The 144179-nt window shown below is 37.6% G+C and overlaps 1 protein-coding gene across 1 annotated transcript; it reads left to right on the top strand.

Moving 5' to 3' along the window:
* Positions 1–22765: 22765 nt before the first annotated feature.
* Positions 22766–143456, top strand: ZDHHC15 (zinc finger DHHC-type palmitoyltransferase 15). Its single transcript, XM_063083977.1, has 11 exons — positions 22766–22959; positions 51798–51824; positions 79995–80089; positions 98795–98915; positions 109215–109284; positions 110768–110800; positions 111555–111675; positions 116078–116210; positions 117832–117958; positions 120225–120328; positions 143381–143456. The coding sequence occupies exons 1-11, from the start codon at positions 22824–22826 to the stop codon at positions 143425–143427; spliced, it is 1014 nt and encodes a 337-aa protein (XP_062940047.1). The 5' UTR covers positions 22766–22823; the 3' UTR covers positions 143428–143456.
* The last annotated feature ends 723 nt before the right edge of the window (positions 143457–144179 follow it).

Raw genomic sequence — 144179 nt, 5'->3', positions numbered from 1 at the left:
GGGGGGACGATCAGCTTTGTATCTCATGAATATTCATAATAAAGAAAGAAAGAAAGAAAATTGGTTTTGTATGACTGGCTCCCCTTCCCCCAACCCCAGCTTAATTAAGGTATAATTATAATTGACAAAAATTGTGTATTACAGTGTAAAATGTGAAAAAATAAATAAATAAAAATAAAAAAGAAATAAATATAAAGACATGACTCCTGGTCTAGAAGGAGCCTTTCGCAACTCCTTCTCTAGATTTCTTTCTAGTCTACATGCTGGATCTAGATTACACCAATGAATACAACATTGTACCAATAGCCAACAATATTGTATTGTATACTTAAAAATTTGTTAACAGGGTAGATCCTACATTAAGGGTTCTTGCCACAATAAAATAAAAATCAATAAAGTAAAAAAAGAAAGATTACATCACCAGTGATGGTGTTACCACGTAAAGAGGACTCAAGTTCAGAAAAGAGGGAGAAAAGAGAAGGAAATAGTGAGAACAGAAAAATGTAAGCGAGGAGGGCAATCCCACTTGCTACTCACCTGTGTTCTAGAATTGTGATCTTTAGGAAACTTTCAGACAGAGACAGAACCCAGCAGCTTTTTGGGTAACAAGGCCATAAAATCTATGCATAAGCATATTCAGTTGGTAAGAAACATAATGACACTATTACAACTAGTCATTATTTACTATGATTGTTTCATGAGAAAATAAATGGAGAGTGAGGGCAAAACAAAGGTCACAGTAGATCTGTCCCATTATACTCTTTTCATTTGCACTTTCACTTTGGTCCCCATGTTGTATAGCTGATTGCTCTCTGCAGTTACTAGCTCCTTGAGGCCAGTGGCAGAAGGTAGTCCAGCCTCCCCTGAAAGGTGTAATGGGTGCACTGAATCGACACATTCAGTGTGTGCTCACAGTTGGGAATAAAACCTTGTGGTGGAGAATCATGGCCATCCTCTGGAGAAGGAAGGGCAGTCCTGAGAACTAAGACATTCGGCCTTTTATATGATAGGGCTGGTGCTTTGCATAACTAGGACTAGATTCTGACTTAGCATCTTTTTCTGCTTTCACATCCTTATAGGCCTTCAATAGGACAGCAGCAACACTGGCCTGGAAGACGGCAAAAATGGCAGATCACGAATTCAGTTGTTCCTGCCCTAGACCACCCGTAACAAGTGACCCTTGAAACTCAATAAGGTGCTATTTCTAGTACATGGCCTAATCTATATGGCAGAGCTGGAGGCAGTTTCTTAAGAAAGGATAATACTATTTTTTATACTTCAGAATTACATGAATTATTCTCACAAGGAATAAAAAGCACCAGGTCCCTTCTTCACAGTCTCTCTCATCAAGGAGTCTTCACCAATTTATTCCTAGTGAGAGTACATCTGGTCATCTATATCAATTTTGACAACGAAGAAAAAACTCTCTGAGCAATGTGATCTTTGCAATTGGTCTATACCATTTTCAGCTCTGGTCATAATCTTCCCAAGTCTGTCATAGAGTGTGATGCTGCCATGTAGACAATACGGGCAGTGTTCCCTAACAAATACAGGCCTTGGAAGACCTGCCCTAAGGAAAAATTCTGGAACTCTTCTGAAGTAACTTAGTGATCATTTAAAACGGAAATCTGAAAACAGGGCTGGCAGGTTATCTCAGGTGGTTAGAGAATGTTGCTGACAAATCAAGATCCAGGGTTCAATCCCTGTACTGGACAGCCACCAAAAAATAACAAAATAAAACACGTAGAGACATTTTAAAAACAAGGATGTTTTTTTTTTTAATTTAATTTTATTTTGTCAATGTACAATGTGGTTGATTATTGTGGCCCATTACCAAAACCTCCCTCCCTCCTCCCTCTCCCCCCTCCCTCCCAACAACCTCCTTTCTGTTCACTTGTCATATCAACTTCAAGGAATTGTAATTGTTATATCTTCTTCCCTCCCCACTCCCCTCCCCCTGTTGTTTGTGTATTGATTTATTTTTAGCTCCCACAAATAAGTGAGAAAATGTGATATTTCTCTTTCTGTGCCTGACTTGTTTCACTTAATATAATTCTCTCTAAGTCCATCTATGTTGTTGCAAATGGCAGTATTTCATTCTTTTTTATAGCAGAGTAGTATTCCATTGTGTAGATATACCACATTTTCCATATCCACTCATCTGATGATGGAAATTTGGGCTGGTTCCAACTCTTAGCTATTGTAAAGAGTGCTGCAATGAATATTGGAGAACAAGTATACCTTCGACTTGATGATTTCCATTCCTCTGGGTATATTCCCAACAGTGGGATAGCTGGGTCATATGGTAGATCTATCTGCAATTGTTTGAGGAACCTCCATACCATTTTCCATAGAGGCTGCACCATTTTGCAGTCCCACCAACAATGTATGAGAGTTCCTTTTTCTCCGCAACCTCACCAGCATTTATCATTCACAGTCTTTTAGATATTAGCCATCCTAACTGGGGTGAGAAGGTATCTATCTCAGTGTGGTTTTGATTTGCATTTCCCAAATTCTGAGTGATGCTTAGCATTTTTTCATATGTCTGTTGGCCATTCATATATCTTCCTTTGAGAAATGCCTGTTTAGCTCTTTTGCCCATTTTTTAATTGGGTTACTTGTTTTTTTCTTGTAAAGTTGTTTGAGTTCCTTGTATATTCTGGATATTAATCCTTTGTCAGATGTATATCTTGCAAATATTTTCTCCCACTATGTTGGTTGTCTTTTAACTCTGTTAATTGTTTCTTTTGCTGTGCAGAAGCTTTTTAGTTTGATATAATCCCATTTGTTTACTTTTCCTTTGGTTGCCTGTGCTTTTGGAGTTGTATTCATGAAGTATGTGCCCAATCCTACTTTATGAAGTGTTTCTCCTATGTTTTCTTTAAGAAGTTTTATTGTTTCAGGGTGTATATTTAATTCTTTAATCCATTTTGAGTGGACTTTAGTATATGGTGAAAGGTATGGGTCTAGTTTCATTCTCCTGCATATTGATATCCAGTTACCCCAGCAACATTCACTGAAGAGGCAGTCTCCTCCCCAGTGTATAGGCTTGGTGCCTTTGTCAAAGATCAGATGGCTGTAGGTGTGTGGGTTGATTTCTGGATTCTCTATTCTATTCCACTGATCAATGTGTCTGTTTTTATGCCAGTACCATGCTGTTTTGGTTATTATAACTTTGTAGTATAGTTTAAAGTCAGGTAGTGTTATGCCTCCAGCTTTATTTTTTTTGCTCAGAATTGCTTTGGCTATGTGTGGTCTTTTGTTATTCCACATAAATGTCTGGATAGTTTTTTCCATTTCTGAGAAAAATGTCATTGGAATTTTGATGGGGATTCCATTGAATTTGTAGATCACTTTGGGTAGTATGGACATTTTCACTATGTTGATTCTTCTAATCTAAGAGCATGGGATATCTTTCCATCTTCTTGTATCCTCTATAATTTCTCTCAGCAGTGGTTTGTAGTTCTCATTATAGAGATTTTTCACATCCTTAAAACAAGGATGTAATTTTTCCCTGTACATTTTTTGTACTATATTCCTCTCTCTCTCCTCTAATTTACTCAGAATAGAGACCTTCCCTCCCCAACACACATATGTATACACACACACACACACACACACACACACACACACACACACACACACACACACACACTTCAGCCAAATCCTGAAGAACCTATCTCTACTAGCATCTCTAAAAGCTGATCCCTTCTGCTTATTTGCACTAAACCCTCCCTAGTTCATTTCTACCTTGTTCTGATAACTTCTTCTCTGGCCTCTGCATCTAGATTATTCCTCTCAATGCTTCTAAGTGTCTCTATCTAAAACACAGATTTAATCTGTTAGCATTTCTCTGTACAGAAACTGCCAATCATGCAGGGTGCTCCATCTCATACAATAAGGGTTGGCAAAAAGTTTTCTGTAGAGAGCCAAATAACAGATATTTTAGACTTTGTGGGCCAACTACTCAACTCTGCTCTCATAGCACAAAAACAGCCATGGACAATACATAAATGAATGGGCATGGCCAAGTTCCAATAAAGTTTTGCTTACAAAAACTGGTAATGAGAGCAAGGATTATGGGAAGATGGTGGACTAGAAAAACCTAGGACATGTTTCTGCCACAGAAGAAGAACAGAACAGGCCCTTCACTACCAGCACTGTACTTGCCAGTGACATCGTCAGGAATTGGAAACATCACCTGCCTTCCCACTGTGAATTTTGCCCCATCCAATGCTGCTGTTGCCTACAAGGTGGCTCCAGCCACTGCTGTTGTCTGCAGCATGGCTGCAGCTGCTGCTGTTGCCAGAAACCATCTAAACCAGCACTACAGCTCTGACCAGGCCAGACGCGATCAAGATCCCTGCCCACACTGCTTCACCAGTCAGCCCAACCGTGTGCAGGTCCCCTACTGCAGCTAACTGCAGTACAGCAGACTTTACTAGTGGCTGTCTACACCCCTGCACCAGCCAAACCAACCACACATGGGACCCCCGCCCAAGCAGCCTCAACAGCCAGCTCAGCCTCTTGCGGGTCCCCTCCTGTAGTTGCATGCAGTGCGGCTGCTACTGCCATAGCCATCACACCAGTAGGACCGGCTGGGTCTGAGGGAGTGAGCAAGAAAGTGGCAGACCCCAGTATTGCTGATTCTACTGTGAATTAACCCTGCAGCTGCAAAGCCTGAGAGGGAGGGAGCAAGGCAGTTGCAATCTCAAGAAGCACTGCTTCTGCAGCAAATTAACCCTGCAGCTGCCAGGGCCACTGAGGAAGTGAGTGAGAAAGTGGCAGACCCCAGAACTGTTGCCCCTGCAGCGAATTGGCCCTGTAGCCACCAGAGCCACTTTAGACAAAAGTGGAGCAGTTGCAGCCATTGGTGCTGCTGTTTTCACCATGAGGTAACTCAGTTGCCACCTAGCACAGCACCAAGGACACCACAGATGAGAACGAGGCAGTTCCAACCATTCCAACCACCAGCAATGCTGCTGCCCCCTGAGGTAATCCCTCTACTGCTGCAGACACCATAGATAAAAGTACCACTGCCAGCCCACAAGGTAACCCCACCTCCACTGCGGACATGGCAAATGGGAGGGAGGCAGGTGCAGCCTCTAGCACCACTGCTGCCCCCATGTCATAACCCCATGGTCACTGCAGACACAGCAAACTCAAGGGAGGCAGGTGCAGCTGCCAGTGCACTGCCATCCTCACAAGGTAACCCCTCTACCAACATGGACACTGTAGATGCAAGGGAAGCAATTACAGCCACTGGTGCAGTTGCGACCTCTGTGAGTTATTTCAGCTGTTGCTGCAGTCACAATAGCTGCCTGGGCAGCTGTGGAGGTCACTACAGCCAAACAGACGGCTAATACTACCATCACTGCTGCAGTCACTGCCACCACCAGCACTGCCAGATAGCCACAATCATTGTGCAAGCAGCCGGACACCACTGGAGCCCCTTCTGCCATGCAGGCAACCTGCCAAAGCTACCACCACAACCACCGCCACCACTAGGGTGACCTGCAACCACAGCAGTAGCCATAGAAGCCACTGCAGCTGTGCAGGCAGATTGCTAACCACATATCTGAATCAACACAAAGAGGGCCACGAGCAGAGGCCAAGGAAAGAGAGTAATAAGAGGAACAACTCTTCCAGATGACTAAACTTCAACATAAAGATACTAAAAATAAGAAAAAACAAGACAATATGAGTCCACCAAAGGAATATCATGACCCTCAAGAGGCAGACCCCATAGAATAGGAAACACTTGAAATGACTGAGAAGGAATTCTGTCTAAAAATCTTTAGGAAACTTAATGGGATACAAGAAGACCCAGTTAGATTACACAATGAACTGAGCAAAACTATTCAAGATATGAAGGAGGAAATCTACAAAAAGATTAATATTTTACTAACATTTGAAACAACATGGATGGACTTAGAGAAAATTATATTAAGTGAAACAGGTCAGGCACAGAAAGAGAAATACCATACGTTCTCACTCATTTGTGGGAGCTAAAAATAAATAAATAAATAAACATGAACAGATAAAGGGTGGGGGGAAGAAGATACAACAATTTCTTGAACTTATTAAGACAACAGAACAGATATGATGTAGGCGGGAGGGGAGAGATGGAGGGAGGAAAGAGGAACAGGTAAAGGGTCATGAAAATCAACTACAATCTATATTTAGAATTTATAATTTAAAAAAGAAAGCTAAAAAAAATGTAGCAGAACCCATGGAATTGAAGGGGTCATTCAACAAAATAAAAAACACAACTGAAAGCTTAAGCAACAGGATAGAGCAAACAAAAGAAAGAATTTCTGATCTTGAAGACAATCTCTTTGAAATAACTCAGGCTGATTACAAAAAAGAAAAAAGAATTTAAAAAAATGAAGATAATCGGAGAGATAGTGATAAACTTAACCATACAAACATTTGAATCATGGGTATTCCTGAAAGCAAAGACAAAGGAAAAGGCATTGAGGACATATTCAATGAAATAATATCAGAAAACTTCCCAGGTATAGGGACAGACCTTCAGGTTCAAGAGGCTCAAAGACCCCCAAACAGCTTCAATACAAAAATGTCCTCTCTGAGACACACTGTAATCAAACTGTTCAAAGGCAAAGACAAGGAGAGAATCCTAAAAACAGCAAGAGAAAAGCATCAAGTCAGATTGCTGTTGCAACCGCCACTACTGCAGTCATTGCCACTACTAGCACTCCCAGACAGCCACCACCATTGTTCAAGCAGCCCACCATTGCTGGAGCCACTGCTGTCAAGCGGGCAACCCACCAAATCCACTGCAACAACCACAACCACCACAAGGGTGGCCTGCTACCACAGCAGCAGCCATAGCAGATACTGCAGCGTGCAGGCAGACGGCCAACCACCCATCTGAATTGACACAAAGAGGGCCACCAGCAGAGTCCAGAGAAAGAGAATAATAGAAGAAGCAACTGCTCTCCCAGATGACTAATCATCAACCTAAAGATACTAAAATTACAGAGAAAGAAAAACCCAAGAAATTATATGAGTCCACCAAAGGAATATAGTAACTCTCAAGAGCCAGACCCCATAGAGAAGGAAATACTTGAAATGACTGAAAAGGAATTCCAAGTAAAAATCTCAAAGAAACTCAATGAGATACAAGAAGATGCAGTTACACAATGCAATGAACTGAGCAAAACTACACGGGATATGAAGAAGGAAATCTACTAAGAGATTAATACTTTAAAAAAGAATGTAGCAGAACTCATGGAACTGAAGGAGTCATTCAGTGAAATAAAAAAAACAGAACCAAAAGCTTAAGCAGCAGGCTAGAGCAAGCAGAAGAAAGAATTTCTGATCTGGAAGACAATCTCTACAAAATAACTCAGGCAGACCAAAAAAAAAAAAAAAAAAAAAAAAAATTGAGGATAATCTAAGAGTTATAGCAGATAACCTTAAGTGCACTAACATCTGAATCATGGGTATTCCTGAAAGGGAGGAGAAAGGAAAAGGCACTGAGAGCATATTTAATGAAAAAATACCAAAAAATTTCCCAGGTATAAGGACAGACATGGACCTTCAGATTCGAGAGGCTCAAAGATCCCCAAAGTGATTCAATCCAACCTTCTCAGAGACAAACTGTAGTCAAACTGTCAAAGGCAAAGGAAAAGACAGAATCCTAAAAACAGCAAGAGAAAAGCATCAAATCACATGTAAAGGAGTCCTTACCAGATGAACAACATATGTCTCCACAGAAATTCTACAAGCCAGAAGAGAATGGGATCATATATTCAAAATACTAAAAGAAAAAAACTGCCAGCCAAGAATACTATATCCAGAAAAGCTATCATTCAGAAATAAAGGAGAAATGGTGTATTTCCCAGAGAAGCAAACACTGTGGGAGTTCACCACCACACTACCAGCCCTACAAGAAATCCTCAAGGGAGTCCTGTGTCTGGAATCCAAAAAACGATAATCACTTCCATGAATACACAAGAAAGAACAAACCCCAAGGGTAGAACAAAAATGCAAATGAGAAACAGAACAAAGAAACTGTGTCTTACCACTTCAAAAAACCAAAATCACCAAAGAAAAACAATGAAAGGGGAGGAAAGAAACATAAGATATTCAAAGCATCCAAAATAAAATCAGTAAAATGCCAGAAGTAACACAATGCCTATCAGTAACAACCCTAAATGTAAATGGATTAAATTCCCTGCTCAAAAGACACAGACTGGCTAATTGTATTAAAAAGCTAGACTCCACTATATGCTGTTTAAAAGAGACACACCTCACCTGTAAAGAAACACGCAGACAAAGAATGAAGGGCTAGAAAAAGATTTTCCAAGCAAATGGAAATCAAAAATGAGCAGGAGTAGCTATTCTTATATCAGATTAAATAGACTTTAAGCCAACAACTATAAAAAGAAACAAAGAAGGCCACTATATAATGATAAAGGGATCTATCCACCAGGAAGACATAACAATCATAAATACATATGTGCCCAACATTGGAGCACCTGGATATATAAAGCAAACACTATTAGACTTAAAGCAACATATAGACCCCAATACTATAATAGTAGGAGACTTGAACACCCCTCTCTCAGAATTGGACAGATCATCTAGGCAACAAGTCAGTAGATAAACACTGGATTTAACCACACTTTAGACCACTTGGGCTTGGCAGATATCTACAGAACATTTCATACAACAACTACAGAATATACATACTCTCACCAGTTCATGGAACATTCTCCAGGACAGATCACATGCTAGGTCACAAATCAAGCCTTAACAAATTTTTAAAAATTGAAATCATTTTAAGTATCTAATCAGACCACAATGGATTAAAACTAGAAATCAACAACAAGCGAAACTGTACAAATACATGGAAATTAAACAACATGCTTCTGAATGACATATGGGTCCAAGAACAAATTAAACAGGAAATCAAAAAATTTTTCGAAGCTGATGAAAATGATGACACATCACACCAAAACCTATTAGATACATCAAAAGCAGTATGAAGGGGGAAATTTTTGCCCTAAATGCTTACCTCAGAAGAATGGAAAGATGGCAAGTAAATGACCTAACCCTTCACCTTAAAGAATTAGAAAAACAAGAACAATCCAAACCCAAAGTTAGTAGATGGAAAGAAATAATTAAGATCAGAGCAGAACTAAATGAAATAGAAACACAAAAAATGATACAACAGATCAATGAAACGAAAAGTTGGTTTTTTGAAAAGATAAATAAAATTGACAAACAATTACCAACCTAACTAAAAAAAGAAGAGAGAAGACACAAATAACAAAAATTAGAAATGAAAATGGTGATATTACAACAGATACTTCAGAAATAAAAGGAATCACTAGAGCCTACTATAAATAACTATACGCAAACAAATTTGAAAATCTGAAGAAAATGGATACATTTCTGGACACATACAAACTACCAAGACAGAGCCAAGAAGACATAGAAAATCTGAACAGACCAATAACAATCAAAGAGATTGAAGCTGTTATTAGAAGACTCCCAACAAAGAAAAGACCAGGGCTGGATGGCTTCACTGCAGAATTCTACCAAACCTTTAAAGAAAAATTAATACTAATCTTCTACAAACTATTCCAAAAAAATGAAACAGAAGTCACTCTCCCAAACTCATTCAATGAGGCAAACATCACCTTGCTACCAAAACCACACAAAGATGCAACAAAAAAAGAAAACTACAGGACAATATCCTTGATGAATATGGATGCAAAAATCCTCAATAAAATATCAGCTAATAGAATACAGCAACACATAAATAAAATTATATACCATGATCAAGTGGGATTCATCCCAGGGATGCAAGGTTGGTTCAACATATGCAAATCAATAAATGTGATACACCACATCAATAAAATCAAACACAAAAACCATATGATCATCTTTATAGATGGTGAAAAAGCATTTCACAAAATTCAACATTCACTCATGATAAAGACTCTTTATAAATTGTGTATAGAAGGAAAGTATCTCAAGACAATTAATTCCATATATGACAAACCCAGTACCGATATCATCCTGAATGGAGAAAAATTGAAAGCCTGTCCCTTAAGAACAGGAAGAAGACAAGGATGCCCACTCTCACCACTCCTATTCAACATAGTGTTGGAAGTACTAGCCAGAGCAATCTGGGAAGAGAAGGAAATAAAGGGCATCCAGATTGGAAAAGATGAGGTCAAACTGTCCCTGTTTTCAGATGACATGATCCTATATATAGAACAGCCTAAAAACTGTCCAAAAATCTCTTAGAGTTAATAAACGATTTTAGCAAAGTTGCAAAATACAAATTCAATTTGCAAAAATCAGTACCATTTCCATATTCTCACAATTAACTGGCAGAAAAAGAAATCAAGAAAGCTAGCCCATTTACAATAGCCACCAAAAAAATAAAATACCTAGGAATAAATGTAACCAAGGATGTGACAAATCTTTATGATAAGAACTACAAACCACTGTTGAGAGAAATTAAAGAGTACACAAGAAGATGGAAAGATATCCCATGCTCGTGGATTTGAAGAATTAACACTGTGAAAATGTCCATATTACCAAAGTGATCTAGAGATTCACTGCGATCCCCATCAAAATTGCAATGGCATTTTTCTCGGAATTGGAAAAAACATTCCTAACATTCATATAGAAGAACAAAAGACCACAAGTAGCCAAAGCAAAAAAAAAAAAAAAAAAAAGCCAGAGGCATAATATTACCTGATTTTAAACTATACTACAAAGCTATAGTAACCAAAACAGCATGGTACTGGCATCGAAACAGACACATGGACCAATGGAATAGAATAGAGAACCCAGAAATCAACCCACCTACTTACAGCCAACTGGTCTTTGACAAAGGCACCAAGGCCATACACTGGGGAAAGGACAGCCCTTTCAATAAATGGTGCTGAGAAAACTAGATGTCCATGTTTGGAAGAATGAAAGTAGACCCATAACTAGCCATATACCAAAATCAACTCAAAATGGATTAAAGAACTAAGGATAAGAACTGAAATTATAAAACTCCTAGAAGAAAACATAGGGGAAACAGTTCAGGATGTAGGACTGGGCAAAGACCTTATGAATAAGACTCTAAAAGCACAAAAAATAAAAGAAAAAAATAAACAAATGGGGTTATATCAAACTAAAAAGTTTCTGCACAGCAATGGAAAGAATCAACAGAGTGAAAAGACAACTTACAGAATAGGAGAAAATATTTGCAAACTATACTTTTTTTTTTTTTTTTTTTTTTTAAGATGACCGGTAAGGGGATCTTAACCCTTGACTTGGTGCTGTCAGCACCACACTCACCCAATGAGCTAACCAGCCATCCCTATACGGGCTCCGAACCCGGGGCCTCGGTGTTATCAGCACCGCACTCTCCCGAGTGAGCCACGGGCCGGCCCCCAAACTATACATTTGACAAAGGATTTGTACCCAGAATATACAGGGAACTCAAAACAACTCTACAGTTAAAAAAAAAAAAATTAAAAAGAAGAAAAATCCAACTAAAAAATTTGCAAAGGAGCTGAATAGACATTTTTCAAAGGAAAACACACAAATGGCCAACAGTACATAAAGAAATATTCAACATCACTAATCATCAGGGAAATGCAAATCAAAAGCATTTTGAGATATCATCTCACCCCAGTTAGACTGGCTAATATAAAAAAGACTGAGAATAACAAATGCTGGTGAGAATGTAGAGAAAAGAGAACTCTCATACTATTGGTGGGACTGTAAATTAGTACAGTTAGACTGGCTATTATAAAAAAGACAGAAAATAACAAATGCTGGCAAGGGGCGGAGAAAGGGGAAACTCTATATACTGTTGGTGGGAGTGTAAATTAGTACAGCCATTACGGAAAACAGTATGGACGTTGATGGAGTTTGGATGTGCTGTCCCCTCCAAAACTCATGTGGAAATTTGATCCCCAGTGTGGCAGTGCTGGAAACTGATTGAGTCATGGGGGCGGATCCCTCATGAATGTATTAATGCTCTCCCTGGGGGAGGGGAGATTAATGAGTGAGTTCTCGCTGGATTAGTTCCCACAAGATCTCATTGCTTAAAAAGACCCTGGCACCTTCTCTCTCTCTTTTGCTTCCTCTCTCTTGCTTCCTGTTGCCATGTGATCTGCTTGCACCCGCTGGCTGCCTGCCACTTTCCGCCATAAGTAGAAGCAGCCTGAGGCCCATGCCAGACGCAGCTGTCCCAGAATCATAAGCCAAATAAACCTCTGTTCTGTATAAATTACCCAGTCTCAGGTATTTCTGTTATAGCAACACAAAATGAACTAATACAGAGTTTTCTCGAATAACTACAGCTAAAACTACCATGTGACCCAGCAATCTCACTTCTGGGTATGTACCCAAAGGAAAGGAAATGATCATGTCAAAGGGATACCTGCACTCCCATGTTCATTGCAGCTCTATTTATAATAGCCAAGATAAGGAACCAACCTATATGTTCATCAACAGATTACTGGATAAGAAAAATGTGGTATATATACACCATGGAATACTACTCAGCCTTAAACAGAATGAAATTTTGCCATTCACAGCTGCATGGATGTGTCTGTAGAAAATTCTGTTAAGTGAAATAAGACAGTCACAGAAAGAGAAATAACACATCTTCACTTCTAAATTGGAAGAAAGGAAAGGAAAGGAGAGGAGAGCACAATAGAACATTGAACTTTAAGAAGGAGAGAACAGACCTGTCATTACTAAAGTGGGAAAGGGTGATGGGGAGGGGGACTATGGAGTAATTGGGTAAGAGACACAAAGAGCAATTATGATTTGTAATGATGAACATGCTAACAACATTGATTTGATCATCACATACTGTACACAAGTACTGACAGTCAACTCTGTACCCCATAAATATCTATAATCAAAAATAAATTTTAAAAAACCATGGGAGTGTAGATGTCCCTTTGATGCATTAATTTCAGTTCCTTTGGATATATACTCAGAAGTGTTATACCCAACTTTCAACAATGGATAGAACATCCAGGCAGAATATCAACAAACAGTTGATTTGAACAGAATTATAAACCAAATAGTTCTACCAGACATAAACAGACCTTTCCACCTAACAGCAAACATTCTTCTCAAGTATACACAGAACATTTTCCAGGATAGACCACATGTTAAGTCAAAAACCAAATCTAAATCTTAACAAATTTAAGATAAAAGTGATTTAAGTATCTTTCCCAACCACAATGGAATAAAACAAAAAATCAATAATAGTAAGAAAATAAAAAATTCACAAATATGTGGAAACTAAACAACACACTTGAACAACCATTGAAAAAGAGGACATACTCATTGAACAAGAGGAAATCAAAAGAAAAATTTAAAAATATCTCCAGACAAGTGAAAATGAAAACACTAATATACCAAAATGTATGGGATGAAGCAAAAGGAGTACTAAGAGGGAAGTTTATAACAATACATGCCTACATTAAAAAAGATCTCAAAAAACCTAATTATACATTTCCAATACCTAGAAAAAGAACAAACTATGCCTAAGTTTGGTAGAAGGAATGAAATAATAAAGACTAGTGCAGAAACAAGTCAAATGGAGAATAGTTCCTCTTTCATTAATAATTTTTTTTAATTTCAGTTTTCTCTCTTTTTTTCCCCACAGAAATACAAGGATCATAAGGGATTACTATGAACAATGACATGCCAACAACTGAAGAACCTTGAAGAAATGGATAAGTTTTGAGAGACATATAATCTACCCACACCAAATTAAGAAGAAATAGAAAACCTGAATAGACCAATAACAAGTAAAAAGAAGAAATCTGTAATCAAAAACCTCCCCAAAAGCACCAGAACCACATGGCTTCAGTGGTGAATTCTACCAAACATTTAAAGAATTAGTACCAATTCTTATCAAAGTCTTCCAAAAAATTGAGAAGGAAACATTTCCAAACTCATTTTACAAGGCCAGCAGTACCCTGATACCAAAGCCAGACAAGGACACTATAAGAAAATTAAATTAAAGACAAATATTTCTGATGAACATAGGTACAAAATTCCTCAACAAAATACTAGCAAGCAGAATTCAAAAGCACATTAAAAGGATCACACCACATGATCAAGTGGGATTTATCCCTGGGATACAGGAATGATTCAACATATGCAAATCAGTAGATGTGACACACCACATTAACAGAATGAGGGACAAAAATCACATGATCATCTCAGTAGATGCAGAAAAACATTTGAAAAAATTCACCATCTTCTATGATAAACTCTCAACAAATTATGTATAGAAGGAATGTATCTCAACATAATAAAGGCCATACAAGACACAGATGACATCATACTTAATGGTGAAAAGCTGAAAACTTTTCCTCTAAGATCAGAAAAAGACAAAATTGTTCAGTCTTGCCACTTCTATTCAGCATAGTACTAGAAGCTGTAGCCAGATCAATTAGGAAAGGAAAAAGAAAAGGAATTCAAATCAGAAAGGAAGAAGTAAAATTGCCTCTGTTTGTAAAAGACATGATCTTATAGAGTATGCAAAAAACCTTAAAGACCGCAACAAAAATCTGTTGGAACTAACAAATGAATTCAGTTATACTGCAGAATACAGAATCAACATACAAAAATCAGTTGCACACCTATACACTAACAATGAACTATCTGAAAAAGAAATTAAGAAAATAATCCTATTTACAGTAGCATCAAAAAGAAAAAAATGCTTAGGAATAACCTAACAAAGGAGGTGAAAGACTTATATACTGAAAACTATAAAATAATGAAGAAAGAAATTAAAACATACTCAAATAGATGATAAGATATCCTGTTTCCATCAATTGGAAGAATTAGTATGGATAAAATGTCCATACTGCCCTAAGAAATCTACAGATTCAATGCAATTCCTATCAAAATTCCAACGATTTTTTTTACAGAAATAGAAAAACCAATCCTAATATTCACGTGGAACCACAAAAGACTTTAAGTAGCCAAAAAATCTGGAAAAAGAACAAAAATCTTGAGGCCTTACACTTTCTGATTTCAAATTATATTAGAAAGCTATAGTAATCAAAACAGTATGGTACTGGTATAAAATAGAAACATAGATCAATGAGACAGAATATAGTCCAGAAATAACCCACACATACATAGTAGATTAATCTTCCACAAGGCTGCCAAGAATACAAAATGTGGAAAGGATAGTCTCTTCAACAAATTGTTCTGGGAAAACTGGCCATCACATGCAAAAGAATAAAATTGCACACTTATCTTACACCATTCACAAAAATCAATTCAAAATGGGTTAAAGGCTTGAATGTAAAATGTGATACCATAAAATTCCTGGAGAAAGCTCCTTGACACTGGTCTTTGCAGTGATTTTTTGGATAGAACACCAAAAGCAGAAGGAACAAAAAGAAAATAAACAAGTGGTATCACATCAAACTAAAATGCTTCTGTACAGCAAAGAAAACAATCAACACAATGAGAAGACAATCTACAGAATGGGAATAAATTCTGGAAACCATACATATGATAAGGGGTTAATATCCAAAATATGTACATAACTCACACAACTCAGCAGCTAAAAAATGAATAACTGGATTAAAAATGGGCAAAGGACCTGAATAAACATTTTTCCAAGAAAGATATGCAAATGGCCAACAAGTATGTGAAAAGGTGCTCAACCTCACTAATCATCAGGAAAATGCAAATCAAAACCACCATGAGATATCACCTCACACCTGTTAAGATGGCTCTTATTAAAAAGGCAAAAGATAAGAAGTGTTGGTGAAGATATGGAGAAAAGCAAATCTTTATACATCGTTGATGAGAATGTGAATTGGTATAGCCATTATGGAAAATATTATGGAAGATTTCTCAAATAATTAAAAATAAAACTACCATGTAACCCAGCAATCCCTCTTTTGGGTGTATACCCAAATGAAATAAAGTCAGCAGCTTATAAAGATTATCTGCACTCCCATGTTCATGGCAGCATTATTCACAATAGCCAAGATAGGAAAACAATCTAAATGTCAGTAACAAATAAATGGATAAAGAAAATATGATATATGTAATTTTAAAAGGAAGGAAATCCTGCCATTTGCAACAACATGAATAAACCTGGAGGATGTTATACTAAGTGAAATAAGCCAGACATAAAAAGACAAATATGGCATGATCACTTATATAGAGAATCTACATTAGTCAACCTCATAGAAGCAGAAAGTAGTGGTTGCCAAAGGCTGGTGGGAGGAGAAAATGGAAAGATGTTGGTCATAGGGTTTCATTTATCTGAGATGAATGAGTTCTTAAGGTTTAATGTACAACATTGTTAACAATGCTGTATTGTGTACTTGAAATTTGCTTAGAAGGTAAATCTTAATGCTCTCACAACAAAAAAATGGTAATATGTGAGGTGATGGATATGTTAGTTTGATTGTGGTGATCATTTTACAATGGCATATATCAAGACATGAAATTGTACAACTTAAGTATGTGCAATTTTTGTCAATTTTACCTCAATAAAACTGAAAAATTTTTTAAATTTAATTTAAAAATAAAAGATCTTTGTAGGTTAAATGTTATCACCCTTTTCTCCTTCCCAACACTGTCCATTCAGAATCTAAATTAATTGCAATGCAGACTTTTTGCCACCTACATGGTAATTACATTTTTTATGCAAGTAATATATTGAAAGATTATAAAAAATGTTTTTTAAAGAATATTCAAGGGCCAGCCCCGTGGCTCACTTGGGAGAGTGTGGTGCTGGTAGTGCCAAGGCCATGGGTTCGGATCCTAAATGGGGATGGCCGGTGCGCTCACTGGCTGAGTGTGGTGCAGACAACACCATGCCAAGGGTCACGATCCCCTTACCGGTCAAAAAAAAAAAAAAAGAATATTCAAACCATCCATACTTCCACCAGCTGGAAAAAACAAATTACCCTCAGGGTAAATCTCTCCCATGAAGAGTGGTTTTTGAGCATGATTACTGGAAAATATCAACCTTTTATTTTAGTATTATTTTAAATTATTTTCTCAGAGAAATTTCAAATGTTTGATAAAAGAACTTAGGTTTTAAATCTTTAGAATACCCCTTGTTATACAAAAATATAATATCTTGAAATTAAGAAAAAGAAATGGACAGATCCAGCAGGCAGATCCAAAATCAGTAAGGACACAGTTGAACACAATAACATCATCAATTACCTGGATATAATGGACATATATAGACTACATTATTCAGCAACAGTAGAATACACATCTTTCTCAAGCTCACATAGAATATTCACTAAGATAGACCACATTCTGGGCCATAAAATACACCTTAACAAATTTAAAAGAATAGAAATCATACAAAGTCTGCTCCCAGGCCACAGTGGAATTAAATTAGAAATTAATAACAGAAAGATAACTAGAAATTCCCAAAATATGTGGAGACTAAATAGCATACTTCTACATAATACCTGGATCAAAGAAGAAATCTTAAGAGAAAATTTAAAATATTTTGAACCAAACGAAAATAAAAAAACAACTCATCAAAATCTGTGGAATGCACTGAAAGCAATGCTTAAAAGGAAATGTATAGCATTTAATGCATATATTAGAAAGAGGAGAGATCTAAACTCAATCACCTAAGCTTCCACACTAGAAAACTACAAAAAGTAGAGCAAATTAAATCCAAAATGAGCAGAAGAAAAGACATAATAAAATTTAGAGCAGAAGTCAATAAAATTGAAAACAGAAGATCAGTAGATAAAGTCAACAAAACCAAAAGCAAATCTAAGAAAATGAAATTAGAACATAAATCACTAATATCAGAAATAAAGGAAAGGAAATCACTACAGATTCCATTGACATTAAAAAGACAATAAAGGAATATTATAATTAACTCTATGCCCACAAATGTAATAACCTACATGAAATGGACTAATTTCTTGAAAAACACAGTCAAAACTCTTACAAGAAGAAACAGATCATTTGAATAGACCTATATCTATTAAAGAAATTAAGTCTATAATTAATTACCTTCCAAAACAGAAAGCACCAGGCCCAGGTGGGTTCACAGGTGAATTCTACAAAACATTTAAAAAATACATACCAATTATCTACAATCTCTTTCAGAAGATAGAAGCAGGGGGAATAGTATTTAACTCATTCTATGAGGCCAAGACCATCCTAATACCACAACCAGGCAAAGACATTATGAGAAAAGAAAACTATATAGACCAACACCTGTAATGAAATTAGATGCAAAAATTCTCAATAAAATATTGGCAAATCAAACCCAACAATGGATAAAAACAACTATACACCTCAATCAAGTGGGATTTGTCCCAGGTATGCAAGGCTGTTACAACATTCAAATATTAATGTAATCCAACACATCAATAGACTAAAGAAGAAAAATCACATGATCATATCAGTAGATGCAGAACAAGCATCTGACAAAATCCAACACCCAGTCATAATAAAAAAAAACCGCAGGAAATTAGGAATAGAGTTGAATTTCCTCAACTTGATAAGAATATCTACAAAAAACCTACAGCTAACATCATACTTACAAGAGAGAAAATAGAATCTTTTCCATTAAGATCAGGAACAAGGCAAGGATGTCCCCTCTCACCACTCCTTTTCAACATAGTACTGGAAATTCTAGCTAATGCAATAAAATAAGAAAAGGAAATAAAAGGTATCCTGATTAGAGAGGAAGGAATAAAACTGTCTTTACTCATGGATGATATGACTGCCTATGCAGAAAATCTGAAACAATTGACAAAAAAACTAGAACTAATAAGCCATTATAGCAAGACTGAAGGACACAAGGCTAATATATAAAATTCAATCACTTTCCTATAAAACAGCAATTAATGAGTGGAATTTGAAATTAAAAACACAATTCTCTTTACATAAGCACCCCCAAAAATGAAATAGAGATGCTCCTTGACGTATGATGGTGTTATGTCTTGATAAACCCACCATAAATGGAAAATATCATAAGTTGAAAATGCATTTAATACACCTAATCTACCAAACGTCACAGCTTAGCCTAGCCTAGTTTAAACATGCTCAGAACACTTACGTTAGCCTTCAGTTAGGCAAAAGACCTGGGCCAAAGACCTGAACAGACACTTCACCAAAAAAGATATACAGATGGCAAGCAGCATATGAAAAGTTGCTCCACATTATATGTCATCACGGAAATGCAAATTAAAACAATGAGAAATGACTACAGACCTTTAGAATGGCCAAAATCCAAAACACTGAGCACACCAAATGCTGACAATGATGTGGAGCAAATGGGAACTTTCATTTATTGCTGGTGGAAATGCAAAAATGGTATAGCCACTTTGAAAGACACTTTGGCAGTTTCTTACAAAACTAAACATTCTCTTAACATACAATTCAGCACTTCCACTCCTTGGTATTTACCCAGATGAACTGAAAACTTATGTCCACACAAAAACCTGCACATGGATGTTTATAGCATCTTTATTCACAATTGCCAAGACTTGGAAGCAACCAAGATGTCCTTCAGTAGGTGAGTGGATAAATGTAATATTATCCAAGCAATGTAATATTATTCAACACTAAAAGGAAATGAGCTATCAAGCCATGAAAAGACCTGGAGAATCTTAAATGCATATTACTAAGTGAAAGAAGCCAATCTGAAAAGGCTACATACTATACGATTCAACTATATGACATTCTGGAAAAGGTAAAACTACGGAGACAGTAAAAAGATCAGTAGTTCCCGGGGCTGGGAGGGAGAGAAAGATAAATAAGCAGAGCACTGAGGATTTTTAGGGCAGCAAAAATAATCTATGATACTGTAATGGTGGATATATGTCATTACACATTTGTCCAAACCCATAGGTCTACAATACCAAGAGTGAGTGCTAATATAAACCATTGACTTTGGGTGATAATGATGTGTCAGTGTAAGTTTGCCAATCATAACAAATGTACCACTCTGGTGGGGGATGTTTATAATGGGGGAGGCTATGCATGTGTTGAGGTAGGGGATATATGTGAAATCTCTAAACCTTCCTCTCAATTTTGCTGTTAACCTAAAACTGCACTAAAAAAGTAGTCTTTTTAAAAATTTATTTAAAAATCTTAGGCTTTGTGTGCCATATGATCTATGTCACAACTACTCAACTCTGCCATTGTGGTACAAGACGGCCATAAACTGTAGGTAAATAAATGGACATGACTGTGTTTCAATAAAACTTTATTCATAAAAAAGTCAGTGGGCCATATATGGCCCATGAGCATAGTTTGCCAACCCTTGCTGTATACACTTGAACTTGGTTCGTCTCTCTGGTTTTTGGCCCTTTGTGCTACTCTGGGTATGAGCTATCCCTATCATAAGCCCCCCTGCCCCAGACTATTAGATTGGTGTCCGGGTTTCCTTAGATGAGGGGGATTTATGCAAAGCTCATCGTATCTAAAAATTAAAATTATCACCTTCCCCCACCAAACCTGCTCTTCTTACCATAGTCCCTAAAATGGTAATTGACAACACTGTTTATTCAGGCATTGAAGTTAGAAATCTGGTTGTTGGCTTTGGCTTATCTCACTCCTCACCTGCCAGTTGGTCAATAAATTCTGTTGATTCCCTTCCCAAAACTCTATTATATTTTCCCCCTCTTTTCCTTCTCCTTATTCCCTGCCTTAGGCCCAGGCCCTTAACACCTCTTGGTCAGTGTTTTGGATTTTGGCCATTCTAAAGTACTGTAGTCATATCTCATTGTTTTAATTTGCATTTCCCTGATGACATATAATGTGGAGCATCTTTTCATATGCTACATGCCATCTGTACATCTTTTTTGGTCAGGTGTCTGTTCTCTTGGTTAGACTACGTAGTATCTTCTAGCAAGACCAGATTACTTGCAGACCCTCAAATATGCTGTGATGTTTCACATATCTTTGCCACTCATATTTCCTTTTGCCTGGGGGTCCCCTCCCCCTTAAACGTATTCCCACCTCTTATCTTCTCAGTGGACTCCTAGTCATTATTCAAAACCCAGCTCGTACTTACCCTTTCACATTTAATTATTGCCTCCTCAAGGTTACTTGGTTGAAATAGTATACCCTTAATATCAAGATATATGTTCCAAGAGCCCCAAATTCATGAATAAGGGGAAATTTAAGTATACACATCAGAATTGGGCTATTAAATATTGTAACTAAAATTAACTCAGCAATTCATTACATCATTACTCTAGTAATATCAGCCATAAAGTTAACTTAATCTGAAAAGAAATAATAAAGCTCTTGTAACTTCAGGAAATATATTGCATATATAAATATAACTAAAGAACTGAGAGCAACCTTGTAGTAATCCTTGCTCCCACATAGCAGTCACACAGAATGTGAATCAAACATGGGTCTCAGTAAAATCACAAATTTCTTCATGTAACTGACCTTTGGAAATCATTAAAACAGTTGAGTGTCAAATCCATAAATGCCCAGAGACTGCCATACTTCTATTGTTGCACCTGTGTTAATGAACACCTATCGCCCCAATAAGAACATGAGCTTTTTGGAGACAGGCCTCCTGTTTTGTCATTCTTTTTATACCAAAGTTGATCTAACAGAAAGCAACCACTCCAAAAACATTTGTTGAATTAAACTGCCTCCTACTTGTTCTCCCTCCTTCCAGGCCATCTTCCTGTCCAAAATCCTACCAGTTCTTTTAAAAAACACATCTCTGGTGTCACTCCATTGCCCAAAACCTTTGATAGTTGTTTATAATCTGCTTTATAGGATTATGTCCCCACACTCTGGCCTCAGCCTATATTCCCAGTCTTATTCCCAACTTCTCTTCACACAAGCTCTCTTCAAGCCACACTAGCTGACCTTGGATCACTTTTGGACTTTCACTACCCCATGCATTTGCAAATTCTGTTTCCTCTGTCTGAAAGGGCCTCGCTGTCTCATCTGCCTGAAAAACGCTTGTTTTATCAATAAAGCTCAGCTTATATATCACTACATTTGTAGCTTTCCTTGACCCTTCCCAGAATCACTGCCTCCCTCATTTGTTTTTCTGTACCAATGTGTTTATTCTGAAAATACACTAAGCTAATTTCGCGGGGAGGGTAGAAGGAGGGAGTGCCCTGTCAAAGGACTTACCCAAGCAGCGACTGCGGCACTACGGCACTACGTGCTAAGCATATTGTTCAAGCAGCAGTGGGAGGATGGGGCTGGATGACCTTTAAATCATGCAGTGTTATGGTTCGCAGCTTTCACAGTGTATGTGTGTGGGGGAGGGGGGGTGGTAGTAGGAAGAGGAAAAGACGGGGTAAGGAAAGATAAAGAAAGACAAAGATACAGAGACAGAGCTTGGAGAAAAGAGGGTAAAGGCAGTGCAGTAAGAGCAGATGAGAGGACCCAAATTTCTTCCACTTTACAGTTTTGCCGCGGTCCAGCCCTGCATCAAGCACGGAAGCAAGGCGGTGGGGGGGTGGGGGGGAGAGGGGGAAGCGGGGGAGAGGGGGAAGAGGGGGAGAGGCGGAAAGGGGAGGGACTGCATTTCTTCTGAGCGTGCCCAGCCTCTACTGCCTGACAGATCACCTTCCGCTCCAACACAGCCAGTTCCTCCACGCAGTGACTCATGCCTATTGTGCTAGGCAGGGCGTACTCAACCCTACAGCCCCACAGGTGGCACAGGCTCGGTGAGAAGGTTCCCGCCAGGCTAGGCAGTGGAGCGCCGCACCGCGCTTCTTCCCGCCTCCCAGCCGCCGCCCAAGCAGTTCCGACCCAGCGCCAGCAGGCCTGCTTGGTCGATCTTCGAGCCGAAGATGCGGCGGGGCTGGAAGATGGCTCTGTCCGGTGGACTGAGGTGCTGCCGCCGGGTATTGTCCTGGGTGCCAGTGCTTGTTATTGTCCTCGTCGTGCTCTGGTCCTACTATGCCTACGTCTTTGAACTCTGCCTGGGTAAGTGGGGCCGGGCACCCAAGGTGGGGAAATTATGCTCCAGCATAATCGTCTGCCCTACCCTTTACACTGGTGTCTCCTGTGTGCTCAGCCCTCACTGCGGTTTTCCTTTCACTCTCTGGAGAGCTCTCTGTCCCCAACCGCTGGCTTCCCACAATATTGCCTGCACCCTCCCACGAGGATCCCACCATGTCGCCATCACCTCCCGCCTAGGGTTTCTTATTTCCCTGCCTTACCCACAATAATTTGCTGGCTTTTCCCACTAGGGCCTCCTTTTCTCCTACAAAGCAACCACTTGCGCCTTGTGCTCTCCTTCTGGGGGACTCCACCCTGCCTAGTTGAAGAAACAACATACCCCGTGTCCTTAAACTGCTCACACCATGAATCCCACCTATGCATCCAACTAGGAGCCCTACCATTTCCCCTCATGCAAGAATCCTACTAGAATTGCCTGGTAGGGGTTCCCTACCAAAAATCCCCAAATATTTCCTATACTCTGTTACTAGCTGTTTTCTCACACTGGGATTCATCCTTTGCTCACGATCCTCTCACACTGGCTGAAGTGTTTCATATCTTTGCCAACTCGTGACCCCACAGTACACCCTGTTCTATCCCACTGAGGTCTCCCCTTTTCACAGTGGAAAGCCCCTCCATTCGCTTTCCATGTAGGCTCTCCCTATTTTCTCATCGTCTCCAGTGGGATGGGAGTTCTCCAATACATCCTCACAGTAGAGCCCCTGATTTTTATCACACTTGATTTAACCTCCAGTCTCCTGCATTCCTGCTTTGAGGAGCGTTCAACTCCTTCCTATTAGGGACCCCATATTCTTCTCTGACATCTTATACTAGTGACACTGTTTTTGTCACACGATAATCCTATCTTGTCTCCTGTCTTCTCACACTAGAGTGTTCTCTTTACCCTCTCACAAGAATTTCCACAGTCTCTCTCATATCCCTTCAAAGGGATATAATCATGATTCCTCCTTGTTAACTTTTCTGGGAAACCCACTCCCCACCTCCTTCAGTGCTCTTCCACTGTTAGCCCCACATTCTGCCATTCTCTTCCTCTGGGATTTCTTGTTATCATTTCCTCTAGGGTTGCACTAGTCCCCTGTCTTCTCAAATTGGGGAAACCTTATCCTTTCCCACTGGGGTTTCTATTATTTCCTACCCCTTCCAATGTGAGAGTATCATTTCTTGTTCCCTCTCATTATACCACCCCTTTTTTAATTCTGTGGTCTTCTCTTGTACCCTGTCCTGTGACACTAGGGAGCACTCCATCTCCTCTTTATTTATAAAATGGTTTCCACGGTATATTTTGTGATTTCAAACTCAGAATTCCACAATAGTTCCCGATACAAACCCCAAGTCCCTCCTCTATAATTTCCCCACCTAGATTTCCCCTATCTTTAAGGATTTTCCCTATCCTTATTACAAATGGCCTTTTAATGTTCTCATCAACTCACAATGGAGTTTTCATATTATATCCTGTCTCCTTACGTCAGAGTCCTTGCTTTTTTCACAGTAAAATCTCCTCCTGCACCTGTATTCTCACACTGAAAAATTCCTATCTACTCTCAAGAAATTCTACTAATATTTATTGTCATTTCAACACTAGAATCCCACTGCCAGCATCTGTAAACTTGTGGTCTACAATGTTTCCTATTCATTCATTGTGGGGTTTCATATATTTCCACTCCCCTCACATTAGAACTCCTGCTTGTCCCATCAGACATCCCCTCACTCCCAAGTTCTTCCAAGACTCCTTTATTTCTTTATACCAAACTCTTCTCACCTTACAAATTATGGTTGAGGTGCTGCATTTTCCAGCCCCTGGACTTGATTCCACTTATAACTTCCTTATCTTACATATGTGACAAAGTCTACCCCAGGTGTACTGGGTGAACTAGGGAGGCAGGAAATGACCCTCTTTTCTGATATAAAACTTTCTTCTAATCGACTCTGTGCATTTCGTTAGTTGCCTTAATAGATACACGTTTAGGCTGTTTTTCTTTTTTATCTCAATCTGCTATGGAGGTGTATTAAGCAGACTATGCAATGACTGAGAAGTTTTCCTACTCTCAGACCTTACCAATCTGACTTTTTAAATGATGAATTGAAGCATCAAAAGTTCAGTTCCATTAAAATAGTATGGATATTGCTCCTAGGATCAATGCCATATTTTAAGTGCTATTAACATATTTTAGAGTTTTTCTGTGCTGATTCACATGAGCTTCACCATAAATCTTTTCAAAATTAATAATGATAATGCTTAGGACTTATATAGCGCTTACTCTGTGCCAGAAAATGTTCTAAGAACTGTAGATATATTAATTCTCTCTATATTAACTCATTTAATTCTCACAATAACCATATGAGGCAGTACCACTACTTTCTTCATTGTGCAGATGGGTAAACTGAGGCACAGATGAGCAAACTGAGGTAAAGAACAGTTTAGAGTCCGTGCAAATAACGGTCTTTCTATAAGTTCTTATTTAGTCATATAATATTAGAGCTGAAAGGAAACTTAGGACATATTCATTTTGTTTTATTTAACATACTTGCACAGCACTTGCTACATGTCAGGCACTGTTTCTAAGTGACTACACACACACACACACACACACACACACACACACACACACACACACACACACACACACACTTAATCCTCATAACAACCTTACGAAGTGCATATTATTATTACACCCGGTTTATGGACAAGTAATCTGAGGAACAGACAGATTAAGCAGTTTAGTTAAGGCCACAGAGCTAGTAAATGGCCAAGCTTGGATGGCAACTCAGGCAGTGTGGCTTCACAGTCCATACAGTTAACTACCACACTCTTTTCACCGTCTTCTCTCCACTAACACAGAGATCAAAACTTGTGATGCACAAGCCAGACGTATCCTGCAGATGTATTTTATTTGTCTTGTACAGTGTTTTATTAACATTTTGCATCAGTTACCATAATTTAAAAATCAAGGGAATACGTCAGCCTTGACTTCCAATTCTGGCTCCATCAGTCCATCCTGCCATCTTCATTTTACAATCTTTTGACAAATGGACAAACTGAGTTTCAGAAAGTTAAATCAAATTTTCCTAAAGGCACTCATTTAAAAAATAGTGGAGTATTAGAAGTGAGGGCTGCCTAATAGCAAGGTCATTCCTTTTCCAACACTACCAAATTACAGATTTAACTTTCAATATGACTCAAAAATATGTAATGTTAAGGACCTAACTTCTTTCTAGGGAAAGCACCTCATGTCTATCTCCCTAATGTCAGTTTAGAGCTGAAGCCAAAAGTGATATTTTTGTCGTATAACTCATAGTATATGAATTATGCCAGTCACTAGCCAGGAGACCTGAGGCAAGTTACCTAATCTCTCCCAACCTCAGTTGTCTCACATGCACCTTGCTTATATGGTTGTCCATTCACACCACAAGTACATGCTTAGTACCTACTATATGCCAAGCATTGCTGTTGCGAGATTAAAATAATATGGTGCCTGAAAAGCTGAATCACAGTTCATGGAACATTGTAAGAGCTCATTAGATAGTAACTTGTTATTACTATTATTAATAAGAATATAAGGGATTCGGCCTGACTCAGGAAAATAAGAAGCTTGGATTTTTAGAGAGGGAGAATAGTAACAGTACTCATTTTATTGAGACAAAATTTACATAACATAAATTAACTATTTTAAAGTATTCACTTCAGTGCCTTTTACTACTTCCACAGTGTTGTGTGACTATCATCTCTATATGGTTCCAAAATATTTTTCTCACTCCAATAGGAAACCTCATAGGCATTAAGAAGTCACTCCCTGTTCCTTCTTCCCTCAGTGCCAGCCAACCATTAATCTGTGTTCCCTCTGTGGATTTACCTATTGTAGATGTTTCATATAAATAGGATCATACAATATGTGTCCTTTTGTGTCTGGCTTTCAATTAGCATAATGTTTTTGAGATCCATACACATTGTAGCATGCAACAGTAACCCATTCCTTTTTTATGGCTGAATGATATTGTATCATATATGTGTGATATATGTATATACATACACACACACCACACACACCACAGTGTGTTTATCCATTCATTCATTGATGGGCATTTGGACTGTTTCCACCTTTTGTCTATTATAAATAGTGCTGTTATGAACACTTGAGTGCAAGTATTTGTTTGAATATCTGTTAATTCTTTTGAGTATATAACAGTGAGAAGGGTGAAAATGATTGGTCATTCTATATTTAACTTTTTGAGTAACCTTCAAATGATTTTCCACAGTGGCTTCACCATTTTACATTCCCACCAGCAATGTAGGAGGATTCTAATTTCTCCACATCTTCACCAAGACTTGTTATTTTGGTTTCTTTTTTTAAAAAAATTATAGCTATCTTAGTGGGTGTGAAGTGGTATCTCATTGTGGTTTTGATTTGCATTTCCCTAATGACTAAAGATGCAGAGCGTATTTTTATGTACTTGGCCATTTGTATATCTTCTCTGGAAAAATGTTTATTCAAGCCATCGCCCATTTTTTAATTGGGATTTTTTAATTGGGTTGTTTGTCTTTTTGTTGTTGAATTGTAATATTTCTTTGTGTTCTGAATACTTGACCCTTATCAGACAAATTATTTGCTAATATTTTCTCCCATTTTATGAGTTGTCTTTTCACTTTCTTGATAGCATCATTTGATGCAACAAGTATTGATAAAATTTAATTTATATATTTTTTCTATTCTTGCCTGTGCTTTTGGTGTCATGTCTAAGAATACATTGCTAAATGCAAGGCCATAAAGATTTTCCCCTCTGTTTTCCTGTAAGAGTTTTGTAGTTTTAGCTCTTACATTTAAGTCTTTGATCCGTTCTGAGTTAATTTTTGTATTTGGTATGAGGTAGGAGTCCAGCTTCATTCTTTTTCATGTGGCTATCTAGTTGTCCCAGTACCATTTGTACACAAGACTAATCTTTTCCCACTGAATGGTCTTGGCATGATTGTCAAAAATCAATTGACCATAGATATTTGCATTTATTTCTGGATTCTCAACTCTGTTTCCATTGAACTATTTGTCCTTCTGCCAGTACCACACTGTGTTGATTACTGTACCTTTGTAATAAATTTTGAAATCAAGAAGTGTGAGTCCTCCAACTTTATTTTTCTTTCTAAAAATTGTTTTGGCTATTTAGGGTTCCTTGCAATTCTATATGAATTTTAGGTTCAGTTTTTCCACTTCTGCAAAAATGGTAGTTGGGATTTTGATAGGAATTGCACAAAACCTGCATATTGTGTTGGGAAGAATTGCTAGCTTAACTCAAGTCTTCCAATCCATAAGCATGGGATGCCTTTCCATTATTTAGGTCTTTCAACAGTGTTTTGTAATTTTGAGTGCTTAAGTCTTGAACCTCCTTGGTTAAGTTTATTCCTAAAGATTTTATTCTTTTTGATGCTATTGTAAATGGAATCATTTTCTTAATTTCCTCTTCTGATTGTTCATTGCTAGTATATAGAAATAGAACTGATTTGGGGTGTTGATCCTATATTCTACAATTTGGCTAAATTTTTAATCAGCTCTAAAAGTTTTTGTGGGTTCTTTAGAATTGTCTATACATAAAATCTTGTCATTTGCCAATAAAGATCATTTATTCCAATACTTCTTTCCAATTTGGATGACTTTTGTTTCTTTTTCTTGCCTAATTGCACTGGCTTGAATTTCCAGTACAATACTGAATAGAAGTTGTGAAAACAGGGATCCTGGCATTGTTCCTGGTCTTGGAGGGAGAGCATTTACTCTTTCACCATTGAGTATAGTGTTAGCTGCAGGTTTGCCATAAGTGCCTTTTTATCATTTTGAGGAAGTTCCCTTCTATTACTAATTTCTATAGCACTTTTTCTTTAAAGTATGTAAAATATTGTCATATGCTTTTCCAACATCAATTGAGATGATCATGTGAGGGGTTTTTTTCCCCCTTCATTCTATTAGTATGGTGTATTACAGGATTTATTTGTGTTTGTTGAACCACCCTTATATTTCTTGGAGAAATCCCACTTGATCATAATGTAGAATTCTCTAATATGCTGCTGAATTCTGTTTACTAATATTTGCTTGAGGTGTTTTACATCTATATTTATGAGAGATATTTGTAAGCACTTTTCTTTTCTTGTAATGTCTTTATCCAGCCTGAGTATCAGGATAATGCTGGCCTTGTAGAATGAGTTAGGAAGTGTTACCTCCTCTTCGATGTTTGTTTTTAAGAGTTTGAAAGGATTGGTTTTAATTCCTTTTTAAATGTTTGGTAGAATTCACCAGTGAAGCCATCATCTGGCCTTGGCTTTTCTTTGTTAGGAGGTTTTTTATTACTGATTCAATCATTTTACTTGTTAAAGGTCTGTTCGGATGTATGTTTTGTTTTATTTTATTTTATGTTACTTTATTTTATTTCAATTCATTTCATTTTACTTCATTGTAGTAAGAACACTTAAGACCTACCTACTCTCTTAACAAATTTTTTAGTGTACAATACATTACTGTTGACTATAGATACAGTGTTGTACAACAGATCACTAGCGTTCATTCACCTAGCTTAACTGAAACTTTATGCCCATTGATTAATAACTCACCATTTCCCTCTGCCTCCAGTCCTTGGCAGCATTCTCAAGTAAGTTTGGATAGTTTGTGTGTTTCTAGAAATTTTTCCATTTCATTTGGATTATCTAATTTGTTTATATACAATTGTTCTTAGTATTCTTTTATAGTCCTTTCTATTTCTGCAAGTTCTTAGTAATGTCTCCACTTATATTTATGATTTTAGTAAGTTGAGTCTTCTTTTTTTCTTGTTCAGTCTAGTTAAAGGTTTCTCAATTTTGTTGCTCTTTTCAAGGTCCCTCAACTTTTGGTTTCATTGATTTTATTATTTTTGTGTTTTGTATTTCATTTTTCTCCTCTAATATTTATTACATACTTCATTTTGCTAGCTTTCAGTTTAGTTCTTCTATTTTAGTTCCCCAAGGTGTAAAGTTAGGTCATTCATTTGGGAGTTTTGTTCTTTTTTAACTAATTAACTACATTAATTAATGTGAATTAATTAACATTAACTACATTAATGTTGACATTTACAGCTGTAAGTATCGTGCTTTCACTACATTCCATAGGATTTGATATGTTGTGTTTATGTTTTCATTCATCTCAAAGTATTTTGTAATTAATTCCACTTGTAATTTATTCATTGACCCATTGATTGTTTAAGAGTGTATTATTTTTAATTTTGTAGTTTTCATTGTGTTACTGATTTTTAGTTTCATTCTATTGTGGTCAGAGAAAATACTTTCTATGAATTCATCCTTTTAAATTTATCAAGACTTGTTTCATGGCCTAACATGTGGTCTATACTGGATAATATTCTATGTGCACGTGAGAAGAATGTGTATTCTGCTGTTGCCGGGATGAGTGTTCTACATATGCCTATTAGGTCTATTTGGTGTATAGTGTTATTCAAGTCCTCTGTTTTCTTATTGTTCTTCTGTCTAGTTTTTCTGTCCACAGTTGAGAGTGGGTATTGAAGTCTCCAACTATTAATGTAACACTGTCTATATCTTTCTTCAATACTGTCAGTGTTTGCTTTCTATATTTGGGGGCTCTATTGTTAGGTCTTTATATGTTTATAATTGCTACATTTTCTTAATAGATTAGCCTCTATATCAATATATAATAGCCTTCACTGTCTCTTGTTATCAATTTTTGACTTAAAGTCTATTTTGTCTGATATTAGTATAGTAACCCTAGCTTTCTTTTGGTTACTATTTCTAGGGTATCTTTTTCTAGGCTTCCACTTTTAACCTATTTATGTGTTTGAATCTAAAGTTAATCTCTTGTAAACAACATATATTTTGGTCATTTTTCAATTCATTCTGCTAATTTCTACCTTTTGCCTGGAGAGTTTAATTCAATTATATTTAAAGTAGTGATAAGGAAGGTGATGGAATTTGGATGTGTTATCCCCTCCAAAACTCATGTGGAAATCTGATCTCCAATGTGGCAGTGTTGGCAACTGATTGAGTCATGGGGCCGGATCCCTCGTGAATGGATTAATGCTCTCCCTGGGGGAGAGGGGATTAATGAGTGAGTTCTGGCTCTATTAGTTCCTGCGAGAGCTCGTTGCTTTAAAAGACCCTGGCACCTTCTCTCTCTCTTTTGCTTCCTCTCTCTTGCTTCCTCTCGCCATGTGATCTGCTTGTACCCACCAACTGCCTGCCACTTTTCCACCATGAGTAGAAGCACCCCGAGCCCCATGCCAGATGCAGCTGTCCCAGAACTGTAAGCCAAATAAACCTCTCTTCTTTATAAATTACCCAGTCTCAGATAATTCTGTTATAGCAACACAAAACGGACTAAAACAGAAAATTGGTACTGAGGAGTGGGGCATTGCAAAACAGACACCTGAAAATGTGGATGCAGCTTTGGTACTGGGTAATGGGCAAAGGTTGGAAGAGTTTGCAGGACTTAGAAGAAGACAAAAAGACTAGGGAAAGTTTGGAATGTCTTAGAGACTTATGTGGTGGCAAGCAGAATGTTGATAGAAATGTGGACAGTAAAGACCGTGTGGATGATGAGGTCTTAGATAGAAATTAGGAACATATTGGGAATTGGGCAAAAGATAACCCTTGCTACGCCATAGCAAGGAATTTGGCTGCATTGTGTCCATGCCCTTGGACTTTGTGGAAGTTGGAACTTAAGAGTTATGAACCAGAGCATTTGGCTAAAGAAATTTCTAAGCAGCAAAGCATTAAGGAAACTGCGTGGTTGCTGTTAAGAGCCTACTCTTAGTTATGGCGGCAAAATCATGATGTAAAGCCAGAATTCAAAAGGGAAGCAGAGCATAAAGGTTTGGAAAGTTTGCAGCCTGGCCGTGCAGTAAAGAAACGGTAAAGAAGCAGAGAGCCAGCGAACAACGCAAGGATGAAGCAGATAAACTGGTTGCTAAAGACATTATCTTGGCGGTGAGGCAGCCAGATGCTAATAGCGGAGAAAATGAGAGGAAAGCCCTGCAGGCATTTCAGAAGTGTGGAAGGGTGCCCCACCCATCACAGACCCTGAGGCCTAGAAGGACTGAGTTCTTCCAGAGGACAGACCTGGGGTGCAGCTGCCCTTGGGAACCTGCTCCCTGTATCCCACCTGCTCTGGCTAGAGTGGCCCCAAGTGTGGTTCATGCAGCACCCCTGGAGAGTACAGGCCTGAAACCTTGGTGGCATCCACGTTGTGGTAAGTCTGCAGGCTGGCAGGACATGAGAGCAGTGGAGTCATGGCAGCCTCCACCCAGATTCCAGAGGATGTATGGAAAGGCCTGGGGCCCAGGCAGAGACCTGCCTCAGGGGCGGAGCCACTGCAGAGGTCATCTACTAGAGCAATGCCAAGCAGGAATGTGGGGTCAGATCCTCCATAGAAAGCCCCCACCAAGGAAATGTCTAGTAGAGCCAAGGCAGCGGGGCTGCCGCTAGGACCCCAGAACTGCAGGGCCACTGGCAACGTGCAACGCAGGCCTGGAAAAGCCACGGGCACCAGCACGGCCCACTGTGCTGTGCCTGGCAGAGCTGTGGGAAGGAGGCTGCCTGATTCTTTGGGGGCCCAAATGCCCAATTGTGCCCAGGATGCAGGACTTGGAGTCAAAGAAGATTATTTTGGAGTTTTAAGACATAATATCTGCCCTGCTGGGTTTCGGACTTGTTTGGGGCCTGTTTTTCCTTTCTTCTGGCCTATTCCTCCCTTTTGGAATAGGAATGTATACCCAATGCCTTTTCCAGCATTGTATCTTGGCAGTAGATAAATTTGGTTTTGACTTTTACAGGTTCACAGCTGGAAGGACTTTTGCTTTTGGTCTCAGATGAGACTTTGGACTTAAAGGTTGGTGCTGGAGCAAGACTTTTGGGACTGTTGGGATAGAATGATTGTATTTTGTATGTGAGAGTGACATGAATTTTGGGGGGCCAGGGTTGGAATGATGGAGTTTGGATGTGTTATCCCCTCCAAAACTCATGTGGAAATTTGATCTCCAATGTGGCAGTGTTGGCAACTGATTGAGTCATGGGGCCGGATCCCTCGTGAATGGATTAATGCTCTCCCTGGGGGAGAGGGGATTAATGAGTGAGTTCTGGCTCTATTAGTTCCTGCGAGAGCTCCTGGCACCTTCTCTCTCTCTTTTGCTTCCTCTCTCTTGCTTCCTCTCGCCATATAATCTGCTTGTACACACCAGCTGCCTGCCACTTTTCCGCCATGAGTAGAAGCAGCCCGAGGCCCATGCCAGATGCAGCTGTCCCAGAATTGTAAGCCAAATAAACCTCTTTCCTTTATAAATTACCCAGTCTCAGGTATTTCTGTTATAGCAACACAAAACGGACTAAAACAGAAGGATTTACTTCTGCCATTTTGGTGTTCGTTTTCTTTATGTCTTATACCTTTTTTATATTTCCATTTCTCCCTTATTGTCTTTAAAAGATTTTTTAAATAAAGTTTATTTTTTTAGAGCAGTTCTAGGTTCACAACAAAATTGAGCAGAAAGCACAGAGAGTTCACATAAAAAGAGTGCCCTGCCCACCACCCACACACAGCCATTATGAACATCCCATGTCAGAATGGCACATTTGTTACAATCAAGGAAACTACATTGGCACATCATCACCCCAAATCCACAGTTTACATTAACATTCACTCTTGGTGTTGCAGACTTAGGGTTTTTACAAATGTATAATGACACATATCTACCATTCTAGTATCATATAGATTATTTTCAGTGCCATAAAAATCATTTGTACTCCACCTATTTATTCCTCCCTTCCACATAGCTCCTGGAAACCTCTGACTTTTTTACTATATTCATAGTTTTGCTTTTTCCAGAGTGTCATATAGTTGGAATCATAAAGTATGTAGCCTTTTCAAATAGGCCTCTTTCACTTAGTAATATGCATTTAAGATTCCTTCAGGTCTTCTCATGGCTTGATAGCTCTTTTCTTTTTTCTTTTTTTTTTTTTTTTAAACATTGAGTGCTATTCCATTGCATATACATGGATATAACCCAGTTTATCCATTCTTCTACTGAAGGAAATCTTGGTTGTGTCCAAGTTTTGACAATTATGAGTAAGGCTGCTATAAACATCTTGGTGTTGGTTTTTGTGTGGACATAAGTTTTCAGCCCATTAGAGTAAATACCAAGGACTGTAATTGCTGGATTGTATGGCAAGAGTGTGTTTAGTTTTAAAGTAAACCACCAAACTGTCTTCCGAAATTGTTGAACTACTTTTGCATTCCCATCAGCAGTGAAGGAGAGTTTCTGTTGCTTTACATTCTTGCCAGCATTTGGTGTGGTCAGTGTCCTGGAGTTTTGCCATTCTAATAGGTGTGCAGTGGTATCCCATTGTTGTTTCATAGTCTTCTTTTTTCATTAATTAATTTTTTCTAGTGTACCCATTTTGATTTTCTCTCATTTCATTTTCAGTATATTTTTTAGTTTTTTCAGTAACCATGGGTATTATAATTAACATGTTAACTTTATAATAATCAAGTTTGAATTAATACCAACTTAGTTTAATACTATACAAAAGTCTGCCCTTTATCGTTGTTTCCCCCTTTATGTTTTTATTGTCACAAGTTGCATCTTTATACATTGTGTGCCCCTTGATATAGATTTATCATTATTGTTTTATTTGTCTTTTGAATTGTATAGTAAATAAAAGTTAAAAACCAAAAATTCAATACTACTGTCTTTTGTAGTTACTTATGTAGTTACCTTTACCAGTGTTGTTTCTCTGTATGGCTTAAATTACAGTTAGTGCCTTTACATTTTTCCTGGAGGACTCCCTTTGGCATTTCTTATAAAGCAGTTCTACTAGTGATGAGCTCCCTCAGTTTTTGTTTATCTGGGCATGTCTGATTCTCTCAGTTTTTGTAGTGTTGCTGGATATAGCTAGATTCTCTCTTTCAGTTTTTGTAGTGTTGCTGGTATAGAGTTGACAGATATTTTTCATTCACTACTTTAAATATGACATCTTACTGCCTTCTGGCCTCTATGGATTCTGAAAAGAAATCTGCTGTTAGTCATATTGAGTATTCCTTGTATGCAAAGATTCACTTTGTTCTTCCTGCTTTCAGATTTTCTCTTTGGTTTTGGCTTTGACAGTTTGACTATAATGTATCTGAGTGTGGATATACTTCAGTTTATTCTATGTGGAGTTTGTTGCACTATTTGGATGTTTAGATTAATTTCTTTTATCAAATTTGGGATGTTTTCAGCAATTATTTCTTCAAATATTTTTTCTGCACCTCCCTCTCTTTTCTTTACCTCTGGAAGTCCTATTGTGTGTATATCAGTACATTTGATGGTGTCCTACAAGTCTCTTAGGCTCTGTTTATTTTTCTTCATTATTCTCTCATTCTGCTCCCCACAGTGAATAATTTCAATTGACTTGTCTTCATGTTCACTGACTCTTTCTACTGCCTGCTCAAATCTGTTGAACTCCTCGGAGGCACCCATGTATGCCCAGCTACACCCTGCCCTACTGAAGCCATTGATAACCTGGGACTTTCCACACCCAAGGGAAAAACATCACCATATAAGGTCACCCCTTGCTCCACTGTAAAAGGCAGAAGTATTCCAATATAAAAGAAACAGTCCCACTGTGTTCAGGGCTCAGCCTTTGTGACATGAGTCTGCTGAGCTAGTGCTGGCATTAATAAACTCTGCTTCCTGCTTCAACTCTCAGTGTCCTGCCTCTCCTTGAGAGTTCACTGTAACACACTGCCACATTTCTGGGGGTTCATCCAGGATGATAGACATGGTGGCTTGACTGCCTCCCTTGTCTCTGGGTCTTGGCCCCTGGGACACTTGGCAATGCAGACCGCAGTCGGGCACCAGTGGAGAGTTCTCCATGAGTGGGAACAACCTTGCCTGATGGATGTGGTTGTCAAACCCTGAGCACAACAGAACCCAAAGAGGCACAGGAACCAGATGGGGAGCTCCGCCCAGCAGACAAGGTAAGGGCCTGGGTCCCAACAGATTCCTTCTCTCAGGAGAGTAGAAAGGGAGCCTGATCAACTCCCAAAAGGGGGGAATGTCTTAGTACTCCATCCCATGGAGGAAACCACTTTTTCCAGTCAGGATTTCAGTAATTTTTGGGTGGTGAATGAATGTGTGTGACTATATTTGAGTGAATGAATTGAGTGTGGAGTCCTGATCTGCGGGTCTGGCAGATCTCACATGACTAAGGGTGACTCTCTCAAGAGAGATCCTGATGGGGGGTTATACCATCTCACCAAAGCCAAGAGATACCTGAGATATCACCGAGAGGTGAACAGCCAGAGACAGACAAAGTAATTGAGGAGAGTGTTTGTTGCAACTCCAGTCATGGGCAGGAGAATATAGGAGGAATATCCAGCAAACAAACTCCCCTTGCCTGTGTGCTGAAGAATTTCAAAAAGAGCTTCTCTGGTGACTATGGTGTCAAGTTATCTCCTGATAAACTCAGGACATTCTGTGAAATAGATTGGCCATCTTTTAATGTAGGATGGCCCTCTGAAGGGTCTTTTGACCTCCCCTTTATCTGTCAAGTCAGATGGGTTATTACTGGCCAGCAGACTGGCCAGCAGGGTCACCCTGACTAATACCCCTACATTGATTCTTGGGAAGACTTAGTTCATTCTCCACTCTTCTGGTTAAAGGCCTGCATGGAAAAACACTGCCAAATCCTCCTGGCCCAATCAACATCAGTCCCAGGTCAAAATCACCCCCAGAGGCAACCACTGCATGCGGTCCCCAAGCTAGCCATCATGTCCTCAGATCCAGAGGATCTTCCACTTCCCTACATGACTGGGCCAACTGCACCACCTCCCCCACAGCCCCCATTGCTGCCTTCCACTCCAGCAGTGTTGCCAACATCTCCTTCCGGTCCATCAGGTGGGACAACCTTCCCCCCCACATCTCCAGAGACCCCACCACCACCTACCTTGACTCTATATGGTCCAAGCTGGGCCCAGTCTTCAACTGGGTCACCATGGGGGACAGCTCTCCAGATGCCACTCCAAGAGACTTGAGGTCCCCTATACTATGATCAAAATGGATGCCTGCGGGGGGGAAATCTCTCCTTCATCTATGAGCTGTTCACAATGACTGATCTTCTGAATTGGAAACACCATATGCCCTCATATACCAAAAATCCCCAGGTTATGTTTGATCTGGTCCAGTCTATAGTCCAAACTCACTGGCCCACCTGGATAGACTGCAGGCAGCTCCTAATGACCCTCTTCAACACAGAAGAGCAGTGCTGAGTCAGGCAGGCAGCCCTCAAATGGCTCCAAGACCATGCCCTGGCTGGGACACTAAATGCCCAAGCATATGCCCAGACCCATTTCCCCAATGAGGATCCACTGTGGGACCCCAACACAGACCAGGGTCTACAGATGCTGTGATGATACCAAGTGGCTCTTCTGGGAGGCTTAAAAGAAGGATGGGAAAAGCCAACCAACATGAAGAAGATCTTTGAGGTCCTCCAAAAGCCAGCTGAAAGCCCTAGTCAGTTCTATGAAAGGCTCTGTGAAGCATTCTGCCTCTACATGCCCTTTGATCCTGAACAGCCTGAGAACCAGAGCATGGTTAACGCCACTTTTGTTGGACAAGCACAGGGGGATATCCACTGGAAACTATGAAAACTGGAAGGATTTGCCAGTGTCAATGTTACTCAACTCCTAGAAATTGCAACCAAAGTGTTTGTCAACTGGGACCAGGAGGCCTGTCACGAGGCAGACAGGAAAATGAAAAAGAAGGTGGACCTCCTAGCTGCTGCACTGGTTGAAAAGTCAGGACCCTCAAAAGGGCCCTGGGGCCAAAGACCAACCATAAAACAGCCACAGGGCACTCCTGGTCCCAGGCCACCTCTGAGGCCCAACAAATGTGCCTACTGTCGTGAAGATGGACATTGGAAAAATAAATGTCCCCAACACCCAACCACCATTAAAGGCCAATTCCAGCCCCCCAAAAGGGGACAGACCTTCCAAGGATACCATAACCCAGGCAAACCAGCCACCAAGGCACCCCAGCAAGATTCCATCAGCTTGGCTGAACTTGAACAATATGAAAGTGAATAGGACTGACCAGGCTCCCTTCCCCTGGGCCGCGAGGAGTCCTTGGTCCAAATAATGGAAGGGGGCCAACCCATAAATTTCATGGTGGATAATGGAGCTGAACATTCGGTAGTCACACAGTCTCTTGGCCCTTTTTCTTGGAAACAGACTACCATAGTTGGAGCCACAGGGAGCCGACAGAAACACACCTTCTTACTGCTTAGAAAACAACATAGGAAAAAGAGAGGTCATTCATGAGTTTCTCTACCTGTCCAACTGTCCAATACTCCTACTTAGATGAGATCTACTAAGTTACAGGCCCAAATAACTTTCTCAAAGACCAGAGAAGTATCCCTAACTCTGGGAGATTCAGAGGCTAAGGTTCTGTCCCTCACTGTCCCCCAGGGAGAAGACTGGTGATTGTTTAGTCTGAGGCCATGACACCAACATTGTTGGAGCTTCCCTTCTGAGTGCCCAGAGTCTGGGCTGACGACAACCCACCAGGTCGGGCAAGGACATTCCCCCAGTCCTGGTGGAACTGAAACCAGGGGCATCACCAGTCTGACAAAAACAATACCCTATCCCCTGATGGGCTCAACAAGGGGTACAAAAACAGACAGACTCCTCAGGTAGGTCTCTTAAGGCCATGCCAGTCCCCCTGGAACACACCCTACTGCCAGTTCTAAAGCCAGGGACCAATGTATTCTGACTGGTACAAGACCTCAGGGCAGTCAATCAAGCAACCATCACCCTACACCCTGACGTTCCTGATCCATACACATTTCTGAGCTTAATACCTGCTGACACTGCTTACTTTACCTGTTTAGACCTTAAAGATGCCTTTTTCTGCATCAGACTGGCCCCTGAGGGTCAACCCATCTTTGCTTTCCAATGGGACAGTCCCGAAGGAACCCAAGGACAATTAACTTGGACATGGTTGCCTCAGGGATTCAAGAACTCCCCAACCATTTTTGGCATGAGGCTGGCTTCTGACCTACATGCTTTCCTGGTCAAACAAAGTAGATGTACTCTGCTCCAATACATTGATGACCTGTTGCTGGCAGGAAAAAACTCTCCAAGAATGTATAAAAGGGACTGAACTCCTCCTCAACCTACTTTGGGAAAAAAAGATACAAGGTGTCTAAGAAAAAGTCCCAAATATACCATGAAAAAGTCAAATATTTGGGGTTCCATATCTCCCAAGGACAATGTCAACTGGGGGCAGAGTGTAAACAGGCTGTCTGTTACACCCTGACCCTCAGCACATGAAAACAGGTTCATGAGTTCCTGGGGGAAGTGGGATTCTGCAGGATCTGGATCCCCAACGTTGCAGTACTAGACAAACTTCTATATGAAACCACCAAAGGGAGGGGGGAAGGAACCCCTAATCTGGGAAACAGCTCAACAAAAGGCCTTCATGGATATAAAAATGGTGCTTGCAAGTGCTCCAGGACTGGGACTACCTAACTTAGAAAAACCCTTCTTTGTATACATCCACGAAAGACAGGGTATTATGGGGGGAGTTCTAACTCAGCCTCTGGGGTCCTGGCACCACCCAGTGGCATGCCTTTCAAAACAGCTAGACACAGTGGCCCAGGGCTGGCTGCTCTGTCTTCAGGCAGTAGCGGCCATGGCCCTTCTAGTTACCGAAGCTGACAAGTTAACCTTGGGACAAGAAACCACCATATGAGTGCCCCATGCTGTCCTCACCCTACTGGATTCTAAAGGGCATTACTGGCTCACCAATGCTCGAATAACTAGGTATCAAGGGATGTTATGTGGAAATCCTCACATACACCTGCAAATGGTTAGAACTCTCAATCCTGCTACACTGTTGCCACTCGGGCCTGGAACCCCAGATCATGATTACATAGAAGTGCTCGATGAAGTATTCTCCAGCTGACTGGACTTCAAAGATCAGCCCCTTCCAGACCCCAATGTTGAATACTACACAGATGGGAACAACTCTGTCATCAATGGCCAACATCAGACAGTATACACTGTAGTCAGTCTTGACCCCACCATTGAAGCCATGGCCTAGCCTACAGGGACCTCAGCTCAGAAAGCTGAATTAATCACCCTGACCTGTGCCTTACAGCCGGCGACTAGAACTAAAGTTAACATTTACACTGACTCCAGGTTTACCTTTACTATCCTCCACACACCCTGAGCCTTATATAAAGAATGAGACTCAATCACCTCAACAGACAAAAACGTGAAATACCAAAAAGAGATCCTTGAACTTCTAAAAACAGTTTAAACTCCTAAAAAGGTGACAGTCATACACTGTAAAGGCCACTAAAAGAGAAATAGTTCCCAGGCCAAAGGAAAGCACAAGGTGGGCCAAACAGCCAAACTAGCCGCAGCAGGCCTGCCTCTCATGCCAGGAAGCCAATAAAAATTAGTAGCCCCCCTACTCCCAAACTCTCTACCCCACTGGACTCCTACTTACATGCCCCAGGAGGTAACCTGACTCAAAACAGAACATGAAACACTTCTCATGGAAAGATGGTGGAAACTCACTAATAGACTGGTTGTTATCCCTAATACCCTGGCCCCAGTGGGTAGTTAAACAGTTCCATGAAGATTCCCATCTTGGACAAACAGTGTCCAAAACCACTTTGGGTCACTACTTCCATATTCCACATCTTGACAGTTTGATCCAGACCATCTCCTCATGATTAACATTATATACACACAATAACCCCAAGTCACACTCAAGTGTCCCTCTGGGAAATCAGGCCATGGGTACAAATCCTTTTGAAAACCTTGAAACAGACTTCACTGAGATGCCCCAGGCACAAGACTATAAGTATCTCCTTGTCTTGGTGTACACCTATTCCAGTTGGGTTAAAGCCTTTCCTACCTGAACTAAAGAGGCTCATGAAGTGGCCTGAATACTCCTACAAAAAATCATCCCATGATTTAGACTGCCATTAGTTATTGGATCTGACAACAGACCAACATTTGTAACTGAAATTCTTCAACTACTAGTCCAGAATTTAAAAATTACCTGGAAGGGCCACCCGGTGGCTCACTCGGGAGAATGCGGCACTGGTAGCACCAAGGCCGTGGGTTCGGATCCTATATAGGGATGGCCGGTACATTCACTGTGACTGAGCGTGGTGCAGACCACACCATGCCAGGAGTTGCAATCCCCTTACCGGTCAAAAAATAAAAATAAAACTAAAAATTACCTGGAAGCTACACACTGCCTGTCAACCCCAAAGTTCAGGAATGGTCAAACACATAAACAGAACTATAAAAACTCACCTTAAGAAGTTATGTCAAGAAACTCACCTCCACCAGGACAAGATCCTCCCCATGGTTTTGTTCCAGATCTGATCTACACCCACCAAGCACATGGACTTCTCCCCCTTTGAAATCCTACATAAAAGGCCTCCCCGTCTCATCAAGACTATTCATGATGATCTGATGGAAGTTGGACATGTGACTTTACAACAACAACTCTTAACTCTAAGAAAAATGATGTGGGCCCTTCACCAGTGGGTAAGAGAATGACTCCTGGTTAGCCTTAATCCCCCTATACATCCCTACAGACCAGAAACCTCTATTTGGGTGAAAGAATAGAATGTACAGCCACTCAAACCCCTGTAGAGGGGACCTTTGACTGTCTTATTGTCTACCCCTACTACAGTCAAGTAACTGAAGTCACTCCGTGGTACATCATAACAGGCTCAAACCAGACATGACTACTTGGGACTACATTCCTTATCCCACATCACCCTACAAGTTAACTCTCCAGAATAAGGGACCTGAAACCACCTCAGAGACCCCAGATGGCAACAGCCCTACTCTAGTCACTCCGGGGACTGACTAGGCTACACATGGCAAAAGCCTGAGGATCTCCACACAAAAAATAAAAAATTTTGCTACTGCTGAGGTTACTGGACTTACTTTCTGGGACCGGTGATATTCTTCTTTATTTTACTTTTCAGTTGTGTGTATGACATCATCTCTTACCCTTGCTAACAAATTCAGGGACCCCAAACAGGCTATACATTTCCCCAACTAGATCCCCCACAGAAACATGGACCCTAGACTAATACACCTCCTGATGTTGACCCTTGGGGTTTCTGTCGGAGACTCCACTGTTTGGGGTACACAACCCTCACCTGGTCCACTGCTTGACTTTCTGGCCCTTTTAGATAGTAACAATTGGATACCTAAATGTGGATGCCAAGATCTCTCCCCCAGGGCTCCCCCCACCCCACCCCCAAAAAGAAGAACCAACAACACTGCCTTCTGTCTGATAAAACTGAAGTCTGGGGTACCTGAAGGTCAAATGGAGTTTTCTTTTACTCTGAAAACCTACAACCTGACCAAATATGAGAACAATTCCTGATACCCACCACTGGGTCTTCTTCCAGAACTCCTCCCCCCACAGGCCCATCCCTCAGTCTCTACAACAGACCCAGAGTCTCCCTCTGAGACACCCCCATGGTCGGCCAAAACCTGTTCAATCACCTGACAGAAAACATAGCCCAAACCCTAAATGTGTCAAACTGTTAGATATGTGGGGGATCCCTAATGAGTAAAAACTGGCCATAGAAAAAAATCTAGCCTAGAGGTTCCCAAAGTCCTCCTATATATCAAGACCATAGTCCCATGGGCCTCCACCACCCCCACAACTGGGTCCTGTCCTCAAAAGTCATAAGACAAAATTGCCTAAATAGACAAAGCCAGGATTTCACTCAATGGGTTGGCAAAACCTTTTGCCAACAGGTGTGCTCTTTAAATAAAACTTCCTATACCTGGTGGCCTGATGCCACCACTCAGTACTGGGCCCAACCTCTGACCACTGAGATGTCCCACAACCAATCCTGCACACCAAACCCCAATTACCCCCAACTAATAAATTACACAGGATCTTGGCCCTTCTAGAGAATTCCAAAAATCAACCAGTACTAGAAAAATTTAAATTCTACAGACCCTAAAACTTGAAGAACACCTGAAAGGCTCTTCTGGATCTGTGGAAGAAGGGCTTATACCCATGTTCCTCCCAGTTAGAATAGATACTACACTCTAGAAATTATTTAACCAGACTTCTTTCTGTTGCCCCAGAACTGAGATATACAACTGGGAATCCCCCCATATGATGGCCTGAGTTCCAAACTGTCCCTCAAGTTGGGAAAAAAACAAGCCTGGAAAAAAGATAAATGGCCACCTCAACACAATATTATGGCCCTGCCACCTGGACTCAAGATAGTAACTGGGAATACCAAACCCCCATCTATATGTTAAACCACATCATTAGACTCCAGACAGTCTTATAAATAATTACCAAGAAAACTACCATGGCTCTAGAACTGGCCAACCAACAATCCCAAAGAAAAAGAGCCACCTACCAAAATCAGTTGACATTAGACTACCTCCTAACAGAAGAGAGAGGAGTCTGTTAAAAAATTAACTCTTCGGACTACTGTTTACAAATCGATGACCACAAAAAGATAGTCACTAACATAGCCACAAAAATAAGAAAACCGACTCATGTCCCAGTGCAAAAGTGATCAGACTGAAACCCAGAAAACCTCTTCAGAGACTGGTTTAACATGTTTAGAGGACTAAAAACCCTTGTTATTATGGTTCTTTTTCTAATAGACACCCAACTCATCCTCCCTTGCCTGTTACCTCTGGTAATTCACACAGTTATGTCCTCCCTAGAGGCCATAATAGAACAAAAAACCACATCCAGAATGTTCTCATTATTGTAATATCAACCCTTGACTCAACTAGAACCCCAGAATAATACTGTATGACCGAGCCATGTCTGGCCACAGTCAGTACATCAAAGGGGAGAATGAGACACCCATGTATGCCTGGCTATGCCCCACCCTACTACAGCTGTTACTAAACTGGGACTTTCCACACCCAAGAGAAAAACATCCCCATATAAAGTCACCCTTTACTCTGCTGTAAAAGACAAAAGTATTCCAATATAAAAGAAACAGCCCTGCTGTGTTCAGGGCTCAGCCTTTCTGACATGAGTCTGCTGAGCCAGTGCCAGTATCAATAAACTCTACTTCCTGCTTCAAACCTCGGTGTCCTGCCTCTCCTTGAGAGCTCACTGTAACACACTGCTACACCTCTAGTGAATTTTTCATTTCAGTGATTGTCTTTTTCAGCTCCAGAATTTCTATTTGTTTTTTTTCTCTGCTTTCTATCTCTTCATTTATATTCTCTGTTTGGTGAGACATAATTCTCTTGGTTTCCTTTAGTCCTTTTTCCATGGTTTTCTTTAGCTCTTTTAACATATTTAAGACAGCTTATTTAAAGTCTTTATCTAGTAAGGCCAGTGCCTGGGCTACCTCATGGACATTTTCTATTAATTTTGCTGTTGTTGTTGTTGTTAGTGAGCCACACTGTTTTGTTTCTTTGCATGTGCCTTGTAATGTTTTCTTGAAAGTTGGACATTTCAAGTATTATGAAGTGGCAACCCTGGAAACCAGATTCTACTCCTTTTCCAGGGTTTGTTGTTGCTACCCGTTGTGAATTATTATTGTTTGCTTGTTTAGTGACTTTTTTTTTTTTTTTGTCTTTTTTCGTGACCGGCACTCAGCCAGTGAGTGCACTGGCCATTCCTATATAGGATCCGAACCCGCTGCAGAAGCGTCGCCGCGCTCCCAGCGCCGCACTCTCCCGAGTGCGCTACGGGCTCGGCCAGACTTTTCTAACCTCTATTTTAAAGACCATGTACATGGTTTTGTGTGGCCTCTGAAGTCTCTGTTCCCTAAACCTGTGGTCAGCTAGTGGTTTGACAGAGATTTCACGAATTTCTGGAGTAAAAGCAAAAAAGAGATGAAGAAAAAATATGCTTTTCCGGTTTTTGCAGATTGGCTCTGTGTTGGGGAACTTCTTCAACCCTTAACCAGGATGTTTACAACTGAGCGTTAGACTTCACTCCCTGTTGTGCACTGCATGGAGTTTAGCTGAAGCTTAGGGTCTTCTCAGGCCTTTTCTGAGCATGCATCCCATTCTGGGTGTGTGCATGCCCTTCTCAGTTCTATGATACACATTGTGGTGTTTAATGTTCTTATCCCCCCCACCTATCTCCTTTGTCAACTTCTTTCTTAGGCTTTTGGACTTGTCTATTTACAAGTATTGTCCCTTGCCCAAGGCTGCTATAGTCAACGCCTCTATTTTTAAATGCTTCTGGGAAAAGCCAGGAAGCTTCCTCAACCCTAAGAATACAAAACACAGGGAATCAAATTTATTCATTTTGAAATTTAATAAATTACTTAAAAATCATCATAGATAATTTTGGGAATCCATAACATTTTTTTAAAAAGTCAGACCTGTTTTGTTTTAAACTTATTGTGAAACCTGACCTCATTGAGCAATTCACCTTTCTTAGAAAAATGATAATAAATAGCTAACAATACTTAAGTACTTATTATATGCCAGGCACCCAAGTACTTTACACATGTTTTATCATTTAATCCTCATAACAACCTGATAACATAAATATATTTATCCTCATTTTACAGAAACTGGGGCACACAACAATTAAATAGCTTGCCCAAGGTCATAGTACAAGTAAGTGTCAGAGCCAGAAAATGAATACATTCCAAACTATGTGCTGTATATCACTGCAATAAACTACCTCCCCAAACATGTCATTAACTAAAAGAGAACTTCATTCTGTAAGTGAATACTCATCTCACTGGACTTCTAATATTTTTGAACTTCCCACTCTTTTTCACAAGTCCCTTTGAACTGCACTAATTCAGTAGCCACTAGCCACATGTGGCTATTAAACACTTGAAATATGGTATCTGAATTGAGATATGGTGGAAGCATAAATACATACCAACTTTAAAAATCTTAGTAAAAAAACCATAAAGTATCTCATTAATAATTTTTATATGAATAACATGCTGAAATGAAAATATTTTGATATATTGGATTAAATAATATATATTATTAAAATTAATTTTACTTGATATTTTTTAACTTTTTAAAAGCTCCTAGTAGAAAATTTAAACCACCTGGCTCACATTATGTTTCTATTGAACAGCACTGCTGTAGTTTCCTCCATGTCCTTTCTACTACATTTGTTAATCATCTTAATCTAGCCCCAAATTAGGTTTATTCTACCCATGCCCCTCTGTAAACCCTATACAGTATGCATCTGCTTAAAGGAACTCATGAGATATGCTTTGGTTTTAAAACACCAGTTGTCTGTGATGAAAAGTCATTCCACGTAGGCCACTCTTCCGTAACTTTTCTCCATATATAGTTGCAAACATTCAGTAAATAGATAAGGGAAAAGAGGAGAGACAGTGCAAAAAGCTATTTGATGATAACTCCAGTCATTTAACTCCCCAGTAGTGAACTGAAATTTGAAGAAACAGAGCAGGTGTTTAATACATGTATCAGCACATCATTCTATAATCATGCATGGCAAGTACCCATAGAATAGCTAAGTATACACTTACTCAAGAGATTCACAATAAAGGATTCATTTTTTAAAAGTTTAGTGTGACTCTTGTAACATTTACATTTTAAAATTGACTAAAGTATTTTAGCTTCTTCCTTTAATAGTGCAAAAGGCAATATTACAAAAATAAAGGAAAGGCTGAACTACCATGATAAGTGCTACGATATTTTAGAATAAAGGCCCTTTTATTTCCTCAGAAATATGCAATTTCCAACAGAAAGTTTGTAAGAAAATCTTTTCCCCTTAGACTTATTGACTCCTTAGAGAATTTCAGGGGTAAAAAGGACCTTAAAAGTCAAGTCCACTGCCAAAGTAATGTCTGAATGTCCTCTACAACATTTCCAAGTGTTTGTAATGGGAAGCTTACTTCTTCCCAAGGCTACCGGTTATTGTTGTTGTCATCATTGTCATCATTATCATCATCATTTTTTATTATATTGAGCTAAAATGTGTTAACCTGCAGCTTTTGCTCATTGATTTTCTTTCTGCCCTCTGCTCTTTGATCATATAAACCAATCACACTTGCACATAAGAATATAAATTACTACAATTACTTAAAGACAGCTGTTCCAAAGCTGGAGAATTCACTGGTTCTCACTCATTCTTCTGTATACATATTGTCTCATCCCAACATCTGAAAGTACTAGGTGATCTTCCCTTATACACAATGAAGTACCAAGTCGACAAACAAATGAGAGTTAGGACCTCTACTTCTTGATTAGCAGTGAGTGTTCAGCCAGAGGTAGAAGAAGATATACAAAACAGGAATTTATCAGTTACTCTTCATTAAGATTGGTCTGCAAGCAACTCTGCTTTCTCTCACTGCATTTTAAAGAGATGTTATTAGCCCAATTCACGGCCTAGTAGAACTGATGCAGTCATATAACATGCATGTGCAAAATCATGAAGTCCCAGGTTTAACGTCAAGGTTCCTTTTTTACACTTCCATTTGTATTGTCAAAGTAGAGTGTATGCCCCTTTCAAGCATTCTTAACCAGCATTCTTTAACTGAAAAAAAAAAAAAATCCAACAACAAGTTTTTGGTATCAGTCTCCAGGCACGTGTATTAGAAAAAAGAAAAAACATTATCTGGTCAGATTTTTAGCACAGACAAGATATAATGATTTTTTCATGTGTCTATTGGCCATTTGTATATCTTGCTTTGAGATATTTGGGGGTTTTTTACTGTTAAGTTGTTTGAGTTCCTTGCATATCCTGGATATTAATCCTTTGTCAGTGCATAGTTTCCAAATATCTTTTCCCACTCTGTAGGTTGTCTTTTCACTGTTAATTGTTTCTTTTGCTGTGCAGAAGCTTTTTAGTTTGATATCTCTTTTGTTTATATTTCCTTTTGTGGCTTGTGCTTTGGGAGTCATATTCATAAAGTCTTTGCCCAGTCCTACTTCCTGAAGTGTTTCCCCTATGTTTTCTTTTAGGAGTCTTATAGTTTCAGGACTTATATTTAAGTCTTTAATTCATTTTGAGTTGATTTTGGTATATGGCAAGAGGTACAGGTCTAGTTTCATTCTCTTACATATGGATGTCCAGTTTTTGCAGCACCATTTATTAAAGAGGCTGTCTTTTCCCCAATGTATGTTCTTAGTGCCTTTGTCAAAGATCAGTTTGTATGTATGTGGTCAGCGTGTGGGTTGATTTCTGGGTTCAAAGATCAGTTTGTAAGCATTCAGGTTGATATCTGGGGTTCTCTATTCTGTTCCATTGGTTCAACTGTCTGTTTTTATGCCAGTATCATGCTGTTTTGTTACCATAGCTTTGTAGTATAATTTGAAGTCAGGTAGTGTTATGACTCCAGCTTTATTTATTTTGCTCAGGAATGCTTTGGCTATTCAGTGTCTTTTGTTTTTCCATATGAAAGGTAAGATTGTTTTTTTCCTTTTCTGTGAAGAAAGCCATTGGTATTTTGATGGGTATTGCTTTGAATCTGTGAGATTCTTTGGATTTTATGGACATTTTCACAATGGTAATCCTTCCAATCCAAGAGCATGGAATTTCTTTCCATCTTTTTCTGTCCTCTTTATTTTTTTTCAACAGTGATTTGTAGTTCTTGTTGTATAATTCTTTCATTTCACCTCCTTGGTTAAATTTATCCCTAGGTGTGTGTGTGTGTGTGTGTGTGTGTGTGTGTGTGTGTGTGTGTGTGCATGCGTGCATGCGTGTGTGTGTGTGTGTGTGTGTGTGACTATTGTAAATGGGCTAGCTTTCTTGATTTCTTTTAATGCTAGTTTGTTGTTGGAGTATTAAAATGCTACTGATTTTTGCATGTGATTTTGTATCCTGCAACTTAAGTGAAATCATTTATAAACTCTAAGAGTTATGTTGTAGAGTTTTTAGGCTTTTCTATGTATAAGAACATGTTATCTGCAAACATGGGCAACTTGACTTCATCTTTCCCAATCTGGAAGCCCTTTATTTCTTTCTCTTGCCTGATTGTTCTGGCTAGTACTTCCAATACTGTGTTAAATAGGAGTGGTGAGAGTGGGCATCCTTGTCTTCTTCCTGCTCCTAGAGAAAAAAGTTTTCAGCTTTTGCCCATTCAGGATGATATTGGCAGTGGGTTTGTCATGTACAGCTTTTATTGTGCTGAGATACTATTCTATACCTAATTTGCTGAGAGTCTTTATCGTGAAGGGATGTTGAATTTTATCAAATGCTTTTTCTGCATCTATTGAGATAATCATATGGTTTTTGTCCTTGATTTTGTTGATGTGATGTATCACATTTATTGACTTGCATATGTTGAACCATCCTTGCATACCTGAAATGAATCCCACTTGATCATGGTGTATAATTTTTTTGATGTGTTGCTGTATTCTATTTGCTAATATTTTATTGAGGATTTTTATATCTATATTCATCAAAGATATTGGCCTATAGATTTCTTTTTTTGTTGTATCTTTGAGTGGTTTTAGCATCAGGGTGATGCTGGCCTCATAGAATGATTTTGGGAGAATGGCCTCAACATCACTCAGCATAGAAATGCAAATCAAAACACACTGAGATATTATCTCACCCCAGTTAGACTGGGTATTATCAAAAAGACAGAGAATAACAAGTGCTTTTGAGGATGTGGAGAAAGGGGAACCCTCATACACTGTTGGTGGGACTGTAAATTGGTGTAGTCATTGTGGAAAATGGTATGGAAGTTCTTCAAACAACCACAGATAGAACTGCCATACAATCCAGCAATCCCACTTCTGGGTATATACCCAAAAGAATGCAAATCATCATGTAGAAGGTATACCTACACCCCCATGTTTATCACAGCTCTACGATAGCCAAGAGTTGGAACCAACCTAAATGTCCACGAGTGGACAACTGGATATGGAAAATGTGGATACATACACCATGGAATACTACTCTGCCATAAAAAAAGAATGAAATTCTGCCATTCACAGCAACATGGATTAACTTAGGGGAAGTCATGTTAAGTAAAAGAAGACAGGCACAGAAAGAGAAATACCATATGTCCTCACTCATAGGTGGGAGCTAAAAAAATAAATAAGCAAATGGATTTTAAAAAGAAAGATACAACAATCGCAATGATACATTGAACTTTAAAAAGGAGAGAACAGAACTGAGGTTACCAGAACCGGGAAAGGAAGGAGGGGGATAAGGGAGAAACTGGTAAAGGGCCATGAAAAATGATTACATTATATAATGTTGAATATACTAATTGTCCTGTTTTGAGCATCACATATTGCACACAGGTATTGATGCTAAACTCTCTACCCCACAGATATGTACCATCAACTATGCTACAATAAAATGTGTATACACACACACACACACACACACACACACACACACACACACACATAAATATAAAATAGTTTTAACAAAGTCCATTCAAGTGATCATTAAAAGGAAAATGCTTTAAGACACAACAGAAATAGACAGAAAGAGAAAGTATGACTGATAAGGGCCTGAGAAAATAACTGCTAAAATATACTCTCATTCTGTTTGTGTGTTTTCCCATTTATCTGACACTTATCTGTTGATCATTATGTATGAAAATCATCTTAATTTAATAGGTTCTCAAGATTGAGAGCCATGATTTATAATCTCTGTTTAACCTTAGCACCTAGTACAAGTGCACACAGATGGTGATGGTAAGTAAAAATAGGTAGGCCTCACTTTGTACTAATGACATTCTAAAGAAAAGTTATATATATATATATCACAGTAAACCAGCAAGGAATTTTGGGGGAGGCAGGCACGGTACATGGAAAAAGCCCTGGAGGGTAGAATCTAGTCTCAATTCTACCACTAACTTCTTGTATGACCTTAGGCGAATCATCTGATACTACTCCAGCCCATTTTTCCCATCTTTAAAATGAGATAGCTGAACCAGATAATCCCTAAAATTCCTTCCAGCTCCATTACTCTGTATAATCTTAGTTCAAAGATAATAATTAATATTCATTGAGTACCTGTCTTGTGCTAGATGCATTTAACTCATTTAATTCTCACAAGTAACCTTGTGAGGTAGGTACTATTAAGGAAGTTAAAAAAACTTGCCCAGGGTCACAAATTAGTGAAACTGGGCTTCTAACCCAGTCTGACTTCAGAGCTGACATGCAATAGTCACACCATATTACCTTCAAATGTACAAGAGAAACTTGGTATTTAAAGATGTTCTACAGTGAATACTTAGGAAAATAAATGATCCTCTCCTAATTTACCAGCTTTTAATTTCTTACTACCATGTTATATAGCTTGAGTGTTTCCATTTGTTGTAGTTTTTTCTTTTTTAAATCAGGTTAAACCTGTATTTGTTGAATGAGTAGAATGTCTTAATTACTGAAGGTTTAAGATGAAGGAAGAAGGGGGGAGGGGGGAGGGAGGGAGGTTTTGGTGATGGGGAAACAATAATCAATCACAATGTTATCGACAAAATAAAATTAAATAAATAAATAAATAAATACTCTCAAAAAAAAAAAAAAGATGAAGGAAGATAGCGAAGGATGGAATTTAATCATCCTTGCCTTCCCTCATCTTAGCCTGGTGGCTTCCTAAAGTACAATTGTATAAATTGCTCAAAAATTATATACTAATTACCCTGATTGGATCATTACAGAATGTATCAACATATCATGTCATACCGCATAAATATGTACAATCAAAACGTTTTTTAAAATAAAATAAATTTAGAAATGATGCTGTGAAAAAATGAGTTAGAAGAAACATCTTTAAATATCACTAACTTTGATCTCTCTCTCTCTCTCTCTCTCTCTCTCTCTCTCTCTTCACAGTGACTGTTTTGAGCCCAGCAGAAAAAGGTAAGAGGATGTTGTAAATTGTATTGGTCAGGGCTATATCCTTCTTCCTATCTAATTACATAAAACCTATAAATTGAGCAACTTTCCCAGGAATACTCTTAGCTGAGTGCAAAGTTTAGGATTATGGTTTTCAGGAAGCTTAGCCAGAAATAGAGCAGCACATATTTTCAGTAGCCCCTTTGGCTGTAGGACAGGGATTGAAAATTACCAGGATTTATGGTAAAGAAGGACATAGGTATCCATTCTGTCTGCCATAGTGACCTTAAGCACTTTCTTGGTTCATCACTATTGTCCTAGGTACCTTGCTTTTCTGCCCAATTCATCCTCTCTTCAAGGCATGGAGTAAGGGCTCCACAGGGGAATTTAAGGGCTAAGTCCTTCCCCATCACAATTCCATTATATTTACTGTGCTCTCTCCACTCCTCACCACCATCTTGGCATGATCTGCAGTTTATACTACCTTTCTAAAGAGATTGAGGCATTTTCCATTAAAAAAGTATGAGCTAAACATGAGTATTAACAAACTGTTAGGTTTATAATATTTTATCAGCAATAGCCATAAGTATTTATGTAGCCACTTTATACAGCCACTTTTAATTCTCACTTTATAGGAATTCATTATTATAATTCATTAGCCTACGTGGCATTCATATTATGTTGTTTTACAGCTCCAGTTTCCTATTACTCATTTAACAGAGGTGTCAGCTATAGAAGCAACAGAGCAGAGTGATTGGGAGACTGTAGATCATGGTAGTTAAACATGTGGGTTCTGTCTGAATTCAAATCCTAGCCCTGCTGCTTCTTAGTAAGTTATTTCACCTCCTTGTGCTCATTCTATTCATGTGTATAATAGAAATAATAATACCTGTTTCATAGAGTTGTGAAAATATGGAGTTGATGCATGTAAAGCACTTAGAACAGTGGTGAACAAATCACATACTGATGACTCAATAAATGTTTGTGCTATTATTACAAATTAGAACAAGTTATGGGTTGCCTCTTATTCTTATGCATCGTTCTTAATGTCAGAGATCATCTTCTGTATACAAACATTAAATAATTATAAATAAATATTTTTCACAATAAATTTTCAAGACAAGTTGGTTGGGGGCTTAGATGATGCTCTACCATAATAGGAATAATAACAATAATCTTCTTATTACCAAGAACTACAATTTTTTTGTGCCAGGTACTCTGCTAAGTATTGTATATCCATTATATCCTTTAATATTTATACTAACACAGTGATGTAGATACTCTTATGTCCATTTTATACGGAAAAAACCCTGAAATTTAGAGAGGATAAGTAACTTATCCTGGGTCATCTATCTAGCAAGTGGTAAGATTCAAATCCAGAACTGTCTGAATTCAAAACCCATGCTCTTAAGCAAATTTGCATTTATATTTTACTTTTCTAACCACAACTCCAAAGTTTGCTTATTTGAGCTCCTTACTCAGAAGCATGATCCTCAATTCCTCCCTTTTCCAGTGTCCAAAGTACCATATCTTCATTTGTGTGTGTGTTATCAGTGAACTCAACTATGTCAGTCTGGGGTGTCATTCGCAAGCCCAACTCAGTTCAAAGCCTTCCTGGTAGCATCAATCCAGTTATCAGGATCTGAGTTCTGTAGGAGATTGTCACCACAATGTATAATTTGTACAGTCTCTTCTGTCTCTAGGATTCTATGATTCCAAAGCACTTCTCTCCTGATAGTTCCTAAATTTATCAACACAGTAAAGAATTGGATTTGATTTTGCTTCTTCATTCTGCAGTGGGGCATAATGGGACAAAACACAGGATTTAGGAGATGGAAGATCTCGGTTGGAGTTCCAGCTCCACATTTACTAGCTCTATGACCTTTGGAAAGTAAATCAACTTCTCTGAACCTCAATTGTCATAAAATGAGGCTACTTTAATAACATCGTACAGATTTATTATAAGCTAGTGGAAGTACAGAGCAGTAAACTGTTTTGCAAATGTTAAGTATTAACAATCTCAGTTGTTACTTTTTTAAGTCAGGATTCTCAAAGACAGTGGAATCCATAAACTAAAAATGGATTCAATTGAAACCAGACAGTCAAAGGTTAGACTTGTGAAAAAAAACCTTTTGAACACTAGATCAGGTTACTAAGGGATGCTGTGAAATCCCCTTTTCAGAAGGTATCAGGTACCCAACTATCTGGCATAACTCAGTGAGCCTTGCCTACAAACAGACCAATAGGCTAATGACTATCTGAGGTCCCTTCTAACCCTGTGAATCTGTGACTTGTTTCAAACTAGACTGCACTATTGAAGTAGAAAACAATACAGTATAGGACTGCCAGTAGGAACATTGTTTGGCTTAGGCCAAGAAAACATAAGGCTAAGAAATGAAAGCCTCAAATCACATAACCTTTCATTCAGTCTCCAAAGCTTAAGAAAACCATAATGAAACATACTGCAAAAGTTTTTCCTTTTTTTTTTTTTTTTCTGTCTACATAATGGTTCCTGTACAGGGTTGAAGAGTGTCCCCCCAAAATTTATGCCCACCTGGAACTAGTGAATGTGAACTTATTTAGAAATAGGGTCTTTTCACATGTAATCAAGTTAAGATGAAGTCATACTGTATTAGGGTGAGCCCGAATCCAGTAACTAGTGTCCTTATAAAAAGAGGGAAATTTGGATATACAGATACAAACAGAGAGAAGACGGCCATGTGAAGACAAGAGGCAGATTGGAGTTGTGCTGCCACAAACTAAGGAATGCTAAAGATTGCCGGCAACCACCAGAAACTAGGAAGAGGCAAGGAAGTATAATCCCGTGGAGCCTTCAGCAAGAGCATGACCCTACCTACACCTTGATTTCAGAGTTCTAGCTTCCAGAATTGAGAAATAATACATTTCTGTTTTTAAGGCACCCAGTTTGTGGTAATTTGTTATGACAGCCCTAGGAAACAAATTCAGTTGCTGATAAAATTCAGTCTCTAATGCACTGTTAAAAGCATTGTAATAGTAGCAAATAAGCAAAGACTCTGGTGCCAGATCTACCAGGGATCAAGTCTTGACTTTGCTACTTACCACATATATAACATTGGGGAACTTAACCTTTCTAAGTTTCACTTTCTCTGTAAAATGAAGATAATACCTAACTTTTGTGGTTATTTTTAGCACTAATGAGATGATGTATGTAAGTCTCTTGGCATAGTACCTAGCACATGATGAATATAAACTAAATAAGAGTGGATACTATTATGATGATTACTGTTACTGGTATTAACATTGGAGAGGACCTGAAAAATCTTTCTTCTAAGAAGCATATTTCATTACTATAATTCCTTATGATTCCTCTTGTGAATATTGCCTAAATCCATGCATTTGTATTTTATAGGTAGAACAATTTAAATCCAAAGAAATAAAGTATGTCAACCTTGTCATGCTGATTCTAGTGCACAGAAAGGACTAAAGCCCAGGTCATCTGAATCACAGTCTAGAATATTATATATTATGTCAGCCTTGGTTATACAGGAACTCAGAAATTCTTCTTTTACAACATGAGTTCATATATACTTCAATAGATCATACTGAAAAACAGGATAATAATGTATTTATTTTGCTTTCTTAAGTGTTTTGCATAGATGATCTCATTCAGTATCATACTATCCATATTTTAAAAATCTTGACCAAAACATTTTCCCTCTTCTGCCCCTGAGGATGAGCTGAAGGTAAGGAATTTAGTAGGGTCCAAGGATGCGATTAGGCTGAGATGAAGTTAGGAATGAGATGGACATTAAACACGATCCATAAGACAATTCACTTATAATCACGAGTAATGCATTGCCCACAGTTGCTCATCTTCAAAAAGGGCTAGTAATCGTTTTTTTAAAGTTTAACTCATTCTCTGACAATTTATGTTTTGAATAGTTTGCATACTAAATTTTTATTTCTCCCTTAAAGTTAAAATGCTTATTTCTTTTCAGAAATAGATGTAATTTCTAAATAATAGAACTGATATAGGCTAACGTGTGTCCCCTCTCTTCAGAATGTGACTATATTTGGAGAAAGGGCCTTTAAAGAGGTAATTAAGTTAAAATGAGGTCACTAGAGTGGGCCCTAATCCAGTATAACTGGGGTCCTTATAAGAAGAGGACACTTGGACACAGATATAGGTACAGAAGGAACACCATGTAGAGGCACAGGGAAAAAATGGCCATCTACATGCCATGGAGAGAGGCCTCAGAAGTAACCAACCTTGCAAACACTTTGATCTTGGACTTCTAGCCTCCAGAATCGTGAGAAAATAAATTTTTGTCATTTAAGGCACCCAGTCTGTGGTACTTTCTTATGGCACCCTTAGAAAACTAGTACAAGAACTTAATCGAGTTTCCACTTGAAAATCCAGAGCACAGAAATATCTGCTTTGTGTCAGCTTCACAATTATACTAACCTTAGTTGATTGGTGATATCTAAATACCATGAGGGTGAGAGGGCACTGGAGGAAAAAGGTGAGGCCACAGTATGACTATATAAGAAATTTCAGTTTGGTTTGGAGCAGTTATCTCAGTACTCTCAATAAAATATGGTTTTATATTTATAATTGTAAAATTACTTTATAATGAAGGTCTGGGGAACAAATAAAAGTCCCCTTTGTAGAAGCTAACCACTTCTAAAAAACTCTTAAATATTAATTTTTTATTACAAAAATAATATTTATTGAGAAGGAAGGAGCACACTTGGGGGTCAAGGCAGAAGATGCAAGCAGCTCCCCCACTCCTGGCAGAAAGCAGTAGTACTCCCAGGGACCCCCTAACCAAAAGAAGGCAGGAGCATGTGGCAGACACTGCTTCTGCACAGGTGGTCCACCACAGCCACTGCCACTGCCACTGCAAGAGAAGCTCATCACCACAGTAGCAGCCATGGCCAACATAGAGGCAGCCTGCTGCCCACACAACTGCATTGACACATTCAGAGTAACCAGCAGAGCCTGGAAAGAGAGTAGGGGGTCTATCTCCTAAAAGCGCACTCCAGAGCAATAGAATAAGCAACTGCTCTACTGAATGACCAGACAGCAACATAGAGATACTAGAAATATAACAAAACAAGAAAATATGACACCACCAAAGGAATATAGTAATTCTCAAGTACTAGAACTCATACAGCAGGAAACACTTGAAGTGACTGAAGAGGAATTCCAAGCAATAATCTCAAGGAAACACAATGAGATACAAGAAGACTTAGTTAGACAACACAATGAAATGAGAAAAAAATATCCATGACATGAAGGAGGAAATTTACAAAGAGATTAATACCTTAAAAAAGAATGTAGTGGAATTCCTGAAACTTAAGGATTCATTCAGTGAAATAAATAAAACTGAGAGTTGAAGCAGCAGGTTAGAGTGAGCAGAAGAAAAAATTTCTGATCTTGAAGACAGTCTTTTCAAAATAACCCAGGCAGACCAAAAAAAAAAAGGAAAAAAAAATTAGAAAATAAATTAAATCTAAGAGAGCTAGCAGACATTAAGCACAGAAACATCCAAATCATGGGTGTTTCAGTAGGGGAGGAGAAAAGAAAAGGCATTGAAAACCTATTCAACAAAGGATAATGGAGAATTTCCAAGGTATAGGGAGACATGGACCTTCAAATTCAGGAGACTCAAAGATCCCCTAACAGATTCAATCCAAGAAGGTCCTCTCCAAGACACAATATATTCAAACTGGCAAGGCTCAGGATGAAGAGAGAAACCTAAAAGCAGCAAAGAAAAGCATCAAGTCACCAATAATGAGACCCCCATGAGACTTAGAGTAGACTTCTCAGCAGAAACTCTACAGGCAAGAAGAAAATGGGAAGATTTATTCAAAATACTAAAAGAAAAAAAACTGCCAGCCAAGAATACTACACCCAGCATGACTATACATCAGAAATGAGGGAAAAATAGTGTTTCCCAGACAAACAAAACATGGGAGTTCACCACCACATGAGCAGCCCAACATGAAATCCTCAAGGGAGTCATGCATCTGAAATCTGAAAAATGATAATCAGTACCATGAATACAAAAGAAAGAATAAAACCCACTGTTAGAAAGAACAAAACTACAAATGAGGAAGAGAAAGAAAACCTTACCACCTCAAATAACCAACAAACATTGAAGACAAACAATAAAAGGGAAATAAAGGAACAAAAGATTTAAAACATCCAAACAAAAATTGATAAAATTCCAGGAGTAAGGCAATATCTTTCAATAAAAACCCAAAATGTAAATGGATTAAACTCCCCACTCAAAAGACAAAGACTGGCTAATTGGATTAAAAAGATGGACCCAACTAGATGCTATCTACAAGGAACTCATCTCACCTGTAAAGACACACACAGACTAATAGTGAAGGGATAGAAAAAGATATACCACACAAATGGAAACCAAAAATGAGCAGGAGTAGCTATTCTTTTATTGAATAAAATAGACTTCAAACCAAAAACCATAAAAAGAGACAAAGAAGGCCACTATATAATGACAAAGGGATCTATTCAGCAAGAAGGCATAACAATCATAAATATGTATGTGCCCAACACCAGATATATAAAGCAAACACAATTAGACCAAGGGAAAGACATAGACCCCAATACAATAATAGTTGGAGACCTGAACACACCTCCCTCAGCATTGCACAGATCATCTAGGCAACAAACCAACAAAGAAACACAGGACTTAACCTATACTTTAGACTAATTGGACCTGGAAGGTATTTACAGAACATTTCATCCAACAACTACAGAATATACATTCTTCTCATCAGCACATGGAACATTCTCCAGGTACACCACATGTTAGGTCACAAATCAAGTCAACAAATTTAAAAGATTGAAATAATTTCAATTAACTTTTCAGACAATGAGGGATTAAGACTAGAAATCAATGACAAGTGAAACTCTAGAAACTATACAAATACATGGAAATTTAACAACATGCTCCTGAGTGATCTATGAGTCCAAGAATGAATTAAACAGGAAATTTAAAAATTTCTTCAAACTAATTGAAAATAGAGACACATCATACCAAAACATGTGGGATACTGCAAAAACATTACTAGGAGGGAAATTTATTTCAGTAAATGCTTACATCAAAAGAACAGAAAGATCCCAAACAAACAACCTATTCTACACTTCCAAGAACTAATAAAACAAGAACAATCCAATCCCAAAATTAGTAGACAGAAACAGGAACCAATAACCCCCAGGTCCCAAGAGAGCAGCTCTGACCTGGCAGCCCCTGTGGGATCCAGGCCACATGAGTCCCTGCCCCCGAGAGGCCCAAACCGACCACCCCCAGACCCCAATACAGCAGTTCCAGCCCGGCAGCCCCCACGGATCCAGACCAGGTGAGGCCCCACCCTCAAGAAGCCCAAACTGATGACCCACAGGCCCTGAGGGAGCAACAGGCAGCTGAGCAACAGCAAAACTAGCTGCCATAGCTGAAGACACCAGGGTGGAAAAAGTGGACCATGAAAGCTTCTGCCACAATGTCTAAACACCAATGGAGAGATACTTGAAATATGAAAAACCGAGAAAGTATGAAACCATCAAAAGAAAATAACAACTCTCAAGTTCTATATCCTATAGAACAGGAAGTCCTTGAAATGACTGACAAGGAATTTTGAGCAACAATTCTAAGGGAAAAAAATGAGATACAAAAAGGCTCAGTTAGACAACACAACAGAATGAGAAAAACTATGCAGGACCTGAAAGAGGAAATGTACAAAGAAATCAATTCCCTGAAAAAGAATGTAGCAGAGCTTGTGGAGCTGAAGGGTTCATTCAACAAAATAAAAAACACAAAAGAGAGCTTAACCAGCAGGCTAGAACAACCAGAAGAGAGAATATCTGACTTTGAAGATTGCCTGTTCGAAATAGCAAAGGCAAACAAAAAGAAAAAAGAATTTAAAAATTTGAAGGAAATCTAAGAGAGATAAGAGACAACTGTAGGCACTCAAATATGTGAATCATAGGTATTCCAGAAGGGGAGGAAAAAGGAAATGGCACTGAAAATGTATTCAATGAAATAATAGAAGAAAACTTCCAAGATATAGGGAGAGATACAGGTCTTCAGATTCAAGAGGCTTAAATATCCCCAAACAGATTCAACCCCAAAAGGTCCTCTCCAAGACATGTTATAGTCAAATTGGCAGAACTCAAAGACAAAGAGAGAATCTTAAAAGCTGCAAGAGAGAAGTGTCAAGCCACCTATAAGGGAACCTCTATCAGACTAACATCAGACTTTTCATCAGAAACCCTAGAAGACAGAAAAGAGTGGGACGATATATTCAAAATACTAAAAGACAAAAATTGCCAGCCAAGAATACCTTACCAAGCAAGGCTATCCTTCCAAAATGAAGGTCAAATAGTATATTTCCCAGACAAACAAAAACTGCAGGAGTTCACTACCACACGACCAGACTTTTAAGAAATTCTCAAGGGAGTACTGAGTCTGGTACCTGAAAAACAACCATCACTACCATGAATACTCAAGAAAGTACAAAACCCACCAGTAAAATAAAAATTCTAACAATAAAGAGAAAAAAAGTTTATCTACCACTGCAAGAAACTTACAAACACAGAATACAAACAGTAAATCAGAAAGAAAGGAACAAAAGATATTTAAAACTTCCAAACAACAATCATTAAAATGCCAGGAATAAACCAATACCTTTCAATAATAACTTTTTTCTTATTAATATTATTTTTTACATTCTATGATGTTCTTGCAGAGCAGTTGTGAGGGAGGGAGAGAGGAGAAAGGGGAAGGAAATGTGACAGAAGAAGGAGGATGGAGGAGGGGCAGGATTGAGGCCTGTGGCACCCCCCACATTCCCACAGGGGACAATGGGAGCTTCCAGCAGTAGCTTGGCCATTGTTGGCCTGGGTGCAGATGTCAGGGGGTTGTGGCAAAAGCCATTGCCTCCTGCCACCCCAGCTTGAGAACGTGGGGCCCATCTTGCTGTGGCTTGGTGGTCATTGCTGGACTGGTGGCATGTGTTGGGGTGTCATGGCCAAGGCCCACGACCCCCCACCACCCTGGATCCAGAGATCCTGGGGCACTTCCTGTGGCAGCTTGGTGGTCAACACTGGGCTGGCTGCAGGTGTAGGTGGTGCACAGCTGAGGCTCTCGGCCCCCCACTGCCTCAGCTCAGTAGAGCACCAGGCACTTCCTATGGTGGTTCAGTAGTCATCACTGGGGTGGTTGTGCTTGTCAGGGGTGTGTGGCCAAGGCCCGAGACCCCCACCCTCAGGACTGGTTGCAGGTGTTGGGGGGCATGGCTAAGGCCCCTGGCCCCTTCCCCCTTTCTGGTTTGGTAGTCCAGGGGACTTCCAGTCCTTCTAGGTTGTATAGGTGTTCCTTGATGAAATGAGACTTTTACTAATCAATATCAAACTTTGTCTCTGATTGTGGGTACTCTGTTTTTTCTTTCAGTTCTGTGTTGGATTATTTGCTGTTCCCACCACTCAAAGTCTGTGCTGGAACTAATTTGTTGTCTTTTGCTTACTTCTAAATTGGGGGACCTTCTGGTGTGGACCAGCACTTGAACTCTGTGGTTGAGCTAAATTGCTGCTTTGCTGCTGATTCCCTAGGGAAGACTTTTTGTGCAGCTCTGATTTTAATGGCAGACTTTATAGGTTCTTCTGGTTTTAGTGAAATCTGGTGCACCTGGGTTGTGTAGAAACACTGGTCTGGGCCTGAGTCTTTTAAAAAAACTGCACCCCATGCAATTCTATATTCCTAACCAGTCTCCTCTTGAGTGGTCCTGTGCTGATTGGGGTGCAGATCAGCTGTCCCTGCTGTGCCCCAGTGTTCCTCCAGTGGGCCTGTCTCCCCCCCCCCGCCCATGCTGCAAACACTTCCCATGGGATGGGCTGTGTTCCAGTCCCTTGTGATGACTCACTGGCCTCTGAGTGACACCTTGGTTTCAACTGTTGTGGCTCCTCACTCCTATGTAGATCCACAAGAACACTATTACTAGTATTGCTCGCCTGGGGGCCACGAAGGCACTCTGCTCCTCTGCTGCCTCCAAGCAACTTCATGTGAAGGGCACAGCTATGGCTTTTGCCAGCTCCTGTTCCATGTGCTCAGCAGCTCCAGCCTGGAAGAGGCTGGGCCTCAAAATGGTCAGAGTGGTTCTTTCTTTTTCTCATCATGGTTTTGCCCACCCTCATGCAGTCCATAGGTCTCTTCTCCTCCTTCCCTGAGCACTAGTGGCACAAGCTTGGCTGCTGTTGCTTTTTTTTTTCTGACTAGTAAGGGGATCATAACCCCTGGCTTGGTGTTGTCTGCACCACGCTCAGCCAGTGATTGCACTGGCCATCCCTATATAGGATCTGAACCCGCAGCCTTGGTGCTATCAGCACCACACTCAACCGAGTGAGCCATGGGGCTGGCCCTGTTATTGCTTTTTTATGGTTGTAAATTGGTTGATTTGTGGGAGAGAATGACACTGGGGACCATCTATTCCACCATCTTGACCAGAAGCCCTCAATAATAACTTTTAATGTAAAAGGGTTGAATTCCCCACTCAAAAGAAACAGACTGACCAATTTGATTTAAAAGATGGGCCCAACAATATGCTGTCTTGAAGAGACTCACCTCACCTGTAAAGACACACGTACACTAAGAGTGAAAGCATGGAAAAAGATATACCAAGCAAATAGAAATGAATAATGAGCTGGAGTAGCTATTCTTATATCAGATAAAAATAAACTTTAAATCAAAAACCATAAAAAAAGATAAACAAGGCCACATATAATTATAAAAGGATCTATCCAACAAGAAGACATAACAATCATAAATATGTATGCACCCAGCATCAGAGCAGCTAGACTTATAAAGCAAACACTATTAGATATAAAGAAAGAAATACACACTAATACTGTAATAGTACAGGACCTGGACACCTCACTCTCAACACTGGACATATCATCCAGGCAAAAATCAACAGAGAAACACAAGGTCTAAACAACCTTTAGACCAATTGGACTTGGCAGATATCTACAGAACACTTTGTCCAACAACCACAGAATATTCATTCTTCTCATAAACACATGGAAAATTCTCCAGGATAGACCCCATTAAGTCACAAATCAAGTCTCAACAAATTTTTTTTTAAATGGAATAATTCCTTCTATTTTTGGAGACAACAATGCATAAAAACTAGAAATTAATAACAAATGAAACTCTGGAAATTATACAAACACACGGAAATTAAACAACATTCTACTTAATGACATATGGGTCCAAGAAGAAATTAAACAGGAAATCAAAAACTTTATTGAAAGTAATGAAAATAATGACACATCATACCAAAACCTGTGGAATACTGCAAAAGAAGTACTAAGGGAGAAATTTATTTCAGAAGAATGAAAAAAGAAGAAGAATGGAAAGATGGCAAGTAAATAACCTAACTCTTCACCTTAAAGGTCTAGAAAAACAAGAACAATCCAAACCCAAAGTTAGTAGATGGAAAGAAATAATTAAGTTTAGAACAGAACTAAATGAAATAGAAGCCAAAAAAAGATACAACAGATCAATGAAACAAAAAGTTGGTTTTTTAAAAAGATAAATGAAATTGACAAACAATTAGCAAGCCTAACTAAAAAACACAAAGAAGACACAAATAAACATTAGAAAGAAAAAGGCAATATTACACATGATACCCCAGAAATACAAGGAATCATTAGAGACTACTATAAACAACTATACAACAACAAATTTGAAAATCTGGAGGAAATGGATAAATTTTTGGAAAGGGACAAACTACCAACACTGAGCCAAGAAGATAGAAAATCTGAACAGACCAATAACAATCAAAGAAATTGAAGCTGTTATCAGCAGTCTCTTTACAAAGAAAACCCCAGGACCAGATGACTTTACTGCAGAATTCTAGCAAACCTTTAAAGAATAATAAATATCAGTTCTCTACAAACTATTCCAAAAAAATGAAACAGATGCCATTCTCCCAAGGACATTCTATGAGGCAGATATCACCCTGACACCAAAATCAGGCAAAGATACAACAAAAAAAGAATACTATAGGCCAATATCTTTGATAAATATAGAAGCAAAAATCCTCAATAAAATACTAGCTAATAGAATACAGCAACACATACATAAAACTATACACCATGACCAAGTGGGATTCTGCCCAGGGATGCAAGGTTGGTTCAATATTTGCAAATGAATAAAAGTGATACACCACATCAATAAAATCAGAGACAAAAACTTTATGATCATCTCTATAGACACTGAAAAAGCATTTGACAAAATTCAACATTCATTCATGATAAAGACTCTATATAAATTTGGTATAGAAGAAAAGTATCTCAACACAATTAAGTCATATATGACAAACACACTGCCAATATCATCCTGAATGGGGAAAAATTGAAAGCTTTTCCCTTAAGAGCAGAAACAAGACAAGGATGCCCACTCTCACCACTCCTATTCAACACAATGTTGGAAGTACTACCCAGAGCAATCAGGGAAGAGAAGGAAATAAAGAGCATCCACATTGGAAAAGATGAAGTCAAACAGTCCATGTTTGCAGATGATATGATCCTATATATAGTACAGCTGAAAGAAGACTCTTAGAGTTAATAAATCATTTCAGCAAAGTTGCAGGATACAAAATCAACATGCAAAAATCAGCAGCATTTCTATACTCCAACAATGAACTGACAGAAAAAGAAATCAAGAAAGATAGCCTATTTATAATAGCCACCCCAAAAAATAAAATACCTAGGAATAAAGTAAAACAAGGATGTGAAAAATCTCTGATGAGAACTACAAACCACTGTTGAGAGAAATTAGAGAGGACACAAGAAGATGAAAAGATATCCCATGCTCTTGGATTGGAAGACTTAACATTGTGAAAATGTCCATACTACCCAAAACAATCTACAGATTGAATGCAATCCCCATCAAAATTCCAATGACATTTTTCTCAGAATTGGGAAAAACAATCCTAACATTTATGTGGCAGAAAAAAAGACCATGAATAGCCAAAGAAATCTTGAGCAAAAAAAAATAAAGCCAGAAGCATGACAGTACCTGACTTTAAACTATACTACAAAGTGATAGTAACAAAAACAGCATGGTACTAGCATAAAAACAGACACACAGACCAATGGAACAGAATAGAGAATCCAGAAATCAACCAGTGCACCTACAGCCATCTGATCTTTCACAAAGGCACCAAGACTACACACTGGGGAAGAGACTGCCTCTTCAATAAATGGTGTTAGGAAAAGTGGACATTCATATGTAGAAGACTGAAATTAGTCCTGTACCTCTCACCATATACCAAAATCAACTCAAAATGGGTTAAAGAAATAAATATATGCCATGCAACAATAAAACTCCTTAAAGAAAACATAGGGTAAACACTCAAGGAAGTAGGATATTGCATACAGACTTTATTAATATGACCCCAAAGCACAGGCAACCAAAGGAAAAATAAACAAATGGGATTATATCAAACTAAAAAGCTTCTGCACGGCAAAAGAAACAATAAAGAGAGCAAAAAGACAACCAACAGAGTGGGAGAAAATCTTTCCAAAATATACATCTCACGAAGGATTAATATCCAGAACATACAAGAAACCCAAACAACTTAACAGCAAAAATAAACAGGTAACCCAATTTAAAAAATGGGCAAAGGAGGTGAATAGGCATTTCTCAAAGGAAGATATATGAGTGGCCAATAGACACATGAAAAAATGTTCAACATCACTCAGCATTCGAGAAATGCATATCAAAACCATTTTGAGATACCATCTCACTTTAGTTAGGATGGCTAATATACAAAAGACTGAGAATGACAAATGCTGGTGTGGATGTGGAGAAAAAGGAACCTTCCTACACTGTTGGTTGGACTGCAAAATGGTGCAGCCTTTATGAAAAATGGTATGGAGGTTCCTCAAACAAATACAGGTAGATCTACCATAAGACCCAGCTATTCTACTGCTGGGTATATACCCAGGGGGATGGAAATCATCATGTCAAAGTGATACCTGTACTCCCGTGTTTATTGCAGCACTATTTACAGTAGCCAAGAGCTGGATCCAGCCTAAATGCCCTTCATCAGATGAGTTGATAAGAAAAATGTGGTATATCTATGCAATGGAATACTACTCTGCTATAAAAAAAATAATGAGATACTACCATTTGCAGCAACATGGATGGACATAGAGAAAATTATATTAAGTGAAATGAGCTAGGCACAGAAAGAGAAATACCTCATGTTCTCACTTTCTTGTGGGAGCTAATAAAAATAAATAAATAAATATACAAACAAATGGAGGGGTGGAAGACAATACAACAATCACAACAATTCCTTGAACTTGTTAAGTTAAGTGACTGGATATGATCTTGATGGGGATGGGGAGAGTGAGGGAGGAATAGGACTAGGAATTGGTAAAGGGACACGAATTCAACTACATTGTATATTGACAAATTTAAATTAAAACATTTTAAATAAGTAAATGGAAATAAATCATTAAGATAAGAGCAGAACTAAATGCAGTAGAGGCGGGCTTTCCAGTCAAGATGGCAGAATAGACAGTCCCCAGGATCACTCTTTCCCATATATCAACCAATTTACAACTATTATAAAGCAATGACAGCCAAGGTGGGGCTTCTAGAGATCAGGGGAAGAGGAGGAGAGACCTACAGAGTTCAAGAAGGCAGGAGAAGCTACAATGAGAAAAAAAAAAATGGACCACTCCTATCACTTTGAGTCCCAGCTGTGTCAAGGCTGGAGCTGGTGAGAACATGAAGGAAGAGCTGGAAAAAGCCACAGCTATGCCCTTTGTATGTAGTTGCTTGGAGTTGACAGCAGAGACGTGGTCCTTGGTGGCTCCTAAGCCAGCAAGACCACTAACAGGGTTCCTATGGACTCATATAGGAGCAAGGAGACATAGACAACTAAAAAAAGGAGTCACTGAGAGGCTGGTGAGTCATTGCAAGGCACTGGCACATGGCCCATCCAATGGGAAGTGTTTGGAGTATGGGTGGTGAGGGAGATGGGCCCACTAGGAAAACATTGGGGCATAGCGTGGACAGCTGAGCTGCCCCCCAGTCAGTGCAGGCCCACTCATTGTAGAATAGTCAGAAATATAGAACTGCAGGACATGCAGTTTGCTGTAAAAACTCAGGCCCAGACCAGAGTTTCTACGCAACCCAGGCGTATCAGACCTCACAAGAACCAGAAGTACACACAAGGTCAACAATTAAAACCTGAGGTGCACAAAATGCCTTCTCCAGGAAATTTAGCAATAAAGCACCAATTTAGCTCAACTACAGGGCTCAAGTGCTGATCCCCACAGGAAGTTCCCCCATTTTAGAAGTAAACAAAGGATAACAAATTAGTTCTAGTCCAGAGTTTAAGTGATGGGGCAGTGAATAATCGAACACAGAACTGAAAGTAAAAACAAAATACCCACAGATCAGAGACAAAGTTTGATACTAACTAGTGAAGTTCTAAGACCACCAAAGAACACCTATAAAAGCTAGAAGGTCCAGAAGCCCCGTGGGCTCACAAAACAGGGAGGTGAGAGGGCCATGGTGGGCCTCAGCCATGCCCCCTTGATGACTACACACAGCCAAGCAATGACCGACAGGCCACTTCCTGAAGAGCCCCAGACTCCTAAGCTGGGGCAGTGGGGAACTGAGGACCTCAGCCATGCTGCCCTGACATCTGCAACCAAACCAGCAACGACCACTGAGCGACAGCAGGAAATGCCCCAAGCTCCTGAACCAGGGTGATGGCTTTGGCTATTCCCCTCCAACATCTGCAACCAGCCCAGTGACCACTACTGAGCAGCCACCAGAAGCATCCTGGGCCCCCAAGCTGGGGCAGTGGGGGGCCAAGGGCCTCAGCCATGCCTTCCAATATCCCTAACCAGCACAACAGCAACCACCAAGCTGCTACAGGAAGCAGCCCATTCCCCCAAGCTGGGGCAGTGGGGGGCCGACAGCCTCAGCCACACCTCCTCGACTTCCACAACCATCCCAGTGATGACCTCTCAGCCACTGCTGTAAGTGCCCTAGGCTCCTGAGCCATGGTGGTGGGGGACTGATGGCCTTGGCAACCCCCCCCATCATCCACAACCAGCCCAGTGCATCTCCTGATCCATCTCTAGAAATGCCCCTAGCTCCCAAGCTGAGGTGTCAGGTGGTCAAGAGCCTCAGCCACACCCCCTGACATCTGCAACCAACTGAGTGACAACCACTGATTTACTACTGGAAACACCCTGGCCTCTCAAGCTGGGGTGGTGGGTGGCTGAAGGATTCAGCCACATCCCTCTGACATCTGCATCTAGCCCAGCAAAGACCAAGCTTCTTCTGGAAGCCCCCTGGACTCCCATGCAGGAATGAGGAGGGTGCCATGGGCCTTGACCACGCTGCCCTCCTTCCTTATTCTCCTACCCTATTTCCTTCCCCATTTCCCTCTCCCTCCCCCCCCCAGTTGCTCTACAGCAGCATCTTAAAATATAAAATAATAAATAAATATTTTTTTAAAAAATAAATAAAATAAATTTTTAAAAATAAATGAAATAGAGGCCCAAACAATGATACAAAAGATAAATGAAACAAAAACTTGGTTTTGTGAGAAGATAAACAAAATAGACAAGCCATTAACTGGGTTAACTATTAAAAGAGAGAGAGAGAGAGTGAGAGAGCAAATATCAGAAATGAAAAAGGAGAAAGAACTGATACCACAGAAATACAAAGAATCATTACAGACTATTATAAAGAACTATACTCCCCCAAAATTAAAACCTGGAGGAAATGGACAAATTTTTGGACACATACAAACTACCAAGACTGAACCAAGAAGAAATAGAAAAGCCTGAATATGAGCATTGAGATTTAAGCAGTAACCATCAGTCTCCCAAAAAAGAAAAGCCCAGGACTGGATGGCTTTACTGCTGAGTTCTATCATTCTTTAAAGAGGAATTAATACCAATTCTCTTCAAATTATTCCCCAAAACTGGAAACAGAGGCCATTCTCTCAAACTCATTCTGTGAGGACAGCATCATCCTTATACCAAAACCACACAAAGATACAACAATAAAGAAAACTACAGGCCAATATCTCTGATCAACATAGATACAAAAATCATCAAGAAAATATTAGCAATCAGAATACAGCAGCACATGAAAAAAATTATACACCATTATCAAGTGGGATTTATTATTGGGATGCAAGGATGGTTCAACATAGGCAAGTCTATAAATGTGATACATCACATCAACAAAATCAAGCAGAAAAACCATGTGACTATCTCAATAGATGCAGAAAGAGCATCTGACAAAATTCAACATCTGTTCATGATAAAGACTCTCAGCAAATTAGGTAGAGAAGTAAAGTGTCTGAACACAATGAAAGCCATATATGACAAACCCATCCCAATATTATCCTGAATGAGGAAAAGCTGAAAGCTTTTCCCATAAGAATACGAAAAAGACAATGATGCCCACTCTCACCCTTCCTATTTAACATAGTATTGGAAGTACTAGCCAGAGCAATCAAGCAAGACAAAGAAATAAAAGGCATCCAGATTAGAAAAGATGAAATCAAATTGTCCTTGTTTGCAGATGACATGATCCTGTATATAGAACAGCCCAAAATCGCTACAAAAAAACTCTTAGAGTTGATAAACGATTTTAGTAAAGTTGCAGGATACAAAATCAACACACAAAAATCAGTAGTGTTTTTATACTCTAATAACAAACTAAAAGAAAAATCAAGCAAGCAAGCAAGCCCATTTACAATAGTCACCAAAAAAAAAAAAAAAAAAAAAAAAAAAAAAAAAAAAAGCCTAGGAATCAATTTAACCAAGGAGGTAACAGATCTGTACAATGAGAACTACAAATCACTGGTGAAAGAAATCAAAGAGAACACAAAAAATTGGAAAGGTATTCCATGCACTTGGATTGGAATAATTAACATTGTGAAAATCTCCATATTACCCAAAGCAATCTACAGATTCAATGCAATCCCTATCAAAATACCAATGACATTCTTCACAGAAATAGTATAAACAATACTAACATTCATATGGAACAAGAAAAGACCCCAAATAGCCAAAGCAATGCTGAGTAAAAACAAAAACAAAACAAAGAAACTTAAAGCTGGAAGCATAACACGACCTGACTTCAAATTATACTGCAAAGCTATAGTAACAAAACAGCATGGTATTGGCATAAAAACAAATGCGGGGACCAATGGAACAGAAAAAAGAACCCAGATATCAACCTACATCCTTACAGCAAACTGATCTTTGACAAAAGCACCCAAACATACATTGAAAGAAAGACTTCCTCTTCAATAAATGGTGCTGGGAAAACTGGACATCCATATGTAGAAAAATGAAACTAGACCTGTACCTCTCACCATACACCAAAACCAACTCAAAACGGATTAATGTAAGATCTGAAATTATAAAACTGCTCAAAGATAACATAGGGGAAACACTTTGGGAAATATGACTGTGCAAGAACTTTATGAATATGACCCCAAAAGCACAGGTAACAAAAGAAACAATTTAAAAATGGGATTATATCAAACTAAAAAGCTCTGCACAGTGAAAGAAACAATTAACAGGTCAAAAAGACAACCTACAGAGTGGGAGAAAATATTTGCAAACTATGCATGTGATAAGGGATTAATATCAAAATATACAAGGAACTCAACTTAACAGTAAAAAACCCCAGGTAACCCAATTTAAAAAATGGGCAAAGGAGCTGAATAGGCATTTCTCAAAGGAAAATATACAAATGGCCAACAGACATGAAAAATTGCTAAACATCACTAAGCATCAGAGAAATACAAATCAAAACCACATTGAGAAATCATCTCACACCAGTTAGACTGGCCATTATCAAAAAGGCAGCGAATATCAAATGTTGGCGAGAATGTCAAGAAAGTGGAACCCTCCTACACTATAGGTGGGACTGTAAATTAGTGCAGACATTATGGAAAACAGTATGGAGGTTTCTTTAAAAACCACAGATAAAACTGCCATATGATCCAGCAATCCTACTACTGGGTGTATACCCAAAAGAATGGAAATCATCATGTTGAAGGGACACCTACACTCCCATGTTTATCACAGCTCAATTTACAATAGCTAAGTGTTGGAACCAACCTAAATGTCCTTCAATGGATGACTGGATAAGAAAAATGTTGTATATATACACAATGGAATACTACTCTGACATAAAAAAGAATGAAATTCTGCCATTCACAGCAACATGGATGAACTTTGAGAAAATTATGTTAAGTGAAATAAGCCAGGCACAGAAACATTGCATGTCATCACATTGAAGTGGGAGCTAGAAAGAAGGAAAGAAAGATCACAATAAATCATTGAACTTTCAAAAGAAGAGAATGGAACTGAGGTTACCAGACTAATGAAAAGAGGAGGGGGGTTAGCAAGAAATTGGTAAAGGGCCACAAAAAATTATTACAGTGTGTAATGTTGAATATACTAATTATCCTTATTTTGGCATCACATATGTCACACAGGTATTGATATTCAACACTGTACCCCACAGATAATGTACAATCAATTATGTTTCAATTTTTAAAAATTATTAAAAATTTAAACAATACAGAAATATATGATAAAAATTTTAAGTTCTCCTCCCACTGTCCCCCTCCTGTATCTATTCACAGTCCACTACTATATTTAGGGTTTTTTGTATTCTTCTATATCTTTTTCTCTGCATTTATTTTTTATTGCATTTATGCAAGTATAAATGTGTATATTTGTATAGGCTTGGTTGTGTTTTTTAATTGGATATTATTCTATCCAATGTGCATATTATTCTATAACTTGATTTTCTCACTTAATAATATAGATTCTTTCTATGTTAGTATAACAAATGCATTTCACTTTTTAGATGACCATATACTGTGATTTAATTTACCGTTCCCTAATGATGAACTTAAAAAAAAAGCTTTATTGTTTTTCTTGATTATAAAAGTAGCAGAACCTCATAAAATGCAAACAATACAGAAATGGTTAAAATAGAAAGAATAAGTCCTTTGTAATCACTGCTCGGTTAAGGGTGGAGTTATATTCGTTGGTGTCTGTTTTACACTTCACTTGGTAAATTTTTTAAAAGTAATTTTTCCTCTTTTTACATTTTGACAAGTCTTTTTTGATATAGTTATTTCTAAATCTACTATTTTAAAGCATTGTCTTCAACATGACTCAATTCATCTCTCCACAGTGGGCTGGACTGGAATTTCCATGTTTCTGAGCCCTTCCCAACGTGCTTCTGCAATCTCCACTTGTATCAGGTTACTGCTGGGGGGGGGGGTCATATATTAAGCCAAAATGATGTGATTTATATGTGTGCAGAAACATCAGCCACAGTGCAGCCAGTGCTAGGTTTCAGAGTCATGACTTTGCTTCTCACCCTACCTGTGTACCTATTGACACTGCTTTCAATTCTACAGCCTGTAGCTCCCAACACATTTGAATATGGCTATTGAGGAAAATAAAAATATTAGGTTGGGAACTCAGGATAAATACTTATCATCTATTTTTCTAAATTTCAAAATATCTAAGAAGAAACAACACCAAAAGGGAAGGCCCACTTTTAGATCTCTTTGTTTTTTGTTTTCCTCAGGTTTATTGAGATATAATTTACATACAATAAGAGCACCCTTCTTAAGTGTACAGGTTGATGATTTTTGACAAATATATACAGTGATGTAAACACCACCACAAGCGAGATATAGAATATTTATATTACCCAAAATTATTCCCTCTGCCCCATTTGCAAATAATTCTCACTCCCCTCCTGGGGCAAACACTGATGTGTTTTCTGTCCCTGTAGTTTTACCTTTTTCATAATGTCATATAAATTGAATCATGCAGTATGTAGCCTTTTGTATTTGGCTTCTTTCACTTATCAGTATGCATTTTTAAGATTCATCCATGTTGGTGCATGTATGAGTTGTGTGCTCCTTTTATTGCTGAGTAGTCATATTACAGATGTAGCAAAGTTTCTTTATTCATTCACCAGTTTAGGAGCATTTGTGTTCTTTCCAGTTTGGGGGTATTTTGAATAAAGCTGATAAGAATATACATGTACAGGCCTTGGGGATGTATGTTTTTATTTCTCTTGGATAAATAGCTAGGAATGGGATTGCTTGTTCATATGATAAGTGTGTATTTAGCTTTATAAGAAATTGCCAAAATGTTTTCCAAAGCATTTTGCTTCCCCACCAGTGACATATGAGAGTTCCAGTTGCTCTACATCTTCACTATCACTTGGTATTGTCAGTTTGTTTTTATTTTTGTTTTGCCATTCTATTGGGTATGAAGTGGTATCTCCTTGTCATTTTAATTTGTACTTCAGTAATGACTAATGATGTTAAGCATCTTTTTATGTTCTTGCTTGCCATCTGAATAGCTTCTTTTGTGAAGTGTCCAAGTCTTTTTCTCATGTTTTTATTGAGTTGTTTTCTTATTATTGAGTTGTAAGAGATCTCTAAATCTCTAAACAAGTATATGTTTTTAAGCTAATCCAATCCCTCCATATGGAGCAAAATTAGGATCAATGGGAGTGCATTGCCAGGAAGCATATTTCTACTTAATATGAGGAAAATGGCTAACAATCAGAGTTTTCCAACAGTAGAATGGGGTGCCCCAGGACTTGATTATTTCTGCATTGCTTCAGGTGTTCAAACAAAAGCTGGGTGATCAATAATTAGGGACAATGTAAGGCAGATTTATGTATCTTTTAGACCATTGAACTGAATAGCATCTAAAGTTCATTCCAACTCTGAAATTGTATGATATTAAAATAAATCAAGTCAACATTATGTTAATTAGGTAGATAATTTATTGCCTACATCAATAAAGGTAGTACATTCTGAGGAAACCAGGCTGTGATTGGTAGAACCCCTACCACTTCCCCAGACAGTGGAGAATTGGCTCACAAATCCCCAGCCACCACGTAGACAATAGAGCTTCTCTGTTCCCCTTTGGAGTCTGCAGTGAATATTCCTGACAACATTTAGGCATTGGGTTGTACTTAATCCAAATTATACATACAGAATAATGATATCCCAACTATCCATTTTAAACCAGGAAAGAAGCAAAAGATTATTCCCCAGGGGATGTTGCCTTGTGTACTTCTTTACCCCCAAGATCAAGGAATCAGTGCAATGCTGGGTTGACATTATCAAGAAGAGGACTAGAAACAACCCATTTTCCTCTTTTTTTTAACAAAGCCATGGTGTATCTGCCCCTGAAGTCTGCATAATTTTTGTCACCATATCTCAGAAAACAAATCACTAAGATTTAAGAGAAAAGGGAGAAGAAAACTGATGTTTATTAAGTCCTAGAGTATGTCAGATACTTTCACACATTTAAGTCAATTAGTTCTCACATCAACCTTGTTAAGCAGATATTTTATACACACACACACACATATACATATGTATGATCATATATGTATACATATGACTATGGCAAGGTTAACCAGCTTCTCAAGTAGTTAAGTGGAAGATCTAGATTTCAAAACCCAGTCATCTAATTCCAAATCCATTACATTTTGCATAACACCTCAATGCCCAAAACAGACTAAAAAGGAAAGACCTCTTCAGTATAGAAAAAGGGAAAACTGAAAGGGACTATAATCCAAGTTCATAAACATATGAAGTCTATGTAGTTTGTTAGCTTGGTGTTGTTTACCAAATTTCAATATACAGGAACTAGAAAGAACTCTGAAATTTAAAAATGCTAAGTTTAATACAACTAAAATGGAGCCTTAGAGACTTCTGCTCAAGATGGCACCAGCACCTTGGGGCCCACCAGGGGACATGAGGCTGGAGCTGAGGACCGGACCACTGCCCACAGCCACTCACACCACCAGTGCCTTGGGGCCCACCTGGGAACACAAGACTTGGGGCTGGGGACCAGAACCCCCTCCCACAAACAGGCACCACGCCAGCACCTCAGGGCCTGCCCAGGGAACTGAGGTATGGAGCCAGGGACCGGACACTCCCACAACCAGGCACACTTCCAGCACAAAGGAGCATGCCAAAAACATCACCTCCATGTGGGTGGCCCACCACAACCACCACAATAACCATTGCTGCCACAAAAATGGCTAGACACCATGACCACCACGCAGATGGTCCAGCAGCCACTGGAGTGCATTGACACAAGGAGAGTCACCAGCAGAGATAAAGAAAAGAAGAGGACGTCTCTCTCCACAAAGCCCATTCCAGAGTGACAGAAGAAGCATCTGCTCTATGATAATATTGGGGGACCTGATCACACCTCTCAGCATTGGACAGATCATCCAGGCAACAAATAAACAGAGTAACCATTATTCTTTCAGAAGGAGAGAAGAAATCTGGGGTAATTGGGGGGGAAGGGGGAAGATAAGGGGGATGGGGAGAGATTGGACAAGGGGCATAAATAATAATTACAATTTGTAACAATACATATGCTAGTAATATTGATTTGATCAACATATCTCAATGTTGAATCCCCAAAATATGTATAATCAACTTTGACTTAATAAAAATTAAAAAATAAATAAGTAAATAAATAAAATAAAATGGAGCCTTGTTTTGTATAGTGGCTGACAAACTTATGAGACTCGTTATCCGCAAGAATTGGTATAGACTGAAAACATAACCAGCTTCATTAAAAGTGGTAGATGTCTAATGGAAAATTAGAAGAAATTAGAATATTTGGGAGATAACCCTAACTTTGAAGTTGATATCATTAAGGAAAATCATGCCCTTTCAAAACATAATGCTGTATATTGGCACCAGAATTTGATTTTACCATAAGAGAGACTCCTAGGGGGTAGCTGGCTAAACTCTGGAAATAACCCTTGAGAAAAATCTTGAAATTCTAGGGGGTGGCTAAATCATGGAAACAGCTCTTGAGGAATTCTTGTATTCTCATGAAGTATCATTAGATCCTTGGGCACAACCTACGGGCCTCTTAACCCATTCTCTCCATTCCCTCAAATAGCTGAGAGACAGGGTCTAACTCTTTGTTAGAGCTTGTAAGGCAGTGAACATAAAGAAAGGCAGTGAACTCAAATATTAGAATCAACACCTCACTGCCAAGTGTTCTGTTCAAAGGGAGACTTAACTGTCTGGCTGACAAATTTCTCTCTGATCACAACCTGGGGATTTCTATCATGAGCCAAAATGGGGATTTTAGTGAGGACTCTCAATTGCTGAAGCTACAGCTGCTGTTCCTATTTGAATTACAGTATGTAGTTGCAAGGTACTTTCCTCTCCCCATTACCCACCTCTACCAACCCAAATGCTTTTAGTTATCAATTGGTATGAAAGATTTTAAAGAAAATAGAGTCTTTTTAAACTAAACATAGTTTCCAACAATAGCTTTTAGAGAAAAGGGGTATGTTAGATAATTACCACAGTAACAGCCTTAGCATTTATGTGTCTGAATATATGTAGTAAAGCTGCATTACTTTTTTCTTTTCTCCACTTTGGGGCTCATCTTGCTGCATTCAGAAGAGTCTATCTGTTGCCTTTATTCTTATTCACATGAAAACGTGTATGCAGATGTGTTGTGCACACACACACAAAGTCACTCATTTCCTACTAGTCCGTAATGCATCTTGCTGGCCAAAGATGTTGCTAAATAACAATTCCATGCTACTTCCACCATGTAATTTCAGATTCCATAATTTTTATCAAGGTGTTTATGAATCATTCTTTCTGGGGGAAGAAAGGCTCAAGTAGTCATTCTTATTTCAAAAGCTATTCCCATAATGAGACACTCACATAGCAACAGTGATTAAATTCATGCTTAGGTGAATTTTTTTCCTTGGCAGTTGGTCTTATTCCTTATGGCTTTCTGCTACTCCCGAAAACCTTTGTATTTTGTGGAAAAAAAGAGGGGAAAAAAAACCATTTGAAAGTCTTTTGGCTTTTATATGGTAATCATACCTTCAGCAGTTTCTGACACCCTATGACTGTAATCACTGCCAGAGAAGCTAAGGGCTTTATTGTGCCTGTTCGCTTAAAAAAAGATGTTTTCCCATTTCATTCCAATGTCAATGAGTAGTGGCAGTTGAGGGATAAAGTTCATAAGTTCTTTAATTTCTCTAGTGATCTGAAACCTCACTGGAACATCACACTTTAAAAGAAAGAGTCAGTGTCCCTGAAGTTTATAAGAATGACTATTCTAGGCACAAAAGAACTAATTGTAAAGAAATGTGTTGCACATTTTTTAAGGCAGAAAAGAATGGACTTGCACACATTTTGTACCACAGCTTAGGAACATTGTATATACAGAGAGAAACATAAAATTGAGAATCATGAAGCCGGTTTGTAGTTCAAGAATACTAACTTCTGGGTATTGACAGAGATAATGTAATTTGCCTGCCAGGGATGTTGGAAAGGAGCTTCCTTCTTGGGATGACAGGCTGGACAACCAAATGGTCTCTAAGGCTCTGTTTTTCATGGTTCATCTACTTCAGAATCACCTAGGGGAGTTGTTAGATTCTTCAACTCTATCTCAGATTACTGATTCAGAATCTTTGGTATAGGGATTGGCAATCTGCATTCTAATAACCTCTCTGAGTGATTCTGATGCAAACTGAAATTTGAGAATACTGCTCTAAGGAAAAGAGCTCCGGATTGGGAATGAAGAAACCTGAATTCTGGTTCTATAACTTTGCTGGGTAACCCTGTTCATATCACTTGCCCTCTCTGGGCCTCAGTAACCTCTCTGTAAACTAAGGGAGTTGAACTAGATGGTCTCTGTGGTCTTGCCCAATTCTAAGAGTTTTATGAAATCTGTAGTGTAGTCCCTATTCTACCAATCTACTGAATGACCTTGACTTAGTCGTTTAACCTCAAGATCCCTCATTTTCCTCCCATCTATAAAAAAGTACTCATAACTTTTATAAAACCCTGGAATACAGGAATGGGAGCCAGCTGTTTCCAGTTCCATGATTAAATCAGATATTAATGTGTTGTAGGACTTAGAACAAATTAAAGTCCCACATCTTTCCATCTCAATCATTGGAGTAAAAAAACATAGTTAATGCCCTTAAAATACCAACAAGTATTTAAGAGTTTAGTTATGAACCATTAAGGTGATTCAAATTGGTTATCTTGAAGTGTGCAATGAGAGAGTAAACATAAAATTATTTTCTCCTAATCTCTTTAAATCCAAAGGTTTCATACACCCATTCCGTACTGAAGGAACATAGGTTAATATATATCCCTTTAACTTAGATAGTCATGGAATTTTCCCTGTGCAATCCCCATAAAATAATAACAATAATAATAATAATAATAATAATAATAATAAACACAGCCAAAGATAACACATTAAGAACAATTTAAAGTTCTTGCCTGAGATAAAAATTCTGATAACAATTCACAAAGGCTATACCTTGGCAGAGGCAGTCTCATTCAATGATGATAAGAATATAAATTAAATACAATTTTCTTAATGGCAACTTGGCAAAATCTGCCAGAAGGCATACCTTTTGGCCTTGTGATTCTACTTCAGGGAATTGATCCTATAGATATTCTTTGTACCTGTGTCAATGACATGTGTACAAGTTATTCAATGGAGCATTATTTATATTAGTAAGAGAAGGGGGAAAAACTAAATTTCCACCAGCGATGGTCTGGTTAAATAAATTATGGTAAATTTATGCAATGGAATCATATGCAAACTTTTAAAAGGAGAGTGAGGAAACTCACTTTCTCCAGGTTATGTTAAGTGAAATGGTCTCCAACTTATACTAAGTAATAAAGAAGTAAGGTACAAAGTATTTATAAAATACTGCTATTTATGTGAAAAATCACACTATGTGGGTAATTTTATATGTATGAAATCTGAAAGAATACAAAAGTATGACATTGGCTTCTTCCAGGGAGGGGAACTAAGTGGCTGATGGACAGGGATAGGAGGGAGACTTTTCATTGTATACTACTCTATACCTTCAAATTTTGAACCTTGTAAATGTATTACCTTCCAAAAGAAATACAATGAAAAAAAATTAAATATATTGTTTATTATGTGCATATATTTATATAAAAATATAAAAATAAGAAGATCTGGAATGATACACACCAAACACGAAAGAGATGTTATGTCTTAGGATGCAGAGGTGGGAAGATAGATGTATGTGTGGGGAGGACATTTATCTTTTACTTTATATTGCTTGAATTTTAAAACAAGATGTCATAATTACAAAAATCAAGCACCTATAAAAGGTCTTGTACTTTAGGGCTGAGATATAACTGAGACAAGAGAGTAAGGCTTTTTTTTCAATTCAGCCATAAATGTATGAGAAGCTCAGCTCTATTAAGTTGGTCTTCAGTCACATCATTCCTTTGAGTCTTTCTGATGGATTGAGGTAAAAAGATCATGCCATTCAAGGACTCACAATGAAACAGTAAAGTGGCCTTCAGTCTTATAACCACCTCTGTGGAGAATACCAATATTCCCCATATTAGAAGAGCTATCTGGAAGGCAAAGAGTATTTTTAAAAGGCATCGGGAGACACTTGTACAACTGTCTCAAAGGTACAACTCACACTTCAAAAGTGTATGATCTTTGGAGCTACTTAAAAGAACTTGGGATTTAGAGTCAGAAGTCCTGTGTTGAACACCTGGCTGCATTATAGACTAGTTGTGTGGCTTTGATTAATGTACTACCCCTGATAGTTTACCAGCTATCCCTATCCTGTTACCTATATCAAAAAGTTATTGAGAAAGTAAAACGAGATAGTATGTATTAAAATGTTATAAACTCTAAAGTGCTGTGCAAATTTTATCGTCATTACCTTTTAGCACCCACAGTGGAAGAGATAATGATAATTGGCTAAAGTAGCTCCCCCTGTATTATCATAAAAGACATTTCCCCTTATACAGCCAGAATCACATGGCAATTTCTAAAGCACACAACTTCCAGAAAGTCTCTGGTACAAAATTTGGCATATGACTTGTTTCTGTCACTGCATGGGAAAATTGTAAGAATTAATATCTCATAATACTAGAGAATATGTGGTAATAAGGAAACAAAATAGAGATTTGCCATTCAGCTTTGTCTGTTTGAACTCTTAGAAATGGAAGAAAAGATAGTATAAACACTGATTTTTTTTCCAGTTATCTACCTCATACTCTACCATGCCATCTTTGTGTTCTTTGCCTGGGCCTACTGGAAGTCTGTCTTTACGCTCCCACAGCAGCCAAACCAGAAGGTAAGAATAATATTGGTTACTCCACAAAGGCTTAGATGCTAACAAAGTAACAAAGCAAGAAGAGGACAAAAAGAGGAGCAAATAAACTTCTGTCACAAAAGAAAGTTGGGTAATCTGAAAGAAAGACTCTTAGTGATAAAAGTGAATTAAGGGTAGGATAGGCTATTGAACCAGCCCTGAATATATTTAAGACTAGGAAACCACTGCTTGCATTGGTGACATAATTAGAAAAGCAAGTACCCACTTAGATTCTGAGGCTTCATCTAGTTCAGTTCTATAAAACTGTATTACTTTAGTATGTAGTGAGACTCTAGAAGACAACTCAGAGAAAAAAAAGTATGATAGTTAAGTCTATCATTTCCAAACTGTGTTTTCTTGAATCCAAGTCTTTTATGTAATATTTGGAAGTATTTATGAAAGAATTTGTGATCATATTAGGCATTTATAATTTGTAACTAAACCAAGTTAGGTTCCAAACATGGTGGGGGGGGGAACAATAGGAGAGACTTTAACAGACTCCAAACATTAGGAAAAATACTGGTTTAAATTGTTCCCTTCATGGACTCAAAATGGTACACAAGAAAGATAAAATTAACACAGAGAAAGGCAGTAATGCAGGAATTGAGGAACATAAGAGATATAAGGTATACAGGAAGTAAAGAACAAAATGGAAGAAGTTCTTTCAATGAAACTGAAATGGAGTAAACTATCCAATTAAAAGGTTGAGATTGGCAGAATGGATAAAAAATTATGATCTATATTCATGCTGTCTACAAAAGACTATCTATGGAACCAAAGACATAAATAGATTGAAAGTGAAAGGATGGAAGAAGATATTTCAAGCAAATAGTAATCAAGAGCAAGAGTAGCTATACTAATATCAGACAAAAGAGACTCTAAGTAAAAAACTTACAGGAGACAAAGAAGGACATTACGTATTGATAAAAGGGTCATTCCATCCAGAATATGTGACAGTTATAAACATATGCACCTAAAAAGAGAGCCCCAAAATATAAGAAGCAAAAACTGGCAGAATTAATGGAAAAAATACACAATAATAATGATAATGATAATAATAATAATAATGTTCTACAATAATAATTAGACTTCACCACCCCATTTTCCGTCATGGATAGAACAACTAGGCAGAAGATCAATAAGGAAATGGAGGACTTGAATAACACTATAAACCAGCTACTTGTAACACACATGTATAAGACACTTCACCCCAAAACAGCAGAATGCACATTCTTCCCAAGAACACATCCAATATAGACCACGTATTAGGCCACAAAACAAGTCTCAGTAAACTTAAAAGATTAAAATCATGCAAAGTGTCTTTGTTGACTGAAACAGAATGAAACTAGAAATCAGTATCACAAAGAAAACAACAAATTCACAAATATGTGAAAATTAAACACACTCTTAACTAATGAACCAAATAATAAATCACAAATGAAATTAGAAAATACTTTGAGATGAATGAAAATGAAAAACAGCACACCAAAAATTATGGAATGCAATAAAGCAGTGCTCAGAGAAAATTTTATAGCTGTCAACACCTACATTAAAAAAGGATAAATATTTCAAATATATAGTTTAACTTTACATCTTAAAGAATCAGAAAATGAAGAGAAATCTAAAACCAAAATTAATTCAAGGAGATAATAATGATTAGAACAGAAATGAATAAAATAGAAAACAGTAAAACAAAACTTAAAAGTGAGACTTTGAAAAGATCAACAAAATTCAAAAACCTTTAGATAAACTGACAAAGATGGAAGGAGGAAAGGGAAGCATAGGAAAGGAGGAAGGGAAGAAACAGAAAAGAAAAGCAAGAAAGAATGAAAGAAAGAAAAAAATGAAAGAAAGAAAGAAAATAAAAGCAAAATTACTAACATTAGAAGGAAGGTAGGGATGAAGGGAGAAAGACACAAATTACTAATAAAAGAAATGAAAGTGGACTCTCAATCCCTGCCACCCAGACCCAACTCCGGTTTGCTCCAAGCCCCAGAGAAAGCATGCCGACTGAACAACTGTGTGGTGCCCCAGGTGAGTGCTGCTCACTCCCCATCACCCAGCCCTGACTCCAGGGACTAGCCCACGCCTTCCCCAAGCCCCAGAGAAGGCATGCTGACTGACTGCAAGGGCATCCCAGGTGACCATTGCTCGCTTCCCATCACCAGGCCCTGACTCCAGGCACTGGCCCACACCTGCACCAAGCCCTGGAGAAAGCATGCCCACCAAATGACTGCATGGGTGCCCCAGGTGAGCTGCTCACTCCTGCCACCCAGCCTGACTTCAGGCACGAGCTTGCACCCACTGTGAGCCAAGAAGAAGTCACACCCACCAACTGAGCAGGAGCTGTGACTGCGCACTGCACACTCAAATCCATAAATACAAGAATCACCAGCAGAGCCCATAAATAGAGAAGAAAGTTATTCTGCTCATAGCCCACTACATAGTAATAGAAACAAATGTACTTCCAGATGACCAACCATCAAGAAAAAAATACCAGAACTACAAATAAACAAGACGACATGACACCACCAAAGGAAAATGGTAATTCTCAAGTACCAGACCCCATAGAGCAGGAAACCCTTGAGTGTCTGAAAAAGAATTTGAATGCTGATCTTAAGAAAACTCAAAGAGATAAGAGAAGAATCAATTAGAGAACACAATGAAACAAGAGAAAATATCCAGAACATGAAGAAGGACATTTACAAAGAGATTAATACCTTAAAAAAAGAATGTAACAGAACTCCTAGAACTGAAGGACTCACTCAGTGAAATAAAAAACGTTTGAGCAGCAGGGTAGAGCAAGTAGAAGAAAGAATTTCAGACTTCAAAGATGGTCTTTTGAAATAATCTAGGCAGACAAATAAAAGGAAAAAAGAATTTTTAAAAAATGAAGAAAATCTGATGGAGCTACCAGACAACCTCAAGCACCCAACATTCAAATCATGAGTATTCCAGATTGGGAGGAGAAAGGAATAGGCATTGAAAACCTATTCATGGAAATAATAACAGAAAACTTACCATGTATAGGGAGAGATGCAGACCTTCATATCAAGGAAGCCCAAAGATACCCAAACAAATTCAATCCATAAAGATCCTCTTCAAGACATATTTTAGTCAAACTGGCAAAACTCAAAGACAAAGAGAGAATTCTACAAGCAGCAAGAGAAAAGTGTTGAGTCACCTATAAGGGAAACCTCATCAAACTAACAGTAGACTTCTCAAATGAAACTTTACAGGCCAGAAAAAAATGGGATGATATATTCAGAACACTAAAAGATAAAATTGCCACCCAAGAATTCTATATTCAGCAAGATTATCCTTCTGAAATGAGGGAGAAATAATGTATATCCCAGACAAACAAAAATTATGGGAGTTCACTACCACATGACCAGCCCTGCAAGAAATACTCAAAAGAGTCCTGCATGTGGAATCTGAAAAAAATAATCACTATCACGGATTTAAAAGAAAGAACAAAACCCACAATTAAAACCAATATGCAAATGGGAAACAGAAAGAAGCTAAATTATATCACCTCAAAAATCCAACTAACGTCGAAGATGAAAAATGAAAGGGAAAGAAAGGGACAAATGATATTTAAAACACATAAACTAAAAGCAATATAATGTCAGGAGTAAAGCAATACCTGTCAATAACAACCCTAAATGTAAATGGATTAAACTCCCCACTCAAAGGAAACAGACTGACTGATTGGATTATAAAGCTAGACCCAACTATATGCTCTCTTCAAGAGACCCACCTCACCTATGAAGACACACACAGACTAAAAAGTGAAGAGATGGAAAAAGGTATACCATGCAAATGGAAACCAAAAACAAGAGGAGTAGCTTTTCTTATATCGGATTAAATAGACTTTAAGCCAAATACCGTAAAAAGAGATAAGGCCGTTACTGTGGTGATAAAGGGATCTATCCAGTTAGAAAACATAACAATCATAAATATGTATGCACCCAACACTGGAGCCCCGATATGTAAAGCAAACACTCTTAGATCTATAAAAACAGATAGACTCTAATATGATAATAGTGGGTGACCTGAACACCCCCCTCTCAGCACTGGACAGATCTTCCAAGCAACAAATCAACAAAGGAACACATGACTTAAACTATCACTTAGACCAGTTGGACCTGGCAGATAACAACAGAACATTTCATCCAAGAAGAGAATACATATTCTGTGCATCAGCACATGTAACATTCTCCAGGATAGACCATGCTAGGTCGCAAATCAAGTCTCAGCAAATTTTTAAAAAATTGAAATTATTCCAAGTATCTTTTCAGACCACAATGGATTAAAACTGAAATCAATAACAATCAAAACTCTGGAAACTATATAAGGGCATGGAAACTAAATGACAGAGTCCTCAATGATCTATGGGTCCAAGAAGAAATTTAAAAAGGAAATCAAAAAATTTCTTCAAACTAATGATAATAAAAACACATCTTACCAAAACCTTTGGGGTACTGCAAAAGCAGTGCTAAGAGGGAAGTTTATTGCAATAAATACTTGCATCAAAAGAATGGAAAGAATTCAAATAAAGGACCAAACACTATGCCTCAGAGAACTATAAAAACAACAACAATCCAATCCTAAAAGGAGAAGATGGAAAGAAATAATTAAGATCAGGGAAGAACTAAATGGAATAAAGACCCCCCAAAATGATACAGAAGATCAGTGAAAGAAAAAATTGATTTTTTGAGAAGATATATAAAATAAACAAGCCATTAGCTAGGATAACAAAAAAAAAAAAAAGAAGAAGAAGAAGAAGAGAAGACCCAAATAATGAAAATCAGAAATGAAAAGGAAGACATTACAACAGACACCACAGAAATATGAAGAATCATCAGAGATTACTATAAACAACCATATGCCAATAAATATGAAAACCTGGATGAAATGAATAAATTTCTGGACCAAAACAAACTTCCAAGACTGACCCAAGAAGTACAAAACCTAAGCAGACCAATAACAAGCAAAGAGATTGAAGCAATGAGCAGCAATCTTCCAACAAAGAAAAGCCCAGGACTGGATGGCTTTACAGCTGAATTTTATCAAACCTTTAAAAAAGAATACCACTTCTCTTCAAACTTTTCCAAAAAATTGAAACAGAAGCCATTCACCCAAACTCACTCTATGAGGCTATTATCACCCTGATACCCAAACCAGACAGATACAAGAACAACAACAAAAAATTACAGGCCAATATCCTTGATGAACATAGACGCAAAAATCTTCAGCAAAATATTAGCTATCAGAATACAGAAACACATAAAAAAAATTATACACCATGATCAAGTGGGATTCATCCCAGGTATGCAAGGATGTTTCAACATACACAAGTCAATAAATGTGATACACCACATCAACAAAATCAAAGACAAAAACCATATGATTATCTCAATAGATGCAGAAAAAGCATTTGACAATTCAACATCACTTCATGATAAAGACTCTAAGCAAATTAGGTATAGAAGGAAACTATCTCAATAAAATAAAAGCCATTTATGACAAACCAATGGCCAATATCAATCTGAATGGGGAAAAGTTGAAAGCCTTTCCCTTAAGAACAGGAAGAAGGCAAGGATGCCCTCTGTCACCACTCATATTTAACACAGTATTGGACATACTAGCCAGGGCAATCAGGCAAGAGAAAGAAATAAAGGGTATCCAGATTGGAAAGGATGAAGTCAAACTATCCCTGTTTGCAGATGACATGACCTTATATATAGAAAAACTTATAGACCCTATTAAAAAACTCTTAGAGCTGATCAACAATTTCAGTATTGTAGCAGTATACAAAATTAACACCAAAAACTCAGTAGCATTCTTATATTCCTCCAATGAACTAGCAGAAAAAGAAATCCACAAAGTGAGCCCATTTACAATAGTTGCCAAAATAATAAAATACATAGGAATCAATTTAACTGAGGAGGTGAAAGATTTCTACAATGAGAACTACAGAACACTACTGAAAGAAATTAAAGAGGACACAAAAAGTTGGAAAAACGTGCCATGCTCTTGGATGGGAAGAATTAACATCATGAAAATGTCCATTCTATCCAAAACAATGTACAGATTCAATGTAATCCCCATCGAAATACCAATGTCATTCTTCACAGAAATAGAAAAAACAATCCTAACATTCATATAGAACTGCAAAATACACTGAATAGCTAAAGCAATCCTGAGGGGAAAAAAATAATAAAGCCAAGGCATAACACTATCTGACTTCATGTTATATTACAAAGCTATTGTATCCAAAACAGCATGGTACTGGCATAGAAATAGACAGAATAGAAAGCCTGGGAATCAACCCACATACTTACAGACAATTGATCTTTGATAAAGTCACCAAGAGCATACATTGGGGAAAAGACTGCCTCTTCAATAAATGGTGCTGGGAAAGTTGGACTTTTATATGCAGAAGAATGAAACTGGACCTGAACCTCTAACTGTATACCAAAATCAACTCAAAATGTGTTAAAGAGTTAAATATAAGACCTGAAACCATAAAATTACTAAAGAAAAACATAGGTGAAACAATCCAGGAAGTAGGACTGGGCAAAAACTTTATGAATAAGACCCCAAAAGCACAAGAAACAAAAGAAAAAACAAACAAATGGGACTATATCAAATTAAAAGCTTCTGCACAGCAAAGGAAACAATCAAAAGAATAGAAAGAAAACCTACAGGATGGGAGAAAGTATTTGCAAACCATACATCCAAGAAGGGATTAATATCCAGATTATATAAAGAACTCAAACAAATATACAGTGAAAAAAACAAAGAATCCAATTTAAAAATGGTCAAAGGACATCAATAGACATTTTTCAAAGGAATACATACAAATGTCCTGCATGTATGTGAAAAAATGCTCAGCATCACTAATCATCAGAGAAGTGCAAATCAAAACCACATTGAGATATCCTCTCACCCCAGTTAGACTGGCCATTATTAAGACTATGGACAACAAATGCTTGTGAGGATTCAGGGAAAGCGGAATTCTACACTGTTGGTGGTACTGTAAATTAGTACAGCCATTATGGAAAACAGTATGGAGGTTCCTCAAACAACTACATGTAGAACTGCCATACGATCCAGCAATCCCTCTACTGGTCATATATCCAAAGGAATGGTAATCATCCTTTTTTTAAAAAAAAAAAAAGATGACCTGTAAGGGCATCTTAACCCTTGACTTGGTGTTGTCAGTACCATGCTCACCCAGTGAGCTAACTGGCCATCCCTATGTGGGATCCAAACCCATGGTCTTGGTGTTATCAGCACCACACTCTCCCAAGTGAGCCATGGGCTGGCCCTGGAAATCATTCTTTTGAAGGAATACCTGCACAGCCATGTTCACTGTGGCTCTATTTACAATAGCTAAAATATGCAACCAACCAGTGTCCATTGACAGATGACTGGATAAGGAAAATGTGGTACATATACACAATGGAATACTACTCATCCATAAAAAAAGAATGAAATTCTGCCTTTTGCAGTAACATGGATAAGTCTGGAGAAAATTATGTTAAATGAAATAAGCTAGGCAAAGAAAGAGAAATACTGCATGTTTTTACTTATAACTGGGTGCAAAGGAAGGAAGGAAGGAAGGAAAGAATGAAGGAATGGAGGAAGAAAGATGAAAACAATATGTTGAACTTTCAAAAGGGGAAAACAAACCTAAGGATACTAGCAATAGAGATAGGGAAAGACAGGGGGGTATTGGGGTGGGATACATTGGGTAAAGGGCATAAAGAACAATCTCAATTTATAATAATAAATTTTTTTAAATTTAAAAAAAGAAATGAAAGTGAAGAAATTACTACCAACCTTACAGAAAGAATTATAAAAAAGTATTATGAATAATTATGTGCCAACAAATTAGATAACCTAGATGAAAAGGACAATTTCTTAGAAACACTCAAACTGCCAAAACTGACTCAAGAAAAAATTAAAAATCTGAATAGACCTATAACAAGTAGAGAGATTGAATTAATAATCAAAAACCTACCAACAGAGAACATCACAGGACCACATGGCTTTCCTGGTGATTTTTATCAAACAGTTAAGGAAGAATTCACACCAATCCTTCTTAAATTCTTCCAAAAAAATAGAAGGAACACTTCCTCTAGCCAGTGCCATTAGGAAAAAATAAATGAAAGGCATCCAAATTGGGCAGGAAGAAGTGAAATTATCTCTGTTTGCAGACGACATGATCTCATATATAAAAAACCACACAGAGAGAAATTCCACACAATAAAACCTGTTATAACTAATAAATGAATTCAGCAAAGTTTCAAGATACAAAATCAACACATCAACACACAAAAATCAATTGTGTTTTGATACACTAACTAATCTGAAAAAAAGGGAGTGACATCATCAAGATGTCAGAATAAATGTTTCCAGCATTGCACCTTCCCACAAGTAACCAATTTACAGCTATTAAAAACCAAAGACTGCCAACCTGGAACTGCTGGAGCTGGGGGAAGAGGAGGAAGGATCCACGGAGTTCACAATGGCATGAGAGGCAATGGTGAGAGGATGTAGGGATGGCACCTATTGTTCTAAGCCACCCTAGTAAGGAAGTGGGGACTAGTTGTTACACATGGATCGAAGCCAAGAAAAGCTATGACACTCTTTGCATAAACCTGCTTGGAGTATGCAGGGGAGAGAAGAGCTTTGGAGCACACCATACCAGTTCACTGGCAAGATTCCGCTGGGCCACATAGGAGCAACCAGCTGCAACTGACTGGAAAAAAGAGCCCCTCAGAAGCTGGTCTGTTATCGCGAGGGATGTGTACACAGTTTGCCCCAGGAAATGGTTGGTGTGCAAGAGAAAGGCTGGCCTACCAGGGTAACCCTGGGCACAATGTGGGCAGCTGGTCTCAGTGGAAATTGGTCAGGGCAATAGAATTGCAGGAGACTTAATCAACAGGAGAGAATCCATCCCATGCCAGAATTTCCACCCAGCCAAGACCTGGAAGTGATTAACAACCCACACAAAAAGCCATCCATAGAGAATCAGCAGCAAATAGCAGTCTACTCAAATGCCTAGGCATCAACATAAAGATACAAAGATCAAGAAAGAACAGAAAAGTATGTTACCACCAAATGAAACAAACAAATCACCAACAATGAATATAGAGGAAGAGCAGATCTATGGAATGTGTCTGAGAAAGAATTCAAAATGGATGAATTCTTAAGGATGTTCAGGGAGTCACAAGAAAATACAGATAGAAGACTAAAAATGATATCTGGAAAGTAACTCAAGAGCAGACAACAAACTTGACAAAAGAATACAATTAATTAAAAAAAAGAAATTCTAGAAATAAAGAATATATTATCTGAATTGAAAAACTTGATAGAAAGCTCCAACAGCAGACTTAAGCAAATATAGGAAAGGATCAGTGAGCTTGAAGATAAAACACACAAAATTATCCAATCACAGGAGCAAGAAGAAAAAGGACTAATAAAAAATGAAATAGAAATACAGCAAATATGGGACCCCCTCAGCATAATAACCTCCACATAATTGGGATACCCAAAGGAGAGGAAAAAGGAAGACATGTAGAAAGCATATTCAATAAAATAATGGCTGAAAATCTCCCAAGTATGGAGAATGATGACAGCATCCAGGTACAGGAAGCTCAGACATTGCCATTCCAATTCAATCTGTGGAGGAACACCCCAAGGCACATCCATAATCAAATAATTAAAAAACAAAACAAAGAAAGGATACTAAAAGCAACAAGAGAAAAGAAACACATAAAATTCAATGGAGCCCCAATACATCTCTCAGTGGATTTCTCAGTAGAAACCCTGCAGGCCAGAAAAGAATAAGATGATATATTCAGAGCACTGAAGGAAAAAGACTGTCAGCCAAGAATTTTGTATCTGGCAAAACTAACCTTCAAATATGAAGGAGAAATAAAGTTTTCCCCAGAAAAACAAATCTAAGGGAATTCATCAACACTAGACCTGCCTTATAAGAAATGCTAAAAGGAACTCTTCAATCCGAAAGAAGACAATGCTAAGGAGAAGCAAGAAAACATCTGAAGGTACATAATTTATTACTAAAATAAGTTCACAGACAACCTCAGAATACTCTAGTGTCGTAAGGGTGGTGAATAAACCACTTACATCCTTAGTATGAAGACTAAAGGACAAAACTGAAAAGACACTAAAATATCCAACAACCATATAAGAAAAAGGCAATAGTAAAAGATGTATCTTAGAATAACAAATTGTCAAACAGTGGGGGGAGTGATGCCAAAGCATAGACTTAGCTTTGTTTTTTTCTTTTTTCTTAGATATCAAAGTTAAGTGGTTATTAATCTAAAATGATTTGTTATAACTATAGCGTAGTTTTTGTAAGCCTCATGGTAACCATAACACAGAAACTTATGAGACATACTAAAAATATATCATGAGAAAGCAAAATGTAAAGCTAGAGAAAGCCACTCAATCACAAAGGAAGACTGTAAGTCCAGAAAAAAGGCACAAAACAACCAGAAAAAAAAAGCAAAGGAGTCCCTATGTATCAGTAATAACTCTAAATGTAAATGGTTTAAATGCCCAATTAAAAAGCACAGAGTGGCTCAATGGATTATAAAACAAGAACCAACAATATGCTGCCTACAGGAAACTCACTTAACCAATAAAGACATACACCAACTGAAAGTGAAGGGATAGAAAAAGATGTTTCATACAAATGGACACCAAAAAAGAGCAGAAGTAGCTATACTTAGATAAAATAGACTTCAAGCCAAGGAAAGTAAAGAAAGATAAGGAAAGTAATTATATAATGATAAAGGGATCAGTTCAACAAGAGAATATAACAGTTCTAACTACTACACACCCAACTCTGAAGCACTCATTTATGTAATGTAATTACTATTGGACCTAATGGGAGAGGTTAACTCCAGCACAATAATTGTTGGGGACTTTATTTTTATTTATTTTTGTTGTTGTTGTTGTTGTTTTTGGTGGCTGGCCAGTAAGGGGATCTGAACCCTTGACCTTGGTCTTACAACATCATGCTCTAACCAACTGAGCAAACTGGCCAGCCCTAATTGTTGGGGACTTTGATTCCGCACTCTCAGCAAAGGACAAATCATCTAGGCAGAAAATTAAACAGGAAACATCAGAAGTAATCTCTACTATATGCCGATTTGACCTAACAGACATTTATACAACATTTCATCCACTGGCTGCAAAATACACATTCTTCTCAGTAGCACCTGGACCATTCTCTAAAATAGACCATGTATTAGGACACAAATAGTCTCAACAAATTTTTAAAAACTGAAGTCATATCAACTACCTTATCCAGGCACAATGTAATAAAACTAGAAATCAACAACAAAAGGTACACTAGAAAATATATGAATACGTGGAAATTAAACAATATGTTCCTGAATAACTAATGGGTCTAAGAATAAATCAAGAAGAAAATTCAAAAATTCCTGGAGACAAATGAAAATAAAAACACAACCTACTAGAACCTATGGGATACAGCAAAAGCACTTTTAAGAGGGAAGTTCATAGCAATAAATGCCTACATAAAAAAGAAGAAAGATTCCAAATAAACAATGTAACTTCATACCTCAAGGAGCTGGAAAAAGAAGAACAAACAAAACCCAAAATCAGTAAAAGGAGAGAAATAGCAAAGATTAAAGCAGAAATAAGTAACTAGAGATTTTAAAAATATAAAATATCAATGAAACAAAGAATTGGTTTTTGAAAAAGATAAACAAAATAGATAAACCTTTAGCAAGACTAACAAAGAACAAAAGAAAGAAGACTCAAATACATAAAATCAGAAATGAAAAAGGGGACATTACAACATATACCATAGAAATACAAAGGACTATGAAAGACTGCTAACAACAACTATATGTGAACAAACTGGAAAACCTAGAAGAAATGAATAAATTCCTGGTCACATACGACTTACCAAAGTTGAATCATAAAGAACTAAAAAACCTGAACAGACCAATAATGAGCAATGAGATTGAAGCAGTAATAAAAAGACTTCCAACAAAGAAAACCCCAGAACCAGATGGCTTCACTGTCAAAGTCTACCAAACATTTAAAGAACTAATACCAATTCTTCTCAAACTCTTCCAAAACATTGAAGAGTAGGGAATACATCCAAACTCATTCTACAAAGCCACCATTACCCTCATATCAAAACCAGAAAAAGATACAACAAAAAAGAAAACTACAGACCAATATTCCTAATGAACACAGACATGAAGATACTCAACAAAATACTAGCAAACAGAATCCAGCAAGACATTAAAAAGATTATACACCATGATCAAGTGAGATTCATCTCTGGGATGAAAGGTTGGTTCCACATATTCAAATCAATAAACAATGTACATCACATCAGAAGGACAAAGGAAAAACCCATATGATTATTTCAATAGATGCAGAAAATCAATTGATAAATTGCACACCCTTTCATGATAAAAATGCTAAACAAATTAGGTATAGAAGGAATGTACCTCAACACAACAAAGGCGATATATAACAAACCCACAGCTAATATCATACTGAATGGGGAAAAATTGGAGTCTTTTCCTCTGAGATCTGGAAGAAGACAAGGATGAGCACTTTCCCCACTCTCATTCAATGTAGTATTAAAAGTTCTAGCCTATGCAATAAGGCAAGAGATAGCAATAAAGGGCATTCAAATCAGAAAGGAGGGGGCCGGCCCCGTGGTGCACTCGGGAGAGTGCGGCGCTTGGTCCCGCCGCGGTTCGGATCCTATATAGGAATGGCCAGTGCACTCACTGGCTGAGCGCCGTGCGGGTGACACCAAGCCATGGGTTGCGATCCTCTTACCAGTCACAAAAAGAAAAAAAAAGAAAAAAAAGAAAGAAAGGAGGGAGTCAAACTATCCCTATTTGCAGATGACATGATCCTATACACAGAAACTCCTAAAGACACCACAAAAAAATTACTAGAACTAATAAGTGAATTAAGTATAGAGGCAGGATACAAAATCAACAGACAAAAATCAATGGACCATTTGACCAATGGAATAGAATAGAGAGCACCAAAATAAACTCACACACTTACAGCCAACTGACTATTGACACAGGTGCCAAAAATATACAATGGGGAAAGGATGGCCTCTTCAACAAATGGTGCTGGGAAAACAATATCCACATGCAGAAGATTGAAATTAGACCCCTATCTCTCACCATACACAAAAACGAACTCAAAACGGATTAAAAACCTAACTTAAGACCCAAAACTATGAAACACCTGGAAGAAAACATAGGGGAAACATTACACAAAATGGGAGTGGGCAGCCCTTTTTTGAGCAAGACTACAAAGGCACAGGGAACTAAAGAAAAAATACATAAATGGAACTCCATCAAACTAACAAGCTTCTGCACAGCAAGGGACACTGTCAACAAAGCAAAGAGACAGTCTACACAATGGGAGAAAGTGCTTGCCAGCTACACATCAGACAAGGGCCTAATATCCAGAATATATAAGGTTCTTAAATGACTCAACAGCGAAAAATCAAATAACCCAATTTAAAAATGGGCAAAGGAACTGACCAGACATTCCTCAAGAAAAGACATACAGGTGGCCAACAGGCACATGAAAAAATGCTGAAAGTCACTAATCATCAGGGAAATGCAAATTAAAATCACAGTGAGATATTATCTCACTCCAGTTAGAATGGCTATTATCAAGAAGACAAAAAATAAATATTGGCGAGAATGTGGAGAAAAAGGAACTCTCCTACATTACTCGTGGGAGTGTAAATTTGTACAGCCACTGTGGCAAACAGCATGGAGGTTCCTCACAGAACTAAAAATAGATCTACACTAGGACCCAGCTATTTCACTACTGTGTGTATACCCAAAGGAAATGAAATCAATATATCAAAAAGACACGTGCACTCCTATGTTCAGCACTATACACAATAGCTAAGAGGTGGAATCAATCTAAATGTCCATCAATGGATGAATGGATAAAAAGACTGTGTTGTATATACACAATGAAATACTACTCAGCTATGAAAAAAAAGATATCTTATTATTTGTAGCAACGTGGATGGAAGGATGGAACTGGAAACCATTATGTTAAGTGAAGTAAGTCAGGCACAAATAGACAAATACCGCATAATATCACCCATACGTGGAATCTTTAAAAAAAGTGTTCTCATAGAAGTAGAGTGTAGTATAATGGTTACCAGAAGCAGGGGTGGGGGATGGGGCAGCTGGGAACAAGAAGTGGTGGACTGATGAGTACAAACTATGCCATCTACACTAAATGAATCATTGTGCAGTATATGCATGTATTGAAACAACATACTGTACCCCACACATATGTACAGGTAAATGTTAAAGTATTTTGAGTAAAATAAAAAAGAAATTACATAAATAAAACTATAAATATGTTAAAAATAAACAATCTGAAAGGAAATTAAGAAAATTCCATTTACAATAGCATCAAAAATAATAAAATACTTAGCAATAAGCTTAACCACGGAAGTGAAAGACTTATATGCCGAAAACTAAAAAAAAAAAAAAAAAAAAAATGTTGCTGAAAGAAATTAGAAACAAATAAGTGGAAAGACATCCTGTGTTCATGGATTGGAATAATTAATATTGTTAAGATGTCAATACTACTTAAATTAATCTAAAGATTCAATGCAATCCCTATCAAAATCATCCCAATTTTAAAATGGGGAGAAGATTTGAATAGACATTTCTCCAAAGAATATATGTAAATGACCAACAGTGCATGAAAAGATGCTCAACATCATTAGTCAGTAGAGAGATAGAAATTAAGACTATTGATGAAATACCACTTCACACCCACTAGAATGACCAAAGTAAATGAATGAATGAAAGAATAAATGAAAATAACAAGTGTCGGTGAGGACATGAAGAATTCAGAATCCTCTTACATTGATACAGCTGGTGTGGAAAATAACTGTACAGTTCCTCATAAACTTAAATATAGAATTACCATGTGACCTAGAAATTCCACTTCTAGGTATATACTCAAAAGAAATGAAAGCAGGTGTTCAAACAAATACTTATACACAACTGTTCAAAGCAGCACTATTCACTATAGCCAAAAGGTGGAAACAACCCCAATGTCCATCCATAGATAAATGGATAAAGAAAGTGTGGTATGTTCATACACTGGAATATTATTCAGCCATAAAAAGGAATGCAGTATTGATATATGCTACAACATGGATGAACTTAAAAACATTATACTAATTGAAAGACACCAGACACCACAGGCCACATAGTTTAGATTACATTTGTATGAAACATCCAGAAAGACAAACCCATAGAGACAGAAAGTAGATTAGTGGTTTCCAAGGTCTGGGGATAAGGGAGAATGTGAAATGACTGCTTAATGGTTATGGGGGTTTCCTTTTGGGCTGATGAAAATGTTCTGGAGCTAGATAGTGGTGATGGTTGCACACTATTAATGTACTAAATGCCACTGAATTGTACACTATAAAATGTACACTTTCAAATGAAATTTTGAGTTATGTTGATTTTATTTCAATAAAAATAACTGTCCCCTTAACCTTATTTATGAAGCTTGTAACCTTATTTAGAAAGACTAAGTGGTTGGGAATTTTACTGTCCTAAACTGGAGAGATAAGAACAAGATTTAGATAAGCACTGCAAATGTCCAACGTTTAAGACCATATCTTCACCATTTTTAATTTGTAAAAAGAAAAGGAGAGTCCTGTGGGCCTATTTAATAGCCACAATATTAATTTCTCTAATACCAAATACATTCCAATCTATCTCCAACTGTCCCACCAAAAATGCATTTACTGGCTCATTGCATTCTAATCCTTAATAAGGCCTGGTTAGTACCAGAAATAGCACATCCAGGCCTGACATTTTATTCCAAACCAAAGCCAACTTGTTGAATAATCACAAGGAATTTATCACATACAATTAGAAACAATTCTTCCTACGCCCTTCAAGTAGGTACAGTGTACCATAAGAAAGTTATATTCCCAAGGACATCCTAAAACTTAAAGTGCTGCCCCAAGGTGCTACTTTTAATTATCGAAATTAAAAAGAATTTTTGGGCCAAGCCCATGGCGCACTCGGGAGAGTGCGGCGCTGGGAGCGCAGCGATGCTCCCACCGCAGGTTCGGATCCTATACAGGACTGGCCGGTGTACTCACTGGCTGAGTGCCAGTCACGAAAAAGACAAAAAAATAAATAGATAAATAAATAAAAAGAATTTTTAAAAACCTTATACTGTTTTATTCATTAATATAATTGTTCTTCTATGGAAACAAAATAATCAGTTTTTTTTATATTAACTTACAATATTTAGTTACTATTTTATAACATTGATTTATAGTCTTTTGGTTAGGAAAATTTAGTTGTATGCATCTGTCCAGTTCATTGCAGAATACTTAGCTCCCTGGGCTAAAGATTAAATGACCTTAGTGCGCCACATTTATTGTAGCAACCAAAAATGCCCCTACACATTTCCACATACTTCCAGGAAGGTACATATTTATCACTCTACTTGAGAATGACATGATACCATAAAAACAGACCACTAAGGGGCTGGCTATTCAGCTCACTTTGTTAGAGCGTGGTGCTGATAACACCAAAGTCAAGGGTTCAGTTCCCCTTACTGTCCAGCCAACAAAAAACAAACAAAACAAAACAACACACCATTAGGTATGGTTCTTAAAATAGAGTGTTTGATTTTATATGTTTCCAATTTTTAAAGTTAGAAACACTTAAATTATCTCAAGTATTTTATTAATTTGTTTTCCTATTTTATTGAGGTATAATATACACACTGTACTACCAGAATTAAGTTATAAAGAGTACAGTTTGATGACTTTTTACCTCTATATACATCCATGTAATCACCATCCAGGTTTAGACTTTGAACATTTCTAGCACCTCAGAAATCTTTTTCATGCCCCTTCCCAATCAATCTCCTCTCAGAGGTAACCACTAATCTGACTTCTAGCACCATAGATATGTTTTGCCTGGTTTTGAACCTCATAAAAAAGGAATCATACTGTGCACTCTTCTCTGCAAGCCTTTCACTCAACATAGTGTTTTTCAGATTAACCCATGTTGATGCAGTTTCAGTAGTTTGTTCCCTTTTATTGCTGTTAGTTATTCCAATTTATCATAGTTGGTTTATCCGTTCACCTATTGAAAGACGCTTGGGTTGTTAGCATTTTTTTTCTATTATGAATATAGCTGTTATGAACATTACATATTTTTTGGAATATATATATATATATTTATAACTTTAACACACCGGCATACATACATACACACACATACTCATTTCTCTTGTGTATATAACTAGGAATGGAATTGCTAGGTCATAGGGCAGACACATATTTAGCTTAAGTAGATAATGCCAAAGTTTTCTAAACTGGTTGTATAAATCTACACTCCTACCAAGATCTTCTGCCCATCAAAATGTACCATAAAGGAAGTGAAAAGGAAAGTCATAGACTGGTAGAATATATTCAACAAAAGACTAGTATCCAAAATATATAAAGAATTACTACAAATCAATTTTTTAAAAAAGACAAACAACCAAATTTTTTAATGGACAAAAGACTTGAAGAGGTATTTTACAAGAGGATATCCGAATGGCCAATAAACTCATGAAAAGGTGCTGAATATCATTAGTAATCAGAGGCACGCAAAATAAAAATCACTGTAAGATACCACTATACACCAACTAGAAAGTTAAATTTTAAAAGATTGGTAGTATCAAATATTTAAATGATCAAAAAAATAGACTTCTAAAGGAAATTTTAATTACTTGTCATTATCTAGCCCTTCTGCACCAATCTTGTGAAGTAGGGATTATTTCTTCTATTTTACAGATGAAGAAACTTAGGTTGAGAGTGTCTGATTTTCCACAGTGATTTTTTTAAACTATTAAGTGCAGAAATGAGACTTAAACCCAAATATTCTGACTACAGACCTTTCTTTTTTTCACCTTTGTCTACCTTAAAGCTTTCAGGTCTGTATTTGGAAAATCATTGGCATATCTTTTGGAAGATTAGCAAAGTGTGGCACTAACATGGCGACAAGCTCCATACCAAGCTAAAAAAATTCTCAGGTAGTGAGAATATACAAATTTATACTCATTTGCAAGATTAGAATATGCAGGTTATGTCACAGGCAGTTTCATCCAGCTTCTCCAAGAGTGACATCAGTGTCACCTATGCAAAACACAACTTAATAAGCATTGGTTAATCATCAACAGGGTCCTGGCAGCAAAGTCACATATCTGTATGCAACATCATATTATGATATAATGGAGTGGAAAGGGCACAAGTCTCGGAGTCAGATGAACATGGTTTGGGGCCCAGCTTTGCTTCTTACTAGTTGAGTGAGTACAACCTTGGACAAGGTATTTAATCTCTCTAAGTTTTACTTTTTTATAAAACAATACCAACTATCTCATAGAGTTATGAAGATTGAGATAAAAGTCAGATAATATAATTGACATAATTAGCCAGAGAAAGTTAAAAGCCAAGTTGGTGTCTGGGTAACAAATATTTTCATTTAAGTAGTTATTGTTGTTGTTTTTAATCTTTTCTGTGAACCTAGAAAATAACATCTTGCCTATCACTTCTGCTTTTAGTTTCACTTGTCCTATACAGACAAGGAGCGCTATGAAAATGAAGAGAGGCCTGAGGTCCAGAAGCAGATGCTTGTTGATATGGCCAAGAAGCTACCAGTTTACACAAGAACCGGGAGTGGAGGTCAGTTCATCCAAAGTCAGCTACAGAGCAGCTCAACAAGAATCTCAGAAAGGCTAAGTCATGTATGTTCTCAGGCTAGCCCCTTTTTCTCTCACCTTCTGAAAACTACTTTGGAGTTTGTTTCTCAACCTTTTATTATAAAATTTTTCAAACACATATCAAAGTTGGAAGAATTCTATAGTAAGTACCTATATACCCAACACTGGATGCCATCATTAACATTTTACTATATTGTTTTATCACATATCTACCTATCTATCTATATATCTGTCCCTCTATTCGTCTTCTGTCAAGCCGTCTTATTTTTCTGGTGCATTTCAAAGTAAATAGCAGATATCAATATACATCCACCTAAATATTTTATCATTCTTTTCAGGCAAAATGTACATACAAAACATGCACAAATCTTAAGTATACAAGTCAATGTGTTTTGAAAAATGTACACACCTGTGTAACTAAAACCCCTATAAACATTACCATCACCTCAGAAAGTTCTGTCATGCCCCTTCCCAGTCAATTCCACCTGCCCCCCCACAATTACGCTTCTAATAGTTTTTCACTGTAGAATAGTTTTGCATGCTCTAGAATTTTATATAATTGGAATCATATAGTATGTACTCTTGTGTCTGTTTTCTTTTATTCAGCATAATGTTTTTTTTGAGATTTATTCATATTGTTCTGTATTTCAGTCCTTTTATCACTGAATAGTATAACATTGTATGAATATATTACAGTTTGTTTATCCATTCACTGGTTGATATACATTTAGGTTGTTTCTGGTGCTTAGCTATTAAGAGTCAATCTGCTATGAACATTTTTGTGCAAGTATTTGTGCAAAAACATGTCTTCATTTTTCTTGGGTGAATATCCACTATGGAATTTTATTCTTAGGTTTCATCTGCATGACTAGAATAGTTCTCGAACCATTTCTCTACCTTTTAAAATTTGAAAACCAAGTCTCTTCTAACAAGTCAACCTAATGTTTCTAATAAGGAAGGCAGTATTTCAAGGCTCTGCAAAGTATACTGTCACATATATTCATTTCTTCATCATCTGTTTATTCAACAAATATTAATATACTATGACAATTGGGGAAATTTTAATATGGTCTGGGTAATAGATGATATTAAGGACTTATTGTTAATTTTGTTAGAGCAATAATATCATTGTAGATATGATTTTTTAAAAGTCTTCATGATACAGAAATATTTATGATTTGAAGTGACTAGGATTTGCTTTTAAAATGCTTAAGTAAAAAGCCAGTTAAGGAAATAGGTTAAGGAAAAATGGCACAATATTGATAGTTGTTAAAGCTGGGTAATGGTATGTGGTGTTCATTATACTATTATCTCTAGTTTTAGCATATGATTTATAACTTACATAATACTAAAATTTAAAAAGTGACTACTATGTGTGAGGCACTGTTCCAAGCACTGGAAACATGGAGTGGAACATAGAAGAAAGGTTTCTTGTGGAGCTTAAATTCTGATGAAAGGGAGACAGGGAATTATATAATTTCAGGCAGTAATAAACAGAATGATGTGATAGAGCATAGGTTACAAACTAGAGGAATATGGGATGAATTGGGCTCACAGATATAGTTTTTTTTTTTATCTCTATGTGTCTTTTAAAACTATAGGTTTGTTACTACCTTTTAACAATTAGGATACATAAAAATCCAGTTACTGGCTTCTTTCAATAACTCAGATGATCTGGCAACATTCGATCTGCATTTCCACATGGCAAAAATTAGCTGGAACTGAGTGGTGGCAGCCCTCTTTCTAAAGAGAACATGAATTCCCAGGTTCCACCAGCTGCTTTGTCCACTACTTACTATTTCCTGGACTCTCGAGACATTTGTTTGCAGCCCCCATGATAGAGCATAATAGGAAAGGCTTTTCTGAAAAAATGCCATTTGAGCTGAGACCTGAATGTTAAAAACAAACAAACAAAAAAAGGAACTAGCCATGTACGTTAGTCAGAATTCTCCAGAGAAACAGAACCAATGAAATATATATAATCCTCATTATATGAGGGGTCTTCAAAAAGTTCATGGAAAGATTCATATTATCTTTTAATTCTGTTTTTCCACAAACTTTTTGAAGTATCCTCGTGTGTGTGTGTGTGTGTGTGTGTGTGTGTGTGTGTGTGTGTGTGTGTGTGTGTGTGTGTGTGAGAGAGAGAGAGAGAGAGAGAGATTTATTATGAGAAATTGGCTCATGCTATTATGGAAGCTGAGAATCCCATGGTATGCCATCTGCAAGCTGGAGAACAAGGAAAGCTGGTGATATACTTCTAGTCTGAATCCAAAGGTCTGAGAACCAGGAGCACTGATGGTGTAAATTCCAGTCCAACGGCAGGAGAAACTGATGTCCTAGCTCATGCAGTCAGGCAGAGACAGCAAATTCTCCCTTACTCTACATTTTTGTTCTATTCAGGTCTTCAACAGATTGAATGAGGCCTCCCACATTGGGGAGGACAATCTGCTTTACTCAGTCTACTATTCAAATGGCAATTTCCTAAAGAAACACCCTCACAGACACACCCAGATATAATTTTTACACAAATATCTGGGCACCCCATAACCTACTCAAGTTGACACATAAAATTAACTATCACACCATTCAAGAAACAGAGGTATGATCATCCCAGGTAGATGATCTGGAAGTGCAAAAGGCCCTGAAATGGAAGCAAGCTTTGTGTATTATAAGAACAGATAGGCCCCCCCATGGCCCATGTGGGAGCTCAGGTGAGCACCAACCACCTATACCACCACTGCTGCCACTGCCCCATGCCCAAGCCCTGGAGAGTCTCACCCACTGCCTGAGCAGGAGCCCAAGTAAGCACTGGTCCTGTGCACTGCCACCACTGCCAGCCCATGCTTGAGCCCTGGAAAATCCTGCCCACCACCTGAGCAGGAGCCAAGACAGCCCACTGCACACTCAACTGCAATGACACAGGAAGAGTCACCAGCACAGCCTACAAATAAAGGAGAAAGTCTTTCTGCTCATAGCCCACTCCAGAGTAATAGAAGAAACAACTGCCCTACCAGCTGACCAAACACCAATGAAATAATACTAGAACTACAAATAAACAAGAAGATATGACACCACTAAAGGAATACAGTAATTCTGAAGTACCAGACCTCAAGAGCAAGAAAACCTAGAGATGTCTGAAAATGAATTCTGAGCACTGATCTTAAGAAAGCTCAAAGAGACAAATTAAAGAACTGAAGCAAGAATCAATTAGAGAATACAATAAAACAAGAAAAAATACTCAGGATATTAAGGAGAAAATTTGCAAAGAGATTAATATTTTGAAAAAGAATGTATCAGAACTCCTAGAACTGAAGGATTCACTTAATGAAATAAAAAGCAGAACAGAAAGCTTGAGCAGCAGGCTAGGGTAAGCAGAAGAAAGAATTTCAGACCTTGAAGATGGTATTTTTGAAATAGTCAATGCAGACCAAAAAAAAAGGGGGGGGGTAAAAAGAATTTTAAAACGAAGAAAATCTAAGAGAGCTAGCAGACAACCTCAAGCACCCAAACATCTGAATCATGGGTATTCCAGAAAAGGAGGAGAGAGGAAAAGACATTGGAAACCAATTCAAGGAAATAACAGAAAACTTCCCAGGTATAGGGAGAGATGCAGACCTTCAGATCAAAGAAGCCCAAAGATACCCAAACAGATTCAATCCGAAAAGATCCTGTCCAAGACACATTATAGTCAAACTGGCAAAGCTCAAAGACAAAGAGAGAATTATAAAACAGCAAGAGAAAAGCATCAAGTCAACTATAAGGAATCCCCCATCAAACTAACATCATACTTCTCAACTGAAACCTTATAAACCAGGTGAAAATGGGATAATATATTCAAAATACTAAGAGTAAAAATATAGCCACCCAAGAATTCTATATCCAGCAAGATTATCCATCTGAAAGGAGGGAGAAATAGTATATTTCCCAGATAAAAATTATGGGAGTTCACTATCATATGACCAGCCCTGCAAGAAATTCTCAAAGGAGTCCTGCATCCAGAATCTAAAAAATGATAATAACTATCATGGATTCATAAGAAACAGCAAAACCTACCATTAAAACCAAAATACAAATGAGAAAGAGAAAGAAGCTAAATCATGTCATCTCAAAAATCCAGCTAACATTGAAGATGAAAAATAAAAGGGGAAGAAAGGGACAAATGATATTTAAGACATCTAAACAAAAAGCAATATAATGACAGGAGTAAAGCAATACTTATCAATAACTACCCTAAATGTAAATGGATTAAACTGCCTATTCAAAAGGCACTGACTGACTGATTGGATTAAAAAGCTGGGCCCAGCTGTATGCTGTCTTCAAGGGACCCACCTAACCTATAAAGATATACACAGACTAAAAGTGAAGAGATGGAAAAAGAAATACCATGCAAATGGAAACCAAAAGCAAGCAGGAGTAGCTATTCTTACATCAGATAAAATAGACTTTAAACCAAAAACCATAAAAAGAGACAAAGAAGGCCATTATATAATGATAAAGGGATCTATCTAGTTAGAAGACATAACAATCATAAATGTGTATGCACCCAATGCTAGAGTATTCACATGTGTAAAGTAAACACTCTTAGACCTAAAAAAGAAATAGACCCTAATACAATAAGAGTGGGTGACCTGAACACCCCTCTCTCAGCATTGGACAGATCTTCCAGGAAACAAATTGACAAAGAAGCACGCAACTTAAACTACACCTTATACCAATTTGGCCTGGGAGATATCTACAGAACATTTTCATCCAACCACTACAGAATACACATTCTTCTCATCAGCACATGCAACATTCTGCAGGATAGACCACATGTCTATCACAAATCAAGTCTCAGCAAATTTTAAAAAATTGAAATCATTCCAAGTATCTTTTCAGACCACAATGGATTAAAACTGAAATCAATAACAATCAAAACTCTGGCAATTGTACATGTTCATGGAAACTAAACAACACACTTCTCAATGACATATGGGTCCAAGAAGAAATTAAAAAGGAAGTCAAAAAATTTCTTCAAACTAGTGAAAATAAAAACACATCATACCAAAGCCCATTAGATACTGCAAAAGCAGTACTAAGAGGGAAGTTTACTGCAATAAATGCTTACATCAAAAGAATGGAAAGACTTCAAATAAGCAACCTAATGCTATGACTCTAAGAACTAGAAAAACAACAGCAATCCAATCCTAGAAGATGTACATGGAAAGAAATAATTAAGATCAGGGCAGAACTAAATGAAATAGAGACTCAAAAAATGATACAGAAGATCAATGAAAGAAATAGTTGAGTTTTTGAGAAGATAAATAAAATAGACAAACAATTAGCTAGGTTAACAAAAGTGAAAAAAGAAGAGAGAAGACCCAAATAACAAAAATCAGAAATGAAAAAGGAGACATTACAACTGATACCACAGAAATATGAAGAATCATAGAGATTATTTTAACCAACTGCACACCAACAAATATGAAAACCTGGAGGAAATGGATAAATTCTTGGACACATATGAACTATCAAGACTGAACCAAGAAGAAATATAAAATCTGAACAGACCAATATCAAGCAATGAGATTGAGGCAGTAATCAGTAGGCTCCCAATGAAGAAAAGTCCAGGACCTGATGGCTTTACTGCTGAATTCTACCAAACATTTAAATAGGAATTAATAGCAATGCTCTTCAAACTATTCCAGAAAATTGAATCAGAGGCTACTCTCCCAAACTCATTCTAGGAGGTCAGTATCACCCTGACAACCTGTGGAATATACTATAAAGCAAATGTACTTCACAGGACCTGGTTTTCCAAAGCCTTGCAGTTTCAAATATTGACCTTGTGGAGGACTGGAAATTTTCCTCAGGCTATAAAGTCTCTAGTGTAAGATAAAGATTTGTGGCACAGCAAGGTTGCTGGCTCAAGGACAGACCAGTTACTGATTGATATGTGTAGATACTGGAAAATTACTAGAGGGAGAAGGAATGTTTGCTAAGATCAAGCTTTTGTTAATGGATCACTTAATTGCCTTGCTGGAATGTCATCTGGCTTCTTTCACTGAAAGTTACTGGCCCATATTGTTAAACTATAACCACAGCTATGTTCTCTTCCTGTAACTTCCTGGTCTGGAAAAGAAATTCAGGAAGAGAACCCCAATTCGGGGTTAATTTGCCAAGGAAGGGATGTCTCTCGCTTGAGGGTTCCAGCAGGAGATTAACCACTTCAGGGTCTCTCACTGCTCAGAAGAGATGGTCTTTGAGTAATTCTTTGCATCTCCATCATCCAGGGGAAGTGGGGTGACAAATCCATGGGGGGCAAAGCAACAACAACCAAAACCAAAGATATAACAAAAATGAAAATTAAAGGCCAATATCTTTGATGAACATAGATGCAAAAATCCTCAACAAAATATTAGCTATCAGAATACAGAAACACATAAAAAAAAATATACACCACAATCAAGTGGGATTCATCCCAGGTATGCAAGGATGGTTCAACATACACAAGTCAATAAATGTGATACACCACATCAACGAAATCAAGGACAAAAACCATATGATTATCTCAATACATGCAGAAAAAGCATTTGACAAAATTCAACATCCTTCATGATAAAGACTTTCAGTAAATTAGGTATAGAAGGAAATTATCTCAACACAATAAAAGCCATTTATGACAAACCAATCTCCAACATCATCCTGAATGAGGAAAAGCTAAAAGCTTTTCCCTTAAGGACAGGAACAAGACAAGGCTGCCCACTCTCACCAATCTTATTTAATATAGTATTGGAAGTATACTAGCCAGAGCAATCAGGCAAGAGAAAGAAATAAAGGGCATCCAGATTAGAAAGTATGAGATCAAACTGTCCCTGTTTGCAGATGACATGATCTTATATATAGAAAAACCTAAAGACTGTATCAAAAAACACTTAGAGCTGATTAACAATTTCAGTAATGTTGCAGGATTCAAAATCAACACCCAATAATCAGTAGCATTTTTATACTCCAGTAACAAACTAGCAGAAAAAGACATCAAGAAAGCAAGCCCATTTACAATAGTCACCAAGAAAATAAAACATGTAGGAGTCAATTTAACCAAGGAGGTGAAATATCTCTACAGTGAGAGCTACAAAACACTACTGAAAGAAATTAAAGAGGACACAAAAAGGTAGAAAAACATACCATGCTCTTGGATGGGAAGAATTAACATCATGAAAATGTCTATTCTACCCAAACCAATGTACAGATTCAATGTAGTCCCCATGAAAATACCAATGAAATTCTTCACAGAACTAGAAAAAGCAATCCTAACGTTCACTTGGAACAACAAAAAGTCCCCATTAGCCAAAGCAATCCTAAGCAAAAAAAAAAAAAAAAGCCAGGGGCATAATACTACCTGACTTCAAATTATATTACAAAGCTATTGTAATCAAAACAGCATAGTACCAGCATAAAAACAGACACTCAAATCAATGGAACAGAATAGAAAACCTGGCAATCAACCCACATACTTACAGCCAACTGATTTTTGACAATGGTACCAAGAACATACATTGGAGAAAAGACTGCCCCTTCAATAAATGGTGCCAGGGAAACACATATGCAAAAGAATGGAACTGGACCTGTACCTCTCACCATGTACCAAAATCAACTCAAAATGGATTAAAGACTTAAATATAAGACCCAAAACCATAAAATTACTAAAGGAAAATGTAGGGGAAAGACTTCAGGAAGTAGAACTGAACAAAGACTTCATGAATAAGACCCCAAAAGTATAACCAACAAAAGAAAAAAATAAACAAATGGGATTATATCAAACTAAAAAGTTTCTGCACAATAAAGGAAACAATCAACAGAGCAAAAAGACAACCTATGGAATGGGAGAAAATATTTGAAAACTATACATCCAACAATGGACAAATATCGAGAAAATGTAAAGAACTCAAACAACTATACAGTGAATAAACAAATAATCCAATTAAAAAGTGGGCAAAGGAGATGAATAGACATTTTTCAAAGGAAGACATACAAATGGCCTACATGTATGTGAATACATGCTCAGCATCACTAATCGTCAGAGAAGTGCAAATCAAAACCACCTTGAGATATCATCTCACTCCATTTAGACTGGCCATTATTAAAAAGACCGAGAATAACAAATGCTGGCAAGGATGTGGGTAAAGAGAAGCTCTTCTACATTGTTGGTGGGATTGTAAGCTAGCACAGCCATTATGGAAAACAGTATGGAGGTTTCTCAAACAACTACAGATAGTACTAACATATGATCTAGCAATCCCACTCCTGGCTATATATCCACAGGAATGGAAATCATCATGTGAAAGGGATACCTGTACTCTCATGTTCATTAAAGCTCTATCTACAATAGCCAAGATATGGAACCAACCTCAGTGTCCATCGACAGTTGACTGGATAAGGAAAATGTGGTGTATATACTCAAAGGAATACTACTCTGCCATAAAAAAAGAATGAAATTCTGCCATTTGCAGCAACATGGATGAGTCTGGGGGAAATTATGTTAAGTGAAATAAGCCAAAGAAGAAAAGAGAAATACTGCAGGTTCTCACTCTTAACTGGGTGCCAAGAAAGAAGGAAAGAGAGAGAGAGAAAATGAAAGAAGGAAGGAAGGAAGGAAGGAAGGAAGGAAGGAAGGAAGGAAGGAAGGAAGGAAGGAAGGAAGGAAGGAAGGAAGGAAGGAAGGAAGGAAGGAAGGAAGGGAAAGAAAATAAAGAAAGGGAAAAAGACCACAACAGTATGTTGAACTTTCAGAAGGAGAGGACAAACCTAAGGATGCTAGAGATGGGGGAGGGAGGGAGTTGTTTTGGGGAGTGATAGATCGGGTAAAGGGCATAAGGAAAAAATCAATTTGTAATAATGAATGTGCTCATAATAAAATATAAAAATTTTTTAAAAGAGCAGATAGCATCCAGTGTCACTGGAGCACAGTTGGTAGATAGGGGTACAAGATAAGATTAAAGAGACAGGCAGAGGTTATATGATGCAGGCCATCGTAAGGAGTTTGTATTTTATTCTAAGAGTGTTGGAAATCCATTGAGAGTTTTAACTGGATGGTAATATGATCTTATTTACATTTTGACAAATTGCACAACTACTCTTTATAGTAGGCATTGTGAGGGGCAAGAATGAATGCAAAGTGATCAGTAACACAGCTATTGCAGTCATCTAGGTGAGAGATGATGGTGGCTTAAGCTAGGATAATGGCATTGACAGTATCTTTAAAAATATGCTAAAGGACCCAAGATGCATGTCCCTCTCCCTTTTTCCTTGACCCAATTATACCCATAACTTTGGTCATACACACTCCCATTGGTAGAAATGAATATGAAACTCTGCTGAATTGGCAGTCTATTGTGTTGAATCAGTTATGTGTGTTTAATGCACACTTTAGATGGAATTATTATATTAGCTCAGATTATTCATAATTTTAGTTTTTACACTTAACAGTAATCACATTAAATACAGTCATACTCTCTCAGTGAAGATGGAGAAAATGAAAAGGATAGAAAAATGCCTTTCATCTAAGGGAAAGAAAGGGAAGGAAGGAGGGAGAAAAGGAGCAAGGAAGGAACGGAGAGAGGAAGATAGGAATGATTTTTGTTTTATATATCAGACTTCAGAGTGAAGAGAACCCTGAAATGAGAAGTTGGAAAAACTGTACAGGTCACAGCCCTGGCACTCACTTGCTGTGTGACCTTAGGCAAGTCACTTGATATGGCCCAAGTCTTTACTTCCTTTATCTGTGAAATGGTCAATTGAACTAATTGTCTAGAATGTCTTTTCTGTTCTCCAAATTGTTATTCTGAGAACCACTGTCTTTGCCATGTTGTAGAGTTTTATCCACTTCATACAACCCAACCTCTGGAGACAGGAGATAAATTATGAATCCTTGTTTTTAGATAGGAAAGTTGGGGTAAACAGAAGTTAAATAATTTCTCAAGGTCATTCAAGCAGTTAATAGTATAGTTTCTTTGTTTTATAATAGAAAATCTTATGATCAGATATTCAGATATGAAATGTTTTCCCTTCCCTTCATCCTCAAAATGTGCTTTTAAGATTGATCCAACAAGGAAAGAAGTACATACCACAATTCTCCTATGTGATCTGTTTTTTGCTTCGCAACTTGAGATGAGTTTGACTATCCATCATCAGTACATAACAAGCCATCCATGTAGGCTAGTAAGATATAAAGTCTCATATTGAGCCCTAACAATTGTTAACTACCTCATTTTTCCTACAGCTGTACGATTCTGTGACCGGTGCCATCTGATCAAGCCAGACCGCTGCCACCACTGCTCTGTCTGTGCCATGTAAGTGACAGCCATGTTTCCCCTGGGCGAGCTTTGCCTAGAAAACAAAATGACTACTCCTGACATGTAAACATGCCTAGATAAGAGCATTTCCTTTCAATCATAATGAGCACATGCCAAACTCCCTCACAGGAATTATGATGATGCAAACTATTCTAAAGATAGGAAAGAGAAATAAAACCACATTTTAAAATAAGCTTCTTATCTTAGAACAGTCTTAGATTTACGGATTTATTGTGAAGATAGCTCTCATATGTCCCATACGTAGTTTCCCCTGTTATTAACATCTTATATTATGTAGTATGGTACATTTGTTAGAATTAGTAAGCCAGGATTGATACAGTATTTTTAACTGAAGTCCATACTTCATTTAGATTGTCTCAGTTTTTCCCTAATGTTCTTTGTCTGTTCCAGGATCCCATCCAGGATGCCGTATTACATTTAGTAGTCATGTCTCCTCAGCTCCTCTTAGCTGTGGCAATTTCTCGGACTTTACTAGTTTTTGATGACCTTGATAGTTTTGGGGATTAATGGTCAGGTATTTTGTAGAATGCTCCTATTGACATTGGTTTGATGTTTTTCTCATGATTATTAGACTGGGTAATGTGATTTGGGGAGAAAGACCATAAAGATAAAATTCCATTCTCATTACATAATATCGAGGGTACATATAAACATGACTTACCACTATAGTATTAATCTTGATCATCTATATGAGGTAGTGTTTGTTAGGTTTCTCCACTGTAACATTATTCTCCCACCCCCTCCTCCTTTTTATACTGTACTCTTTGGAAGGAAGTCACTATGCATAGCCTACACTAAAGGAATTGGGAAGTTATGCTCCCTCTCCTTGAAGGTGGAGTAGCTACATAAATTATTTGAAATTCTTCTGCTAAGAGATCTATCTCTTCTTTCCCATTTATTTATTTATTCAATCATTTATTTATATCAGTATGGAGGCATGGATATTCATTTTATATTTTGTGTTATAATCCAGTAGTACTTTATTTTGTTGCTTAAATTGTTCCAGCTTTATAAAACCCCATTTAATGTTAATACATATACTCTTCATGCCTTTCTTCTTGAGTGCTTGTTCCACCCATATTTCTCTTACCCCTGATTCACACACAGGCTATAGCCATATGTTTTCATCTGTACCTTTATTAACTGAGTATTGAACAAAATGAGAGGAGACATCTTGGACCTTTTTTCTGTATCAATATCCTGGAATTTCCAATACTTTTAAAGGTTGGACTTCTAGGCATGTAACTTGCTGCCAGCATGATCCTACAAAGTGTTATTGTGATTGCCTCATCCTAGGAATAACTGAGAACACAATAGCTTTAGAGTCGCTATAGTGGAAATCTGGGAATGGGTGTACTGGAACCATGTAAAAATACTGCTGAAACCTCGAGTTCAATTATGAGGTGTTGCTTCATTTCCATGGCCTCACTTACCACACTGTATTTTGTCCCCTTTGTAGGTGTGTATTAAAAATGGACCATCACTGCCCTTGGTATGTCCCTTTGATTCATTTCTCTCCTCTAAAAGGGTCAAAGTTGCTCAGTATGCCCACTTTCCTGAGCATAGGTGTAACATGCCTGTTTCTGCCATCATAATTCACTGGGCTTTGTATTTGTGTGGGGAACAGAGGACAGGTGACATTTTAAAGCAAGCGTAAATATACCACCAAAGGTATGGTGGTAAATTCCTGGGGTTACAAAGCTAATGGTCTCCTGTCCATTAACTTTAGCAACTGAGCATAGCAATAAAATACAGCACAAAATTTTCTCCTCTTCAACATTACACAATTCAGTTCTGTTTCTTGCTGGCTTGATGTTTGAGATAGTCTAGATTGTTAAATTCAGCAATTCTTTTCCAAACTTTGTATGCCAGACCTATAGAACCAGTTTGAAATCACCTAATTACAGACAGAACATACCACAACTATACCAAGTGTAGCTTATTAGACTGTAATAGGTTTTTAGCAACCAGGACCCAAGTTTGCTTGGGTATGTCAGGAACCAGTGCAGAACTATTAGATAGGCCACATGTCTCTATGCCTGTAAATGAAAGGAGAAGCAAATGAGATGTAAACTTGTTTTTTCAGTCTGCTCCTATTAAGGGACTTCTTTCTTTGTTGGGTTTCCACACAACACATAGTGAAACAGCAGGAGTAATGTTTCCATTGCTTAGTCCATTTAGGTATCACTGTGTTCTCTGTCAATGGGTCCTGATTTCAAATTAGTTTTTCTTTATTTTTTTTTTAGGGTTAATAACTGCATTGGATTTTCCAACTACAAATTCTTCCTCCAGTTCTTAGCTTATTCTGTTCTCTACTGCCTGTACATTGCTACAACAGTCTTCAGCTATTTCATCAAATACTGGAGAGTAAGTTAAAAAAATCCCAAAGGGTCCCCCTCGAAACAAATGCACACCCACTCCAATTTGTGACATTGTTTACCCTATTACCATTTTACATTTTGAAATAGCTAATACTGAAGTAACCAGAAGGAAAGGCACTAAAAACTAGTTTTCCATGTTGAATATTCTGAGATTTAAGTCAGTTATTTAAAGATTCTAGTTAAACAAATTTCTGTCATACATGAGAATCTTGCTAAGGACTTCAAGAATTCAACTTCTTGACTCCTACTGATTCTTTACAATGTACTTCTCTAGTCAAGTTTCTAAAATCCACTTCTTACCAGTTATAGATTTGAAAAATGTTGGAACTAATTCTAAATGCCTAGTTTCCTAAGAAAAAGGCTAGCAAAGCACTCCCCTATTGTTAGAAAATACTTTCTAATTCCCTGTTCAAAGGAGAGTTGCAAGTTTCGTACTGGACAGAGAGATGTGCTGACTCATCTTCACATATGACCAAATGTAATGCGGAATCTTTTTTGAACTTCGTATGACAAACACTGGGGTGGGAATTAGGAGAACTGGTATCTAATACTGGCTCTGTGACTTGCTTCACTGGCTCATTGCAAAGATCAAATAAAACAGATGTTGAAAGTGCTTTCTTTACCTTTCAAATGTGGTTCCAATATTTATAATGAAATCTCAAAAAAATAAACAAATAAATAAAAACTTCCCTTCATCTTTATTCTACTTGAAGAGAGATATCAACTATATCCCATCTATTTTAAAAAAAAAAAAAAAAAAAAAAAACCAACAACTGAAGGCAGATTTTCTATTTACTTATGTGTTTAGGGTCTGGCGGAAGTATAATCAAATATATTCTTTTTTATTTTTTATTTCAAGCCAAGGGACTCCAGAAGATATCCCTTCCCCGCAACTCCAGTACAATTACTAAGACATTCATGATGAGGGCTGTACAAACCAAATCTGAATAGCAAAACACAGATGTGGACAGAGTTACTAGTTATTACTTTAGGAATTATACAAGAGCCTGTATAAGAGGAATATCTCATCTCAGATGCAGAGGTAAAGGAGTAGGGAAAGAGCATGAATCCTTTGACCAGAATATAGATTACAATAAACTGGAGAAAAAAGGAAAAAGTCAAGGCAGTGAGAACCTAAATAGCTGAGAACATTTAAATTACCAATTAGTGCTTTGATCCCCACTAGTATAGAAAATGTAGTGTAGAAAATTATAGTGATGTGTGCTTTCCATTTTCCCTTCAACTTGCTTAAGTGATTCTGATATTTAACAACTTTAAGAATCAGAAATTATATAATGGATATCAAAATCTTCAACTCAGAGACACACAAAAAAGTATAAACAGAAATGAAGTTTTCTCATAAATTTTCTCCAAATACAAAATGCTTCACTATACTCCACATCTTGACATCTCTTCTTTGGCCCCTTTTCACAGCACAGGATCTATTATCTGTGGCTCAGTTTCCCATGACCTGTTTGGCATTCCATCCACATGCTGAGCTACTATCCTGAATGTGAAGAAAATCTGCTTCATCCAATCAGCAGGCAAAGTGTCAGCGTGGATCTTCACTACAAACCTTTCTTGGTCCTTAACACAGTAGGCTACTGCTTAAGAACCATCTTTTACCCTTGTAACAGAGCAAACAATATTGCATTTCACACATTTTGCCTTTAGCCCTCTTAGTCAGCCAATAATCAAATACCACAGTGCCAAACAGGTGCTGTATGCTATTTCTCACTCTTGAAAGATGTATTGGATATGAATCAATCACCAGAAATGTGCCAGTATTCACAAGCAATACCAGGGGTGAACATAGCCTTGTCCTTGTCCTATTCTCTCATTTTTTTCTCCACAATAGACTAGCTTGTGCCTGACAGATGAAAGGTGAGGAAACCTATCTTGGCTTACCCTTATAATGAAAAGGACACAGTTCAGGGAAATGCTTTTTCGCAGTCTCTCATCCAGAGAATCCTTTAGTTTGGTTTAGGGGTGGCTTTCTCAGTTTAAATTGTCTCCCTTTAAAATAAAAATTAAACACTGCCATGTATTTTAAAAGTCATGTGTCAAGGAGACAAGCTGCGCTCCTAAAAACAGCAACCTCCATTTATAATGGTACTTTACAGTTTGTGAAGCACTTTCATATCCATTATCTCATCTGATCCTCACCACAAGCCTGTAAAGTAAGCAAAGTAGGAATTATCAGTATCATTCAAAGATGATAAAACTGAGGCTCTTAGTAGTGAAGTGACTTGCCCAGGATCACTCAACTTGTAAATTTCAAAGTCAGGATTTGAACCTAAGTCTGACCCTAAGCCCAGTGATCCTACACCGTACTATGTTCTACTACCCGTTATGGTTCTGCTATGGAGAAGCTCTAGCTTCTTTGAAATAAGGAATTCAGAAAACCATCAGATCATTTATGTCCTCTCAATATTAACTTAAACAATAGCTACTTTGATAGGAGATTGATCTTTACCTTACACAAAAAGTAGTAATACACACCTCCCATACTGGGCCATGAATCTCCTCACAGAGGCTATGAATTATTTTAGACACAAGATAATAGCATTATTCTGCCATTATTCTCTGAACTGTCCCGTGTGATTATTGCTTTGAATGATTTAGCTTGGTTATCTCCTGAGAAGGTATTTTTTTAACGTAGGGCTGTCACCCTCTTCCAATAAAATAAAAATTTAATATTAAGAACTCTGTCAAGGGACACCATAGTAGATATGCTTTGGCAGACAGAAGAGAGTTTTACAAGAGTAATTAGGGGAGAAAAGACCCAGCTCAGCTATACAGGGCGTAGACTGACTTTATATCAGTTCCTCTTGCCCAGCTATTTCCCATTGCCCATTTAAACATGAAAAATAAGAAGTAAAATAGATATGAGTTTTAAAGGTTTTAAAAAACCATACTCAAAAAGTAGATATTATGAAAACAAAAGCCTAGTCAAGGCGAAAACCACTACAAAGCGATATATGTAGTCTTTCCTATAAATTCAAAGTAGAACAAACAAAAACCAACCCAATTCAATTTGGGTTCTTAGACCAAGATTTTGTAGAGGGATCATTTCAAAAAGCGTTTCAGATACAGGGTCCTGAACAATGAAGTCCTGGAGGTAACTATTAACTGGGCTGCTCTGCCCTCATGCAAATTTTACCCAGACCTCCCCTCAACTGAAAGCATCTGACTGGCTTACTTCCTTTATCTTCATCCTTCAAACATACTCTCCTTGGAAGATTCCCAGTATTTCCCTACATAAAAATGAATAAAAATACCTTCTCAGAGAAGAAAAAATCTGTACTATCTGAACTTGCCAAGTGTTAGCAGGCCTTAACTTTCTTCTTCTAAACTGGAGTAGAACCAGATCATTTGGAAGTTAAGGTCCACTTCACTTAAGAATTACTTTTAACTTTATTACTAGAGAGCATTTGGAAATATTTTAGAGCAATTCATCATGCCAAAACAATGATCATCATGGGAAAGGAGGAAATAAATAATAGTCATTTCCCAACTGCTCATTCCAAAATTAGAAATGTTTTCTATGGTTCTCTTCAGAAGACAAAATGTTACATGCTGTGCTTGCTATAGAACTTTAGAACATTCATTCTGGTCTAGGATGAATGTAAGAAAAAAAAAGCTGGTGCCACACGGAAAATAAGATGTCCCAGATAACTATAAGAAATCTTTAGCTACCTACTTTTAAAACTGCCTGTAAAATCTTGCTTGATTTTTACTGTCTAAATAGCTGTTCCATAGGATGTAATATACCAGCACATTCCACTTCAGCTATAAAAAACAACCACACAAAATTTTTGGCAGCTTTAAAATCAGGTCATGACTAATAGGTAGGACATTAAAAATTCTACCTATGTGTTTTAACTTCCTACATACACCACTGTGACATTTTCAACACACTTATGTCCAAGGAAACATGACACACAAAGATATGCAGAATAGCCCACCTTGAGATAAGAAGATGAACTATATCACCTCAAGATCACCTCTTGCCAATGATTTATGATTTCCAAACAAAATGGAGTACGAGCTTTGAGAGGCTCCGTGCCAATTACAGCTTGAGCACAGTATACCCTTTTCACATTACCGTTTTCTAATTGGTACAATATTTACTCTATTTTACACTGAACTGCACTTAATCAAGGATACATTTTAGGCTTTGTAGGCTAAGATCATATCCATAATGAGGTAGGGTCATCAACAGAAAGAACCATTTTGTAAAAATTTTACAAAATCTGTTTTTGTTTTTTTTTTAAATTACAGCTAGGTATTTTACACATGTGAAAAACTATTAACCTGTATAGGAAAACTAACCAAGCTTTACCACTTTAATCTTTTGTTTTGTTTGTTTACTATTTCTTTTCCAGGGGGAATTGCCCAGTGTTCGCTCTAAGTTCCATGTCCTTTTCCTCCTCTTTGTGGCCTGCATGTTTTTTGTCAGCCTTGTGATTCTCTTTGGTTACCATTGTTGGCTTGTCAGCAGAAACAAAACTACCTTAGGTAAGAATGAATATTGAGACTAGGAAAAAAGCATATTAATGTATATCAGAGTGAACTGTGGATCATTCCCAAGAAAGAGAAAAACTTCCAGTAAAGCATTTTAGCTGCAGTGACATCCCTTTGCCTCCAAATCGAGAGAGATGAAAATACGTTTTACCAAACCAGAGAGCCACAGTGAATGAAGCTTACAGACTAAAGAAAGCATTGGTAAATGAAACCCCACACAAAAACAAAAATGAACATTGCTCTTTATAGTGCACATTAGGTAATAGCTTTCCAGATTTACAACTCGAAAGATTTCTAAAAGGTATTCATATGAGGAAATGAAGGAATCAGTACAGAAGGGAATATCAGAAGGGGGAGGTGAAGGTTGATAACCATAGAAGAATCTAATTTATTGAGCACATCTAAAAACAGTCCTGAGAAAGAATACATACCAACAAGAATCTAAATGTCTTGAGAAAGAATAAAATCTTTGAATACCTGCAATCATCAAGGAGCTGTGTAGGAACCTTGGAAATGGTATAAACACATTGAACAAGTGAGTGTAAAAGATGAATACAAGAAATAAACATTTTTTTTTTCTGTCAGTTATTCTATAGGCTATTATTTGGAGAACTATATTTCTGATGAATTCCAGTACAACAATTTTTTTCATCTATGATGAAACAAATATTTACATTGGGTACAAATCAGTATATGAGGAGTGAAGAGAAAGTGTCCAAATGTTGAATGTTTAACTAGGATAGATCTGAGTAAATTTTAGTGCAAAAGCCACTACACTTTGAGAATTCATTTGCTAATAATGCTAACAGCTAAGAAAGTATTTGCACCCATTTTCTAAATCAAATATATATGCAGTATTTAGTTGCTAGGGTGGTAGCACATTTGGCTTAGAGATTAGCTACAAAGTAGAAAAGTACTAAAAGCTTCATGATAACAGAGTCTGAAAAAAAAGAACAAATGTGAAATGGTAAGATGCAGCCAGAGTCCAACAGTGAAAGCTTTGGGGATAAATGTGTGTGTAAAAATAAAATTCACTAACATGGTCTAATTCCTCATTGTTTTGAGGTGATTATAAGTTCACCCATTCACATTTTATCTGGAGTAAAACTCAGTTTCTTATATTACATGCTTCAGTGTGAACATCTTCGTTTCTGAAATGTTTCAAAACCAAATTGATGTCATTACCATCTCTTTATGTGTCGTTACTTTGGTCCCAGTTCTAAAAATGGAGACCATTTGGCTGTTGTTGCCACTTAGATGCAAATAAAGTACTGTTAAATATGTTCTTTCACTCCTTAAATCCAGCAGTACAAAATATGTACTACCCCATGACTGCTTAATTATTTCTACCAGCATGTGTTTCCTCTACTTTTTTTTAGAAAAAGGAGTTCTAATTCTTTATATTGAATAACAAGCTTACCTTGTACTAGTGATTAAACTGGTTTTTATTAAGTTATTTAGCAATAACTAAGAATGAGGGGCCTATGCTGCCACAGCAAAAATATACCATAGAACCAAGTCATATTCAGGGAGAACTATAAAACCATGACTGTGCTGAAATTTGTTCCTTTATTGCCTTCTTCCTCTTTTATTCAACTCCCCTACTGTGCCCTAGAGGCCTTCTGCACTCCAGTGTTTACAAGTGGCCCAGAGAAAAATGGGTTCAACCTTGGCTTCATCAAGAATATCCAGCAGGTGTTTGGAGATAACAAGAAGTTCTGGTTAATACCTATTGGGTCCAGGTAGGTAATTATTACCACTGAAAGAAGTTGATGCTGGATCATGCTTGGAAGTAGCAAATTCCATTTTGATTATAGTATGCAGCAGATATCAGTCAAATGTGAAACTCTATTCCCCAAGTTTTTCATTTCTAGGTTAGTAACGACAAATCAGGAGGTGAGGATATGATAAAATAGACATTCTCATGCTTTGTTTGTGGCAGTGTAAACTGGTACCAGTATTTTATAAATGAGTTTGGTAATATGTATCAAAACCCCATAAGAGTTAACATATCCATTGTTCTAGTAATTCCATTTCTGGAAATCCACCCTAAGGACAGAAACAAACTGTGCAAAAATGTTCATCACAGCATTATGTACAGCCGATAATTAGGAAACAACCTAAATATCCAAAAATATAGGAATGGATAAATAAATAAATATATACACATATATTTCTGCTAAATAGAATATTATGTAATCAGAAGTAATGATTATAAAGACTCACAATAAGGGGAAGTGCTTAGTAGATTTTAAATGAAAAATGTAAAATCCAAAATGGTATATACACTGTGATTAAAAATATGAACAAATATATACAGAAAACAAACAACAGAAGATAAATACAGCAAAAAAATGCTAAAAGTGGTTAGAGCACTAATCAGAAATTATTTTTCTTTTCTTCTTTTTCCATATTTTGGGGTGAAATGCTAATGTTATTTTTATGAAGGAAAAAGTAAGATAAAAAGCAAGAATAAACAAAGATTGATTTAGAGATTATAAGTAATCTTTAGAACCACAGCAAGAATATAGGGAAAGCAATGAACAAGAAATGAATAGATCCAAGCTTGAATCCTCCGAGTGACTTTATGAACCCAAATGAACCACCATCAACTACACTAGCTCTGGAGCAGAGCTCGTTTACAACCTTCTTGCAGCCGCCTCTAGATCCACTCCTCAGACAACAAAACATTTATGTTCACTTATTTGAGGAAATTTTGTTGGGGTAGGGTGGTAATTAAGGAATATTTTCTCCTCCCCTTCATTCATTGCCCTGATACTTCCTCTGCATCAGTTAGTGTTTTACAGGCTCATTCATTGAAGAGATGTGGTATATCTTACTATCCTGTCTGTAAATCACAAGACAAAATTATATCAGTGGGTAATGTTGATTCATAACTGTTACCAACAATTATCTACTCCCCATTCACACACATACACAGAAATACACACACACCATTAACCACATCAAAGTGAGGTCTAAAATAAGTTTTCTCTGGAAAAAAGAAGAAAAACAAAAATAAAAGCCCATTCACTTATAGTATACTTGCATTGTCTGTAGAGTACTATCAGTAAAATCTGTCAACTTTCAATTAACCACATTCATGAACAGGAGAAAAGGTAATATCATGAATAATCCAGAAGTCACTCAGATTTGAATTTCGAATACATTCAGATATATAGATGCAAATGTTCAAGCTGTAACCCACTCTAGCCAGGGCCAGCTCAATTCCCTCCAATGCATCTCATCTGTTAAAGGCCAGAAATTAACCAGGAAGGTGACCCTTGCTTACCATAGATATCCACAAAGTGGATTCCAGGTGTGGATATTATTTGCCTCCAAAATCTGCACTCTAGAAATACCTCATTCTGGCTCTTTCCCCTAGTTTTTTTTTTTTTTTTTTTTTTTTTGGTATTTCTCTTGACCGGCACTCAGCCAGTGAGTGCACCGGCCATCCCTATATAGGATCCGAACCCGTGGCGGGAGCGTCGCCGAGCTCTCAGCGCCGCACTCTCCCGAGTGCGCCACGGGCTCGGCCCTCCCCTAGTTTTTAATAACCTTTCTGCCAAATAAATTAACAGGACACTTAGGCATTATCTATCAGCAATTCAGAGCAGTTTATCTCTACTGTATTCAATTATTCTGAGTCTCCTCATCTTTCTTGAAAATTTGGAATCAAAACAGTAAGATATCGAGATCATTATCATTAAATGATATTTATGAAGCTTGCTGTGTGTGCATGCTGCCATACTGGGCATTGTGGAGAGCAAGTTAAAGAGCTGCTTACAGACAAAAACAGTCAACAGTGATGCAGACAAGCAAACAAGATATGGAAATTGAGCGCAATACTACAACTAAATGATGATGTTGTAAGAGTCTGTTCCACCATGGCTTTGGACAATAAGTCTAAATATTCCTAAGAACCCCCTCCCATTTCTAAGAGGATTATTACCTTTACAAAAAGTCTATGTCAGATGCAAGAGCTCACTGCCTTCCTTTCCCCACCAGCCCTGGTGATGGACACTCCTTCCCTATGAGGTCTATGAATGAGTCACAGAACCCACTGCTAGCAAATGAAGAACCCTGGGAAGATAATGAGGATGACAACCGAGGTAAGTAGGCTCAGAAGGAATTCTTTCCCCACCCAGCAGAGGAAGCACTATAAAGTCCATGTTAATACAACTAACGTAATGTGGTGAGTAAACAGGCCCCATACTTTTATGCTTTTATAAGTATGTCAAACTCATAAGTACTGGATGGAGGAGGGCAAGTGTGGCCAGTTTTGTTTAACAAACATGGGGAGCTTAGGTAGGATGAGATGGCAGCTTCGGAGGTTCCTTACTAGCCTTGTGATACCATGATTTATAACCAGTCAGATAAATCAGAATACATAATAAACAGTCCTGTTCATGTCTGTAAACAGTCTTGCTGGGTGGTAAGTCATGGTGCTTTGCTTGAGTGCAAAGCTTTAATGATTCAATCAATAGACAATAGTTCACTTTTTTCTACCCTCCTTCATTCACATTGATTAAATTTCCTTAAAATCTTAATCTCTTTTAGAATGGTTTAAATACACTAAAAAATAAAACAGTATGTAGGGAAAAGTCTACACATGCATGTAGTCTACATTCCTAAAAGGGACAGGGACAAAGGAAAAATAAGGAAACAGAACATTGCCCTTCCAGCTTTCTTCTACCAGATCATTGGGTTATCTTGAGACTTTTTGTGAAGAGCTGAAAGTTAAGTTCTCATCTCATGTATCCCCCTCGCCAGTTCTATTCTTTGTCTCCATCTATTGCTAGGCCTACTTCTGTGCCTCCAATATTTGCTTATGTTTCTAATACCAGCCATCAGAGAGTAATTTTTAGCTACTGGTCCCAATAATGCAGTGGCTGGCAGCAATTATAAGTAGGAACTTAACATAGTTATGACAAATTGTACCTGGGTTGAATGAGGCTGAATGAGGACATGGAAAGGCATTGAGGTGGGGAGTAGAGGTGGAAAACAAGCCTTTCTAAATTTCAAACAGTTAGATTATCCAGGCCCAGACCCTCTACCTGGAAGTCCAGTTTTAGAGGAAAGCACATTGCTGGGACTAAAGAAGACAAAACAGCTCCAAATCCAGAATGACAAAAGAAGACAGTTATTGCCCAGATGAAAGACTACATCCTCCTGATAACTATTGGAAAACTGACTGTATTTTGACTAAACTTCCTTTAGCCTTCAGTCTTTCTGAGCAGACTTTTACTTACATGAGTCACAAGTGATAAGAACTCTTATTTTGGTATTAAGAAACCAAACTATAATAGTAATCAGAGACTTACTGGGCTTAGCCTCATTTGAAATAACTCTACAATGGAAAAACTATTCATATCTGAGCCTTAGTTTGGCAAGCAGAACACTTCAAGTGTAACCATCATAAAGAGGTTATTTTTTGAAGTAGTCTCCAATTCCAGACTTTGTAAAAAATATTCAATCACAAAAATTTGTATATCATTTTATAGTTCACAAAGTATTTTTATATACTTTTTTCATCCTTGACCATCACAACTGTCAGGTTAGGTAGGCATTATTATTAGTATAATTGAAGAAACTGAGATTTAGAAATGTTAAGTAACTTAAGATCTCATAGCAAGAAAGAGGCAGAACTTAGGCCTAAAGTAAGATATACTGATTCCAAATCCTGGGTTCTTTCCAATACAATGCTATGTCTCTCCTTTGCACAAATATATATGAGACACAGTGCTGTGATCGGGTGCCATCTTGTTATCTGAAGCATTCAACTGCTTCTTACATAAAATCAGACTATAAGCCACCTTTAGCTTTAGTGAGACCAGTATACAGTCTCAGAGAGATGAGGTTTTTATTATTATTATTATTTAAGTTCATTGAAGAAAACTCCACAAAACTCCTTTATAACTCATTCCAGTATTTAATAAATTTAATTATTAGAAAACTGTACTTTTCTCTAACACACGTTCTCATGCTGCACTATTTGTCCAGTTATCCTCAGTTGCTTCCATTTTCTGTATATAACTGGTCGTATACAAACAGCCCTTGCACTTTTAACAACTTAGATTCTTGTGAAATGTGCTGTAAGTTAGAATTACGTGTGTTGAACTTAATTTCTTTTAGGAATGACGTCAGAGTTTGATTCCTAGCCCGAAATATAATATTTAGTTTACTATAAATGATGTATATCGCATAATGTAAAACATTCAAATGTATATAAAATTATAAAATATGTAACAGTAGCCTGTTAAGTAAAAATGTAATAAATATCACAGTCAGGAACTATATAAAGTCTTCATCTTCTTTGAACTTCCTGCCTTATTTTAGTAAAGTATTAGGTAAAAAAAAAAAAAAAAAAAAAAAAAACACTTTTATGAAATCAAAGAATTTAAACAGGCTTCTCTGGTGTGATTTTTAAAAATAAAGTGTTTAATGTACAAACGCATAGAAAGAATGCACAAATCCAAAGTGCATAGATCCATGTAGTCTGCAGAGGAGACCTAACAGGTATCTTTTTTAAGACTTTTGAAAGACTTGGGGCTACATTTTAGCTTTTTGAGGAGATGATCCAGAGATGTCTGTTCTATTACAGCTTTTGCTCATTATAAATTTTCCTTTAGCTGCCATGAAAAAATAAAATTAAAGAGTACATAAGTCTTTCTGCTTTATCCAAATTTAGGATCCATTTTCTCCAAATTGGATGGGTGATATCCATGGCCCTTACTGTCATAATTATCATGAATAATAAGGTGTGTATGATTATCAGGTTGATTCTTAAATGCAAACTGCCGTGAGTCAAAGCCTGCCTGTATGTGAAACCCATAAAGAACCCCTTCAGTCTTCTCAGGGAGAAATAATCCTAGTTTCCTAATATTTTCTTATAGAGCTGATTTCTCAAAACCTTTTCGTCTTTATGGCTCTGGTGCCTTTCTGAATGTTCTATGTCCTCTTATTGTTTCAGCAGGTAACAAAGCCTGTGCCATTTTCCAACCATCACCCCTTTCAAATTAGTTGCTGAACTCCTTGATCATGGACATTTATTTGAGATGCAGCATCCCTGGAAATCCAGAGAAGGTAGCCACAGTCAATATTCCCTAGGCAGTAAACTTAACAGAGACATTGGCAAAAACTCCAGTAGAAAAGCAATGGCTTTTTCTATTTGCAAGTGAGTAACTCTTTGGAGTTTTTGTTTATTTCTTTTAAAATGTTTGTTTATTTATTTTTCTTGTAAAATTTTAAGGTGTACAACATGATTTTTGAAATACGTATATATAGTGAAATGATTACTACCGGTAATCAATTTAACATATACATCATCTCACATAGTTACCTTTCATGTGTGTGTGGTGAAAGCACATAAAATCTACTCCCTTAGAAAATTTCCAGTATATGACATTCACATCAATTCCCAATGGCCTGGGAGAGGCAGTGAGCTTTCTCCCCACTATCACCCCAGACAGGTGTTTTAATGCTATATCAGTGTGATATCTGCCTAAAACAGAAAAACTTAAGAAGGAATTTCCAGCGGTTTCTAGAAGTATTTGTAAATAAGAAAACACTGATTGGGTTCGGGTCCCCGTTCCAGCCAGTCGACAAAAAACAAAAACAAAGAAAAGAAAAGAAAAGAGAGAGAGAGAGAACTGATGGGGAAAATAAAACACCTAATTTTTAAATGACAGAGATTGTACCAAACAAAATGTGTCCAAAAAAAGAAAAGAAAAGAAAATTTTGAGTATATAGTACAATATAGTCCCCATGTTATACTTTAGATCTCTAGATTTATTGTCCTACGTAACCGCTACTTTGTATTCTTTGGCATACATATCCCCATCCCCCATCCCCTCACCTGCCTCTGGTAACCACTGTTTTCCCTGTTTCTATGTATTTGACTCTTTTTTTTTTTTTTTTAGATTCCAGATGTATTTTAGATTCTATGTTGTTGCAAATGGCAGATCACCTTCTTTTGTAAAGCTGTATATTAATCCATTCTGTATTTATACCACAATTTCTTTATCCATTCGTCCAGCCATGGACACATCAGTTTTTTTCTATATTTTGGCTTTTGTGAATAATGCTGCAATGAACACAGGGATGCAGATATCTCAACAAGGTGCTGATTTAATTTGCTTTAGGTATATGCCCAGAAGAGGGATTGCTGGATCATATGGTAGTTCCATATTTTATTTTTTTGAGGAACCTCCACATTGTTTTCCATAATGACTATCCCAATTTACATTCCCACCAACAGTGTAGGAGTGTTCCCTTTTCTCTGCATCCACACCAGCACTTGCTATTTTCTGTCTTGTTGATAATAGCCATCCTAACTGGGGTGAGGTGATACTTCATGGTGGTTTTGATTTGCATTTCCAGATGATTACTGATTTTAAGCACCTTTTCAAGTACCTGTTAGCCATCTGAATGTCTTTTCTGGAAAAATGTCTACCAAAGCCCTTTACCCATTTTTTGATCCAGTTATTCTTCCTTATGCTACTGAGTTGTTCAAGTTCCTTATGTATTTTGGATATTAACATCTCATCAGATATATGGTTTGCAAGTATTTTCTCATTCTTTATGTTGCTTTTCATTATGTTGATTATTTCCTTTCCTGTGCCAAGCTTTTTAGTTTCATGTGGTCCCACTTTTTGTTTACTTTTGCTTTTTTTTCCTGTGCTTTTGATGTCCTTTCCAAAACTTCATTGCCAAAACCAGTGTTAAGGAGCTTTCCCCCTATGTTTTCTTATAGGAGTCTTCTACAGTCTCAAATTTAGATCTTTTATTCATTTTGAGTTGATTTTGTTTGTTTGTTTTACCAATTGTATTTTTGTTTTTGTGGAATCCAGTGTGTTGTTTCAATCCATGCATATCCTGCACAATAAATTGCTTAGGGTAGATAGCATAGTTTTGTACCCGTTAGTCCACCCTTTCTCCTCCCCCTACCCCCTCCCCTCCCAGCCTGTGGTAACCATTATTCTACTCTCTACTTCTATGAGAACCACTTTTTCTTTTAGATTCCACATATGAGTGAAACCACACAGTATTTGTTTTTCTGTGCGTGACTTACTTCACTTAACATGATGGTTTCTAGTTTTACCCATGTTGCTGCAAATGATAGGATATCATTCCTTTTTAAAAGTGAATAGTATTCCAGTGTGTATATATACCACAAGTTTTTTTTATCCATTCATCCATTGATGTGCATTGAGGTTGATTTTATCTCTTGGCTATTGTGAGTAGCATTGCTATGAACATGGGAGTGCAGATGTCTTTTTGATATATTCATTTTATTTCCTTTGGGTATATACACAGTAGTGGGATAGCTGAGTCATAAGGTAGATCTATTTTTAGTTCCTAAAGAACCTCCATACTGTTTTCCACAATGGCCATACCAATTTACATTTCCACTAACAGTGAAGGAAAGTTCCCTTTTTTCCACATCCGTGCCACCATTTGTTATTTTGTCTTGTTGATAACAGCCATCCTAACTGGGTTGAGATGATATCTCACTGTGGTTTTAATTTGCGTTTAACTGATGATTAGTGATTTTGAGCATTTTTTCATGTGCTTGTTGGCCATTTGTCTGTCTTTCTTTGAGAAATGTCTATTCAGGTCATTGGCCTATTTTTTAATTGGGTTGTTTTTTTGCTGTTGAGTTGTTTGAGTTCCTTATATATTCTGGATATTAGCCCCTTGTCTGATGTGTAGTTAGCAAACACCCTACCATTCTGTAGGTTATCTTTTCACTTTGTTAATAGTGTCCCTTGCTGTGCAGTAGCTTTTTAGTTTGACATAGTCCCATTTATGTATTTTTGCTTTAGTTGCCTGTGCCTTTTAGGTCTTGCTCAAAAAGGCACTGCCCACTCCCATTTCGTGTAACATTTCCCTTATGTTTTCTTCTATTAGTATAACAGTTTCAACTCTTTTTATTATTATTATTCTTTTTTTATTTACTTATTACAAATATTCATGAGATACAAAGATGATTGTCCCCCCTCCTGCCCATGATGTGGGGGCCAGATTCATACTGGGGGCATATCCATTACCAGAAATTACTTTTGTACACTTTATCTGTCCCAATTATCTGCCAATCTCCCTCCCCTTCTCCCTCTCCCCTCAACTCCAATTTGTAGCCCTAGGAATGTTCCCTCCCTCTGTTAGACCATGGCACTACTGTGATCTTTCTTTCCTGCCTTCCTTTCTCTCTTAGCTCCCACATATGAGTGAGCACATGTGGTATTTATCCCTATGTGCTTTGCTTGTTTCACTCAACATAAGTTTCTCCAGGTTCATCCATGTTGTTGCAAATGGGAGTATTTCATTCTTTTTTATGGCAGAGAAGTATTTCTTAGTGTATATATACCACAGTTTCCTTATCCAATCATCTATTGATGGACATTTAGGTAGGTTTCATATCTTGGCTATTGTAAACAGAGCTGCAATAAACATGGGAGTGCAGGTATCTCTTCGACATGATGATTTCCATTCCTCTGGATATATACCCAGAAGAGGGATTACTGGATCATATGGAAGATCTATCTGTAGTTGTTTGAGAAACCTCCAAATTGTTTTCCAAAGTGGTTGTACTAATTTATAGTCCCACCAACAGTGCAGGACTTTCTCTCCACACCCTCACCAGCATTTGTTATTCACCATCTTTTTGATTATAGCCAGTCTAACTGGAATGAGGTGGTATCTCAAAGTGGTTTTAATTTGCATTTCCCTGATGACTAGTGATGTTGAGCATTTTTTCATGTATCTGTTGGCCATTTGTATGTCTTCCTTTGAAAAATGTCTATTCAGCTCCTTTGCTCATTTTTTAATTGGGTTACTTATTTTTTTACTGTATAATTGCTTGAGTTCTATATATATTCTGGATATTAGTCCCTTGGATACATAGTCGGCAAAAATTTTCTCCCACTCTGTAGGTTGTCTTTTCACTCTGTTGATTGTTTCTTTTGCTGTGCAGAAACTTTTTAGTTTGATATTGTCCCATTTGTTTATTTTTTTCTTTTGCTGCTTGTGCTTTCAGGCTCATGTTCATAAAGCCTGTGCCCAGACATAATTGCTGAGGTGTTTCACCTGTATTTTCCATTAGTAATTTTACAGTTTCGGGTCTTATACTTAAGTCTTTAATCCATTTTGAGTTGATTGTAGTGTATGGTGAGAGATACATACCTAGTTTCATTCTTCTGCATATGGATATCCAGTTTTCCCAGCACCACTTGTTGAAGAGGCAATCTTTTCCCCAATGTAGATTTTCGTTGCCTTTGTCTAATATCAGATGGCTATAAGCCTGAGGAGTGATTTCTGGGTTCTCAATTCTACTCCACTGGTCTGAATGTCTATTTTTATACCAGTACCATGGTGTTTTGGTTACAACGGCTTTGTAGTATAATTGGAAATCAGGCAGAGTTATGCCTCCAGCTTTGTTATTTTGCTCAGGATTGCTTTGGCTATTCAGGGTCTTTTGCTTTTCCATATGAAAGGTAAGATTTTTTTTTTTACATTTCTATGCAGAATGTCATTGGTATTTTGATGGGGATTGCATTGAATCTGTAGATCGCTTCGGTAGTCTAGACATTTTCACAATGTTAATTCTTCCAATCCAAGAGCATGGAATATCTTTTCATCTTTTTATGTCTTCTTTAATTTGTTTCAGAAGTGGTTTGTAATTCTCATTGTAGAGGTCTTTTACCTCCTTGGTTAAATTGATCCCTAGGTATCGTTTTTTTTGTTTTGTTTTGTTTTGTTTTTTGGTGACAATTGTAAATGGGCTTACTTTCCTTATTTCTCTTTCTGTTAAATCATTATTTGAGTATATAAATGCTCTTGATTTGGGGGCATTTATTTTGTATCCTTCAAAGTTACTGAAGTTATTAACCAGCTGTGGGAGTTTTTTAATAGAGTTTTTAGGTTTTTCTATATATATAGTATCATGTCATCTGTAAATAGGGAAAGTTTGACTTCATCTTTTCCAACCTGGATTCCCTTTATTTCTTTCTCTTGCCTGATTGTTCTAGCTAGTACCTCCAGTACTATGTTGAATAGAAGTGGTGAGAGTGGGCATCCTTGTCTTGTTCCTGTCCTTAAGGGGAAGGCCTTCAATTTTTCCCCATTCAGAATAATACTGGCAGTTGGCTTGTCATAAATGGCTTTTATTGTGTTAAGATATTTTCCTTCTATACCTAATTTGTTGAGAGTCTTTATCATGAAGGAATGTTGAATTTTGTCAAATGCTTTTTCAGCACCTATTGAGACAACCATATGGTCTTTGTCCTTGAGCTTGTTGATGTGATGTATCACATTTATTGACTTTCGTATGTTGAACCATCCTTGCATCCCTGGGATAAACCCCACTTTATCATAGTGTATAATTTTTTAAAATATTTTGTTGTATTCTAATTGCTAATATTTTGTTGAGGATTTTAGCCTCTAGGTTCATCAAGGATATTGGCCTATAATTTTCTTTTTTTGTCATGTCTTTATCTCATTTTGGTATCAGAGTTATGTTGGCCTCATAGAACAAGTTTGGGAGAGTAGGTTCTGTTTCAATCATTTGGAACACTTTCATGAGAATTGGTATTAACTCCTCTTTAAAAGTTTGATAAAATTCAGCTCTAAAGCCATTTGGACCTGGACTTTTTTGTGTTGGAAGATTGCTAATTACTGCTTCAATCTCCTTGCTTGTTATTGGTCTATTCAGGTTTTCTATCTCTTCTTGGTTCAGTCTTGGTAAATTATATGTGTCTAAAAACTTGTCCATATCTTCCAGATTTTCAAATTTCTTGTCATACAGTTGTTTATAACAGTCTCTAATGATTTTTTGTATTTCTGTGGTGTCAGTTGTAATGTCTCCCTTTTCATTTCTGATTTTTGTTATTTGGGTCTTCTCTCTCTCTTTTTTTTTTTTTTTTTTTTGTTAATCTAGCTAATGGTTTGTCTATTTTGTTTTTCTTCTAGAAAAACCAACTGTTAGTTTTGTTGATCTTTTCTATTGTTATTTGGTTCTCTTTTTCATTTAGTTCTGCTTTGATCTTAATTATTTCTTTCTGGCTACTATCTTTAGGTTTGGATTGTTGTTGTTTTTCACGTTCTTTGAGGTGTAGTGCTAGGTCATTTATTTGGAGTCTTTCCATTTTTTTGATATAAGCATTTACTGCAATAAATTTGCCTCTTAGTACTGCTTTTGCAGTATCCGAGATGTTTTGGTATGATGTGTCTTTATTTTCATTAGTTTCTAAAAATTTTTTGATTTCCTGTTTAATTGCTTCTTGGACCCATAGGTCATTCAGGAGCCTATTATTTATTTTCCATATATTTGTATATCTTCCAGCAATTTGCTTATTGTTTATCTTCAGTTTTAGTCCATTGTGGTCTGAAAAGATTGTTGGAATGATTTCAATTTTTTTATATTTGCTGAGACTAGATTTGTGACCTAATATGTGGTCTATTCTGGAGAATGTACCATGAGCTGATGAAAAGAAAGTGTATTCTTTAGCTGTTGGGTGAAATGTTCCATATGTATCTGCCAAGTCCAGTTGGCCTAGGGTGTAGATTAAATCCTGTGTCTCTTTGTTGACATGTTGCCTGGAAGTCCTTTCCCATACTGAGAGAGGGGTGTTCCAATCACCCACTATTAATGAATTAGGTCATATCTCCTTCTTTAGGTCTAAGAGTGTTTGCTTAATGTATCTGGGTGCTCCAGTATTGGGTGCATACATATTTGTGATTGTTATGTCTTCTAGCTGGATAGTTCCCTTTATCATTATATAATGGCCTTCTTTGTCTTTTTTAATGTTTTTTGGTTTAAAGTCTATTTTGTTGATATAAGAATAGCTACTCCTGCTTGGTTTTGGTTTCCATTTGCATGGTATATCTTTTTCCATCCCTTCACTTTTAGTGTATGAGTGTCTTTACAGGTGAGGTGGGTCTCGTGAAGACAGCATATACTTCAGTCTATCTTTTTAATCCAGTCAGTTAGCCTGTGTCTTTTGAATGGGGAGTTTAGTCCATTCACATTTAGAGCAGTTATTGAGAAGTGTTGTTTAATTCCTGTCATTTAATTGCTACTTGTTCAGGTGCTTTAAATATCTTTTGATCATTATTTCCCCTTTTATTTCTCTTCTTCAATATGAGTTGGGAATTTAAGGTAGAATGATTTAGCTTCTTTCTCTTTCTTGATGGCATTTTTGTTTTACTGTGGGTTTTGCTCTTCCTTGTGTATTCATGATGATGGTGTCAGGTGTCACCATTATTCAGATTCCAGATGAATGACTCCCTTGAGAATTTCTTGCATTGCTGGTCGTGTGGTGGTGAACTCCCACAACTTTTGTTTATCTGAGAAATACACTATTTCTCCCTCATTTCTGAAGGAGAGCCTTGCTGGGTAAAGAATTCTTGGCTGGCAGTTTTTTTTTTCTTTTAGTATTTTGAATATATCATTCCACTTTCTTCTGGCCTATAGGGTTTTGGTTGAGAAGTCTGCTATTAATTTGATGGGGGTGCCCCTATAAGTGACCTGACACTTTTTTCTTGCTGCTTGTAGAATTCTCTGTTTGTCTTTGAGCTTTGCAAATTTAACTATAATATGTCTTGGGGGGGATCTTTTTGGGTTGAATCTGTTTGGGTACCTTTGAGCTTCCTGGATCTGAAGGTCTGTAACTCACCCTACACCTGGGAAGTTTTCTGTTACTATTTCCTTGAGTAGCTTTTCCGTACCTTTTCCTTTCTCCTGCCCATCAGGAATAACCACAGTTTAGATATTAGAGCGCTTGAGGTTGTCTGCTATCTCTCTTAGGTTTTCCTCATTATTTTTAATTCTGTTTTCCTTTTTTTGTTTGCCTGACTTATTTCAAAAAGACCATCTTCAAGCTCTAAAATTCTATTTTCTGCTTGCTCTACCCTGCTGCTCAAGCTCTCAGTCATGGTTTTTATTTCATTGAGTGAGTCTTTCATTTCTAGAAGTTCTGCTACACTCTTTTTTAAAGTATTAATCTCTTTCTAGATTTCCTCATATTCTGGATGTTTTTTTCTTGTTTCATTGTGTTCTCTAATTGAATCTTCCTTTATTTCTTAAAGTTTTTTTTAAGATCATTCTTGAAATTCTTTTTCAGACATTTCAAGGATTCCCTGTTCCATGGAGTCTGACCTTGGGGCATTAGTGCATCCTTTCAGTGGTGTCATTTCTTCTTGATTGTTTGTGCTTCTAGTGTTTTTTCGCTGATGCTGGGTCATTTGGTAGGGGCTTTGCTTCTTCATTTATACTGAAGTTGGCTGTGGAGTGTTCTTGGTTGCTACTGTGGGGTAGTGAATTGTCTTTGCTTGACAGTAGGTGTGGTGGTGGTTATGTTAAACCACCTTTGTTCCGGTTCGAGACTCTGTGGTCATAGAATGAGCACCTGGCATGTGGAGTTTTGCTGGGCCAAACTTGGTGGGTCAGAACCATAGTCTGGTGCTCCCCCCTGGGTCTGAGGCAGGATGAGGGGCTGCGTGGAGCCACATGATTCCACTTGCTGGTGTTGCTGCCAGCCACCCCAGTGGGCTCACCTGCATGGTGCCAGTTCAGGGTGCAGGGGCGGGGCCTGGAGCTCCCCCCTGCCTAGGTCCAAGGCTGTGGGGTGAGGGGGCCACATGGAGCCATGCAGTTCTCCTGGCTGGTACCAGAGGGCTCACCTGCGTGGTCCCTGTTCAGGGCACAGTGGCAGGGACTAGCGCTCCCCCTCTGCCTGGGTCTGAGGCTGTGGGGTGAGGGGGCTGCATGTAGCTGCCCAGTTCCACTGTCTGGTTCTACTGCCAGCCACTTCCGGTCGGCTCCCCTGCACAGAGCTGATTCGGAGCACAGGAGCAGGGCCTGGAGCTTACCCCCACCTGGGTTCAAGGCAGCTGGGTGAGGGAGCTGCGTGGAGCCGTGGTTCCGCTGGCAAGCACCAGGGGGCTCACCTGTGCGATGCCAGTTCAGGGCACCAGGGCGGGGCCTGGAGCTCCTCCATGCCTGGTTCCAAGATGCAGGGTGAGGGGCCACATGTAGCCACCCAGTTCCACTGTCTGGTGCTGCTGCCAGCCACTTCCAGCGGGCTCCCCTGCTCAGTGCTGGTTCTGGGTCTCAAGTCTTAAATTTAGTACTTTAATCCATTTTGAGTTCATTTGCATATGATGAGAGATAGGAGTCTAGTTTCAATCTTCTGCATGTGGATATCTGTTTTTCCCAGAACTATTCATTGAAGAGGCTGTCCTTTCTCCACTGTATATTCTTGGCAGCTTTGTCAAAAATCAATTGGCTGTAAACGTGTGCATTTGTTTCTGGGCCCTCTATTCTTTTCCGTTGGTCTGTGTGTCTATTTTTATGCCAGTACCATGACGTTTTGGTTACTACTGCTTTGTGGTATATTTTGAAGTCAGGAAGGGTGATGCCTCCAACTTTTTTCTTTTTGTTCAAGATTGCTTTCACTGTTTGGGTTCTTTTGTGGTTCAATACAAATTTTAAGATCTTTTTCTATTACTATGAAGATTGTCATTGGTATTTTGATAGGGATTGCATTGAATGTGTAGATTGCTTTAGGTAATATGGACATTTTGGTGATGTTATTTCTGACCCACGAACATTGGATATCCTTCCATTTATTTGTGTCCTCTTCTAAGTTTTTCACCAATGTTTTATAGTTTTCATTGCAGAGATCTTTCACCTCCTTCATTAAATTTACTCTTAGGTATTTCTTTTTTCTTTTTCTTTTTCTTTTTTTTTTTTTGGTAGCTATTGTGAAGGGGATTACTTTCTTGATTTTTTCTCTGGCTATTTTGTTGTTCGCATATAAAAGGCTATTGATTTTTGTGTGTTGATTTTGTATCCTGCCACTTTACTGAATTCATTTATTAGTTCTTGTAATTTTTTTGACAGTCTTTAGGGGTTTCTATGTATAGGATCATGTTTGAATTCAAATAGGGATAGTTTGACTCCCTCCTTTCCAATTTGAATGCCCTTTATTGCTTTCTCTTGCCTTATTGCACAGGCTAGAACTTCTAATACTACATAGAATGAGAGTGGGAAAGTGCCCATCCTTGTCTTGTTGCAAATCTCAGAGGAAAAGCCTCCAATTTCTGTCCATTCACTATGACTTTAGGTGTAGGTTTGTCATATATGGCCTTTACTGTGTTGAGGAACATTCCTTCTATAACAAGTTTGTTAAGTGTTTTTATCATGAAGGGGTGGTGGATTTTATCAAATGTCTTTTCTGCATCTATTGAAAGGATCATCTGTTTTTTTTTCTTCATTCTGTTGATATGATGTATTGTGTTTATTGATTTGTGTGTGTTGAACCATCCTGGGATGAATCCTATTTTATCATGGTAAACACATGGTGAACACATCTTTTTAATGTCTTACATTCTGTTTGCTAGTATTTTGTTGAGGATCTTTGCGTCTGTGTTCATTAGGGATATTGGTCTGTAGTTTTCTTTTTTTGTTGTGTCTTTTTCTGGTTTGGGTATGAGGATAATACTGGTCTTGTAGAATGAGTTTGGAAGTATTCCCTCCTCTTCAATTTTTGAAATAGTTTGAGAAGACTTGGTATTGGTTCTTCTTTAAATGTTTGGTAGAATGAAGCAGTAAAGCCATCTGGTCCTGAGGTTTTCTTTACTGGTCTGTTTAAGTTTTCTAGTTCTTCTTTATTCAACTTTGATATGTTCTATGTTTCCAGGAATTTGTCCATTTCTTCCAGGTTTTCCAGTTTGTTCATATATATTGCTCATAGTAGTCTCTTATGATCCTTTCTATTTCTGTGGTATCAGTTATAATGTCTCCTTCTCATTTTTATTTTATTTGAGTCTTCCCTCTTTTTTCTTTGTTAATCTACCTAAAAATTAACTGATTTTGTTTATCTTTTTGGAAAACCAAGTTTTTGTTTCATTGATCTTTTAAATTGTTTTTTTAATCTCCAACTCATTTATTTCTGCTGTGACATTTGTTATTTCTCTCCTTCTACTGATTTGAAGTTTGGTTTGTTCTTATTTTGCTAGTTCCTTGAGGTGTAATGTTAGGTTGTTTATTTGGAGTCTTTTTTCTTTTTTGATGTAGACATTTATTGCTATAAACTTCCCTCTTAGAAGGCTTTTGCTGTATCCCATAGGTTCTGGTATGTTGTGTTTTTATTTTCATTTGTCTCCAGGTATGCTTTAATTTCCTTTTTGATTTCTTCTTTGATCCATTCACTGTTTAGGATCATGTTGTTAAATTTCCTTATATTTATATGGTTTCCAGTGTCCCTTTTCTTGATTTCTCATTTTATTCCATTGTGGTTGGATAAGGTAGTTGATATGATTTTGATTTTTTAAAATTTGTTCAGATATGTTTTGTGTCCTAAGATATGGTCTATTCTAGAGAATGTTCCATGTGCTGCTGAGAAGGTGTATTCTGCAGCTGTTGGATGAAATGTTCTATATATGTCCTTTAGGTCCAATAGGCCTAGAGCAGATATTAATTCTGATGTTTCCTTCTTAATTTTTTGTCTGAATAGTCTTTCTATTGCTGAAAGTGGAGTATTAAGGTTCCCAACTAATAATGTGTTGCAGTATATTTCTGTCATTAGGTCTAACAGTAATTACTTTATATAGCTGGGTGCTCCAAAGTTGGGTGCATATATATTTAGAATTGTTGTAGCCTCTTGTTAAATTGATCCCTTTATATTATATAATGGCCTTCCTTATCTTTTTTTACTTTCCTTGGCTTGAAGTCTATTTTATCTGATTTAAGTATAGCTATTCCTGCTCTTTTTTGGTTTCCATTTGTGTGAAATATCTCTTTCCATCCCTTCACTTTCAGTCAGTGTGTGTCTTTATAGGTGAAGTGAATTTCTTGTAGGCAGCATGTTGTTGGTTCTTGTTTTATAATACATCAAGCCAGTCTGGGTCTTTTAATTGGGGCATTCAGTCATTTATATTTAGGATTATTATTGATATATAGGGACTTGTTACTGCCATTTTGTTACTTTTTTCTGGTTGTTTTGTTAATCCTTTTTTTTTTCTTTTTTCTGATCTTACTAGCTTCCTTTGTGATTGAGTGGTTTTCTCTAGCAGTATATTTTGATTTCTTGCTCTTTATTTTTAGTATGTCTCATAAGTTTTTGTGTTAGGAATACAGAAAACATTTTACAGTCATAACAGATTATTTTAGACTAATAGCAACTTAACTTTGATATCTAAGAAGAAAGAAAAAAGCCAAAGCCAACACTACACTTTGTCATCATTTTCCCCTACTTTTTGACATTTTGTTGTTTCAAGTTACTTCTTCCAATGTTGCCTATGTCTTATATGGTTGTTGTATGGTGTGTGTCTTGTTATGTTTGTCCTTTAGTCCTCATAATAACAGTGTATGTGGTTTATCACCTCCCTTACAACATTGGAGTATTCTGAGGTGTGTTAACTTACTTTATTAATGAGTTATGTATTTTCGAATGTTTTCTTTCTGCTCCTTAGCATTATTTTCTTTCAGATCAAAGAACTCCATTTAGCATTTCTTGTAAGCCAGGTCTGGTGTCGATGAATTCCTTTAGCTTTTGTTTGGCTGGGAAATACTTTTATTTCTCCTTCATACTTGAAAGTTAATTTTGCTGGGTAGAGAATTCTTGGTTGACAGTCTTTTTCCTTCAGCACTCTGAAAATATCATCCCATTCTCTTCTGGCCTGTGGGATTTCTACTGAAAAATCCACTGAGAGACATATTGGGATTGGGACTCTGTTGAATGTTATGTGTTTCTTTCCTCTTACAGCTTTCAGTATCCTTTCTTTGTCTATGCTTTTTGATAATTTGATTATGATATGCCTTAGGAGGTTCCTCCTTAGATTGAATTTTATTGGTTACCTCTGAGCTTCCTATACTTTTCTCCATACTTGGGAAATTTTCAGCCTTATTTCCTTAAGTGTGCTTTCTTCATTTCTTCCTTTTTCTTCTCCTTTAGGTATGCCAATTATGTGGAGGTTATTTCACTTGCGGGGGTCCTGTGTTTGCTATATTTGTTTCATTTTTTTTACTCTTTTCTTGTTCCTCCAATTTGATACTTTCATATGTTTTCTCTTCAGGTTCACTGATTCTTCCTCATTTTGTTAAGTCTGCTATTGGCACTTTCTATCAAGTTTTTCAGTCCAGATAATATATTCCTTATTTCTAGAATTTCTGTTTTTTCAGTTGATTCAATTCTTTTGCCAAGTTTCGCTTTCTGCTCCTGAATTGTTTTCCAGATAACATATAATTTTTTTATTTTACTATAGCTTTATAATATAATTATAAATTAGGTAATGTGATGCCTACAATTTTTTTTTCGCTCAGAATTGCTTTGGATATTCACAATCTTTTGTAGTTCCTTATGATTTTATAATTGTTTTTTCTATTTCTGTGAAAATTGCCATCAGAATTTTGATAGGGATTGCATTGAATGTGTAGCTTGCTTTGGGTAGTATGGACATTTTAACAATATTGACTCTTCCAATCCATGAACACTAGATATCTTTTCAATTACTTGTGCCTTCTTCAATTTCTTGCATCATTATTTTACAGTTTCCAATGTACAGACTTTTCACTTCCTTAGTTGAATGTATTCCCTCTCTATGCGGGGCAGGGGCAGTGTGAGTTTAGGGGACGGGATGATGCAGGCAAAATGAAACTGTTCTTCCTACCCTTTTTGTGTGGTAAAGGAAGGCCAGAATCTGCAGCTTTGTCATCTTGCTAACATTACCTGGGAGTAACTCTTTATCAACACTGCCAATTGAGTAATGGTATTAGCTGGCTCCAGAAATGTTCTCATCCAGAAATACTTCAGGATAAATAGAAATACAGTTCATGTTCTAGGAAAATTTACTCTGTGGATCTTACCAAGGAGGCATAAGAGGTTTATTTGCACATTGACTCAAATAAGCAACTTCAAGTGGCCTGCAGTTCTCATGTTGGGGTCCTCCCACAGAGAAGCCAAAATTGAACTACGTAATTATATATATTATGATTGGCCAGACAACATCTTTTTTTACTTCCCATGAGAATGCTATCTTAGGTGTGGATTTGCCCAGACTATAAGGGAAGCAAGTGACCTGATCCCTGGATGGTAGCCATGAAACATCTTAAGAGTCTAGGCTTAACCCTGATAGAGAGGCTCAGAACTTTCCAGAGAAAAGTTGTCCCAGAGTTTACAGGGAAATTCCCAGTCCCCCCTATTTTCTAGGACTAATCTAAACTCATCGTAATCTGCTTTTCAATGATTCCCCTGCCCAGCCCCATAAATTGGAGTCTTCAAAAAAAGATTGCCAGATATATCTGTTTTGTGGTTATCTGACAGGAAATTAACTTAGTTTTGGCTTTGATATAAGTACCATAGTTAGCATATGTCAGTTGTAATTACATGACCTCTATCTATTAGGCTTAGTTCCTTTATTTCCTAGCAAAAAAAAGGTAAATCCAGTTTCTTTCTTCCTTCTTACCCTAGTCTTCTATCAGCCTGGTTTGAGAATCCAATAGAGAGCTCCAAGTCAGGATCAGGCCCCAGGGTACAGGATAATTATACACAACCTGTTGCAGTTACTCTATATCAGTGTACTAACTATGACAAGAAAAAACATTTTAAAAGAACCCAGTGATAAAAGAACTGAACTTTCCTTAACTAGCCAAACTGCTTTTAGCTCCATCTAATGAGATTGAAAATGGACTTTTTAATTTATTTTAATATTTTTAGTAAAGTATATTTCAAGAGGGATATTTTTATCAAGTAAAAAATCTCTATAATACAAAACAAAAATTTGCTTGAATTTCCTAATGTAACCTTTTGGTGTTAATAATAACCAGGGCTTGGAGGAATTTCTCTCCTTCCTCTCAAATGCTGAACACTTTTTTTTATTGGAAAAATGAGGGGTTTTTTTTTATGAACAGTCTAATTTGGTATCTTTTCCTAAGTTTCTATTCTGCTTTTTCCTCAACATCAGTTTTTTTTCCTGCTGACATTTAATAAAATTTATTTTTTTAATATAATAAGGATATACACATTTATTTGTTCAAATAATACATACATAAACTGAATAACAGATGACTAACAAAATACTCTGTAGAAAGTAGGACTTCTAATTTTCATAAAACCTGGAGATGTAAAACATTAAAATTTATATACTTCATTTTATAATCTCTACAATTATTTGAAGTAGTTCTCTAAAGTCTTCTAAAAGCATGCAAACATCAAATTAATTTCAACAGAGGAAGATGAATAAAATTTCAAAGGCAAATTAATTTCTAAGCAAATCAACAAGTCCACTTCATAAAAATAAATCAAGAACATAAATTAAATATCTAAGTTTAGCAACATACGTTGCATTAAAAAATCAATAAAAGAGAATATAAACACAAGGGCACTTTAAAAAGTTAATGGGCTGAACACTTATTCACAAAAATATTGACTTCAGACTCCAGTATATTAAATGTTTTATGCATAGCCTAATTTCCTACACATTTCTTTGGATAAAACCTTCTCTTTATGACACCCATTAGTACTGCTCAAGGTAGAAGAGGTTTCTGACTTATTTTCAATCTAGTTGTTTCTGCTGCCATGACAAATAACCAATTAGAAGGAATAAGAGAAGAAATAAACTAGTATTTATTGACAGCATATTATAGTTATGACATTGGACCTATATAGTGCGTTATACACATCTCTGAACTCAAGGGTCTTGCATTTATTTGGGGAGATAAGACACATACTGGAAAGTTGCCTAACAAAATGCAATACAGGATATGTTATTGACCAAATAAGTAGAACTATAAATTTTGTTCTATAGGAATTCAAAGGAAAGGGTGATTTCCTGTGGGTTGGGCTGGTCAGGAAAGGCTCCACAGAGAAGGTAGAATTTGGGCCTTAAAGATTAGATAGGATCTGGATTGGTGGCAAGGACTGAAGAGGCAGAACGTGCAAGGAAAGTAACAGGTTGCAATGCACATGACCCCAAGTTGAGTGAGGGGACATAAAGAAAGTAGCCTGGCTCCAGTAAAGAGTTTGGGCAGTAGGGGATTCAATGGGAACTCACTGAAGTCAGAGACCTTTTCACCTTCATTTCAGTATTCTCTGCAACCCTTGCAAAATAGGGGTGTGTATAGAAAATATTTGATTTAAATGTTAGATTGTTAAATTGTTAACAAATCTAACAAAATGTTAGATTGATTTAAATGTGCAACTAACATTTGTTGAATGCCTATTATGTACCAGGTGATTCACAGGCTTTGTTATATTTAATAGTCATAATCACTTTGTCAGTTGTAAATATTAAATAGCCCCATTTTATAGATGAGGAAACTTAAACTCAGAGAAACCCAAAGTCACATATCTAGTAAGTGACAGATCCTGGCTCCAAAGTCCAAACCTTTAACCACTATACCACTCAGTATCTCTCCTTGCTCCTATTTACTTTCAGTTTATAGACCTTTTAAAGGTCCATTTGAAAGAAAGTTATATCAGTTCCTGTTCCTCTTTCACCAGAAATAGAAGGATGGAAAAACATTGCTAGAGCTCTGGCATGGGAGATATTTCCCTACTCTGCCACTAGGTTCAACATGTGACTTTTGGCAAGTCCCTTCTCTCTGGACTTCAGTTTCTAGTTGCAATTCCATGATCTCTAAGATAGCTTCAGCTCTAAGGTGTGATGTTTTATGATCATATCTAATATTAAGGGGTCAGAAGTCAAGCCAAATAATCATAAACTGATATTTTTCACCAAATGGTTCTGTTCCTTTTTCAGGCCACAGTAAACTTACATTATTAATATATCTTCCATATTCCAGAACCCAATTTCTTTCTTCTTGTATTCTCTCTAAATACATCCAGTTGGCTTGCTTTTATCATCTCAACCCAGCATTTTGGCCACCAGCCTATAAACAACCTATTCTTACACTTGCCATTTTCCTTTGCTCGAGAATAGGAATCCTAGGTTCCATCCCTGAAAGCATCACACATAATACACTAGGTTAGGGAGGGGCTCCTCCTTTCGGTAGCTACCATTTTTCAAGTGACTTGTTCTCCATGTTTCTAGATAAGAAGGGAGCCCCTCAGCTCCTGGAAAAGTTACCTAATGCAATAATACCATGGCTCTTCATTTGACTGCTTTACCTGTGCTGTCCAACCCTAAGCTCCGAATTGATATGTGTTCCTGAAATAATGCAAGTCTCCAATCAATCAGTTCAATTCAGAAAGCATTTCCTGAAGGTACACCTCAAACATTACTGTGGAGGGATATAAACATAAATAAAAAGTGGCCTCTGCCCTCAAAGAATGTGCAAAATTGCAGGGAAAAATAAGAAAAGCACATAAGTCTAACACAGACTTGGTGTGCTTGTTGCCATAAAAGCGATGCTGCTAATTACATACCTAATGTAGGCTTAGTGTGGTACACATGATAAGTGTGTGATTGTTAGTGATGCTTAAACACTGAGTATATCAATACAGGGGGAAAGTGTATGGTCTATACTGGAGAGAGTTTTAAGGAAGAGGCAGGAGTTAAGCTAGGTGTGATTAAGATGGGTAACATTGAGATAGATGCTAGAAAGAAGGAAATAGCATTCCAGGTAAGAAGAATAACATGAATGTGGTAAGAACACTGACGAGGCCATCTATTCTGAAGCATAGGGCGGGTGTTGTGGGGTGGTAGGGCCATAATCTTACAGAAATAAGATATGACTAGATGGTAGAGGGCTTTGTAGACCTGATACAATAGGAACTAGCTATTAATTTTATGATCTTGAGTGATATATTGACATAATGAAAGATAAATTTTATAAGAATTACTCAGGTACTGGTATGCAGGATGGACTGGAATTTGGAAAGACAAGAACTGGAGAAAACAGCAGAAACCGAGCATGTGTCACAGTGGCTTCATGAGTGGTGGTAACACTAGAAATAGAGAGGAATGGTCAAAGCCAAGAAACATTTTAAATAACTGGAAATAGTACCACTGACTAGAGAGATCTGGGAGTCATCTGTATAGAGTTGGCAGTTAAACTCATGAAAAGTGAAGGAGATAATAAAGGAGAGAAGGAAACTAGGCAAAGGAGATAAAATATAAAATTCGAAATCGCCTAAGCAAAGTCGACATGAATCCATGTGGACAAGGAAATGAATGGTGAAAGAGAGTCAGAGGGTCAAGGATAGAACATTAGAGAGCACTCATAGTTCAGGGAAGAGTATCCCAAAAATACTGTTAATGATAGAGTATTGCCCCTATCTTACAGATGAAAAAGCTGAAGCTAGGAAGGGGTGACATGTAAGATCATAAAGCAATTGCGACTCAACCTAAGTTCTTCCAGACTCCATCATGTTCTTTCCCTACTCTTCCCAATCCCTGAGAACCAATGGCTGGAAAGAAGTGTACATACACTGCCACAGTCACTTCGCATAGTAGAAAGGGTTTATGTGGAACCTAGAATTTTAAAGGAAAGGAAGAGATCTAGGACAAAACAGAAAGAGAACCAGAGCTTAGCCAGCATGCAATAAGACTCAAATGCATCATTCTTGGTTCAAGTAGAGACATCTGTTGAATAATGGTGAAATCACTACTTCATAGGCAGCAAGAGCAAGTGAGATTGAGGGAAGCAGCATAGATGCAGATGGCAGAAAGAGGTAACTTGACTTGCTAAATGCTGCAGCTGTCTTCTATTATGCAGAGCCTAATTTTTTGATGTATCTACAATTTTTATTTAGTCCTCACCAGATGAGCTTTACTTTGCAGCCTTAGCTTAATCTTACCCTGAGAGTGAAACCATGAAGGAAGTTGATAATTGGGTTTTTCAGTTCAGGCCTCAATGTCTGAAAGAGCATGATTTTAATTCAAATAATTGCTTGGAGTATGTGTTCTGTGCCAAATAAGAATGTGAATTGCAGTGGAAAAAGTAAACCCACATGGCAGAGTCCTAAAAGCCAACTTCTGCAAAGGTTTATTGCCAAACCACACTTACAAAATTCTGAGGCAGCCAACCATCAGCAAGGAGTGAACATCAAAAAAATAGCATCACTTCTCTGGAGCAGCGAGGCAAGAAAGTTCGTTACACTTCCAGAATTGTCTTTCACTTTGTCAATTGTCTTCTTGGTAGAAATTTCAGATAGGTGGGATGTGATGTATACTTAAGCACTTGCTGCCTCACTTTTTCTTTGTTTGACAAACATAAATTATTCAATCTGTATCTCTTACTGAAGACCTGGGCCAATACAACTGCTTTTTGTTCAGACTTAGGGGCAAGAATCCCCTAAGACTGGGATTCCAGGTAAGGCAGAATGTTGCACCCATCACAGGGCCGTGAATCCAAAGATATTATCAGAGCCACTTTTACTTTTCCACTTTTCCTAGAAGAAATTTGCCTTGTGTTTGGAATCTGCCTGGTTAACTCAGTGGCGTGAGAGTTTGCCAGCCTGCTGTGGCAAGGGTAACCCACCCTGGCTGGCTGGCTTCTGTCTTCAAGGACCCAGACCTCACACTTATGGGAGCACTCTGAATGGCACATGGATTTCATAAGTTTGTGCTAAGCATAAACTGTAGGGGATGGCCACTGTCAACTTTTTAATCTTGAAGTGCCAAGTCCATTATTGTGCAGGGAATATAAAGAAAGTGATTATCAGTACATTAAGCAAGCTGATTCGGAGTGTACTTTGGTTTCCCAAAAGGCTGGAGGTCAGGAAAAAAACATTTATACCATAAATGATGTTGCTTATTAATCCCAAAGCCTCTTATTTTCTAGATATCTCACTCCTTTTTAGAAACACACCAATACTTAAAATACTATAATAGCTATCTCAATTATGTCCAGTGGAATAACAGCAAGACAGGGTAATTTTGTGAATAGCGAGACCCAAAATATGCCATTAAAGTCAGGTGATTTTGAGCTGTCATCACATCTATTTAAGTCAAATACCAGCCAGTATTATAAATCAGATAATGCTGATAAATAAAATAATCTTTGTTCATAATATAGCAGGCTCACTACTTTTGGAATGTGAACATCTGGGCTGGTTACAAATGCTTTCATGTAGCACACCAGTCTTTAGAGATTTGCATATGTCTGCTGCCTCTGGGGTACGGGACTGCCAGTGAATGAATACCCACCCATATAAGGCACAGGGGCATTTGATCATCTTCACTTTTCAATCTTACAGATTATCCAGAATGCTCATCATCTCTTGCTGTGGAAACAGAAACGTAGCAGCTTTCACATTTCCTGCATGTCTCAGGTCAGTATTCTGAGGGAGGCACATACAGTGCCACCTGGACTGCTAAGATACAGCCTTGAAAGCAGAACTAGAAAAAGAGTAAGTTCTCATCCCGGTGAACAAGATGTTAAATTTTTCACTCTTGTATTGCACGCATAAGCAGAAGTTCTATACATAATTTTTCTGTGCGATGTACTGAAAAAGATGCCCTTATTCCCTGCAAACTCATACTTAACGTCACTTGTGCTAAAAGACCCAACCCCAGGGGATCCAGAAACAGCCAAACATCCCATTTAGGTTATTTACTTTCATACTGCGAATTATAAAACTTGTCCTGGTGTATTCCAGGACTCTGAAATGATATAGATTACAAATAGATTCTTTTTGCCTAACTCCATTATGTCAGTTAATAGCCTACTCTTACCCACCGTAAACTCCAACCCTTCTAAAATGTTACTAATTTGTTAATCAGTGGCAGGCAGCTTTACACGTGCGATCCCCTTTGGCCTAGTGAAAAACTAAACAGCCCTCTCTTTGCAACACTCACAAGTAAATAAACCCAGTGTAATTCAGTATTAAAAGGAGAATTTTAGTAATACAAATACCACAGAGCTCAAGGCTCTAATCTGGTAAAACTAACTATTCTATTTCCATGAAAAAGCTAGCAATTAGTTTGTGGGTTCTCAGGTCTTTAGTTTTTTTCCCTTTCAGAATTTCTGCTGTGTACAATTATAGATACTGTACA

Source organism: Cynocephalus volans, chromosome X (genome assembly GCF_027409185.1).
Source record: "Cynocephalus volans isolate mCynVol1 chromosome X, mCynVol1.pri, whole genome shotgun sequence".
Lineage (NCBI taxonomy): Eukaryota > Metazoa > Chordata > Mammalia > Dermoptera > Cynocephalidae > Cynocephalus > Cynocephalus volans.
This window is presented reverse-complemented; position numbering and strand designations above follow the sequence as displayed.

Excerpts from the sequence above, each read along its gene's own strand:
- ZDHHC15 (XM_063083977.1), top strand. The coding sequence starts at position 22,824 with ATGCGGCGGGGCTGGAAGATGGCTCTGTCCGGTGGACTGAGGTGCTGC. Across the intron at positions 80,090-98,794 it reads CACAGCAGCCAAACCAGAAG|TTTCACTTGTCCTATACAGA; the intron begins GTAAGAATAATA and ends TTCTGCTTTTAG. Across the intron at positions 120,329-143,380 it reads TAATGAGGATGACAACCGAG|ATTATCCAGAATGCTCATCA; the intron begins GTAAGTAGGCTC and ends TCAATCTTACAG.